Source organism: Gallinula chloropus, assembly GCF_964237585.1.
Source record: "Gallinula chloropus genome assembly, chromosome: Z".
Taxonomy (NCBI): Eukaryota; Metazoa; Chordata; class Aves; order Gruiformes; family Rallidae; genus Gallinula; species Gallinula chloropus.
In genome coordinates this window covers 65904248-66048426 of record NC_140089.1, presented here as the reverse complement: position 1 = coordinate 66048426, position 144179 = coordinate 65904248, and the positions used below count along the sequence as shown (strand labels likewise).

The 144179-nt window shown below is 39.6% G+C and overlaps 1 protein-coding gene across 1 annotated transcript; it reads left to right on the top strand.

Moving 5' to 3' along the window:
- Nucleotides 1-58925: 58925 nt before the first annotated feature.
- Nucleotides 58926-122605, top strand: ERBIN (erbb2 interacting protein). Its single transcript, XM_084278044.1, has 25 exons — nt 58926-59123; nt 63178-63295; nt 77762-77840; nt 79243-79332; nt 85549-85605; nt 91351-91414; nt 92974-93048; nt 94398-94542; nt 94954-95026; nt 96064-96193; nt 96566-96681; nt 97684-97753; nt 98760-98859; nt 100092-100213; nt 100813-100983; nt 101719-101901; nt 104483-104597; nt 106266-106449; nt 107246-108767; nt 114072-114215; nt 115042-115170; nt 116579-116788; nt 117987-118079; nt 118585-118659; nt 122085-122605. Exons 1-25 carry the CDS (start codon nt 58935-58937, stop codon nt 122190-122192), a joined length of 4362 nt encoding a protein of 1453 aa, XP_084134170.1. The 5' UTR covers nt 58926-58934; the 3' UTR covers nt 122193-122605.
- The last annotated feature ends 21574 nt before the right edge of the window (nt 122606-144179 follow it).

The window sequence follows — 144179 nt, the reverse complement described above, 5'->3', positions numbered from 1 at the left end:
GCAGCTGCAGGGGTGCGCCGGCTTCTCCCTCCCTCGGTTACCCTCACACACTCCCCGTCGCGTGTCCCCTCACCGGGGCAATTCCCCTCCCCACAGCTCCGTCGCCTTCTCGGGCTCCCGCTGCCGCTGAGGCGGGGAAGTGGGGCGGGAGGCTGAGGCGGCGGGAGAAGGGGGAAGTGTGCGACAGGAGGCGGGGAGAGAGGGCGGCGGCGGGCGGGCAGGTGAGGCAAGCGGCCATCCCGCTCCCCTCCTGCCCTTGGCGGCAGTGCGGCGGCGGCAGCAGCGGAGGGGTTGCGTGGGGCGGTGGCCGCGCTCGGACAGCGGGGCCCCGGGTGAGGAGCTAGGGGCGGAGCGGCGGCGCCGGGCGAGCGAGGGGCGGCGGCGGCGGGCCGAGCCGAGCCGGGCCGGGCCGCGCTGCCGGGGTCGGCTGGGTGGCGGAGGAGGTGGGGGGGTGGGCTGGGACGGGACGCTGCCGTCTCGCCGCCGGGCGTCGTTTCTGCCGGGCGGTCGCGGCGCCGGGCGGGGCCGGAGTGGGTCGGGGCCGCCCGCGGGGCAGACCCCGGCGTCGCCGCCGGCGGGGCCGGGAGGAGCCGGGCTCCGCTGCCGCCCTCCCCCGTGCACACGCACGTCGCACGCCCCGCTCGGCGAACGCCCCCGTCCTCGTCGAGGGCTGTGGCATTTTTTTTTTTTCCGCCCTCCCTCCTCACTTCTCTCCTCCTTCCCCCTCGACCAGCAGAAAACTCGTTTGGATTTAATGTGTTTCCTTGGTGTCGGAAGAAACTCCTGCGTGCTGGATCTGATTTAGACGTCCGACAGACAAGGTAAGTTAAATGGAGAAGGCTTTGGGGAGCAGCAGCAGCAACAACAACAACAGAAACATCTTTCCTCTGCTGAAGGGGGTGGGGAAAAAGGAAGGAGTTCACGCTTCATTTTGATATCCTGTTTTTGGCCTTTATTTTTCTGTGTTTTCCGCTTTGCATAGTTTAGCTGTCCTTTGTGTTTCTCCCCCTCTCGCCGGAATGCCGTTCTTAGGAACGTAGTTGCTGGTTTCATGGAGGCTGAGGGAAAGAGTCTGGGAGACTGAAAGTTTTTAAGCTCCCCAGACACAGAAGTTTCTTTGTTCGGTCGGAGAAGGTATTGAACTGAAACTGCTCGACTCCGTGACTGCTGCTTCAGCTCCTTTCCTTCCAAAACTATTGCTAATCCTGCGAGTATAATTAACTTCTCGGGAAATAACAAAGTCCTGAAGGAGGTAGTATCTTTTATTTAATTGAAAGAACTCGAGGCTTGGCGCTGCCTGTGTCTGCCGTTTCTCGCTTGTCTTTCACCTTGTTTTCTGGAACATTGGTTAGTCTCTGGCTGATCTTCTTAAAGATAGCTACTAAATTTCTCTTTAAAAACGTGCCCTTGTAGCTCTGTAAATGCTATCGCAGTTTTTCCCCTCGACTGCTGCCACCTCCTCTCCTCCTTTCTGCCCCCCTCTCTGTCTTCAAGATGACGATTTGGGCTGCGGTCGGTATTGCATTTTGAGCCTTGCACAAGTTTACCTTGAGAACCTCCATTAAAAAAGGGGGGAAAAAAAAGGTAGCTAGCGGTAACACTTTCTTAAAAGTGTATGCAGTTAAATTAAATCACCTGGTTAACGTAGCCTTGTTTGGTTTTGGTGACCACTTCTTTATCATTTTTGAAAGTGGTTCTGTTTGAAGTTGTTGGAGGGGCAATCAAATGCGGAGTTTGGGTGTAAGTTTTTGTACTGCTGGTTAGTTCTTTCGTGAAGGCAAGGAATTTTTTTCCTGTGTTATGAGAGTTCAAAATGAGCTAGAAGCTGTAGCTCCTGTGCTAGTTTATGTAGATTTTTATTCCTGTTTGTCAAACTCAAAAGCAGCAGGATGTTTCCTCTTCAGTCTTTCCAGCGTCTGAGATGTGTTGAAGGAATTTCTATGCAAAATTTTTCACGTTCCTACAAATGTAGTTCTTCAACAGCATCAAGTAATGTAGTGTTTGAGGAAAAAGTTACTAATCCAGCTCCATCTGCTCACTATACTATGAGGAAAAATGTTAACATTTGTCTGACCTTAAAGTGGCTTCTGTGGTTGATAGTGGTGAAGTGGCTTCCAATTTATAGACTTACCTTTCCAGGCAGCAGTAAGGGTTATTCTTAGGTGTCAGAAAGGGCTGAATAAAATAAATGGCAGTGAACTTCGATTTCCTTATATGGCTGATGCTTGGCAGAAGAGCAATGAAGTCTAAATAGAGTAATCCTTTCACAAAGAATGATCACTTTCCAAAGCAGTGTTTTAGTCCTAATAATGACTTGAGTTTCTTGGGGGGAGTGGGGAATTGTAGCAATGCATGACAAATTTAGTTGTAAACCACTATGTCGGTAATGGATGCAATTTTGTTTCTTTTCAGACCTTTTGTGTTTCTCATGATGCACTTGATATTTTTCAATGCCATGCAGAAGAATAGATTCTTGTAGTGGAGCCACAACTTTTTACGCTAGTGTTTTGTCACCATGGTAGCTGTGGATAAGGCCCTTTTTAATGATGAAAGTGTAATTCAGTACTGCTTACAGCTAATGGTTATATCATTGAATGCCATTCATGTCATTAACATAGTTTAGGAGTTATGAAGGAGTGTATTCTTTGAGAGATCAACCGTCTCAGCTAAAAAGCATACATTGATATTTGTACTCTGAATAAAATTATTTGAGTATACAAATGGTGGGTAGCTCACATTGCTTGAAACAGATTTCATAGGTATGTGTTGATGGCTTGGGGAAATGTTCTTTTGACCTGTCTGTTCCTTGCTCATTAATTAAATTAAGCTCAAGTAAACATTGGTAATTTTAAGTAAGTATACTTGCAATCAAAGAGGTAGAAGTTACAGCATATGGCATACTATAGAATATTATTATCATATTAGTACAAATACAGATAATTTGTCTTATGAATAAGTTGCCCAGTAGATAATGTTTGGTATAAATGTAGTACTCTGTAGGGTATCCATTTGCATGTGACATTCGTATAGAATTGATGAGGGGGCTCCATGGAGAAACTGTTATTAACTGGAAGTTGCATAGTGATTAGCCTGGTAGTGTAAGAAAACAGTGTTACGATTTGTCCTCAGTGGAATTAGTTCAGGACTTTTAGTCCCAGGCGTAAAGAGCCGTGCTTGGAGCATCAAAGCTAAGGAAAAGCTTGAACAACATATGTAACATACATAATACCTAGCATGTTAGCAGTAGGTTCTAGAAATAGAAGGGGATGGGAGCAAATTCCTCATCTCAGCTTTCCTGTAGGGGTGTAATGAATCACTGGCTGTCCGCTTTGTTTTCTTGTTCTGTTTTTGTTCTTCCTGCTCCCAAGCAAAAAGGAAAATCTTCTAGGGAAAATGTTATGTAAAGACGAAATCATCTCCTCAGCAGATTCTCCCTATGGAATAACCTGATCTGGTAAAGGAGTGTCTGGCATTTACCTCACATACAGGAATTACAAATCTAACCTTTTCCGAATGAGTAAACTGTTGGGTTGATGGAAAAGCTGCTTTTACGGATATGAAAATAGTAGACTGTATTCCTGTGTGAGCATGCAAATGGTGATGGTGACAGTTGATACAGGTAGTTAAATGTGAGTTATTTGTAAAATGAAGGTTTGGAAGCATGGCTGTTTCGCCTTGTCAACTTTTGAGTAGGTAAAACTATGTTGGACGACAGTCTTCACATCAGAATGAAAACATTGAAGGTAACATGTTTATCAGTTTGTGTAGTAAATAGTCTGTAGGTAACTCCCTCCCCACCAGGTTTAGAAAGTGCACTGTTTGTGGTAACCTGTTGAATTGTGAGCTTAGAGTCTTTGGGACATCTGTGAAGTCTGATGCGCACTTGTGAGGTATATATTATATCATAGACAACTTGTAAAAGTCTAACTGATTTGGGGAGTTTTACTTAATGTTTTGAATGCGTAGAGAATATCTTTTTGTTAGTGTTGTAAGTAACTTGGAACAGTTCTATGGCTACTTATATGGCAGACTCTGGCCCTGTTCTGGTCCAGAAGTACTTTTTTTTGGTGTAGTGGGAGCTCGTCAAAACTTCAAACATGGATTTTCCACAGTCTTTATAGTTCTTTTCATCTCTTAGGGAGCAGCTGCAGTGTGCCACTGCTCTTTCTGACTGTGAAGGTGGCATGCAGAGCCCACTATATCAGCACAGCTGGCATGCTGTATCCTGCTGAGCAATTATTGGTAAAAATTAGTGGGCCTAAATAACCCTGCCTAGTGTACTTCAGTAGCAATTCATTGTTAAGCAGTTCTATTGAGTTTAAGATTACACGGGGACAGGTAATGTATAGAGAAACTTCTTCAATAATAAGATGGGTGTGGGGCTTTTTTGAGGATTTTTTGTTGTAAAAAGATAATTGAAATACAGCCTTCATTTGTAATTAAGAATACAGTGTTCGCATATTGTGAATAAAACCTTATAAATGTTAAGGTTTGAAAGATTTGTAAATTTCTGGGTAAGAAAATTGTAATAAGTGGTTATTGGTGTACTGAAATCTTGGGATAATTCTGTTTTTTCTGCTGCTCTCCCTTGTTAGTTATGAGTTCTTTTTAAGATAACTAGTTTCTTTGGTGTTTTAATTTCAGTTTGGCTTAACTGCTCTGTTTAGTGTCACCTGTGCTTCCCCTGAAGGTGATACAGAAGCTTTATGTTTCAACACTAAATTGAACCTTCCACCTTCAAGAATACTTCGTGACTTTGCATAATTGCAAAAACATGCTAAAAAAATCTTCATTTGGTCTAAATGAAACCAAACTGAAGGGTAGTTATGTTGGAGAATATCAGCATTGTGACTAGCTTCCCTAGGTTAGTTTAGTTGAAAAGTAGATTAGTTCTTTGCGTATCTGGAACTGATTTGTAGATACTTGATACTAAGTGATCCCGTAGGAACAAAAAGTGATGTTTAAACAGAGTCTGAGAACAATGTGGATGATCTTGGCTGTAGTGGCTGTTCTGGAAGTTGACATAATGTCACAAGGTAACCAAGCCTTTGGACCTTCTTGCTCAGTCTTGTTGGGTAAAATAATACGTGCTCTCCTCTGTGCTCTGCAGTAGACAATTAATGGCACGGCCATACTCTTCTCTATTACTTTTTTGGCATGACCAGTAAAATGTTAAGTACCAAGTCCTGTGCACAACTTTGAGTAAGGAAGGCGGAGGGATGCTTTATGCCTTTCTAGGAACAAACAGTAAGCAACTGCTTATTTTAGGAGTATTGAGTTTTGTGTTCTCTTGAAATAAAAATTGCACTTCTGAAGTAGACAGTTCAGTTATAGTTGTCTTCCTGTGAGCTCCTAATGCTCCTAATGGCTGCTTCTTGTATCAGTTGTTCAGGGCTAGCTTTAGGAGTAGAAGCAGCTCTGAAGTGGTTTGAAGTGTCAGTAAAAGTTACGGATACTGGAAACGTAACCTTTCAAATTCAACTCTTTGTTTGGAGTGGGTGATATCGCCCTCTGAAGTGGGCAGGGCCGTATTTCCCTTGGTGGGGAAAGCTCCAAGGTTAGTAACAAAATTCAAATGTTTGAAGTTCTGTTAGTATCTTAAAGGTAGCTGCGGAGGGATGGTCTCAATGCCTGAAGAACTGTTCTTAGTTTTTTACTGCATCCTTTAGAGTCTTCTCATCAGTTTTCAACTATAGGTGGCATGAAAAAGTCCTGTAGGAGCTGCGTAGGGGGCTCTGTCTTGCTAGACAGCTCTACGAGAAAAGTCTCATGTTTTCCCTTAGCCCTCTGTCCCATTACGTGTTATTTCTTCAGCCTTCCTCATGCTTGAGTTTTTTCAGTATATGTCTTCTGAAAGTTCTAACCCTTCTAAGGAGGGGAGAGCATAGATGCTTCGAGCTACATCAGTGCATCTGAACAAATGTCTGAAATGCGATGCCAGATGCCTGCAAATGTCAGTCACAGGTTCAGTCATCCAGAAGGGCTATGAATGTCATCTCAAGTGTTTGGATGGTGGAAAGTGTTTCCAGGCTTGTCTGGAAGACTTATGGTAGGTTGCTGAGAAATTTTTTGAGAACTACTGCTTTTTCCCTGGCATGTGACTGTAGTCATCCTGGCATTAATCTCTTTGAAGGGAGAAATGATAGTTTAGATCATCAACCCAATTGTCAGAAATTTGATCAAATTGCTGCATATCTTCTGACTTTACTTAGAGGTAACCCTGAGGATAGGATGGAGGTTTATATTTGAAACTGGGCATCAGACTACTATTAACTAATGATATCAATGTAAATGGTATTTTTTTTCTCTCCATGGAAATGTTATACTTAATAATCTGTACATGTTTATGCATGCTTGTGGTTAAAACAAGCACAGAAGCTTCACTACAGAAGTATTTACACAGTTGAGGCCTGTATTTTCCGTAAAAGCAAAATGAAAGTATGGGAGGGTAGCACTCTAAATCTTTCATGACTTAAATGCTCACTTTCCATCCTCGTGTTGCAGAGTATAAAATGCGGGTGTTGAGTGTACTCTGTTTCCATTTGGTTGTAGGAGATAGGTATGATATACCTGAAGGAGGAGATGAACGCGCAGGCAGCCGTTGGTGTGCACTCACATCCTGCTGTTGGTATGTTTGCCTGCTGTGGCACATTAGTCTGTGGTAATGTGGAATGCCAACTTGGTAGTTAGCTCCTTTTAGAAGAACATAGTCATTTTGGGTTACTTCTGGTCACATAATCATATGTGATGTTAACCCTGGAGCTGCGGGTTATTTAATTTCTGAGGTCCTCTAATTTTTTTTTTTTTGGAGGAGGGTGTGTGTGTTTGGCAGTAAAGCTTATCACTGAGGGACAAATTTCAACAGTTCACGTCTTTCTTATTCATAGCTATCTGTTATACCATTTATTTTGGTTGTGCTTTAGTAAACTTACAGAGGGTGATTCATTCTAAATATTCATGAATTCTGTAGTAGCTTTCCCTCTGGAAAGAATTAGACAGAGGGAATTGAGTGTTGAACGACAGAAAGTAACATTTGCAACAAACATAGGTCACTTTTGTTGGCTGATATATGGGTATTGGAAAATTATAAAAATAAGACAATGAAGTTAAGGATTCAACTCGAAGTAGGAAGAGAAGAAAAAAGATGTTTAAGCTCGTGTGTTTCCATCCTTTCTGGGAATGTAACAGGAAGGGGAAATCAATTGGAACTCTGAATTTGGCAAGCCATCTGCTTCTGAGTCTGATGGATAAGATCAGAAATGTCGATATGTGGGGGGGAGAAAGTGTCAGCATTACTATTTTACTGTAGTATTGTTTAACTGTAGTGCATCTTATTTGTGTCTTTTAGGAGACTCTTTTTTTGAACAGCGTTTTGTGGGGGAAGGAGCTTTGTGTGAATATGAGAAAATCCTGTTCTTCCAGTGCATTATTCTTAATCTAGATGTTAATGGTTTGGGTCCAGTACCAGAGATTTCATCTAAATAAATGAAAATACAAACAATATAAGTACTAGAAAAGCAAGATAAACCTAAAATAGATTTTAATAGACTTAGATGAAAATAATTTACTCTTCTGCTTATATTTATCTGGGCGTGCAACTCTATTTTTAAGGAGCACTTATTTTGTTGTGCTTTACTGAAGCAAAGCAGAAGTGCTGAGGATCATGAGATTCTTATGTGCTTTCTGCAATGCTGCTTTTACTAGAGAAAGACAGTAGAGCAGACAAACAGTTCTGTGGGATTTTCCTGTGGGAAATCTGTGGGATCTGTGGGAGAAGTATTGTCAGAATTTCAAATGTCCTGTAGTCTCTCATGACATTAGTGTTAGTGAATTGGTTTTGCAGTAGCAGCCTGTGACGCCTCAAGGAAAAGTTTATATCCCTGTCAATGGAGCAGGTTAAAATAAACTTACAGGATGGAAGAGAAACGTGTCATTAATCAATACTTTTCTTGTCCTTTTTCTTATGTTTTTCCTCTACATAAAACTGATCAAAAGCCAACAAAATGTTCGTTCAGCTTTTGAAAATAGTGATTACTTTTTCACATTTGTCCCAGATGGAATGACTCCCTGTCCATTTCCACTTAATTCTAATACATATTTGCTCATTTTAGATCCATGGATCATTTAATTTGTGTTAAATCTTGACAAAACTTTAAATTTCATCTTTAAAGTTGAAATCTGCAGGGGAGTAACCTTCACTCAAGATCAGAATGTTACTAATTTTCCCCAAACTTATATTAAATTGTTTTTAATCTTTGAAAAGTCTGAAGGGAAGTACACATGGGACAATTAAAATTGTTTGAAAGAACAGTTGCAGATTTTCATAATTTTCCTACATTGTGCTCTTCGGTTACATTTTCCAATTCAGAGAAAGAGCCTGACATGTTAATGGCAAATCAGTGTGGCACAGCCCCACTTCTTACTTCAGTAGTGTCAAAGTAGTATTGTACCTCATTGGGTTTTTTGGATTTTTTATCTTTCTTTCTCTTGCTAGAAAGCACAGGATGTCAGAAATTAAGTAATGTTTTAGGCTGAGTTTTTAATCGCTATCAAATTCAGTTTCAAGGCTACAATTTGCACTGTGACGGGAAGGACAATTTTTAGTTCTACTTATTCCTCCTGTCAAGTGAAAAACTTTTCAACTTTAGTTACTGAATTATATTATGTTGATAACGGCACTTTAAGAGAAGCTATACTTCAATATGATTGACTAAATTCCAGGTAACTCTTCAACATTTTCATTGTAAGCAGTAAGCTACCACTCATCCCTACCTAAAGAGGCAAAAATGCTTTGGAAACCATTCAAGAATAGCTATCTTTTAGTTTTGGCAGTTGTTCATCTGATCTCCAAAATGCCTCATGTAGTAAAATAAAAATTAACATAACAGTTCCTGGTTTCTTTAATCATTATCTTTTGACGGAGAGGAGCACAACACTTTAGTAAAAAGAAAAACACTTTACTACAAAAGTATTAGTTTAAATGCTTCATTACTGTATTGGGAGCAAAAAGAGACTACAAGGTGGCAAAAATCAAATATACATTGTGGAGACCACAGCTGAGTAAATAGAGGAGAAGAATAATGGTGCTTAGCCACATGAAGATAATGTGAAGAGTGTTGTAGTTAGAAGCACAGTTAATAAAAAGAAGAGTAATTCTTTTGCATCACAATTGTGAGCAACTAATTGGAATGGATCAGAATTTATGTGTCAGTTGTAAAATGAATGTAGAAGAAAACAATAGACAGAGATACAGTTCAGGGATTCGTCTATTTGTCCAGGATGGTAACTCTTAAAACTGCTGAGAATAATGTTGCACTGAAGTGTAACGTAATTGTCATATAAACTAGGGGAGAAGATGCTTAGAACATGGAAAATACTGATTTTTTTTTTTTAAACTTTGGCTCTTTATGGAAGTAGTGGCTACTCATTACAGCAGTGAAGAAAGTGTATTAAAGTATAATTCTTTTTAAAGCTGCTTTGAAAATAAGTGTACTGGTTTTAGTTGCAGTGTGTATTTGTTATTCGTGTGAGATGTGTTATCTGAAAACTAACAGTTCCAAAATGAGGAATGAATACACATATCCACTCCTCTTATTTGAGCTCTGGTCTGTGGATGTGTTTCCACGTGTGTTCCTGTTACTACTGACTGAACTGTGTAACTGATCTAGCTTTGGTACTGCAGCTTTTCTGGGCAGATATTCTGGGAACTTTATTAGCTAGAGGGTTTTGAGTGTGATTCTCCCTCCTTCCATATACCCAGCCTCTGCTTGCTTTGTATTCCCGAGTTTCATATGGGCACGGGCCTGCTTGTGACCTCTGTTTCAGCCGTTCTAGTTTTAGCCAGGAATTCTGGCAGTTACTTTTCTGTGGGAAGCACACGTAAAGCGGCGCGTCTGGCGCTCTTTTGTTTTAATATACGGACTACACGATTTAGAAAGCAAAATAAGTAAGTAAGTAGGAATCTTCTGATTAAAAAAAAAAATATCTCTCCCCTGCTCCCCCTCCTCCCCCCTGCCCCTTTTTAATCTGTGCTGAAGTGTTATGTGTTGTAGATTGCCTGAATTTATCTGCTGGCAATTAGATGGAGAGTCTGGTAAACAGACGAGAACTTTTCCTGTACATTGAAATACTGCCTATTTACAGCAGTGCAGCTTGCTTGTTTAAAAACCTTTGGTATCTGCTGCAGATGGCTGCATAGTCTAAGGAGTGGCTTCCTGGCTGCATTGTACATGATGTGCCAAACACGATGAAAGCAGTTTTGTTCTGGAATGCCAAAATACATTGAATCTATTCAGGAAGCAACATATGTCAAATGAATAAAAATATCACACTCATGCAAAACAGAATGTGGTAGTTATGTTTTTTTATTCTCTCCTGAATTAAGGTGTTAAAAAAGGCTTCTTTAATTGAGGATAATATCAAATACCAATTGCTGACTTATGCTTTCAGCATTTTCACTATTATTTTTTTCCGTTAGTCTATTTTTTCTTACAACATATGCCACAGATGGAAACTGAAACAAGGGAACTATCATTAGGGGTGGTGTGTAGCAAAAGTGAGTATTGTTTTCCTCCTTGGATACGTAGGCCCATACATATCATAGAGTTTTCCTGGGGAAGTTGTTTGGGGTATTTTTTTGTGTGAGGGCTGGGTGTTAAATTTTTCTTTTATTTTTTAAAGCTGGTAGCTTATGTGTTTTTTTTACATCCCTATGAGAGTTGTATGCAATTGCTTGATACTGCATGTAGAAAAACAGGGCTGATAAAACAAAAAATGAGCAGTGGAGGGTGTTACTTTTGCCCCATCTGTAATTCCAGCAGGTTCTTGATACAGGAAGTGGGAATATTAATGGCTAATATTTCAAAATCTTGCCGGATTTTATTATGACAAAGACACAAGCCCAGGGCAGAGTGTGCAAAGATATTAAAAATTGCATTGACAGAAAAATACTTGTCTTTTTAGAAGTTGTAATTCTATATGACTAGTTTCTAACTATTATTTGCATAGATTTTTCTGACCTGAAATACTTTGAAAGCCATGATTGTATAGTTCTCTTAAACCCAGGGGAAGGAAACATGAGTCTTTAAAGTCATTTTGGTTGTCTTTCTGAATGTTGTTTTTCTCATTTGTTGTATTTCTTCCATTACTATGATTAGGCATACAGTTAAAAATTAACTTCAGTGAATTATCTTGTGTAAGGTCCTTGTTGTTGTTCTGTCATATTTAAAAAGTGATAGGTTCCTAAAAGAGGAGGGAAGTGAGGGCAAGTGTTTTCTCCTCGTAGCTCTGGAAGGCATGGATTATTAAAATAAAACTTTTAACAATAAAGTTGCTTCATCTGAAGCCTGGCTGTACTAGAGGCCATAATTACCATCACTTCTGTGCTTTTTTTGGTGATATTAAAAGCTCAGTCATGGAGCAGAGTTGAAAGCTTGATGCATTCTTGTCTCCTTGATTGAGAGAGAAGATGATGGTGTTTCTTTCATTTTTTAAAAAATTCTACCCTTCCTACTCCCTGAAATTTTTAGCTGTCATGAGTTTGCATGGCTAGGTTGTGGTGAGGGTGGGAGGGCTGCAGGGGTGGCTTCTGCAAGAGGCAGCTACAAGCTTCCCTTAGGCCCAACAGAGTAAACACCAGCTGGGTCAAGGCTGGACCCACCACTGACCAAGGCCAAGGCCATCAGTGGCTGTCACAGTGCCTCTGGGATATCGTTAGGGCCAGAGAAGTGAGTGAGAAACTTTGCAGATACAAGGATGAGTGAAGGAGGGGGAGGAGGACTGTCCCATGATAATCATACCAGCAGCTAAGGATGTGCTAATCTGCTGAGAGATGAGGTGAACTGTCCAAAACAACTTAAAGAATTGCTTGTTTGTCTCTAGATCCACAACAGTTGGGTTCTTGTGTGTCTTCATATTTGTTCTGGTAGTCCACTTGCCTTCCCTGACTGTGGTGTTAGTTTGCCTGGTGTCTGCCTTCTTTTGGATAGTTGTTAGAGAATCCATAGAAAATGTGCTCGGGCGTACTAGATTTCTCCTTTCTCAGCCTTTGTTCTTTTGTGAAATATGTTTGTCTTGATTCTAGTCACCAAATTTTGTGTTTCTTGAATGAGTAGTGCTCCTTCTAGGCAAAGGGATGCCTGACGAGCTCAAGCACAATTAATTGCAATGTTTCTGTTTGCCTCCCAGATAGCAGTGGCTACAGCACTGTTCTGCAGCTGTTGAATTGTAGGAAGTACCAGAAATAGTAGCAAAAAGAAATGTTCTATCGGGTCTATTTTCCTTCTGTGTTTTTGTGTTTTAGAATTTTACTTCCAGTACACAATAGCAAGTATCTGTGGGTGTCTCCCTCCTCCCCTTACTGTAGAGGTATCTGCTGTTTCTGTAGAGTCTGGCCTGGCTTGCTGACATTTTCAGTGAGAAATATCAAGTTAAAGACTTACTTACATTTCAGTCCTTGTTATCACTAGTAACAGGAATTAATTTACAAATGAACTTAGAAAATTAGTTTACACATCTGTCTGTGTTGAGGTTGTTTGCTACTCTCACAGTGTTAATACAGTTATACAAAACCCAGTATTAGCACAAGGTTGATTTTTGCTGTTCAGAACATGTAAATGGTGGCAAAGTGTGGTATATTTGCAGGTCGTAATATGTTGTCTTTTCTCACCAACCAACTTAAACTCTCATCAAATCCCTAGCCATTTCTGCTTGTCATAGACAAGTAAGGCTATGCAGCCCACTGATTTTTAATTTTCTTCCCCCCTCTGGTGTGCATTCCAAATTTACTGCTAACATCTTCTAGTGCTGTTGATCTCACTGTAAAACCAAGCTCATAGATTTACACAGTATCTCTTTGCTATTAAGCAGTTGTCTGTCTTTTTTTAAGGTACTTTGCAGTGTAATTCTGCTCTGCGTGATTTAATTAACCATGACATATAATTGATGTGACTCTTAAAAGTATATTGACTGTTACACTTCATTTCATCTTTCTTGTGGTTTCTTCCTGAATGCGCCCATTCTCCTTAGGCTCTTCCAAGAGATGGATAATGTTAACCTGGGAGCAGAACAGAAGACAGCATCAGGGAAGAATATTTTAAGCTTTTTCCATTTCTTCCTGTCAGGATGTATTGTTAAGTGTGGTTTTTTCAGGTGCATGATGTGGGTGGCTTTTAGTTAATTAGTTAGTAGGAGGGGCAGTAAAAGAGGAATTTGGATGAGAAGCTTGTGTGTAGAGAGACAGGTTTCATCTGTGCCAGTGATTAGACTTCCTTAATGTCCAAACACCTAAAGGTTAATAGAAACTGTTTTATTAATGACACAGACTTTTTATATGGAGGGAATGATCTTCCTGTTAAGATTGGAAGTAGGGTGTGTTCTGGTCCAAGTACCACCTGCTATAAAGTGTCACCTTCTGATGCTACGGGGAGCTTGAGGTGCATCTTCAGTAACTTTAAGAGCACTTGGAACAAACGAAAGTTTCATCTAGATCAGTGGCACTGTTGTGTGTTTCACGTGCTGCTTTTTCTTTTTATGAATCCTTTTAGTATTCAGGGTTTGAATTACAGGTTGATATTGATTGAATATTTTTCTACAATTTTTTTTTAACCTTAGAATTAGCCCCAACTGAATAACTGAAACACTTTTATTGTGACCACTTCTTGGCAAGGCACTTTGGCCTTGGTTTACAAGGCATGTGGGTCACTTTTGGAATTTGAGGGGCTTTTGTTTAGTTAAAATAACATAAGTGTAATCGACTTTTTAACCTAGCATGTTGGGGATGGCGGTTCATTTTGCATATCTGTCTCATTTGCTCAAGCCTCTCACAAATGCAAAGCATTGCTTTGTAGGCAAGTAATCACCTTTTTTATTGCAAAAACGTGTATGGCACTTGCTGAACAAGGTTGCCTTACAGTTTAGACCACATCCAATAAATGTTTCTTTTGGTTCTGAACTCAGGAACTGCTGACATAGTTGCTGTCTGGACCATAACTATTTACTGACCTGACTTAGTGTGTTTGATTCTTCTTGGTTCCCTGGAGATATTTGGCATGGTTATTTTTTCTTTTTAAAATTATTTCCCTCTCCCCAAACTGATTCTTTGGGGAGGGGGAAAAAAGCACCAAAAATATTATTCCAGTGCAGACTAAATTATGAACTGTGGCCCATGGTAAATGAATTTTGCTACTGTGGGCATTGAAAGATGCTTACATATGGATTTTATTTTATACATCTTTTTCATACTAAGAGGGAAATACGTGATATTGAAGTATACCACCTTTGCTTTTCACTTTAAAGGAATCTTAATTTAGAAAGCCGGTGTCTGAATTGTGTAGTGATACATCTCCTCTGACAGTTAACAGTGCGCTTCCTATTCCATTCTGTGTGGGTACTTTGCTCCATAGGTGTAGGCATGGTATTGTGAAGGCCAGTGAGTTGATGAGCAAGCTGATCTAATTAGGAAAAAAAAAAGGCCCCAAATATCTAACAGGGTTAGGTTTTTTTGAGTCAGTTAGTGACTGGGCTCAAGGTATATATACACCAATCCTAGATTTAATATAAGGCAGGTGTGAGGGGAAAGCAGAGATTACTCTTTCTTTACCAGTTTGAAGTTTGAATTAAACACAATGGGAATTGACTTGCCTTTTGAGTTGTAGTTACCGGTTTGGAATAGCCCTTCACTTGATCACAGTAAATATAAGTGTTCCTCTTCATCATCACTGATTTGATCTTCAGTAATGCTTCCATAGAACTCAGAAATGCAGTTAAAAATGGATACTTATCAAGTTATATCTCCCTTTGGGCAGATCTAAAGTGTACCAACTTCTGTCTTTTCTGCTTCTTTGCCATATGCAGGTTGGCTTCTTGACTTTGGACTGTAGGCTGGGAATTTCATGCCTCTCTGCAAAATGGTTTGTACTTGCTGCAGGGTTGAGAAATAAATAACAATGCTAAGAACTGAAATTGGAATAGGAGAAGCAGCATTGAAGCCCTTCTCTCCTGTAAGCTACATCGCAGAGAGGTTGCTCTTGAGATTTTTTGTACTTGTTCTCTTCAGTTCCTAGAGATTTCTGGTGGCTTTATATTTTTTGTTGACTAGAGGGATCTTGTGATTGAAGTGTATTGGTCAGCATTTATGAATGTAGGATGCTCTGCTTTCAAATTAGGCCTGACAGGTGACAGGCAGTCAATATAATGAGTAAACCAGTTCATATATTATGTATTATCACTGGTAGGATGCTGGACTTGGAAGTACCTGTCACTGATAGAGCGGGATGGCATTACTTTATTTTACCTTTTTATCTCAAATGGGCAATGTAAACCCACCTTCATTTGTAGAGGGATTAAGAGTGCAACATAATTTAGGTGGCAAGTGATGGAAGAATAGAAGGTATTTGGCTTTGTCATTCTAAATTCTTTTGGGAAATCTGCCTCCTCCCCCCACTTCCCCCAGATGTCATTGTGCTACTTGGCTGTAATGTGTGGATATGCATAGTATTCTCACTTGACTGTCCTGCAGTTGTGAAGTGCAAGTGACAAAGCTGCTGATATTTCTTCCCTTTCCTGGAAGGGACAAACCCATATGGTAGGAAGGAGGTGCTGTTGATGGACAGGAGATAAATAGAAACAGATTTGTCCCGTTTTGGGTACCAGCTAACTAAGATTCTCTGATGTTGTCTGTGCTTAGCTTTGCTTCCCTGAAGAGACTAGAGTGGAGCAGTGTGGAAAAGCACCAGTGAGTTTTCATCCCCTTTCTAACAGAAGGGGGGGAAAGTATCTCAGTTACTAGGTCTCAATGAAATTAGTTTCTTGGTATCTGAATTTAAATTGTTTTTCCCAGGAATGTGCTTTCTAGGCTGGCCCCTTGTGAAAATTAACTCTATCCTAGCCAAAACCAGGACAGATACTAGAGGAGAAACTTTTGCATTTGGACTTCTTCCTCCAGTCATACAAGTGTTAGCAACAATTACTTCTGTAAGAGAGCTTAGCTGGTCATTGACTGTTTGCAGGAATGTTAACCATGTCAGGTGGATAGTTTTGAAAACATCCTTAAGCAGATAATATATTTCTCATGCCTATTTATATGTCCTGCTTATTAATCTGCAGTGTAACTGTATATATTGTAGCTGATTGATAAGTATTTCATGTAGCACATCGGAGGAAATAGTGATTGTTGGAAGATAATTTCTTTTCTTAGGGTGCAAGGATGGAAACAAAGCTCAGCAGAATGTATTAAGTCCCAAATTATTATGAATGTTGTATTTGAAAAAAATGTGTTATTTTTGCTTTCAAATTATGGAGGATTAAGTTATTCAGGATTTTGAGATAGTAAATTCTTTCCTTAAGGTAGTTTTTGGATAGTCATGCTCTGCATACTTGAGAGGAACTCCTGTAATGATATTAAATTCTCTAGGACTCAAATTTTATCTTACGAAACGAAGATTTGGTTTCATAAGATAAAATGTGGTGCAGAGTCTTTTTGTTTTCTTCCTCTTTCCCCCACCCCTAGATTCAAATATTCCAGGATTTCTCTTAAAAAATGCATTCACAGTCTAGTTAGTAATTAAAAAGTGAACTGTCTGTTGACCTGGCAAATGAGCATGAAACAATTGTGTATTTTTCATGTGTTGTCTGTGATTGTGGAGTGTATCTGTAATAAGAATCTGAAGTGTGGTAAATTGGTATCGACTCTAAACCTGAGGGCATGTGTATCTTTTTTTGGCATAACTTCATGCTTGTATTCATCCTTCCCCCTCCAAGTGAGTACGTGATTGAAATATTATGAACTGCATTCACTTTTTCTGTGTTTAAAGTTACTTTTCTTCTGGATTTTTCCAGTTTAAAACATGAAGCAGTTTTGTTGTTGCTGCATCCCGTAGTCTTGTCTCTTTTTGGGGAAGAATCAGAGACATTGGAGGGACTGGAGGTCTGGCATTTAGTTTCAATGAATCTGTCATGTCACACATTGGGACATACATTGTGTGGAGAAGAAGGTCTGTGTAGATATTTTTACATTCCTTTGTGATTAGAATATAAGTTGGATGCTGCTTTTTAGTTATATGTGTATATATTTACACACACACATATATGTATCTATATGTATCTATCTATAAATGAGAGAAAAAATGGGTATTTTAAGATCTCTTAATTCTAAGATCCAAAATAGAAAATATTTTCTGGTATTGGTCCTGATACTTGGATATGAACTGTGAGTCTTGCATATCGAAATTATAGCTAGTAGAGAGCCAAGCCAGACTAATATAAGCTGCTATAGAGTGTTCCCTTCCTCTCATCCCATCACCTCTGCACTCTTTGTCTGAAGAAGAATTTAGGATCCAATGTCAGATGTCCCTGTTTAGGTTGCATAAACAAACGCCAACCAACCAACACTCAATACCCCTCCCCCCCCCACTCTATTCAGTTACTCAAGGATAAGTACTTAAACTCTCAAAGCACCTGAAACTTGATGCCCTCTCCTGTCAGTTACTTAAGTTTTCAGCAATCTGAATGTCTGTATAACCAAATTACCTGTTTACTGTTTGAAGGGTAGTAGTTGAGTACGTTTAAGCATTTCTTACTGATTTTTTTTTAAAGTGGAATAAATGTGTGTTAAAACAGGTTCTTGTAATAAAGGATAACTAATTTGTGTGTGTTATCTGCAATTATAAGCATCCTCTGTCCCACTTAATGGAAAAAATGAGATACACAAAGTATTTAGTTTTCAGAAAGTAATTGTGGAGAACAGTTACTTTGTTTATTCTGTTCATACTCACATTAATGTAGCTGCTAAATTATCAGTTTTATATGTGCACTCCTAGTAACTGTGTGCATGAATTAATAAGTTCATCTTTTTTCCTTTATTTTGGACTATGGATTCAGCTAAACTATGCCCCCCCCCCCCCCCAAAAAAAAAAAAACCCTAAATAGTATTTTTATTTTATCTGAGTAGATGAAGAAAATGGAAAGGCAAGAATTATGTAGTAGTAAATTATTTTTTCCATTTCTTGTGAAAACAAGATGCTAGGTTTTATACTGATAAAGTAGAATTGACTAAAAATATCTCAAATAGTCTTTTTGATCCTATTAAAACTTGATCAATGAAATACTTCTAATGAATTTTGCTGCTTTAATTGATCCTTTCCATTGCTTGCTGCTATGAGGAATTTAATCTATATCGCTAAGATAACGATATGATTATGCTTCTTGGATTTGTGTGGAATGTGTAATGAAATGAGAGTAGTGTCTTACTGTGTTCTATTTAGGATCTTCATCCAGTAAATCTAGTCATGATAGATGGCCTTGGATTATGATGTAATATTACTGGTGATTTAAGCATAGGCTCTAGGACACATTCTTTCAAAGTCTGAAGTGCTTGATAGCAACCCTAACCCCACCTTCTTTTTTGCAATAGCTACACAGAATTTCATACAGCTATGTAGACCTTGATCTTTCTTCTTGTAGAGCTGTTCAAAAGAAAAAAAAAAGAAACAACAGAGTACTAGAAACAGTACAATGAAAAAAAATTGCTGCTTTTTAACTCAGAACTTTTTTTTTTTTTTCCCAAATGCAGCATTATTTTCATAAATGTGGTAGTGGAGTAAAATCCAAGTTGATTGTTCTTGTAATTGTCTTTGCAGCCACAGAAATACTTGTTCTCTGTCACATGTTGTCTGCAAGGGATGATGTTGTGCATTCAACTGTACAAATCTGTTGAGTTCTGAAAAGTCACAGTTGTTCATAATTCTTCTAAAATGAGTTTATAATTCAGATATAATGAGTACTTTTTTATATAGTGACCTGCCCATCAGGGGTTTGAGTTGAAATGGTTTTTTGGTGTTAATTAGACAGCATGTGCTTTAATTAAAAATTAGAAGTAAGTGAAAAAAGAATAGCTAGAAATAGACTATATCTTTAGGTTTGCTTAATTTCTAAATTATCATGTTGTGTGGAAAACTTGCATTAGGGAAGAAGTGCCAGAGCAAAAGACCTTTCTTCCAATGTGCAAAATGCTTATTTTTGGACTCCTTCCTAATCCTTAATTTCTCGGATCTAGTTTAACACTTAGCACTTGTAGGAGGTATGCCTGGGTAAGCAGGTTTTTTATTAAAGATTAAAGAGGAATCTTAATTTTTTTTACTTAGTAACAATAGGGTGGTTAACAGACAGGCAAAATACATTGACCTGGCCAGTGGAGTTAAAATGAGGTTTGTCTCTTGAACTTTAGTAGCAACATCTTACTTGTTAGTTGGGGGAGAGGACAGAGAATGGAGGAGTGTTCATTTTCCAGTCCTTAAATAATGCTTACATAATAATCTTTTATGTGATGATACTGCAATTGTCCATTGTTTTAATAGCCCTACTGTATGCTTTTTCTTGCTACCTGTGTTGGCAAGACAAGGGAGAGTAAAGTTATTCAGTTATTCTTAGTTAATTGCCGAGAGAGAGCGCTATTTCAGTCTTTACATCATAGAGCAGTAGTTCCGAAAAGAGGTGTGTTTGAAGAGAGTGGACATACAATGCACACGTATAAACCGATTTAATACGAGACTTATGGCAATACTTTAGTCATTAAAATTTTTTGGCTGTAGATGGGAAAGCAGTATGAAAAATTCAGAAGGAAGGTTCCAGAGCCATGACTATAAGGGACAGCAACCCTTTTTATTTCTGAGCATGCCAGGAAAGTAGCACTACAGTCATCAACCTGGCATCCTTCAGAATTTCTACCTGTGCTAGCCATGGCAGCACGGGGAGCTGATACTAGCAGTGCTGTAGAAGAAGTAGTTGAAATCTGTTAAACAGTTGTATTAGTATGGAGGTGTTAGAGTTTGTTAAATCTCAGTGTTCTGTAAGTGGCAGAAACAGTCATTTTAATGACTGTTCTGTTGCAGTACCTTACTTTAGAAGCTTCAGGAATCAGGAAACCTAATTTTGCAAATCTGTGTTGAATACTTTTATGATCAGTATCTGATCTCCTGAAGAATGTTTTTCTTTCAAGAAAGGGTCCAGTTATCAATTTAGAAACTCAGATGTATTAAACATGTTGGGGTGTTTTTTTTTTTTTTTTTGTGTGGGATGTACTTGCTGTTTTAAAAGCAGATGGCAAAACCATTCTTTTAATTTATCATCCTCTCCTTCTGTATTTTGGCACCTTAATTGAACTGCTTCCAACAGATGTCATCAAGATGATGCTATGGGTGTGTTCCTTATACATATTTGACTTATTGCATTATTCCAGTCTACTAGCCAGGACCACATAATAAAACTGTATCCTCAACATATAGAGTAGTATATGGCAGTACTCTGCTAAAAGCTCACCAGACAGAGTAAGCTTCTTGGAAATACATCCAACTACTTGTAAGCAACTCTTCACTCTTGCCAATGAGTGAATGCAGACTTTCGATAAAACCTCATGTTAAGCTAAATGAAATGCAGCTGGCAGGTCCAATTAAAATAATTGCAGCTTTTTAAAAGCCTCATCTGTTGCAAGGAGTTGTATTTCCCCATGAGGGCTGTGGGAGTATTTGTGACAGTGTGGGTGGTACAGAGTCTCTTTCAGAGAATGTGCTTGAGACTCACCAGAACAGCAGCACGTAAGAGGAAGTCATTGAGTTGAGGTTCTGCATATAACTTCTTGTTGGTTTTGGTTATATTTTGCTAACCTGATAATTGCATTAAAGCACCATACATGCAAGTAACAGAAAGGGGGCTGTTCCAAACTCAAGCTTGCTAGCAAATGCATGTGTTTTGGTTTTGGCTAGCATAGAAGGAGATGATAATCAGGTCTACCTTTTTTGTGTTTTGGCACACTGCTTGCTTTGTTTGTGTTACTTTGAGATTTGGCAGAGGGCAAAAATGAGTAATTGTAGAATGCTGGTTATGGTGGCAAGTTACATGTTACCACTTCTGCTTTTTCTGTGTTTAATGCTGGTGTAAAGCAAAGTTAATATGCAGATTTGAAGCTGTCTTTGTTTTGTGCAAGGCCCTTTATACTTGTCTTGAAAATACTTATTAATTCTTTTTTCACAGATCCTTGTGGCTGGTTTAAAAAACTCTGTTCTCCTTCCTGGTGAATCTGTGGTCCAAGTTCAGAAACTGATTCAGACTCCCGTGGTGTGAATTGACAGTGGTGGGTGAATCGGGTAGGTGACTGTCTGGATGTGTTGAAGGTGATAAGGGAGCAGAAATGCTGTGGGTAAACTTACTGTTTCACTTTTCAATATACCACTAATATGTTCTCTGACATGTAACAATGACAAACTTTTGTTTTAACTGCTGGATTTGCCTTACAGTAGCTTGCAGGGAGGATGAGTAAGAACTGTGAACTGTGGTTGCTTTCCGACTAGAAGCTTTACAGATGCTCACTACAGTGGCACAGCCTGTCACACCTGGGTCACAGAACGTGGTCTGTGGTCTTAACATACTGATACAGCTCTGTGTGAGCATTTGTGTACTGGCAACCTGGCTTCCATTACTTCTGATAAAATTTTCTGCATTATTTGTTTACTTTGAATGCTACGTACTGTACGCAAGACCGTAATCCATTTTATGGTAATGTATTCGGGTAGCTGTGTGGGTGGGTTTTTTTTTGAAAAAAAGCCATTTCAAACAAATACATCTGCCCTGGATAAGCTAACTTAAATTACCCGATCTAGAGAAAGGTTAATATGATTGGGTTCTTATTTGTTTGGCTGTTGTTGTTGTTTTGTGGGAGGTTTGGCCTTTTTTCAGTTGCAAGCATGTGCTGTTTTGCTTCTGTATGCTTTGTTACATTGTTAGTGGTATGTTTTAGAGGAGCTGGGATTTGAAGCAGTTTTGTTTTGTTTAAACTTAAGCCTGTAGTTCAAGAGCAGATGCATGTAGCTTCTTACGAGAATTACAAGAATTCTGTAGCCATTTTTATTAAGTGTATGCCTAATTGAAGTGGTGCAAAATTCTTTAGTAGATCACATTATGTTTTGATCTTAACGTACTGGAGTAGGGTCTCCAGCAGGATAAATTTGATCTTAATATACTTAGTCCTAATTAGTGCTATTGAGCAAATGTATTTTTCACCTTGCTCTCCCCATGTCTTGCTTTGATTCATGAATGGAGGTAGAATACACTCACAAATATTTGTAACTATCCACAGAAAATGCTTAACTTTTGAGAGGGGATGTATGCAAATATGCTGTTGCAAGTGCTAAAGTATTAGAGAAATGATGTGCTTTCAAATGCCTTAGAAGATTTAAATTAGGAACCATTATGAAAAGATAGCACAAATTTTTTTGAGGGGAAAATCCTAATTATATTTGTTATAAATAGTTGATATTCTGTTTGGGCCTTCAGAATTATTGTTTTTGTAGATCCTTGCTGGCAGAGAATTGGATAAAGTGTGGGGCTTTTTTTTTTTTATTAAACTTCCAAGATTTCTTTCAGTCCTCTGACTAGTGAGTGATACCATGAAGAAATCATCACAGAGAAGTGATTTTATCGTGTGGATAAGCTGAGAGTTTTAATAAGCTATTGCAGACCTACTTAGTGCCAAGCTAACAATAACAAAGCAGGGAGTTCAGGCAACAGTGCACAGCATGGATTTAGAAAGGATTCTTTCCTTTGTTATGCTACTCATATTGTTCAATAACATTCCCTAATATGTATAAGAGAATAGGCTGATACACATGTTAGAATGTTGAGAATAATCTTATATTTAATTAGAATCTTATTATTATAGTACTAGTTTCATTGTGGATCTGCTTGTTTTCACATTGAAATGCTTGTTAACTCATACTAAGATAATTGAAATTGAATGGTTAATACAGAGTTTATTTTTTGTTGCTTTGCAGTAGTATGCTCTTATCTAGTCCCTTTTTCACACCTAACTGTTGGTTTGTCAGCAGAGTTAATTACTGAGCCTTTTATTGGTGGAAAAATTCTACTAGCTGAAAAGGATTGAGAAGCAAATGCTGGCTTTGTGATAGGCTTGTAGCTGCAAGTAGATCTTGGAATAGTTTCATTATGAAGCATGTTATGATGAAGTATTTATTGTATGTATCACAAGAGACCTAGTAAGTGTTTCTGGTGTTATGTAATCCTCTTGGATCAAGGAATCATAAAATCATGGAATGGTTTAGGTTGGAAGAAACCTTAAAGATAGCTAGTTCAAAGTCCCCTGCCATGGGCAGGAACACCCTCCACTAGACCAGGTTGCCCAGAGCACCATCCAACCCAGCCTGCTTTGCAGTATCTCATCCCTTCAGTATTCTTCTGGCTCCTTTATTTCATTAGCTTTTGGACATGTTCCAAGCTGCTTATATAAGCTCTGGTTTGCATATTTACTCTGTGAGCCCTCTTGACTTGCTGATTCATTTATCCTTATAGCAATAAATGCTGGCTCAAATCTCCCCCTTCCTAGTTCTATTGACAAGTTCTGGCTTGAAGTGCCTGCTCAAACGTATCTTAGGTAGTTCAGCTATGAAGGTTAATCCAGCCAGCACATGATGTGTTTTATCTTGGTAGTGCGCTTTGGGAACCCATCGTTCCATCAGCCTGGTGTTCCCTGTTGTGCAGAAGAGGTATGGACAAAGAATCTTGATAAATGAAATGATTTTCAGGCCTGTAGCATTTAACACTGAAGTATTCTAGACTACTTTGCTGAATATTATTCTAGTTTGAGGATTTATGAAGGATAGTAGTTAGTTTGTCACTTAAAATGTGCATACTGCTAATGGAGTCTGGCTACAACAAGATTAGGTTATCAGCGGGTTGGCTTGCGTGATAAGCTTCCTGGTTGTCACATGGCCAGAACTGGATATTCTTAGGAAAACAATGTTCATCCTGACTGCAGCTAGACAAATTTGTTTAATTCTATGCAAAGACCAGGTATTGGGACTCCCTCATGCATTGCGTAAGCAGTTCTTGGATCCTATTTGTCCATTCAGCAGCTAGCAAATAAAACTGTCTTACATGGTGCCATAAACGTGTGTGGTGGTTTCAGAGGGAAAATATGCAAAGAATAATTATTTAAATAGCATAGTGCATTCTGGCTTCCTCTTCCTCTTTCATCTCCTATTCCAGCTACATTGTTCACTGGAGACAGTATTAAGTGCTAATTAATTTATGCATGCAAACTTTGTTTTGCCATTTGTCTTTGAAGGTCTTGGCCAATGCAGTTTTCTGGTTCAGGAATGTTGACCTATTTCAGTCAAGATATGGCTTCTATGCCACTCACAGGCCTCGCTGACTGCTTCCTCCTTTTCTTTGTTTTTCCTCCCTGGATTTTTTCTTAATGATGTAGTTAGAGCTATCGTAACATGAAAGTGTATTTCCCTGCTAATGGGAAGAAAAGATAGTGAAATGTCTAATAATGTCAGTGATGTCATAAGCAATTGTGGCTAGCTGTAACGGATGTGCCACAGATGATTTTTTTCTGCCAAAATAATTTCTTTTATATGAAGTACAAATTGTACAAGTTTACAGATTTAATTGCACAAGTGTATATGAAGTACAGATTTCTTCCAGTACTGCTGTTCTGTCTGGAGAGTCATACAACAGTAGTACGGAGAGCTGCACACACAGATGTGTTACAGGACTTCACATTAGGATGAGAAATACTGGCTGTCACTGAACAGCAGGATGTGCAGCTAGCGAGTTTACAGGTTCAGGCCAAGGCAGCCTTGCACACAAGAAGAATGAGTTGTCTTTGATTATTTGGGAAAGGGTAGTGTGACAAAGGGGTAGTATGACAAGACTGCTGTGTATATAGGAATATCCAGTTACCATCAAGTTGTCATCCTGTAGGTTTCATGTCCTTTAAGATTTTTAGTCATACAGTACAGACAAACTGTCCCGAGGGATTTTATATCAAGACAATTGGAACACAGTTATGTATAAATGGACAAAAGGCAGGTGCACTGTGTTTCCAGAGGTCCAAGGGGTCATCTGACATTTTTTCCACTAGTTAGCCAAAGCTAAGGCAGATGATGATGAAAGTGAGCTAACTGACTTTGTAAGTGGTACAAAAAGGAGTGAGTTTTCTTATTATGAAAGCTGTAGTTTGACTTTAGGGCAAAAAAAGATGACAGATTTTTCTCCAAAGAGAGTAACTTGAAATGAACGTAAGTTACAGAGGAGAGGCAAATAGAATAGTTAATAAAACAAGGCCAGAAAGGAGAAAAAAACCCAAACAAAGCTCACGCCTTTATTTGAATAGAGAACCAAGACACTGGAAATACTGGTCATCAGGGACTGATGAGTAATAAGAAAGAAGTGTTAAGTACTTAGTTTGAGGGGGGAAAAAAGAAGAAAAAGCTTATGATTTGTCTGTTTAATACTACTGGAACTTGGTAGGGTGATGTGTTTGGTGGCTAAAATAGCTGTCTAATTTAGGAAGGTCAAAGTAAGGGAAAAGCGTAGTGCTATTTTGATTACAATAACTTTACCTATTTTGGCTTTTGACAACCAAAGAAAAAAATTAATATTTGTTAATTGGTGTTTTCTCTGATAAGTCACAGCATAAATAGCTTGCTGTGGACCATCAAATTGCAGTCACATACAGGATATGTACTCCATAAGTATAGGAAAAGTAATTTTTATGTGCAGGAGGTCTTACATTGCTGATGCTAAAATGTTCATTTAAAAAGATGATGGATGCAATAGTTGTAGAATTCAGAATCCTTAGAAGGATTTGGAGTACCACATGACATTAAGAAGTGCCAAGTAACCAATTGCACATTTAAAACCTCTTTGTATTTGATCAAGTATAAATGGCTGTGAACTGATTCTGCTTTTACGTAATAAATGCTGCTGATTATACTTTGTATTTAATGTTCCGTTAAAAAAAAGACTAGTTGGAAGCCATACAGCAAAATAATCTGTATAGAAATTCCTTTCTTACTCCAGTTTTAAAGGATAAGAAGCTAAAGGATGTTCTATTAGCTGCTTAGAAAGCAACAAATCTAAAGAAGGGTAATGAATGTGGTAGTGAAAAGTGTCCATCAGTTATTGACACAAAGGGAAAAAAGTTACTGCAGTGATTTATGGGTTAGAAACTGAAGATCGAAGGAAGTCCACCTAAAATATACTGGATGCTAATGTTAGGGCCACTGAGGTGCTTGAGAATGACAGAAAATATACCAATCATTTGATTTTTATATATTTTAATACTTTCAGCTGCTTGGCAAAATGGGAGAGTTTTGTAATTGAGAAATTGTCTATGATTTAGAAGCAGGTGGTGGTGGTAGAGATTAAGTTCTAGTTTCATGTGTGCTGAATTTAAGTAGGTAATCCCCAGAGGTGCTTGTTATCAGGAGCTTTCCTGTGAGGTGGAAAAGTGACGTCGGGGATTCAGTAGTGTTAGAGAAGTGAGGGAAGCAGTTTGGGTTGGAAAAGAGCATACTGAAAAAGAGGACAGCTGCAGAAGAGTGGAGTGAAATGGATTAACCAACAGCACAAGAAATCACAATGGAATGGGTGAGGGTGCCAGAGAGAGAAGTTTCAGGGCTCCCACCTTTATTGTGGACTTTTACCTTGGAAGGATCATCTGTAGAACAGTACTAGGGCTCTAGGAAACCTTGGCCTGATGGGAGACATTAGCAGCTCAACTGTTTTTCTTTTGCCTTTTTTTATATGTCTTGTCTTTTGTTCCCAAACCTCTTCATTCTCAGTCAAAATTTTCTGTCTTAAATACTCCTCTTGTAAATTTCCATTCTTTTGAGGCATGTCAGCTGTAGTTCTCTTTAAATGTACGTTTAAGCAAACTAATAACCCATTGAGTGGCTTTAGAGATGTTTCTGTAGGGAGCGATTACCCAGGCATTTTTACATCTAGCGAGATTTAAGTTTAAGACTCATTAGTCCTAAACTAGTGGGTGTTAGATAAATTGGTTAAGCTCTGTCTCAGTGTTCGCTATTTTTGGTTTAGACACTGGCTTGCCAGATCTAATTGAAGCTGTTGAGAATTCATTTCTTTCCTTTTAACTAGAGTGCTAATCGCACTAGTGCTATCTAACCGTGAGTGCTCATTCTGGTCTCTATTTTTATACATCGCGCTGCTAGCAGTTATTCACAGCCCAGTCTTTCATTGCTGTGAATGCTAGACTTGTTAAATTCAAGTGCATTATTTTCTTTTCTAGATGTGTATAGCTTTATGGGAAAGTTGGGCTTACATGAGTGTAATCACAAGCATTAGTACTCTGTTGAATGATTTTATCCATGACATGATCAGTCTGTCTCAGTTCTGATCCCTTAATGGTATTAAAATGAAAGCTGGTATCTGGAATAGAATTAGTCCATTAATCTCCATACTGATCTCCTAGTACTGAGATTTTTTCCTTACTAGAAAAATTTCAGTGATTTTTCAGCTGTTAATAAAGATGACTGATATGTTAAAATTCAACCTGTTGGAAAAGGTTGGCTTTTTTGATTGCAGTGCATTATTGCTACACAGAATATTGCATTGTTCAGTCTTCTAATGCAGTTTGATAAGCATGAATTTTTTTCTCTATAACAAGCTAGGATTCAGTAATCTGCAAGTAAACAGATTGCTTTATTGCTATTAAAGCTTTAAATACACAGTTAATTTTTTGTCCAGATCGTCTATTGGCCTGTTGAAGAAGGTCTGGAAGATCCAGTGGTATTGATTTGAGATTAGATTAAATAGATGTCATGTTGTTTTTAGAGCTCAAGAGCTCATGTCCTGTTTCCTCTGTCACTCAGGTGTAAGAGCAGAGCTATATCTAAAAGTCAAACACCTGTCCGCCCCCCCCCCCATTCCAATTACCAGTATTTGATTATCAGATCTAAAAATGCATTTCCTGTATTATGGGAAGCTACTGTGAGCTGGAATGAGCAACTGCAGTAAAAAGGATTTTGGAAGGTGCATAAATATTACTGTGAAAATGCATTTCAGGGCATGTGGTTTGGTAGAGTACTTCCATCAGTATGTGAAGGGCATGTTCCTGCAGGCAGTGTATTTCTCTGAGACAGCCCTTCAACGAATGAGAAACTGGGAATGAGGAGTAACCTACTGGTGATTTGCAGTCTATCCACAAGCAGCAATTTCTGCATGTTAGATTTACACTGTTTTACTTGAGATCAAGTTTAATAAAAAGCCGTTAAGAATTGAGGCAAAACAACCCTCACTGTAACCTCATTATCAGAAGGAACACAGCAAGCTCATATCCTGCTCTCTTCCAAATGCTGCCATCTTCTACCCAGGGTTTTAAATAACAATTACGTTCTTGTTTTTCAGGTGCAAAATCTATCTGCATTGGTTACTTCAATCTGCAGAGGTTTTATTTTTTTTAGACAGAAAAAACTAGCACAATTTTCCATTCAGTTGAATTCATTGTATTAATTTACTTAAATTTCCTTGTGAGCTGGGGATTAATTACTTTGCAGGTCCGTGATTTCCAATGATGGAAGTCTTTATTATCTTAATTAACTATTTACCTTTTAGTTCAGGTGGCTTGTGGTCCAGGGTTGTTTGTGTGTTGGAATAGGATTAGCATCCTGTTACATAGTCAAAATCCAAGGTTCCATTCCATTCCTAAAACAGCTTCTAGAACAGTATTTGCAGGATGTAAATTAGCTTCGCAACAGGAGTTTGTGTAGCTTTAAATTATTTGGCAAAAAGGGACAATTTGATCCTTCATCATTGATTCTTGGGCAGGTAGTGAGGAGATCTCACAGCAAACCAAGGCTTAGTGTTTATAAATTGGCTCAAACCATGAGATTGAAGCAGCAGCATTAGTCTTTTCAAGAGTAATGTGATAATGTCATAGAGGAATGGGTCATACCTCAGTGGCAGATGGCACATGCCAATGTGAAGTGTAATAGAGTAAAAATACATTTTGGTTTGACTTTGTATATGGTAAGTCACAATCAGAGGCTTTTCCGGTTAGTTACAGATTTAATATTGGTTCAAACAGGAAACTTAAACTTCCAGTAAGGTGCCTTTACAATTGATCACAGCTTCCTAAAATGTTTTAATACTGGCCTTGTGCATTGGTAGTACATACCTACTGCAAATCAGTGTATCTTGAAAAAATCATCTCTCTGTGGTTCTTCTTTGTTCCTGCTATCTAATTCCTGTTTTGAATATAGAAGTGTATTATTTCTCCTGGTTTCTTCCTTTGTCATTGTTTATAGATAACACTGACATTCAAGAATTGATCTTCATAATGTGCCTGTGGGGTGAGTTAATGATATGCCATTATGACAGCGAATTGATGTGCACAGCAATTGACAGTTGAAACTATAAAAAGTATCTGACAATTCTTTTGTTACTTTAAACCCACCCAAAGGAGTAATAACACCCTAATACTTTTATACAGTTTTGTATGTTATGAGCACAGCTGAGGTTCATTTCCTTTGTAGCTGTGAATATTTAGCGATTTTCCAAGCAAATTCTCAGATTGCTAATCTTACCTGTAATTGAACTGGTCAATAATGTCTCCTAATTCAACTTCATAAAGCAGTGAGGAACAAAATAAATGCAAAAGGAATTAAATGGTTCATAATAGCAATTGTTAACTGTAAAGTTATGCTTATACATGTGTGTTTGGGGAAAGTTACACCTGAAAATAGATTTAAGTGTTGCTCAATGAGCACTGCTGACCTCTGCCCTGGAAGGAAAGGGAACTGAGCAATTTATGTCCTCTTAACAATGACTTGGCTGGAAGGATGATCCCTATAATTAAGTGTACAATTATAGCAACTATTTGCTGTACTTTCTGCCATTTTTAAACAATTTTAATTTGAAATCTCCAATTTACTGTAACATTGTGTTTCTGAAATATGGGAAAGATTACTCAAGGTCTGAAAACCTATTTTCAAATCTGTTTCAGATAATTAGTAGGTCATTATTGGTTCTAACAATGTAGTGTATTCTATGTAACTGGATACCTTAAAATATAAACCATCAGATGGTTAGAAACTCAAACTATGTTGCATAATCTCCTGGGTTAGCCAGTAGTAATAAACCACCCCCTCCAGACACAAGACCAGTTCATGCATTTGGAATGCCACAAGCATTCACAGAATCTATGTAAAATTTACAGTCCACATTCTGTCTATGCCTAGGTGTCTGCTGCAGCATGTATCCACAACCTTCTGTATTTTAACAATCTGAAACACCTCTAGGATCGAATTTTGTACATTAGGTGTGGCATACATGACAAACTGTGTGCCTGGTACAGGAAGTGTATCCAGGGTACATGTAGGTTTTAAATGGATGGAAATACACCACCTTTATATCTCATTAGTGAGATAGAAGCAATAGATTGTTCATTTAGGGTGTTGGAAGCTTACACTTAAATGTTGTCCAGGAGGATCTGAATCAAATCACAGATCGTTTATATTTTAGGACAGGAACACAGACTGTGACAATCTTTGGGCCATTCAGTTGAATGACTCATCCTGGGACACGTCTGATTTTTACAGGCTCCTATTGGAAGATTCAATATACAGTTAAATACTGTGCCCAGAATCTTTGCCAGAAGTTCTGATTTCCTGTGCTTTATCTTTCTCTCGTGCTTGTTCTTCATATTTACTTTGGTGTCTGGATCACTTTCATCTTCCTTGTTCTAAGTAGTTAACAGGTTATCAGTGTTCACGAATCAGCTTAATGCAATAACTTGCCTGTTACCCCTTGCTCAGAATGATGGGTGATACACACGTGCCCATGGTCTCCACAAGACACAGTGGTTCATCTGTTAACTCATTTTATTTGTGTAATACTTATGTCCTTTCCTAAAATATTTCAGTACCAAGGAAGATATGGGTGTGAGGAAGTGGAGGAGGGAAAAGGGTTTGTGTGATGAAAGGCAGCATGGAAAAGGAGACAAGGGTCGTGATAGTTATTTGCCTTTTCATTTAGACTTACGTGGCCTTTCTATAAATGGTGGTATGCATTCTGGGATAGTTTGTATATGACTCGGTTGCACGTTTTTACTTAAAAATTTTGGTATATTCTGTCTGTCAACTGTTCTTACTCTTTGTCATTTGTTTACCACATACTCCATGTTCCTTTTCTTTCCCATCATCTTTTGTGCTGCTGTGAAAGAGCTCTGAGGTCTGAGTGCATTTACTGTGGCTAACAATAACAGCCTGGAAAAGCTCTGACTGTTTGGAGCTGTCACTGTCTAGGATCCATGTGCTGATAGGAAACTTAAAAACAAAGTGGGGAAAATAAGGGTGAAAAGGAAGGGGGAAGGGAGTTGCACAGACACAGAGCAGGAGGGCACCAAATCTGAATAGTTCGCATGGATCTGCAACCCCTCTTGTAATCCCAAATGCTTATGTCACATTGTTTGTGGTACTAATTAACCTAACCCACTGATGTGATGTAGGTATGCCCAGTCCTTTCTCTAAAGTTGTTGTTAATTCGGCAGCACTGGAAATTTTCAAAATGGCTGAAGCTTGTGAGACCTGTAACTTAAAAAAAAAAAATAGGGGTTTTTGCTTTTTCTTTTTAATGCCTAGATTGTTTCAAATTGGATTCTTTGTATTACCACCAACAGCAAAGCTTCCTCAGGCTTAAACTAGACCTTGCTTTATAGCTATGAACAGCTGTTGGCTTTTGGTTGGTGAGTTAGCACAAATGTCACAGAGAGAAAAGTAACTTGGGAAAAAATTGTGACTGTGCATAGGTGCAGAGTGCTGCTGAGACCTGCTGGTTTGGTGATCTCCAAGCATGGTTTGTGAGGTGAGGATAAGTGGTGTCATGGTGTCACTGCAGCTGTCAACTAAGTCCCGCACTGCTGCTTGCTCACTACCCCTTGGTGGGATGGGAGAGAGAATCAGAAGGGTGAAAGTGACAGAACTTTGGGTTGTGATAAAGACAGTATAATGGGTAAAGAAAAGATGTGCATGTGAACAAAGCAAGACAAGGAATTAATTCACCATTTCCCATGGGCAGCCACCTCCAGGAAAGCAGGGCTCTGTTGGTCAGTTGGGGTTGGCTGTCCTGGCTCTGTCCTCTCCCAACTCCCTGTGCATACCCAGCCTCCTCACTGTTAGGGTGAGGAGCAGAAAAGGCCTCAGTTCTGTGTATGCACTGCTCAGCATCCCTCTATTATCAACACTGTTTTCAGCACCAATCCAAATCACAGCACCGTATGAGATGCCATGAAAAACATTAACTCTGTCCCAGACAAAACCAGCACAGTGGTCCAAGAAGCTGGCTCTCCATGATTGAAGACTTTGGGTTGTTTTACATGGCTTATTACTTATTTTGTTCAGATACTACTGTATTGTCTACTACAGAAGAAACAAACCTGTTTATTTTATATATTATTAAAGACTGAATACAGTGTTTAAGGATGTTAGGCAAATTAATATTCCAAATTCATAGTTTTAAAGCCTTCCTAAAGTTCTTTCTATTTTAGCATTAAAATCAGTGTAATGATTTTCTATGTTTTCAATCCTGACTTGATCTCCGATTATTTGAATTAATGGAATGGCATCACAGTAGCAGAGCAAGTAAACATGAATAAAGCAAAATTATCAGTAGCAGGGTATAGTGACAATATCCTCACATTTACTGTTCTGCAAATGAACCTTGGTTTGTAGAAATTAATAATTTGAAAGTCTGTGAACACTGAATATATTTTGAATGTATTTGTAATCTCCTGTAAAGAGTAGTAATACCTGCCAGTTGGTGATTTCTCTTATTTCATTTCTGCTCATTGATACAAGCAATCTTGGTACTATGAAGGGATTTTCCTGGTAGTTATATTTTCATGGTAGGAATGGATACTGGAATTACTGTGAGATGAAGTATTGTGTATCATGAATTCACAAATGATTGAATGAAATTGTGATTATTTGGCTGCTTTAGTAAGACTTGGAAAAAACATAACTCATACAGCAATTACCTTGACTACATAATTTTGCTAGAGCAAAAGCAAGGAAATGCCCTCATGGTTCATGAAAAACACCAAATCTCGACTTTCCCCTAGAAATCTTTACAGCTAGGCCAACTGACCTGCTTCCTTTTGACTTTGTTGGATGTAATAATGAAATTTGCCCTATTGTGGTAGTGTGTGTTTGTTAGTGGGTGTTACAGTTTTGTGAGGCTGTGCTGCTGAGACGGGTCTTTCAAGCAGCAGTTACAGCTTTCTGCCAGCCTAAACTATAAACAACGAGCAATTCAAGGCCAAAGTCATGGCCAAGAGATAGTCACAGCGCCTCTGAGAATCACAATAGGAGAAAACAACCCGGAAGCAGCTGCATTTTGCCACCGGAGAAGGGAGTGAGAAGATGTAACGAGCTGTGCAGACACCAAGGCTGGGAAAGGGCAGGGGAGGAGGTGGCCCAGGTGCCAGAGAGAAAGATGCTCCTGCAGCCCTGGATAAACCCATGGAAAAGGCTGAGACCCCACCTGCAGCCCGTGGAGGGGCTCCACTCTGGATGGAGCAGGTGGAGACATAGAGGAGATGCTGTGACCCTACGTTGGAACAAGCCCCTGCCAGCACTTGCAGCCAATCAGAGACACAGAGATGAGAGAGAGAGATTTGCATGGGAACAGGTTTGCTTGAGGGAGGCTGGTGACCCCACAGAGGACTGGGACTGAGAGACATTGTGATTTCTGACTGCCCACCATAGCAGGGATCCATGCCAGAGCAGCTGGTGAATAGATAAAGCCCTGGGTAAAGGATTCACGTTGGAGAAGTTTGTGGAGGACTGCCTCCTGTGGGTGAGACCCTACAGTGCAGTAGGGGGAGGGTGTGGAATGCATGCCCCCCCTGTACTGCATGCGAGGGGGAAGAAGGGAGCATAATCCTGACTAAAGTCTGCTAAGAAGGGAGTGGTGGGGGGAAAGTGTTTTAAGATCTGGTTGTGTTTGTTTTAAGATCTGGTTGTGCTCTCAACTCTGGTTTCTTCACTGTTCTTTGTAGTTGTTGTGTAGTGTAGTAGTGTATTTTTTCTCCTCTACACTTTGTGTTGAGTCTGTTTTGCCCTTATTTTGACTCCTGAGCCTCTTAATATATAATTTCTGCCCTGTCCAACTAAGAAGGGGAGTAATAGACTGAATTTGGTGGGCGTCTGGCCTCCAGCCAGGGCTAAACCACAACAGTGGGTTGGACCACAGGTCCTGGAGAGGTCCTTTCCAGCCTTCATCATTCTGCAATTCTAATGACTTAGAGGAAACAGTGGAAAATAATGCTGTATCTTACTGCTTTTAGTGGGAATATGTGGTTGTACGGTAATTAAAAGTTAAATATGATTACTTACATGCAAAAGCTAGGTCTTGTGGTGGTGATGTGAATATAATTACTTCTTTACTAAAAACATTCTAGTTTGGGTTTATTGTGGAAGAACTTCTCAGAGCATATGTACTGAGGCTTATGCTTTGAGAAACAAGCATCTTGATTCACAAATGATTCCTTGCAGTCTTGAGAATCTCCTCCCATCTGGTGCATGTGCACTACAGCAGTTTTTCTCAGCCACACTTGTTATTTCAGCACTAACAGCACTACTGTCAAGGGGGGGTTTTGAATCCCAGGCAGTTTTTCTAAATCTAGGTATCTCTACTTTTTGTAAAACCATATTTGTACTCAGAGTGCTTGAACAATGAAAGTTTTTGCAGCTATATCCACACAGGCAAGATAAATAATTTGAAAATAGTTTCTTAATAAATTGAGGTCAAATTTGAAGTTTTCATTTCTGTCTTAGAGAGACTTCTTTGACCAGCTTTGTATAGCAAGATTCAGTAAAACTAACGTATCTTCATCTGCAGGTATGAATGGCTTTGAATGGCTTTCCTTAACCCTTTTGTCCATAAGTGCTATTACAGTGTTGTAAGTGATGAACAAAATATAATTTTGCTAGCCTCTGTGCATGTCATTCATTTTTAAGATAATTAGAAATATCTCTGTTAGAACTGTAGATATTCTAACTTACATTATCCAGTCAGGGACCTTTAAGAGTCCCTTGTCCGTTCCATTTTTGTCAAGCATTCCCATATCCCTTGGCAGAACACTTCTCAACTGCACGTCCCCTGCCATATACCAACAGTGTTGCCAAATACAGGTTATTTTGGGGCATGCTGGAAGCAAATTTGAATCTTTCTGTGCTCACTAAGAATGTGCCATCAGCTGTCTTCTTACAGCATTGAAGGATTCTGGCTGTCAACAACTGCAACAGTGTTGGTGCTAGGAGATAACAAATTTTCAAGTAGGTCAGTCTCATGCCTCTTAAGGTAATGTATCATAATTAACATTATAGATTCCACCACCCAAGACCAGTGGAAACATCCTGAAGGTCCTGAAGCTTGTTTGTTTTTTCACAATGAGACAATCCATGTAGAAGAGTGGTTTCTTTGCCTCACTCTAAATGTCTGGCTTTGTTTCAGACATAGTAAACCTTGTTCACAGCTTCTGCTCCCAGTATAAAACGAGATGCACTCTTTCTTGAGAATGGTCTCTGAACACTTTTGTGTCATTCTGGTTCTCCCCTGTTGTCCCTCCCTGTTCCCCAGTGTGGGAATCCAGGATTAACTAAACTGTTTGTGCTCTACAGGCCTTCCTACTTTACGTGAAATATCTGGGTATTTTCAAAAGGTACACTATCTAGAGTTAAATATTTTGCTAGATATGGTTAATTTTTATTTCCTCAATCAAGACCATATGTTACTCTTTTTTCAAATATGGCTTACTGTTAAGGCACACATTTCTTAGCAGTGAAATTTCTCTCCACCTTCGCATCATCTTCATGGTCCCTGCCTCCTCTGGACTCACTCCAAAAAGCTCCATATCCTCCTTGCATTGTGGACCCTGAGCCGGATGCAGTACTCCAGATGGGTTCTTAGGAGAGCGACTAGAGAGAGACAATCACCTCTCTAAACCTACTGGTCTCATTTCTTTTGATGCAGCCCAGGATGTGGTTGGTTTTCTGGACTGTGAGTGGACTTGCTGTCTAATGTTGAGCTGTTTGCCCACCAACACACCCAAGTCCATCTCAGGGCTGTTCTCAACCCATTCTCCACCCAGCCTGTAGCTGTGCTTGGGATTGCCCTGACCCATGTGCAGAAACTTAGACTTGGCTCTGTTGAACTTAATGTGGTTTGTAAGGGCCCACCTCTCAAATCTGTCAGGGTCCCTCTGGATGTGTCGTGGTTTCACCCCGGCTGAGGGCCAAGATCCACGCAGCTGCCTGCTCCTTAAAGGAAAAGAGCAGGTTAAAGGGAAGGGGGGGGGGAGGGGGCGATGAGAAGTAAGGGAAGGGAAAAGGAAGAGGAAGGGGCAAATAACCCCAAGATCAAGAAATTAAGAGGCCCGTGGGTTGGGATAAGGATAGTTTGCTAAGATAACAGAAAGATACAATGTAACAATACTAACAGGACTTCAAAGCAAAAATATATGAAGCTGTTGATACACAATGCAGTTTCTCACCAAACCACACAACTCAGGCCGTGCCACCCAGAGCCATCCCAGAACCCGACCGTCCCCCAAGAACCGCGCGTCCCGGAGCCGCCCCAGGCCTTCCTCCCGTCAGCCCCCGATATCCTGGGCAGGACGTAACTGGCGTGGAATACTCTCTTTGGTCAGTTGGGTCACCTGTCCTGGCTTTGCCCCTCCTTTCTCATGAAGAGCTGAGAAAGTCCTTGACTGTCTGACAGCAACTAGAAACATCAGGGTGTTATCAGCACTACTCCCATTTTACTCTCAAACACAGCATTCATCTGCCGTTACAAATTAAATTAACTCCATCCTGACCAAAACCAGGATGTGAGGGCGATCTGGCTGCGACATCTGTCACCCCATCGATCGCCAGGGTCGATTCGGCTGATCTGGCTGGCTAGGCGGGTGTCCCCTTCCTCCCTCACGGCTCCTCGTGCGTCCCTCCCGAAGCTGCGCGCTCGGTCGAAGAGGAATCACAGAATCACAGAATCACAGAATCTTAGGGGTTGGAAGGGACCTCAAGAGATCATCGGGTCCAACCCCCCTGCCAAAGCAGGCTCCCTATCTCATATTACACAGATAGGCATCCAGACGAGACTTGAATATCTCCAGAGAAGGAGACTCAACCACCTCCCTGGGCAGCCTATTCCACTGCTCCGTCACCCTCACTGTGAAAAAGTTCTTCCGCATGTTGGTGCGGAACTTCCTATGCTCCAGCTTACAGCCATTGCCCCTAGTCCTGTCCCCACAGACCACTGAAAAGGGGCTGGCCAAATCCCCCTGCGTCCCAAGTCTAAGATATTTATAAACACTAATTAGGTCTCCCCTAAGCCTTCTTTTCTCCAGGCTGAACAGACCCAGCTTACTCAGCCTTTCCTCATATGGGAGATGTTCCAGGCCCTTAATCATCTTCGTGGCCCTTCTCTGGACTCTCTCCAGGAGATCCCTGTCTTTTTTATACCACGGAGCCCAGAACTGGACACAGTACTCCAGGTGGGGCCTGACCAACGCAGAGTAGAGGGGGAGGATCACTTCCTTCGACCTGCTGGACATACTCTTCCTGATGCATCCCAGGACCCCATTGGCTCTCTTCGCCACCAGTGCGCACTGCTGGCTCATAGCCAACCTGTCATCAACAAACGACCAACAGACGACCTTCCCCGATAGACACGAACCGCTCCGCAGTCCGAGGGTATACGGTAGCTGCGCTCCCCTGCTAGAACCTCCAAACAAGCTCAAGGCCCATGTCTAGGAGAACGTAGGGTAGTCAAGCTTCCAAGTTATCCACCCCTTATTCCATACCATTTACGTCATGACCAAATCCAACCATTTCTTTTGGGTACAACCAGTTTCTGGTTTCAGACACACATATATGTGTGCACACATGTATACACATACATGTGCATACAGATATTATTCCCTTAGTCTATGGACCATTCTTCTGAGTTTGTTGTGTGAATGAACATTTAGTCCATGATGATCTTCAGGCTTCATTCGTCGTAACAGTCTCTCATGGTGTCAGTAGGCGCCATTGGACCGTTGCATGCTGCATCTCAGGCTCTCGACCGATACATCTGACATGGTCCATGTTCATAGTCTGTGAATCAAAGACATTCATTTTCAAAGGGAAGGAGGAAAAAGTTCTTGGAACACCAGGTCTTGGTCCCGTCATCGTGGCACTCTTCCTTCATTGACTTGTATGACTCCGGCTGTAACTCCATTGGTACAACATACAACAACATACAGCAATAACAGCAATAATGAATGTACAGAGCAATTATTATAATACAATTTCTACCTTATTAGTTGTATTGGCTATTCTCACCTAAAATCAAATCCCTCTGGGGTACACATCGAAAGTCTCCATTCTTCTGCATTACCCACCAAGTACAACCAGGTCCTTGAGCAAAAGCAATCCCAGACATGGGTTTACCTTTGCCCGAAGCAGGGATGACCCAAACTGTCTTCCCTAATATACTCTTCATATGCACCACTGGGACTCTGTCTCCTTCCACAGTACGTCGAAATTTTGACTGGGCAGGACCAGCTCGATTGGTGGATCCTCTAGAGTTAACTAACCACGTGGCTTTGGCTAAATGTGTATCCCAGTGTTTGAATGTTCCACCATCCATCACTTTCAGGGTGGTCTTTAAGAGTCCATTATATCGTTCAATTTTCCCAGAGGCTGGTGCATGATAAGGAATGTGGTACACCCACTCAATGCCATGCTCCTTGGCCCAGGTGTCTATGAGAGCATTTCGGAAATGAGTCCCGTTGTCTGACTCGATTCTTTCTGGGGTGCCGTGTCGCCATAGGACTTGCCTTTCCAGGCCCAGGATTGTATTCTGGGCAGTGGCATGGGGTACAGGATATGTCTCTAGCCAGCCGGTGGTTGCCTCCACCATCGTAAGCACATAACATTTGCCATGGCGGGTTCGTGGGAGGGTGATGTAGTCAATCTGCCAGGCCTCCCCATATTTATATTTCATCCACCGGCCTCCATACCAAAGAGGCTTCAAGTGCTTAGCTTGTTTGATTGCGGCACACGTCTCACACTCATGGATAACTTGTGCAATAGCATCCATGGTTAAGTCCACCCCTCGATCCTGAGCCCATCTATATGTTGCATCTCTCCTTTGATGACCTGAGGAATCATGAGCCCATCGAGCTAGGAATAATTCACCTTTACGTTGCCAGTCTAGGTCTACCTGAGCCACTTCAATCCTAGCAGCCTTATCTACCTGATGGTTGTTTTGATGTTCCTCCATGGCCCGACTCTTAGGCACATGGGCATCAACATGACGTACCTTTACAACGAGCTTCTCTAACCGGGCAGCAATATCTTGCCATAAGTCAGCAGCCCATATGGGTTTGCCTCTACGCTGCCAGTTGTTCTTTTTCCACTGCTGCAGCCAACCCCACAGGGCATTGGCTACCATCCATGAATCAGTATAAAGGTAGAGCATTGGCCACTTTTCTCTCTCAGCAATGTCCAGGGCTAACTGGATGGCTTTCACCTCAGCGAACTGGCTTGATTCACCTTTTCCTTCAGCGGCTTCTGCTACTCGTCTTGTAGGACTCCATACAGCAGCTTTCCATCTTCGACGCTTTCCCACCAGGCGACAGGAGCCATCAGTGAAAAGGGCATATTGCTTTTCATTCTCTGGCAGTTTGTTGTAAGGTGGGGCTTCTTCAGCCCGTGTCACCTCCTCATCCTCTGGTGGCATCCCAAAATCTTTGCCTTCAGGCCAGTCTGTGATCACTTCCACAATTCCTGGGCGATTAGGGTTTCCTATTCGAGCCCGCTGAGTAATCAGTGCAACCCACTTGCTCCACGTAGCATCAGTGGCATGATGTGTAGAAGGGACCTTCCCTTTGAACATCCAGCCCAGCACCGGCAATCGGAGTGCCAGGAGGAGCTGGGCTTCAGTTCCAATCACTTCTGAAGCGGCTCGAACCCCTTCATAGGCGGCCAGTATTTCCTTTTCTGTTGGAGTATAATTGGCCTCAGATCCTTTGTAGGCCCGACTCCAAAACCCCAGCGGTCGACCTCGAGTCTCCCCTTGTGCTTTCTGCCAGAGACTCCAGGTAGGGCCATTTTCCCCGGCTGCAGTGTAAAGCACATTTTTAACATCTGTCCCTGTCCGGACAGGCCCAAGGGCCACTGCATGGACTATCTCACGTTTGATCTGCTCAAAGGCTTGTTGCTGCTCAGGGCCCCATTGGAAATCATTCTTCTTCCGAGTTACGTGGTAAAGTGGGCTCACAATGAGACTGTAGTTTGGGACATGCATTCGCCAGAAACCTATAACACCCAAGAAAGCTTGTGTTTCCTTTTTGTTGCTTGGTGGAGACATAGCTGCTATTTTATTGACAATGTCCATTGGGATCTGACGACGCCCATCCTGCCATTTTATTCCTAAAAACTGGATTTCTGGGGCTTCACCCTTTTCCAGTATAGTCTGAATTAGTCCATGGCAGATGGTGGGGCTGTGTTTCCACCCCTGGGGCAGACGATTCCACGTGTATTGGATGCCCCTCCAGGTGAAAGCAAACTGTGGCCTGCACTCTGGCGCCAGTGGTATTGAGAAGAAAGCATTTGCAATGTCAATTGTGGCATACCACTTGGCTGCCTTTGATTCCAGTTCATACTGCAGTTCCAGCATGTCTGGTACAATAGCACTCATACCTGGAGTGACTTCATTTAGGCCACGATAATCCACTGTCAGCCTCCACTCTCCATCAGACTTCCGCACTGGCCATATGGGACTGTTAAAGGGTGAGCGAGTTCGGCTGATCACTCCTTGACTCTCCAGTTGACGAATCAGCTTATGGATGGGGATCAGGGAATCCCGGTTAGTACGGTATTGTCTTCTGTGCACTGTCGTTGTAGCAATTGGCACTTGCTGTTCTTCGACCTTCAACAACCCCACAACAGAAGGATCGTCCGAGAGTCCAGGCAACGCACGCAATTGTTCAATTTCTTCTGTCTCCAAAGCAGCTATTCCAAAAGCCCATCGGTATTCTTTTGGGTCTTTAAAATACCCTCTACGGAGATAATCCATACCTAAAATGCACGGAGCTTCTGGGCCAGTCACAATTGAGTGTTTCTCCCAGTCCTTCCCAGTTAAGCTCACTTCAGCCTCTAACACAGTCAATTGTTGGGATCCCCCTGTCACTCCAAAAATGCTGACAGGTTCTGTCCCAACATGATTCGATGGCATTATCGTACACTGGGCACCAGTATCCACCAGAGCCTTGTACTCTTGTGGGTCTGACGTGCCAGGCCATCGGATCCACACAGTCCAATAAACACGGTTATCCCTCTCCTCCACCTGGCTGGAGGCAGGGCACCTCTATTGTTGCTGACTGTGTTGGCTGTTCACTGGTGCAGTGTTCTTCCTGGCAGAACCGCGTTGTGCGATTCTTTTGCCTCGCAGCTCATTTACTCGTGCTTGAAGGGCAGAGGTGGGCTGCATACCCCACTTACTCATGTCCTCACCATGGTCACGCAGGTAAAACCACAGCGTCTCTCGCGGTGTGTACCTACTGTATCCTCCCTTCTGGGATGATGGACGCTTTCTCCCAATAGCTGCAACATGGCTGCATACGGGTTGGGAGATGGACACATTTTCGTCAAGTCGCTTGACCAGTTTCTCTACCGCTGCGATCACAGAGAGGGAAACATTGTCCTGATATCTCCGAAGGTGGCCGGACACCTCAGATACGGTTGGTGGATATGTATCACTCCAGTCCATTGTTGCCAATGAATTGGTGTGCCCTGCTGGTGCACTTCGTACCACCTTACGCCACATAGCTGGAGTGCATAGGACCTCATCAGGATCAGAGGGAAGCTGTGAGTTGTCCAGATCATAATAAATTACCACCTGTACAGCTAATTCTCTCAGGTGCTGGATAACTGCCTCTAGGTTGTTACACTTGGGTGTTTGACATGTGATGTATTCCTTTATGGGATACCTTTCCCTCACACTTGACAGTAGTCGCCTCCAGAGGCTGAGGATTTCAGGCTTTTCCCCAATTGCCTTATCAATGCCTCCTTCTCTAGCTAGGGATGCCAACTGCTTGGCCTCCCTGCCATCTAATTCCAGACTACTGGCTCCGTGATCCCAGCATCGGAGCAACCAAGTGATGATGTGCTCACCTGGGCGGCGGCTGAAATCTTTTCGAATTTCACGCAGCTCACTCAGGGACAGGGATCGTGTGACAACAACCTCATCCTGAGATGGTTGAGATGGAACAACCTTATCCCGGGATGGTTGAGATGGCTTTGCCTTATCCTGAGATGGTTTGGATGGCCCTGCCTTATCTTGAGATTCATCAGATGAGCCCGCTTTATCCTGACCTTCATCAGATGACCCTGCTTTATCCTGACCTTCATCAGGTGGCCCTGATTCCATTTCATCCTCATCCTCATCCTTCACTACAGGAACAACTTTCTTTGTGTATTTCCTCTTTCGTATGGGAGCAACAGACACTGATGTGGGTTGATTTCTTGTTTTACCAGTAGTATCTGCTGTAGGGGCAGCAGTAGCTGCAGTATCAGTTGGGCAGGTTGCAGTAGCCACAGTGCTAGTCACAGAAGTTACAGTGGCCTCAGTGTTAGTCCCAGTGGTTACAGTAGCTGCAGTTTCTGCTGGTCTGTTTTCCTTCCTTTCCCTCTGACAGTGCTGACTGCTATCAAGCAGTGTTTGGTAAATAGTGGCCAGGGCCCAGCACAGTGCAGTAAGCTGTGCATCTCTGGGAAACTTACGGCAATTTCTTTTCAGATATGCAGCCACTTTATCAGGGTCCTGTAACTGTTCGGGGGTGAAACTCCAAAACATCGGACGTGAGAAAGTGCCTAGGTAGTTGCCCATACTCTGCCACGTACCCTGCCACTCGTGATTATCTGGCCTTGCAGAACACTCTTGAGTGGTATTCATAAACCTTTGCTTAATATTGAACAAAAGCAGAACCACATTCACCAAACATAACAACAGCAAAATGCTAGTTTGAATATTCCAGGGATATTGGAAATTTTCAAAAACTGTTACCAGAGCTGTTGTATTTAGCCCAAAGGAAGAGAAAGCAGCATAGATATTTCTTTCTGTACTCCCACCATACCAGCTGCCATTGTTAATCCCTCCCTGTCTAAAGAATGGACAGGGCAGCAAAATCTCATACAGATACCAGAACACGTTCATGATCATCGATATCACTGTATCATAAACTGTTTTCATAAAATACACCACAATGAGGTACGGGAACGAAAACAGGAGCCGCAGCCCCAGGATGTTAAAGGATCCTGCTAGGATTGCATACAACAGACAGTGCTTTTGCTGCCACAGCTGTGAGCACAGCCTTGTAAGTAAATACCAGAGCATCGTGACCAGAGACTGCTTAAATCAAAGTACTTATCACAACTTTGACTTAATTGCAATCGGGTCAGGGTCAGATCTACCGTTATCCCAACCTTTCGGGCCCCACGTTGGGCGCCAAAAGGACTGTCGTGGTTTCACCCCGGCTGAGAGCCAAGATCCACGCAGCTGCCTGCTCCTTAAAGGAAAAGAGCAGGTTAAAGGGAAGAGGAGGGGGGGGGGGGGGGTGTGAGAAATAAGGGAAGGGAAAAGGAAGAGGAAGGGGCAAATAACCCCAAGATCAAGAAATTAAGAGGCCCGTGGGTTGGGATAAGGATAGTTTACTAAGATAACAGAAAGATACAATGTAACAATACTAACAGGACTTCAAAGCAAAAATATATGAAGCTGCTGATACACAATGCAGTTTCTCACCAAACCACACAACTCAGGCCGTGCCACCCAGAGCCGTCCCAGAACCCGACCGTCCCACCAAGAACCGCGCGTCCCGGAGCCGCCCCAGGCCTTCCTCCCGTCAGCCCCTGATATCCTGGGCAGGACGTAACTGGCGTGGAATACTCTCTTTGGTCAGTTGGGTCACCTGTCCTGGCTTTGCCCCTCCTTTCTCATGAAGAGCTGAGAAAGTCCTTGACTGTCTGACAGCAACTAGAAACATCAGGGTGTTATCAGCACTACTCCCATTTTACTCTCAAACACAGCATTCATCCGCTGTTACAAATGAAATTAACTCCATCCTGACCAAAATCAGGACAGGATGACATCCCTCCCCTTCAGCATGTTGACCACACCACTCGGCTTGGTGGTGTCAGCAAACTTGCTGAGGGTGCAGTTGATCCTACTGTCCCTGTTGTCATTAGAGCTGTTAATTTTTGATTGGTCTTGATTTACAGGACAGATTTTATTGCTGCAGTATAGCATCTATTTCTGCTCTGCAATAGATAATCTTGATAATTCTGAAGTCTTTCTAGCTAAACATATATTCTTCTTTAACATAGGTGGATGTGAGGATAAATATTCTGACTTCTACAATGCTCTCCTGGAACTATAATTAACAGTTTTTACTGTTTTAACTATTAAAAATGGAAGATAGTTGTCATTGCCTAAAAGCAGCCTGAAACATCTCTAAAACAAGTGATGTTTAAGATACTTGTTTCCAGCCCTTGCATAGAAGAGTGTAAATTTTGTGACTGATCCTTTTTTCTTAAAAATTGAAGAAAGTATAAACTTTTTAAAAGGGTAGATAATGGCAGAACAAGGGGGAATGGATTAAAGCTAAAGGAGGGAAGGTTTAGATTAGATATTCTGGGGAAGTTCTTTACAGAGAGAGTGATGAGGTGCTGGAAGGGGCTGCCCAGAGAGATGGTGGATGCCCCGTCCCTGGAGGTGTTCAAGACCAGGTTGGATGGGTCCCTGGGCAACCTTGTGTAGATCTAAGCCTGGAGGTTGGTGTCCCTGCCTGTGGCAGGGGGTTTGGAACTCTGTAATCCTTGGGGTTCCTTCCAACCCAGAATTCTATGATTTTGACCTGCAGTCTATCTGTTAAGCATTTTCTAGCAGTGTTTGGATTCTACCTGACGAATAGTAAGAACAAATTAAACACATGTGATAATTTCCCCAAGTGCTCTCACCATATTTTAAGCTGAGTGGTAGAGCTCTTCTGCTATGTGTTTTTGATTGGAAGAACCTAACAGATACTGAGACTTAGTCTGCTGTGATTCATGTCGTGTGGTAGGCTAGTGTTTAAAAAGTTTTCATTAGGTATTTTTACCTTGGAAGTAATTTGTCACTAGTTGTCTAAAGCACCTGTTACCATTTCTGCAAAACAAGCAGAAAAATGGTGATCTGAGCTAGTTGAGGTCCTGGTGAGTGGTTACCTTGGACCTGGTCTGTTTTCCTTTGGGAGCTTGTTAAATTTTCCTGCAAAATGGACCTGGTGATGTGAATGTGCTGGAAACCTGGAGGGTTTGTTCCTTCGCTGCAGTTACAGCACACCCCTAGCTGTTCCTTTCTGGTACAGGCTGAAGGTTATCTGACTCAGCGTCACGGTTTCAACTGACACTAAGGTAACGTAGGTACAGTGAGTTCATTGTTCTTGTCTGGTTCTGTAACTCCCGTCTCTTCTCCGTGTATAGCTGCTTAGTCTCCAGTGCAGAATGACCTGAAATATCCAGGTCATCGTGTCTATCCCACCATCCTGCCAGGCACACACAGACCACTTGCTGTATTGTCAGCTCTGTGTGGTTGGGATCAGATGAGTTCCTTGTGCCTGGTTTGGAAGTCTGCAAACAGTTCATGATTTGGTATTGGCTCTGTAACTCTGGAATCTATTCTTCTGGACATTTCAACAGAGGCAACATAACAGGTGTCAGGAAATGATGCAAGAGTAATCCCTTTTTGTTTATTGTTTTTGTGATGATTATGGTGCTAGCTATTCCTTTGATCGCTTTCCTAGTCTGAACGCTTTGACCATATGCCTCTTTCTTTCCAGAGACACGATCACCTGGCTGTCCCCCTGCACTATCATACTCTCTGGATTAATTCTGCTTATCCTCATGAAACTATTACAAACCTGCATTTCTTGTGTTTGGGTGCTTCTGTATAGTACTTCCGAGCAGCTCTTAGGAAGATTTAAATAGTTTTTCAGTAGGAGCAGTGCTGTGGGAAAAGAAAGCAGCATACAGCCATGGTAGTTTGACAGACTCTCTTCTAAGACCCCAGGTTTCAGAATCTGGGTTGATCCTTGCTGTATTGTTTGATATTTTTAGTTGCCTTCAGTGCTGATGTTCCGTATTTGCGTGGCTGGCTAAACTGGTAGAGGCACTTGTTTTTTTCCTCAGCAGGGCAGTTCAAAGACTTGAGGCTTTAATATCACTTATTTGTGTGTCCTGGTTGTCTTTCTGTGGAGAACAAATGTATAGATTTACACAGTATAGGCCTCTGGAGCCCATTTAGTAGGAATGGCACCAGTAACAGCAGAGAGAGGAACAGAACATGCGAGATGGTGAAAGTTGGTTATAGTCCTGCTGTGGCAGTCCTGGCAGGTTCCTAAAGGATTCATTGTTCTGTGATTGTACTGCTGCTTGCTTCTTACCCCAAAACTTCATTCCTCCTGCAACAATCCTGATTTTAAATATGTTTTAGGATTTTTTGGGGACATATGATGATTTTATGATGGGCTGATTCTGCTTTTGTTTGAAATGAATGAACTATAGTTCCATTTATGGGTAAATCCTTTGAATGAAGCTATTGCCTGTGCTCCCCGCAATTCATTTTTCTGTGATACAAATTTGACAGGTTATGTTCTGCCTGACTCAGCTCCTTAGCTGTTGTACATGACTTCACGCTCAGCTAGATAATCTGTCTGACCGTACTGACATGTAATCACTCTGAAGATATGTTCTTCCTGTACCTTTGTTAGAAGCAAAGTCTATCCTTTCCATTGGTGCAGCCACTAATTTAAAATGTTTTCAGTTGAATGTGCTGAATGTTTTTGTTCATAACTGTTCTACTTCAGTGAAAGTAGCACCAGTGTCAGTGATCTGATGTGTTATTGAATGTGTTGTAACTTTCTAAAATATTCATAAAGTTAAGGATACAGAAGTGTGCTGTTCTCGTGTTTCTGTTAATTTCATATTGTTCTTTCTTTATACACAATTCTAAGAGATGTCTAAGAGACTTAATATATCAACTGTAAGTAGAGTAGAAATGAAACATCTTTTTATACAGAATGCTACAAAATAAAAATTAGATTAAAAGCAATATTTCCTACTATGTTACGCACACTGAAAGATTCACCCCAAAATATATATGAAGTCTTTCACATTCCCATGAATTTTTAAGCTATTATTCACATGCATGTAGAGTTTTTCTTTTTAAAAAACAAAACCGAAAGCAAAATAAATATCCCATACAATAAAATATTGATTTGTTCTTAACTAGAATAGGATTGACTGAAATTTTTGTACCTTTTTCTTAAACAGAATGTTGGCTTTGAAAGCTCAGGGAAGAAGTAGCAGGGAGAAAAAAGTAACACAGAGGTAAGTACATTTTTGTTCTTTCATCCGAACCAACTGCACAATATATTAAAATAGAAGTCCTCTTCTATATTCATGTGTTGTAATAATCACCTCCACAGCACTTGAGTTTGATCTCTTATGTTGTTCTGAAGGCAATTTTTTTTCAGTTTCAAATATCTGTTCATGATCCAAGTGAACGATACGTATTTACATATAACTGTGTGCCTATATAGAGAAGGGAATATATAGGAAATTTAGCTGCAGGAAAATAATTATTTTTAAAAGCTTCATGTCCATTAGTAAATGTTTTGGCTTGTGGACTGTTAACATTTTATACCACTTTATATTTTTCTTGTGATTTCTTATTTTTAGTTCTTAGGAAAGATAAGCATATCTTTTAAAAAAGCTTGGATGAAAGATTGAAAAAAATGCTTTGAATGCTTGTTGGGCCTCTTAGCATCCTTCTTTCTGGTTGGTAACCTAAAGCCTAGGCAGACATTGCATCATGTCATTAGCTAGAGATCATATTTAACACAAGTATAAAGAAGCAAAAAAAAAAGTTCAATTTTGTGTGTGAAGCTCTATGGAAAAGCAACACATGTTCAGAATCAGCTTTTTTCTTTATTAAATTATGCTAGTGCAGATGGCAGTAAGTTGCTTTTGCCTCATATTGTAAGGATTTCTAGAGACAAGTATTTCTCATGAATAAAAAGAATGCCCAATAGAACATTTTGTCTTCAGAACTTCTCTATGAATTACTGTGGAGGAGTTATTGCATACCCCCCTTCAAAAAACACCAAAGCCACCACCAAAAAAACCAACCTAACAAACCCCAACACCATATGACAGCAGCTTCCATCTGCTTTCATTTTATTAATAGAGCTGCTCTAATTGTGAAAAGGCTAATAAATATTGACTCTTCAGTGATTGTAATTTAAAGTCTCACTATAAAATATCAGTTGAAAACACAAAATCTTATGCATATTTTATCTGGCAGTGCTACAAACAACACAAACTTAAGAAGATAGAAGCATGTGCACATGCTTGCGTTTTCAAGCCTTTTGTGTAGCCTGCAAGGCTGTAGGCTTTGTGTGCTTTGGCATTCTTTGCTGAGCTAAGAAACTGCTGTTGCTGCACTGCCCCAGCTGTGCTTACTGCTCCGTGAGGTTTGTGGTTTCCTATGGGCAAATGGCTAGAAGTGACCTTTCCCATTCTCCTTCCGTCTTTTTTTGAGTATGTTGTTATAACTGGAGGAACCAAGGAGGTATCTCTTCCTTTCTGCTTAAAATGATGTTGACGGTATGTGATACACAGTATTTACTCATATAGTAGATACAGACATAATCTCTCAAAGGATTAAAGCCAAAGCATAAGAGGTTTAATATGGTTTTATACTTCTTCCTGAGGCTTACCAGCTCTTAGTCTTGTTGTTCTGTGTATTTAATTTTCATTGTTTTATTTGTATAGGAAGTCAGGAACTTGTCCTGTTTGTTTCCATGGATCTTTTTCACAGCAGCAATGAAAGAAAATTGAGTTATTTGACGTAGAAATTAGTTGATTCTGAAAGCAAAGCAGTTTTGTAAGTGGCTTGGTATGACTTGTACTAAATAGCTGTTATTACTAGCCATACAGTAGATGTAATTATTTCTACTGCCTGTTTTTTAAAAAAATAATGAGATGGCTAGTGGGAGATGGAGTTCACTTCAGCATCCTATTGGAATAAATATTTCAAATTCCCAACTATGTATTAACTCAAAACTGACAAACACAACCCCCTGAACATGTTGGTTCCATAGTGCAAAGACATTTGTAGCCATTTGGAAACATTGGTGTGGAAGTACTAAAATAGCACTGTCATAGCTTTCAAAAAAGCTCTTTTTTTTATATTCAATGAAGATTTCATAGAATCATTTGAGAGGCTCCTACAGTTTCCTTCAACTTCAGTCACAGTAGATATTCTTGAATTTATGTGTTTGGGATGGCTTTTTTTTTTTTTTGGAGAGGAAAATGGTTGTGACTTGAGGATGATGGTTTTAAAAGTCAATGTATTGCTCTTACTGTTTTCTTAGTAACACTACAAATACCCAAAGAATAAGCAATCAAGTCAAACATCAGTAATGAGGCTCAGATCTAATGCTCATCTCAGCAGCATTGTTAATGGTATACAATTAGAGACCATTCTTCAGACAAAATGTTATTGTGGCACTTACTTGGATAGTTTGGCTGTCCAGATGGACGGTTGTTTCTAAGACTGCCATAGAAAAATTTTCTAAGCAAAAAGAAATGTGCAAGAATTAAAACTACTGGGCTGCAATTGTGTGGTAATGGCTGTGTGTGTGTATGTATGGTGTTGTGTAGTTACTACATAGTGTAAATATAAAAAAAAAATCAAGAAAAGAACATTGCAGTTGCTTGGGTGTCTGTACATTTTAAAATTTTTTTTTACTCTTAATAAACTAATCTGTAATTTCTTTTTTTTTCTTTTGAGCTAAGGGTATTTCTGTAATGGACTTTTCCTTGAATTAAAAATCTATACGTTTGCATACTAGTGTCCTACTGATGCCCTGGTGCAGGATTCTAGCAGAGTTACTGAATATTGTTATATTTCAGCTAAAGGCAGTGCTTAGAGTATTTTATTACGTAGGCATTTTCCCAGAGGTTTTTCACTGCTTCTCTTGATTTAAAAATAATACTTTTGTTGCTTTGTTTCCTCAAAGTTAGTCTGGTTTTGCCATTGTTAAGCTTTTGGCATGATAAGGCCAAGTACTGATGGCTTTGTTGTATGGTTGCTGTTTTTCTAGTTACAGAAATGAATAGAAATAAATATTCCAAAGATTTATTTTGATATACTATACAGTGAATTTTATTTGTCATAGTATCTCTGGGTTTTTTTTAGCATAGTCAGTTTAGATAAATTTTTAAACTGAAAAACAATTGTTGCAAAACATACCTGATTAGATGGTCTCTATTTCAGTCAAGCAGGAAAATGCTGTTGAACTAAGGAAACACTATTATAACTAAGTAAAAAGTTTTATAAAATGGTTTGGTCAGGAGTTTCAGCTCTTGAATGTGTAAAGGTTTTCAGAATATTTTAAAACAGGTCAGAAACTTGAAATTGAAACCTGGTTAGAATTTACATCATTGAATACAAGGAACAAATAATTTAAGGAAATATCTACAGAATTCATACCTGGCATTGATCATCTGAGAGTTACATGAAATTATGTTGCTACCCTGGCCCTTGGAGATGGGTGGGTGTTTTTGTTTCTTTGTGGATTACATACATTTAAATACAGATACTGCCATTGAGAGCTTGAAGAGTAATTAACCTCAAGAGAAGCACTGAGTTTTGTTACCAGCTTTTGAGTTTTCTGTTTCAGCAATCTGGAGTACAGTATTGCTGGTTTTGCTTATATGCTAGCAGCTGTTAAATCACTGAAAGCAAAACTAATTTCTTCCTGGTCTGGTCCCTTTGCTTTCTCAAAAAATTGTAGCAAGTGTCCTTCATATTTTTGTATTTTGCAGTTGCTTATTATTATTTACTGCACTTACTAACTCCTCCTCCTGTGTTACCACTTACCATTATAGTTTCTTGATTAATGCCTTTTTATTAATTTTGCACTGAGTACGGTATGTGAGCAAGTACAATGTGGTTTTTTGGTGTTCCCTGCCTGTGTGACCACGTGCAGCCGTGGATGCAGTTGAGCATTGTTTTCATATCAGAAGTGGTGAGGCTTGGACTGGAGCTTCACATTATAATCTTGAAATGGTTTTAAAACCCCTTTTATTTTCTACCTCTTGTTCTTTCCCCAAGAGTGTGTCATTGCAGTTCATTGGTTTACACTGACCTGAGTGTTTCAGTCTTGTTCAGTAAAATTAACTGCACAACCAATCCAGTTTTGCATTTTATATTTTCTTTTTCTAGAAGAGAGAAAGAAATAGCTTGGTTGTGAGAGAAGAACAAGTGAGAACACCTTGATTTGGCATTGTTGCCAAATGAGGCTTTGACACCTCAACTGGACAGTGCAAATTGCCACTTGCAAAGAGGCAGTCTTTTCAGACTACATGCTGTCTTTTCATGTTTCAGCTCCTTGTCAACAGCCATCAGGCTTCAGCCATAGTTTCCTCTTCTAAAGAGAACAAGAAAAAAAGGATTGCAGAGAAACAAACTTCCATGTGAGAGTTTGGAAGGTGCTGGTTGCTGTCTGTTAAATTAAGACCTTGCCATTCCTACCCAAGAGGACTTGGCCTGAACCAACCCTTAGCATCTCCTTCCCCCGTGTCATCTTTCTGATTTGCTGCTAAGCAAAAGGTGCCAAGTAATTTCTGAGGTGAAAAAATTAAGGATAATTGTATTCTTTCCTATTAAGAGCCAAGGGTGCTTTGTGTTCCTTAAAGTACTAAGATGTTTACTGTCTCCCAAGATTCATGAAGACTAGTGCTGTCTTTAGCTGGAAGAGATTGATTTAACTTGTGCTGTGAGTATTCACAAAATAGCCTCTTGCATTAACAAGCCAAGCAGCCTGTGTCTGGGTATCTACTGTGGTGATTGTTGTTTTAGGAAGGGAAAAATCTTTCAGATCTCTAAAGACAGACTGGTTCTTGATTTTATTTCCTGTATAGGAACTTTAGTTTCATACTGATTTTTAAACATAGAAGTAATTTTTTTCATAAATACAGCAGTATTTTTTCCAGTGGATTAAATAAGATTTTTTTTTTTTCTTAATTCAGTGTTTCAATGAGGGTATGTTGGGACCTCTCTCAATTGGCCAAATATTGCTTCTTGTATTTGTGGGGTTCTGTGTTAGGTTACATGCTTTCCAACACATTCCTTCCGCTTCCTGTGTTTATAACATCCTCAGCTCCATAATTCTGAACCTGTTTGTAGATAGTAGAGAGGCCCATAAAGAACCCAAGGAGATATTTTTATGCCTAGTTTTTATGCCTGTTATGGTTTAACCCCAGCTGGCAATGAGGAACCACATAGCCATTCCATAGTGGAACCACAGTTCCACCCTGTCTCCCCAGCAGGATGGGGGGGAAGAGAATTGTAGGGGCAAAAGTGAGAAAACTTGTAGGTTGAGGTAAGAACAGCTTAAGAATTGAAATAAAATAATTATAATAAATTATAATGAAAAGGGAAACAAAAGAGAAATAAACCCCAAGAAAGACAATGATGCAAGTTAAATCACAGAATCACAAGGTTGGAAAAGACCTTTGAAGATCATAAAGTCCAACCATAAAACAATTGCTCATCACCAACCAAGCAATGCCTAACCAGTCCCTGAGCAGCAACCCCTCAGCCGTGTTCTCCCAGCTTCTTATGCTGAACATGACATCATACGGTACAGGATATCCTTTTGGTCAGTTGGCATCAGCTGTCCCGGCTGTGTCCCCTCCCAGCTCCCTGTGCACCCCCAGCCTCCTCACTGGAGGGGCAGGGTGAGAAGCAGAAAGGGCCTCAGCTGTGTGTAAGCACTGCTAAAGAGTAATGAAACATTCATGAATTATCAACACTATTTTCGGCACAAATCCAATCCATAGACTACTGGCTACGGTGAAGGAAATTAACTCTATCCCAGACAAAACCAGCACAGTGCCTTTCTGTATAATATGATAGCTGGTTTGGTTTTCAGCTCTGTTACTGATGTAACTGGTAAACAGCCTTTTGAAAGGCTTGAGGGAGGGGAAAAGTGCTTTCACCAGCTTAGAGCATGAGCAGTCACATCCTATTAACATCAGACAGGAAATTTAAGGGACTAATGGTTCAATGAAGCTATTGCTTTTAGAGTAAATTAACAGACCTTAGGAACAAAATTACTGTGAACTTAGGTTTGCTACAAATAAAACTTAAGAATTTTCAAAGAAATGTAATGCTTAGTGGTCTGTATGTATGGTTTGGTTTTTTTGGGGGTGTGTGGTGGTTTTACTTGGTCGGGTTTTTTAAATGCTCATCAATGTGGTTAAAGAAAAATGTCCCATGGACTGCCGGCAGATCTGCAGGTGCTCTTGAGCTGCCAGGTACTTGGATGATGGAACTGTGCAGGACATCATCAAAGAATTCCAGAAAAGAGTAGTGTTTCACTGGACGATGCTGACTCTTCTGGATTAACATTTAGTGTGTATGCAAGCTGGTTGTCCAACTTTATTTCATTCATTCTTTCAAACCAATGCTATGCTTTTCAGTTTCCAGTGATTTTCATAAAATCATAACATTGTTTAGGTTGATAGCCTTTAAGGTTATCAAGTCTAACTGTTAACCTAAGACTACCAAGTCCAAGCACTAAACCATGTCCTGTAGCATCAGATATACCTGAATAAGATATACCTCTGAATAAGAAAGTGGGCAGGAGGGGCAGGAGACCAGCATGGCTATGCAAGGACCTGCTGGCCAAACTGAGGGAAAAGAAAGGCAAATACAAGCTCTGGAAACAAGGGTGTATTGACTGGAAAGAATACAGGGATGCTGTTCGGATTTGCAGAGACAGGATCAGGAAAGCCAAGGCGCAGATGGAACTGAACTTGGCGAGGGATGTTAAAAACAAGAAGAAGGGATTTTACAGGTACACTGGCCAGAAGAGACAGGCCAAAGAAAGCGTACCCCCTTGGTAAATGAGAAAGGAGAATTGGCTGCAACTGATGTGGAGAAGGCTGAGGTACTGAATGAGTTCTTTGCCTCGGTCTTCTCTGGCAGCCAGGATTCTCATAATTCTCAGGTCCCAGAACCTTGCATCCCTGGACCCCTAGGGAAGTTTTTTACAGAGAGAGTAGTGAGGTGCTGGAACAGGCTGCCTAGAGAGGTGGTGGATGCCCCATCCCTGGAGGTGTTCAAGGCCAGGTTGGATGGGTCCCTGGGCAACCTTGTGTAAATCCAGACTGGAGGTTGGTGTCCCTGCCTGTGGTAGGGGGTTTGGAACTCTGTGATCATTGGGGTCCCTTCCAACCCCATGCCATTCTATGATTCTATGATATACAAGTCTTTTAAATACCTGCAGGGTTGGTACTTGTTCACTTCCCTGGCCAGCTTGTTCTAGGAGGTGTGATAGCTATAGGCACTGGTAGTAGATGCTGTTTGATCAGTTAGAGGGGGGGGGGATGTATCTGGAAGTAGAGAACCCTCAATTTAAAAAATGACAGGTTGATTTTTTGTAATAGTTTTTGTTTATTTTTCTAAAAAATAATATTGAGGCCTTCTTGAACAAGTGCTGTAATACTCCATCAGTTTGGTCTTGCTTATAAAGTCTGAAACTTTAAAGTCATTCATGATCTCAGCCAGGATAGAATATAAATTGATACCTTTCATATATATAGTTACATAGATACAAGGCAGAACAAAATAAGATGAAGCTTTGACTGTACATCATTTATTTAACATAACCGATGTATCACAGCAAAACATCTTCCAGCTGAGAACTCTTACCTCCCTCCCTTTTTGATCATACTGGTTAAGCACTACTGTTATACTGTATGTTCATATTCACTTCCATACTTCTATCAGAAGACACTTAGTTTTTCTCACAAAATTAAGAATTCGCAGAATAATTAGCCTTCACCACCACTGAACCCCTAGAGGAAAACCTGTCTGCATAGTCATTACGAACTCAAGGGTATAGACGGGTCAATAAATAACATTTTCCTTTGTTCTGTTTTGTGTAGTTATTGTGGAATTTGTTTCCTATTACTGTCACAGTTAATGGATATGAATGAGTGAAGACTACTGAAATACGAATATGTGTGTGTAGTTTAAACCACTCATGATTTTGAGTTTATTACAGATAGTGCAGTGTCACTGATCCTTAGATATAATTCCTAAATAAGCTTGGAAGATGAGGTGCGAAAAAATGTTAAAAATTATTCTTGGAGGAAAAAAAAATCAGAAGTCTGTTAGTTTGTAGTTAGCAAACATACAGTTTAAGTATTTTTTTAACACTGAATTCTTGGAGTGATAGATTAAGTCCTCAGAAAGAGAACACAAATAATGATCCCTCATGCCTTCCAACTTTTGAGTGTTTAATGATTACAAAGAAAAGCTTCTGACCGTAGAGTAATATTTTTCCCTTCAAGAAGTAAAAAAACCCAACCCCACCCTTATATGAAGGTTCTATTTTTTCCTCTGTGGCCTGTGTACACTGAACCTGAGGTAAACTTGTGTCCAGGCTTTAATGGTGTTGGGAGCAAGGGGACTTTGTTGTTGTATTTTTCACATCTTTTTTGTGTTCTTTAGTAGATCTGCCTTTTAAAAATTTTGACTTGCTAAGAAAAATAAGCCATCATAGTGTTGTAGATCAGCAAAGCAATTTTGTATTGTTTGACTTGGTGCCTTCAGATGGTCTGATGATATGCTATATTATGAAACTAAGATTTTTCTGCTTGTTAGACTTCCCTGTTTTATGGGAAGGAAGCAGTGCTATACTTCGTGTTCCCTTCTACCTTCTGTGTATTTACCCAGATTGTTCATGGAGAAGTTCTTATTTTGAGCATTGTAAGAAAAGCACATGTACTGTGCTCTATCTTTGGTAGCTACAACAACACGACTCGTCTGTAGTATGTCCTTTCTTTCCTCTATTACAGTTTTCTGCTTGGACAGCTGGCTACAGGATAGGTGTACAGACAGACAGATGGGGTGGGATGTGCTGACTGGACGAGTGTGTGTATATTTACTGCAGAACAGCAGTAGTGTGGAATACTTGCTGAAACTATACAGCTCTTCCCATTTCCTAGTATTGGCAGTGATCTGTGTTGTAGAATACCAGTACCATTGGTATCTGTGTAGAAGTAAAATTTGAACAAATATAATGCAACCTTGAACTAAATCACATGGTGTAATTTCCTACATTTACTTAAATGTAGCTTTCTTGGTTCATTATGTTTATTGAATCATTATAGTTAGATGTGTGCTCAAGTTGGTCACTCAGTGGGTTTGGGGCAGGGTTGTTGATACATATATTTGTTGATACATACATTTGAGTTTGACTTTTTTTGCTTAAGATGTGGGCTGTGATTTTAGGTACTTTAACTGACATGATACCTGACCCAATACTGTGATGTTGTTTGTACAGGCATTTGTTTACTGATCCATGTTTACAGTGCTGTGGATGCATGCGATCTTTTTAAAAAAAACCCAACCTTCCTTCTCATCCCCTGCAAAAGCTCAAGACCTCTCTTACAAACTTAAGGGGTAAGTTAGGAAAACTAGGTATGTGTATTTTGCATAGTTGGGCCTTATGAGTTTTGTCGTGTCAGAAACTTTAGAGACTTGAGCAAGTCAGACATGAAGAAAACAGCCACTGAAAAAGGGGGGGGGGGAGGGGGGGGCAAGCACTGTGACATATGCTCTTGTTCAGAGAATTGAATGAATACTTTGCTGTTTATATGAGCCATCTAGTGAACTTTTTTCATTCTGGAAATCAAAACATAATTCTTAGAAGTTGAAATGACTGGATGAAGTGAAATAATTAATAGCTGTGGTCAGTATGGTAATCCATGTGTCTTCCTCCTGGCCAGATTGCTGGTAATCAACTTGTCAGTTAATTACCTGCCTCCCAGCCCTTGTTTCCAAGGGGTATGCTATTCTGTGTGTATTCCTGTTTAAAAGCACTGTGATTGGTGCTTCTTCCTGACGTGGTATGTTTTTCCGCAGCTCTGCAGGTCTCTGAGATAATAACAAAATGAGACAATATTTCTTTTTGTTAAAGACATTTTTGTTTGTAAATGTTGGCCACGAAATTCTTCGTGTCTCTTCATGCGTGGCCTCTGAGGCTTGGAGAAGATGTGGGTAGCTCTGACCCAGTGAGCATGTCATCTTTGGCATCTGGCTGTGGGTGGCTGGAGGATGTCATGTTGGAGCCTGTTTCTGTGGAAGGTGCAGGAGGTTACACAGTTTCATTTGCTGACTTTCCCATTCTGTGGAAATCCCCAGCATGTAATTTGCAGTCTCTGAACTCTTTGCATTGCAGTACAGTTAAATATTTTTTGTTTGGATCCCATTTAATTAAATATAACATGGCTAGAGTTTTAGGGGAGGTCTTAAGTATTCTGGTAGATGATGAATACTGTAACAAAATCCTAGCAGCATTGTTTAAAAAAATGAACTTCTCACATCCTGCTGTCTGGGAGTTTTTTCCACCTTTTTAATGGATGGATGTAGAATCTGACTGCATCCAGTCTGAGTGGTAAGTTATAATTCTGTTTAGTGAAAACACTGAAGTACAGCAGCCCCTTGCCCTGTTGTCATATAAATTAAACATACTGTGAAGTACTTGGCAAGCTAGCTGCTTGTAGAGGAAAATCCAAGTACATGACTTGTTTTCTTGTCTTAGTAAGAAGAGGGGTCTCACAGCTGTGACTTCATATAGCATGGTGCCATGGTATTTTATCTCAGTATTACCAACATACTTTGAAAGTTAAAGTGCAATCTGCTAAATATGTCTGACTTTTTTGGCGCTTGGGGGAGAAAGTTTCCTGTCATCAATCCAAAAGTTGAAATAGTTTTTACAAATCCGAAAAAAAAAGATTTAAGAAAGCATATTTTAATCTGGAGTGTTGGCAGTTTGATTGAGAAAATAAATGCTCAGTGCTTTTTTGGAAAAGTATGTATTTTTAGACCAATTTCCTGAGGAAATGAAGCTTACATGATCATGGTGTCCGTCTGCACATGCTGGTCCTTCCTGAAAAATTGTTGAGTCTGTCATCTCATTTTAGCCAAACTTGAAACTTGAGGTGACATTTTGAAGATGATTGTTTCTTAAAATTGATTTCTAATTAGAGGAAAGAGACCTAAAGTTGTGCTCTTGTTGAGAAGAAAATAGGCAGAACATGACTGGTGTACACTGTCAGTAATCAGCTAGTTACTTTGCACCATAGGTTTGCCATGTCATGCTGAGTAGGAGTATTGTTGAAACCATGGAGAAGGGGGACTGTTATAGCAATGATTGAGTTTAAAGGAAGAAAGGTACATTTCCATAGCAAGGTGAAGTTTCCAGAGTTGCAGTGTACACAGCAAGTTGTGTTGCATTTTTCTGAAGTGAATGGAGTTGCAAAAGGAAGCTGCTTCTTTATCTATGTACTTGGAAGCCTTTCCTTTTAAACTGTAAATAGAAAAATTGATAGAAACAACACAGGTTCTTTATATTGTATTCTGTCTTTAAATGAGGTATTTGAAATTAACGTGCAGGAATTTAATCTTACTCATCACCGAAAAAAAACCCACCAAAAAACTTTCATCTAGCTATGATTTAATGCTCTGTAGAGTAGATTTTAATATATTGGGCAAAAATGTCCCAATAACCTTTGTAAAGGTAGGGATAAGCAGTGTTGTAAAAGCACAATTGATCAGCACTGCTATTTGAAAGTTCTTTGCAATGTAGAGAACTTCTGTGTTGGCAGGAGACAAGTTGCAGTCTAAATTTTTTCTTGATCTTCTGGGGTCTGTAGGTATGTTAATCACATTTAATGCCACTACAGATCTGTTGTGTTTAAAAGAAAATAAATAAATTCTCAGTCCCCCTTCTCTCTCCCATAGTCAAACACTTATGCAGGTGTGTGTATGCTTCTTTCTGTGTGTTTTGCAGTCAGGAACAGTTTGAGAAGCTGTCCATGTAGGTATTTCTGAAGTTGTCTTGGCTTTTAAATGGACCAATTTCTGTTTTGCAGTGCCTGAAAATGACAACGAAGCGGAATCTGTTCGTGCGGCTGGTGTCGTGCCGCTGTCTGCGTGGAGAGGAGGAAACAGTCACTACGCTTGATTATTCTCACTGCAGCCTGGAACAGGTGCCTAAGGAGATTTTTACTTTTGAAAAGACATTGGAAGAACTCTATTTAGATGCTAATCAGATTGAAGAGCTTCCAAAGGTATGTTGGGTAGTTTTCCTTTTAGTAACGTTTATTAACTCTGTTACTCCATCAGCATTGTAGAATCTGATAGTGTCTAGCTTCCCACTTCCGCTTTTAGGCTGTAGTCTGCCAAATATTTTTAAGTAAATGTTGGTCCCAGAAGAAGCAGCCCTGGTAGAAGGAATGTTTATGCATTCCAGCTTGACTAGTTTGCTGCATGAATTGGGATGAAACTGGTTCAGCTGATCCAGCTCGAGAGAAGTACATAGCAGGAGAGGCAGGCTAATTTATTTCTCTGCCAATGTCTGCTCAAACCGACTAACTTTATTCAACAGATTGTGGCGTTATTTCAAATCTCTGATAACACATGAAGATTAGAAGCAGCAAGATTAATGTTTTATTCAAATCTCTGTGCCCACAAAAGATTGCTACAATCCAAAGTATCTATTCACTTGAAGTCCTGCTTCCTTCTTTGGTACATGACTGAAGAGGCTTTTTGAAGTATCTCAGATTATTTAAGTTTAGAAACTAGACAGCTGTAGTGCTGCTTTGATTTCATCTTCATTGTAGAAATTAATATTTGTTGTTTGTCTGAAGACAAACTGTGTGCTGAATTAACACTGTAATAGTGAGAAAAATGAAAATTAGTGCTAGCCAGACTCCTGAGAAGTAAAAAAAAATCATTGCAATAGACTTGTTTCTGTTAGTAGGTCCTGCCTTGGTGGAAGTTAAAACTTCTGGAATTGTTTTGTCACAGTTTTGTACAAATCTTCACTGTCATGCAAGACAACTGTAGAATGCGTTGTTAGATTTTCAGAAGGTTTGCTATAATCACTTCAGGTTTTGCTTTTTTTTACTGGAAAGATATGTGAAATAAAGCAATAAGGAAATAAAACAATTTCAGGATAGTTAAAACTAGGTATTTTGTCATTCCAGTTCAGTTTAGAACTTCCATTATGTTATTTTTGTCTCTTCTTTACTCTAGACTTAGTCACTTCAGGTTTGAGTAGTTTGCTTGTGAAGATTCTGTATCAGCCTTTGAGGACTTTTTCAGATGATTTCAAAGCTTCATTCCTGACTCTCATTCTTTGTTGGGCAAGAATAAAATTGAGTACTTAAGAAACAGAATAAAATACTTAGCCAAAGAAGATGGAAACTCTTTTTGCATTAATTTCATATTTTCCGGATCATAAGATCTAAGCAAACAGCATCCTCCTGAATTCATAATTCTCTAAAAACTTTCGTTTAGAGATGAAGAATCTTAAATGACGAAGAAAGATTGTACTGTGGTGATCAAATGGATAGCATGTTGGTGGTTTAAACAAGAAGAAGCAGTTAGTCTGCTTTGTCTTAATTTTCTGCCATTTGATTTCATTAGTCAGTTCCTATATGAAATTCAATTTTGACACACAAGTAAACTGAGAAGGGGGCCTTGGTATAGTCTAAGATTAAATTAACTATGTGATCAGAATGTCTGCTTGACTTGTTCTTTTTTGCTTTTCTTTGCTGGACTGCAGGGACCTGTAATAGCTTACACTTGCTTCATGTCAATGTGCTTGTACATTATAATAAGTCATTCTTACAGGCTTATTTTTGAGAAGCTAAGCAGGTTTTTTTTCAGCTTTTAAGTAATTTTGGTCATTATTTTTTGCTACCTTTTCAATTTTCAAAAGAAAGAACCCCCACATATAAATTCTGTAAAGGAAACCAGCTGGGAGATTAAGAAACCATAAAGACCTAGTAAAAGTGTTTTCTTGAGTCATTTGACAGAAATTGTAATCTTAAAACTATCCATAGATGATCCATAAGGCAAGGCCATTAACTTTTGAAATTACCCTAGCCGATTTGGAGCTAGACTTTCAAGCTGTGTATGACTTTTTCCTAACTCGGTCTCTTACTTAGTCTCTTAACTCTGAAAAGGGCTTCTAATTAAGCCATCTCATTTGAAGGGTGCAGTACCTATTAGGCTGTCTCCAGCTTTCTGAAGCCTGGTTAAGGTACTCCCACTCTTCCTTTTTCCTCTTTGCCCCAGTAGTGTGTTCTCTCCTTGTTTTGCAATCTGTGGTCCTCTTTGTGTGTGAAACAACACAACTGGTTTTGGGCTGTCATGTCAACCTGATCACTGGTGGCCTGTCAGTGTGTGTGCCTCTTTTTTTTATTTTTTAAATTGCCTCCAGTCTTTTCAGTACTCCAGCATACTTCCAAAATTCAGTATAGCTCCTTGATTTAGTTGACTTGCTGAGCACACAGCATGAGCAAACTGCAGTGGAGAGAAAGGTGATAGAGAAGGATGTTGCTTTACATGAAGTGATGGTTTGTAGTCTCAGTTTCCAAAGTGATCAGGTAGTTGAAATGATTGTCTTGTGTGCTGAATCACATCTGAAGATGCACCCTGTTTGTCCCAAGTGCCACAATGTGCATTTGAGCTGAAAAGCTCAAACTGTAGTTTTAGTTTTCCCTTTCACCTTGCTCCATGGAAGAAATTGGAATTCTGCAGTAAAATAGCCCTTAATTATGACTTCTACTGTTTACTAGCAGTAATGATAATCTACTTAATCACTGAATATGCAAACAAATCATTAAAAAAGAACAACAACAAAAGGAACAATTGCAAAACCAACACCATACAAAGCTTCTCTGCCCACCTCCACACACACACACACACACACACACACACACCCACCCACCCCCTCCCGACCTCTCTTTTGGGATCTTACAATTTTTTGTGCTGCATTTGCTTTTGCCTGACTAATTGGGGAATTTTCTAGTGATTCTAAGAGTCCAGATGATCGTTTTCAGGGATGAGTTTTAAGTATATATTCTTGCTTGAAGTACTGAAATAAAGGAATGGCTCCAGAACACATGAGATCATCCAAGTCCTCCTTCCAGTACTACATCCTAAGTAATTTGTAGCTCTTGAAAGCCTTAATGGTATCGACTAGTTCTAACTAGGTGCACATTTCTGAGGAACTGGAAACATTAGTAGGCAAGTTAAAGTTCATTGGTAGAACATTCCATTTTGCTAATTTATGTCTGCTTTTGTTCTTCTGGGGTGGTATATGCAAATATCACATGAGTGGGACTTACTGAATCGTCTGTGGTTAAAATAATGGTGTCCAAATTGAGAGACCAAGAAATTTTGGTTGAACTAAGCCCATTGCTGTGATGTTGATTGGGATAGATTTATTCTTTTTTTAGTCATAAAACACTTCCTGGGTTTGTATGATCTTTTCTCAGAATTTTAGAAGAACACTAAGTTCAGGTATTTGAGTCATCTTAGCCAAAATTGTTGGGAGGAGGAATATTCATTATACATTGTTCAGAGGAACCTTTCCAACTACTTTCATACAGACGTTTATTTGGTACTACATGTAAGCTTTGAGTATTTTTCTTTGATTACACTAATATCACATGCCCTCTTTTGTTAATTTGTAAAGTTTTTGGGTAAGAATCTCAAGATATGTCGCATACAGAAAGAGATTTGGCTCTGAGCTAATACTTGATACAAATTACACAGTTTTCTATATCCTTAGATTAAAATTTTGCTAGTCTTCATCATAATTTTGTTGGATTTGTGTATGTGAGCTAGGAAGCCTCAAAGGGGAAAAAAATCTGTAAAATATAATGGAATAAAATTGAAACTTTTAGAGAAGATTGATACCTATCAAAAGTCTGTTCCAGAACCATTTGATTTTTAAAAATGTATGAATGATTTTGTTTATCTTATTGTGAAGAAACTGGGGCATTGTATTGCATGTCTATTATTGAAAATACTTTGCAGTGTTTGTAGGACTGTGTGTGACTGCAGGTCATAATTTCTGAGATACTGGAGGGAATTTGCAGGCGGCGTTAAGCATAGCTTCTGCCTTGAGACTGTATACTTTCCTAAGCATTGTAGAGTTAAGTCAGTTTTTAATAAAACTAGTTAAGTAAAATTTTTGTAGTCAAAGTCTCTAGATCATCTGGCCTTCATGCTGTGAGGTCAGAAGTTTAAAGGGATTAAAAACAAAGGCTATGTAGAGGAAACTAAGAGAACGTTGCATTCACTTTTTTTTTTTTTTTGTTTCAATAGCAACTTTTTAACTGTCAGTCTCTGCACAAGCTGAGTTTGCCAGACAATGATCTAACCACATTGCCAGCATCCATTGCAAATCTCATTAATCTCAGGGAACTGGATGTCAGCAAGAATGGTAAGTCACTTCGCTTATTATTTGGGTAGCTAAAAGGCAAAACACCACTGACTATACAAAGATGCTAGTGAAAATATAATTTCTAGAAGGTATACAGGTAGTAAATTTTAAATTACTGCTCTGAATCTCCGTTTCACATAAAAGATGCTTTTTTATGATCTGGTTCTGATATTTAATTGTATCTCTACAATTGATTGGTTTCTTCGTTGAGATTTAGTACTGAAAACTGATATTGGGAAGTATTCTCTCAAAATGTGTATGCATAAGCCACTTTTAGTGGCTTTTTCATGTTTAGCTATACTGAAGAGAGTTTGGACAAAAATTCTGTAAACTTTTGCTGGATTCTATTGTTCTATTTTGTTTCGTCTGAAAATTTTTATCAATTTATTTTAATGAGCTGTCTGAAAGTTGTAGTAGGGCTTTCTGCCTTGCTGTCTTGCTCTGGGGATGGCAACCTCTGTGTGGAGAAGAGTGACTATGGATAATGAGTGGTTCACTTGTGGAACTTGTTAAAAATCTATCATTCTGTGTGAGTCAGCCTTTTATAAATCATGAAATGTTGTCAGCCAAGTATTGTATACATGGGATTTTATTAATAGTGCTGCTTTGGCAAGCTGGCAGATGTGTGCAACTGTTAGGAAATTGACATAACTTACATTGTCATCAGATTTATTTGAGATAAAAAAAAGTTTAATCATGCTAATTGATGAGGATATAATGTTCTTTATCTTACTAACCCACAACGAAATAAGAGGACATCTCCTTGAAATTGTATTTGAAAAGAAAGATTACATAAATACACCAAAGATTTTATCAAATTAGCTAACTAATCATAACTTCATGAAGTTAAGTTCTGCTTTATTAAGAAAATATTCCAGTTCTTGAGGTGGCATTTTTATTTATTGTCCATTGTAACTGTATCTGTTCTTAAAGTGTTACTTTATTATTTCTGCCTAATGAAAGCAGCATTTAGTGTGATAAATTGACCTGATTGTCACTGCTGTGTTCCTGGTACAAGTGGATTAATAGCCTTTCTTAAAGAACACTGGCCTTAAACTTTCATAGTGATACACAACAGAGAAAGAATCATCTTTTTGTCCTAGACTGAGTTGTTGAAAGGATTAACTGTTTCCAACACAAGTTCTCCATGTGGAAGACTTCGGCAGCAAAAGGGCATTTGCATTCTAGTGATGGCACATTCCGTAGCTTATGTACATATATAGGCATCTGGTTGCTTACCAGCTAGAGACTTACTTGTCTGTCCAAAATGGCATAACCTTTAGCTAAGCCTTCAGAGAGCTGCTGAAAGAGCATTTGTTCCTCTGAGGCATATAAAGAATTTAAGGAGGCAATAGCTGAATGATATGCTATCCCACTAAACTGTGAAGCTCTGTTTTCTAGGCATTGGGTTGTTTTTAACACTTTTGAGACAAAACAACAGGACACAACCTTATATAAGCTATTATTATGTGCCTATTCTCAACCTTATCACAGTTTGGATAGCTTCTCTGCCTAGTGTTGCACATCTAAAATAGTCTTCAGGTCACATGCTTGTTTACTTGGGACATCTTGTGTGCCAGTATTCCTGAAAGCTCTGTAAAACATGAAACAACAGACCAGGGGCCCTGTTCAGTGAGGGTATGGAATAGTGCTGTTTATTCTTTAATAAATTTGGTTATTATTTGAAACTTCAGTCTTAAGTCTTTCCCTTTCTGTTTCCCTATCCATTGTTGCAATCACAGAACACTTTTCTCTTGACAACTGCAAGCCTTTTCTCCTCCTTTGAATCTCCTGTCTCGTGGTTAGAATTTACTGCTCAGTTTCCCATTGTCCATGACTGTTCTGATGTGTGTCTCTAATAGAGCCAAACAGGAGGGGTTTTACTAGTTCTCCAAGACTAGTGAAACCAATCAAAATCTCTGGTTCTTCCTTTGTTAGATGTGGAAAGCGTACAGTGTGTAAGCAGAGAAACTTCATGTGAAGCACAGACATGACTGTCCCGTAGTGTATAAAAAAGAAAAAAAAAATTTGGAGAGTAATTGTCAATGCAGGATGATGAGAGAAGCCAGATTCTGAAATAGTGTGGGGGTTTTTCAGATTCCTGTGGTTGTGGCAAGTGAAGGTGATAGTTTCTCTATTTTTCTTGTAGTATTGATAAACAGTGTTTTCCTCTAAAGGAGGTGGAATGCAGATGCTTTTAAATCACATGTGCACTTAGTTTTCTAGGTTGCATTTTAGGAGGATAGCTAGTTAAGATGTGTTTTCAAATGCCAGCATATATGAAGTATGACAGGATTCTTATGTAAGTTGGTTGAGCTGTTTGTGGCATAGGCATAATCTTGACCAAAGACAAGTATTAATTTTTCTAAAGAGCTGGTATAAAGCTTCAGTTTTAAAATGTTACCTCATAAATTTCAGAGTCTGGCTCACAAAGGGAGACTGGTTGCACAGGAGAACAGTCCGCTTTCCAAGTAGAACTACATGTGTGTGTATATAGAAGTGTGTGCATAATAATTCACATTTAGATGAAAGATGAAAATTGAGGAAATTCTTCAAGGTAGTAGATGTGCTATGTAAAAGGCATTAGACCAAGAAAGCAATCTCTATGATGCTAGCTTATGAAAGGTCTTGCCTCTTTAATTTCAGATTTATTTGTGGCTAATTTCATTCATATATATGTATATATATAAAAAATACATAAAATGGTATAGCAGAGATATGGCAGGTATGTAAATGCAGATGTGTAATAAAATTTAGTAATATTTAATCAGAACAAGGGTTCATCTAGTTAGTCTCTGACAATGATCAAAAGCAGAAGCCTGGAGAAAATTTAGTCAAGTACAGAAAGCCAGGAGACCTGCACCAGTGTCCAGCACCTTCTGTTGCTCGGTCTTCTTGAGCCAGACGGGCATGGGGGTTATTTCATAGTCTTCATTTGACTCCGTTGTTGTCAGTATATCTATTCTCTGTGTGAAGTAATGTATGTTTCAAGGCATGTGCTGAGTTATGGAGTACAGGCCCTTAAGAGTCGTGTTCTGGAGCACACAGAAGTCTTTGCCAAAGTGTTTGGTTTAGCATGTATTACTTAGAGCTGCTGAAGAGGTCATGGCACAAAGGTAGCCTGAAAGGCCAAACTGCTGTTATATATGCAACAAGCATGGAATAGAGTTAAAACTAACTCTACCTTTAGTCTTGACAATAGTGAATAAATTATGTATTTCTTTTTTGGTAGTCAGTACATCAGTTCTCCTTTTATGGCATGTTCTATTTATTAAGCTAAAGGATTTTTTTATTCTCTATGACCAATTTATTTATGTACCAACAGTTGTACAGAAGAAAGAAACAAATCATCCGCACCATCTCTTTTCACCCCTAAATCTTACAGTTTATTAAACTTTAGGGACACTTAAGGACATTTCCTTGTGCCTCTAGGATGCTGTTCTTAACCTGCACACAGGACAATGTGGAAGACTGTCAAGGAAATATTTTTACCCCTTCTTCAAAGAAGGGGTTAAACATTCATGTACTGGGTATGATTGGACAGAAGAGTTAATTTTGCAGGTTACAAGCAATTTGAAGGTCTGAAGCATAGGATGAAGTTACTGCCAGGCAAATCAGACTTTCCTGGAAGCCTGTTGCTTGAAATTGCTTGTTCCTGTTGAATTTGCATAGGAGGAAACAGTGACATGGTCTATTTTTCCCTGCTTGCAGGTGGTGAAATAAAAAGATTGCTGTTTTAAGTTCTATATTATTCACGCCTTTGAAGGATTAACTAGCAAGATTAGAAAATAAATAGCAAGACCAAAGGTAGTGTAGTGTTTTGGAAATGAGGGGATCTTCAGTAGTCCCTTCGATATTAAAGGATGGTTCTCTTTCACTTTTTCCTGTTACAGAAATTTAAATGTGCCAGTTTGTCTGTATTGGAAAAATATACAAACTAAGCCCCAGGAAATATACACACACACACCCCCTGCCTCCAGGCATATCTACCTATAAAATTATTTCAAGTAATTTTTAAGAATCTTGCTAACAGATGCACATTTAGATCAAGTATGTTTTCTTCAGTATTTTAAATCATCTGTTCACTTGGCAAATTAGCTTTTAGTACACTGTGTGCCAGAATTTGGGGCAGTTGTAAAACGAGAATTGAGGAGAGTACTTAATCTTATGTTGACCATCTGGTACATTTAGGAATGTGGTTTTTCAAGGAATTGAGAATTATTCATAACTAATAGGCAGACAGATCCAAGTTTTATTTTCTGCAGGAAGAGGTAAGAGAGTACAAAAATAACTTGCTATAAATTTGCTATTTACTTGTATTGAGGGGGTTGGGGGTAGAGTAAGAGGGCAGGCAGGAGCAGGAATATTATATCATCCATGATAGTGAAATAAGAGATAATTGATCTGCTGACTCCTGAGTCTGTAGCTTTACTGTAATGCATGATCGTAGAGAGGTCATATCATAGGATGTGGCTCTGTGTGTAGAGAGGATGTGAACAGAATAGAACTCTGATGCAGTTAAGGTCTTGAATGTGGAATTTGAGTGTACATATTGGAAGCTCTGAAATAAGTTTAATGCAAGTATTTTTCTGGACTCAAATTTTTGTAACACAGAAAAGGCATTGTGGAAGTAATTATGGGTTTTTTTTAGATGTGCATTTGTAAAGAGATGTGCTTTTCGTGGCAGTTGTGTATCAACCAAAAGTGGCTGGGTAAGCAACACTGAATTTACATCCAGTGGGTAGGGAATGAAGGGAAAAAAGCATGAACAAAGCTGCCTGCAACCTTCCTCATATTCCCTTCCCTCTGTTCCACGTTTTGCAATTTTACCCTGCCCTGGCATGTTTAGATTTATGTAAATTGGTGTCTCAGCTATGTCTTCAAGAAGGAGTGTTATTGGCTACCTTTCCCCCTCCCCCCCCAAAGAAGAGGCATTTTGGAACCTGTCTTGCTACTCACACTCCTCCACCTTTACATTGTATACGGAATGTGGCTGGAGCAGGCCTAGAGGTAACTTAAACTGAAAGTTGAAGTTCTTCCAAATTGTTTGTGGATGAATGCTTGGAACACTCTTCCGGGCTTCCTGAAGCATCCTATCTGTCCTGGTACCTGTGTAGAAAAGGAGTACCAAACCCACAGCCTCCCCCCCCCCCCACTAAACTATTATCTCATCTTGTTTTCTCTGCCTGCATCAGCTCTGATAATTTAGCAGTGCAAGTTGGAGAAACTGATGAGGAGACATTATCCATTTAGAGAGATCGGGAGGGTGATACGCAGTATAAAATAGGATTCATTACTGTCTGAACCACACAGAATTGGCATGAGTTTTTAGCTTTCAGATGAAAAACTTAAAATTTTGAATTTCACAAGTCTCAAAACTTGTTTGCATTTTAATGCTGCTGCCTCTTCTTTTGCTTCTGCAAAAGATGTTTTTGTCTTAATTGTGAATAAATACTGTATTGCTGTATATAGTAAAGTACTAACCTCATTAACAAAATGAGTACCAAATGTATTGCCAATACTGTACAATACAATTGTAGATGTAATTTCATTGCAGTAGTTATCACAACCAGTAAGACTACATTTTTGTTTAAAACTCATTTGAAAAGCTTGAAAATGTCCCCATGGAAGTATTTCCTAGGGTATTTTCTCTTTTTTTAAAATGAAAACAGTTTTACTTGTTTCTGTCAGATTTGTAGCTCAACTTGCATTTTTGCATTAATCATCACATGGACTTGGGCAAATGTAACCTATTTTTCTGTATGAAAAACCTCCAAATAGTCCTCCAAATCAAGATTCAACTTCCATTTTTCATTTTGTAAACTTAAGAAATAAGCCCCAAGTGCAGTCACAGCTTATAACCCTGTAAGTGACCATCATTAAAGGCAGGACAGATGGGAAGGGGAAACTTTAAAACTTACAGTCTGAGGAGAATTAAAGGAGAGGTGAATCTGCTTACTAAGCTATAAGTAGATACTTGTCAAGCAAAGTCACTTTAAAGAAAAATCAGGAAATTCAGTGGAGTTTGGTTTGGTGGGTTGTTTTTTTCAGATCTTTAGATTAGTGATTTCCTTGACAAAAGCAAAGGTTTTTCTAGGAAGGGAATATTCCTGGGTAAACAAAGTGGAGAGAGAATGAAACACTATATAAATGCTTTTAAAAATGTGTTTTATTAAATATGTAACAAGTTTAACTATGATAGGTTTGCTCTATGACAAACTTTTTTTAAAAATTTTATTTCTTGCATAATATAAGGATTTTTCCACAGATCTTCAAGCTTACACATTTTTGTCTTTACAAAGCGACAGACAGAAAGCCACAGCTTCTGTAATCCTCATATGCAAGGAGTGCCAGGTTACAAGGAATTTTTCAATTCTGACACTCTGTGAGAGAAGCAGCCAGTGTAACCTAAAGGAGTTTTTCAGAAGCTTTGGGATATCTGTTTGCAGAACTTGATGAAAGTATAGTTGTAATTTGATTGACTTTATATTTTTAGGATAGGTTTTCACTGAACAAGCCAAAGACTCTTAAGCTGCTTGGCAATGCAAAGTGTACTGAGTACCACCTTGTGCAGAGCTGTGTGAAGGCCATCCTTGCACTGAGCTGCGACTCCAGTGCTGAGCAGAAAAGTATTGGCTGCTGTCCTGCAACCTGGTCTGGCATCTCCTGGCTGACCCAAAAGCAGCTGTGACACGGGATCCTCTTAAGAATTTTGTAATGAGGAATGAGCAGTCAAAAGGAGGAATAGATGAATCAGCATAGTGCGATGAATTGATGGGGCTCTAACACGCTGCCTGCTATGAATAATGAAAAACGCTGCTTTTAATTCAGAAGGTTTGCAGAAATCCCAAATTAAAGCAAATTATATAAATATATAAGAATACAGACCATGGATGATGCTTTATTTTAAGCTTTCAGCTTAAACTGTTAAGTTTTTGCAAACAAATTTTACAAGATCTTTGGGAAAGTTGTGATATGTATTCTTGAACTCTGAAAATATTTTTATTGCCATTTTTGATCCATGTTGTCTGGAAGGACAGTTACAACAGAGGCCCTTGAGTGGAAGAACAAACAAAAGCTGCACTTTTTATGGTAGAGCTCCTTTCAGGCAGGTTGCTTGCTTGCCCAGAAGTTGAGACCAGATTGAATAGATTAGCTGAGCGAATAATGTGTGCAGTTGGGGTTGCTTCCATATTCATGCAAACTGTTCTGTATGTTTGCCTCCCTGCCCTCTGTTCTTGTAAAGGTGAAGAATGGGATGAATTCGCAGCAGGATGTAGTTTAATTTATTTTGCAGCAAGATTTTTTTTTTCTTCCATTCCCCACAAACCAAGAGATCTGGCTGTAAACTCTTTCCTTTGCAGACACTATCCATATGGTTTCCATGGGTCTCGTATTTGTTACTGATTTTCTTTCCCCAGGCATTTTAGGAATTAAATTTTTCTTTTAAGCCTGTTTAAAATATTTCAGTGTGAGAAGAGGTGGAACTTGATTTGGAGGCAGTGATGCTGCTTTAATAGCAATAATGGTTTCAATAGCTGAACTCTGGGTATACTAGTTTTAGCATTGGTTTGTGAAGAAAAATATGTCTACAGAAGTGTATGAACAGCAGAGTAAGCCCCCCATCTGCAGCAGAGCTGAAGCAGTAGTATAGGGGTGTCAGCTCTAGGTTCCACTGCACTAGAGGATACTGCCAGCGGTGGATGTGACGTGCAATTTTCTGTAAATCCAAAACTGACTTATTTCTGAGTGGAAAAAGTCTTATCTGTTGAAGAGAAAAAGTTACCCAGTTTTCTCTCCTGCTCTGCAAATTGTGCTGACCCTGGTGATGGGAAAGGATTATGCTATGTAGGGGAGGAGATGACTTTAACTCCAGATGGTGAGTGGGACCCCAATTATGCATACAATTGCTGAAATCTAGTCTAAGCAAAGGTAGGGTTATTTGTACACATTTGTTCTGATAAGCTGTGCCAAAGCAATCATTGCTCTCTGGGGAGTTAGGCATCAGGCGAAATTCTGTCTGATCCAGAACAGAGGTTGATTACTTTCAGATTTGTGGCCATTGACCAGAAATCCCCATATGACCCTTTTGGTGTGCCCTTTGGGCATATGTTGCAGCTGGTCTGCGATCCTAATTAAATACCACTTTTTAGGTTAGGCTGGATAGCGGGTGAGTTTTTTGCCAAGTAGTTCTGAGTGATGAGTGTTTTCTGCTTTTGGCTTGGTCCAGACAAGAAATTTAAATGCCTCTTCCTTACCTTACTGCCAGATTTTTCCCTAACAGTCTTATAGTTGTTGGTTCCCTGCCCTTGCTTTTGTTTATTTGTGGTGGGTTGAATTTTTTTTATAGTGTTGCTTTTAGTAGAAAGTTTAAAAGCACTTGAAATTTGGGAAAACAGAGAGAAAAGAACGGACAAGTAAATGCTAAAATCTAGTGCATAAATCTCACTTCTGTGCCAAATTAGACTACAAAAAGAACTTTGGTCTCAATTCAGTTTGGTTCTCGTGATCAGAATTAAAGATTACCAGCAAATCACCTCTTCTTCTGTTGTGATCTGCAAATGGTCATAGTCTGCAAGTGTGATGGTTGGGATTTGGTGGGTTGGGGTGTTTTTGTGTGTATGTATGTGTTGGGTTGTTTGAGTTTTTTTTAAAAACAGCAAGCGTGATATTTAAATTGGCTGCATCACTGAATTGGGCGGGAGGGGGAGGGAAGTTTGATGGTTGGTTATATAAAGTAGGAAACAACAGGATGAAGAACTTCTCTGTATGATTCTTTCCAAGGAAAGTGGGATAGACAGTAACAGACTAGATAACCTTCAAATAATCTGTTGCACTGTCTTCCTCATCTGCAATCCTTGAGTATCAATGTACAAAGGAAGCAGTAAAACACCCCACAGAAAAAACAGAAGGGATTTAGAAAGGAATGTGGGTCTCCGTTTTCAATGCTTCCTTGATCAGATGTTCATAGAGGGTGGAGGTGGCTGTCAAATGGATGGATTAGCACAGTTACGAAAGGAGTGTGGAAAGATGGGGCCATGGAGCCCCTTGAGATTGCTGATTTTCCTTAATAGGGAGAAGGTTCAAAACTCCAAGGATACATGAAAAACAGACAAAGAAGGAACAGATCCTTTTATAAAGTTCTCTTTAGAGCCCTTTGTCCTTCTCTTACCTTGTTTTTCCAGTGTCTCTCTGCCTTCTTACCTGCTTTTTGTATTTGCTTTCTTGGTGGGAGAACTGAAAGAATACCAGTCCAACAATAACTCCGTGTACTAGCATGCAAGAGGAATATAGCTGGGGAAGACTGTCTGAATGCTGCTGTTTAGCCAGTTAGTAAAAGCAGCTTCCCATCACATTGTAAGGAGGAGCCTTAGGTGTATTTCATGCTGTGATTCCCGGTTTACTGCTCTCCTGAATAATGGCTGCCATTTATCCATTCTGAACTGCTAAGTTAGTAAAGATTATGTGTACCATAGCAATCCTGTCTCTAAGCAGCAAAATTAAATTTATAGGCTCCTTCATTGTTAGATTTTTTGTATCAGTTTGAATTTATGTTGTCGATTTGTTGTTAAAACCGTTGCTGCCTCTTGCCCAAGGCATAGTCAAACAAGAGACTACTGTAGAGTCTACTGATTATGTACAAAAGCATGCTGATTTAATATGTCTGTATTTGGATAGCTAATATTTTATTTGGCTCTAAGTTTACAGTGACATTCTCCTCTCTAGCAGATGTGCTGTGTTTTGTTTTCTAGGTAGCTATCACAGAGTAAGGTCTTCTGTGCTTCAGTAAATTCTTGATGTAGGCAGTGGAAACCATGAGGTTTAACATTTTGGACCAGAACACTTTTATCCAAGGACCAAGGCAAGGCTGCTGGTGTAACAATAAGCTTAGAGAATCTCTGTGCGATTCAGACACTAAAACTAGTGGCACAGAGTGAGTCTGAAACACAGCTCTGACTCCAAGCAAGAGCTTTACAATGGCTTACTTTGGTTAATGCCAACACTTAATGTTAGGAAGGTAACGTTGTATCATCAGCAATAAAGAGGTCTTGAGGTACATTTTAGACAACAGAAGACTGCTTTGTACAAATCATCCATAGCTTCATCTATAGAGGCCTCTTAGATTTTTGTTCATCTGCCATGGCTTAGGATACTGCAACATGTTAGATGCGTTCCATCTGTATGTTCGGATATTTTTCTTTGGTGAAGGAGCTATTTTTGCAACAGCTGGAATTAAGATCATGTTTATTTAAATTTCTTGTAAATTTGTTTCTCTTAATATGAAGATCATACATCAGCAGTATAGGTAAGGTACCTTTCTAGGCTTTCTGTGCCGTTTTCTAATTTTTCTTTAAAACCTGCCTTTAGACTTTAAAATATCACTATTGCTTTCCAGAAATGCAACTTTGCTACATTCATTACAAGTATTACTTTTTTAGTTTTTATTTTGAACTGTGAGAGTGATAGTGAATTGAATCAGTATCTCCGATCTTTTTTTTTTTTTTTTAGGTTTGACTCCACTCACAGCCCCAGTAAGCTTCATGTGGCTGAAACCATGTATATAAATGGAATAATTTATTTAACCATGTATGCGTATACCTGAACATGCACAGAAGTACCATAAATCTTGGCCTGTATTACAATTGATGCTTCAATTCCTTCTGGTCCCCTCTGCTTCTGTGTATTATTGTTCTTGAGTTCAGCAAGCTATTTCCCAAAAAGATCCATAAATATCTGGTTTAACTGTATGGCTTTTCTTACTTTTCACCTCTCAGTAACATAGTACAGTGTCTGCTATGAGTCAAAAGTAATAGTTTGAACCATTTAGTATCACTAACAGGTTCCTGTTAAGAAAGACCTATAAGTCTACTTTGATATAAATAAGTGTTCCTACTTCAGTTGAATTAATGGAAAAGTCAGCATGGGGACTTTGCCCCTCAACATCATTAACTAACATAAAAGTGTTTTCTGACTGCTTTTCTTGTCAGGTGGTATTGCCATCTCTTAAGTCCTAATATACCAGGTCAGTCATGTTATTGTGTGTCCTGGTTTCAGCTGGAATAGTTAATTTTTCCTAGCATCTGGCATGCTTTGGATTTAGGATGAGGAGAGTAATTGATAACACGTTAATATTTTTAGTTGTTGTCAAAACAGTTAGGGACTTCTCAGGTTCTCTGATTGCTCTACCAACAAGGAGGTAGGGGTACACAGTGAGTTGGGAGAGAACACAACCAGGACAGCTGACGCAAACTGGCCAGAGGGGATATTCCATACTGTTGCAGTTTTGTGAGGCTGTGCTGCTGAGACAGGTCTTTTAAGCAGCAGTTAGAGCTTTCTGCCAGCCTAAACTATAAACAACGAGCAATTCAAGACCAAAGTCATGGCCAAGAGATAGTCACAGCACCTCTGAGAAACACGTGTAGGAGAAAACAACCTGGAAGCAGCTGCATTTTGCCACCAGAGAAGAGAATGAGAAGATGTAATGAGCTGTGCAGACACCAAGGCCAGGAAAGGGTGGGGGAGGAGGCGCCCCAGGTGCCAGAGAGAAAGATGCTCCTGCAGCCCCTGGAGAAACCCATGGAAAAGGCCAAGACCCCACCTGCAGTGCATGGAGGGGCTCCATGCTGGATGGAGCAGGTGGAGACATAGAGAAGATGTGGTGACCCTACGTTGGAACAAGCCACTGCAGCCATGAGGAGAAACAGACATAGAGAAGATGCCGTGACCCTACATTGGAACAAACCCCTGCCAGCACTTGCAGCCATGGAGAGAAACAGAGACACAGAGATGAGAGAGAGAGAGAGAGAGAGATTTGCACGGGAACAGGTTTGCTTGAGGGAGGCTGGTGACCCCACAGAGGACTGGGACTGACAGACATTGTGATATATGACTGCCCGCCATAGCAGTGACCCACGCCAGGGCAGCTTGTGAATAGATAGAGCCCTGGGTAAAGGATTCAAGTTGTAGAAATTTTTGGAGGACTGGTGCAACTGGTGCAGTAGGGGGAGGGTGTGAAATGAATACCACCCCCCCCCCCTCCCACCCTCCTCCGGCCGAGAGGGAAACCGGCTTGCAAGGGACGGACAAAAGCCCCATCTCCCAGTCCCTGCCCCCTGTGCTGCGAGCAAGGGGAAGAAGGGAGTGAAATCATGACTAGAGTGAAGTCTGCTAAGAAGGGAGCAGGGAGGGAGGTTAGAGGTGTCTTAAGATCTGGAAAAGGAAAACAGCTCACGAAGAAGTCACCGAGAACCCCATTTTTTTTCCTAGTCCCTGCCCCCCTGTACTGTGAGCAGGGGGAAGAAGGGAGCAAGATCATGGCTAAAGGGAAGTCTGCTGAAAATGGAGGGGTGGGGGGAAGGTGCTACCGAGAATCCCATCTTGCCCAGTCCCTGCCCCCCCGTACTGCATGTGAGGGGGAAGAAGGGAGCAAAATCCTGACTAAAGTCTGCTAAGAAAGGAGTGGTGGGGGGAAAGTGTTTTAAGATCTGGTTGCGTTTGTTTTAAGATCTGGTTGTGCTCTCAACTCTGGTTTCTTCACTGTTCTTTGTAGTTGTTGTGTAGTGTAATAGAGTAGTTTTTCTCCTCTACACTTTGTGTTGAGTTTGTTTTGCCCACATCGTTGACAGAGTGATCTCTCAGCCTCTTAATATATAAATTTCTCCCCTGTCCAACTAAGAAGGGGAGTAATAGACTGAATTTGGTGGGCATCTGGCCTCCAGCCAGGGCTAAACCATAACACATACCATATGGCATCATGCTTAGCATATAAACTGGGAGAGAGTTGGCTCGGGTGCCCTGCAGTTCTGGAACTAGTGGGGAATCAGTCAGCAGGTGGTCAGAATTGTGCTGTGTCACTTGTTTTGTATATTATTAATATTATTGTTGTTGCTGTTGCTGTTATCATCACTATCACTTTCCCTTTCTGTCCTATTTAAACTATTTTTATCTCAACCATGAGTTTTACCCTTTTTTTTGATTCTCTCCCCATCCTACTGGGGTGGGAAGTGGGTGAATGGCTGTGTGGTTGTTTTAGCTGCCTGCCAGGTTAAACCACAATACTGCACTAACATAGGAAAAAGTGAACTCTACACTAGCATGAGAAATTGTGTAATTTCTTATGTAAGTGAAAGCAATACTTAGTTGTTGATGTTTTTCCACATTTTTTCTGCTTTAGGTTTCTCAGAACAGATAGATGGAATGATATAACTAAGTCCCACCTGCAGATCTGAGTGAGAAGACACATTGCCTTTGTCTCTCTCTTGCAGCTGGACTGTAAAAGAGTTAATGTTGCTTAGAGCAGCATGAAATTTCACACCGACTAGGCTAAAAGAGAACATCCACAGTTCTTTCTCAGTAGTCTTGTTTGCGGGGTTCATGCTGCCCTTTCCACACACCTGATAAAGCATGCCATAAACCGACACAATTCCATGCATTAATTGGAAGACAAAGAGCCAAGATGTGTTATCTGAAAAAAAAAATAGCTGTTTTAAACTAACTTTATTGTAATAGCATATGGATTTTTCTTGAAAAAATACGCTATTCTTAATCCAAGTTTGCAGAACAAATGGTTGTTAGGACAAATTTATTTAAAATAAAAACATTTGTCCTGGGGTTAAAGAACAATTCGGCGATACATTGCAAAAGCAATTATAGTTGTGGTAAGCAAGGTTTTATTTGTTTTTATAGTAAAGATTGAGGTGAAAGTCTTGGCCAGTAGAATGACTCAGTACTGATTTCCTGCTGATGTGGTGGATACCTGTCTTCTGTTTTCAAGGCCTGTTTATCAATTGTTGGCAGATCTAGCAGATATGTGGGTTGTGGGTACACTCTGGTAATTGTGGAGATAACCTTAGAAAAACAGGAGGTTCCTTATTTTTTAAATTTTCATATATCAGTGTTTGCAGTGTTTTTTGTTTTCTCTACTAATAATCAGAAGGTAACTAGAAACATGTCAGATTTTGGAATATTTATTCAGAACCATGAATGCTGTAAACATACTTGAGATTTGAAGCCTTACCATTTCACCTGGATGTCATACAAGCCATGCATTTGACAAACAGATCCTGTTGGAAATTCCTTGTTGGAAATTCATGTGTATGAAGGCATTTTTGAAACAAATAAATTATAATTTGAAGCTGAGGGCCAGATCTTAACTACATTAAAAAGTACAAGTACTTTAATAATTTGGTAATAAGATATGGGAATTGTTACTGAATTATGTCTCTGTCAAGCTGTCTGCTATGCTGCTATATGAAGTGCTTTAGGAACAGAATGCTAAAAGATTGGATTTTGCTTAAGAGTCCTTATTTAATGAAAACTATATCTAACGTGAAATATCAGAGAACCAGTCCACTGCCTGCTTAATGAATTAATTTTTTTATGGCCAGTGGTTTTACATGCATCATTGTCATGCCTGTGATGGAGTCTAATAATCTAACAGTTTCCCTACCTCTCTGTGTTTTGCAGGCATACAGGAGTTTCCAGAAAATATTAAAAATTGTAAATTCCTAACAGTTGTTGAGGCCAGCGTTAATCCAATTTCAAAGTAAGTTTATGTGTTTTTTTGATGTTTTATATTTTGTGAAGACACTGCTGAATCTCAGTTGCCTGAGGCATGCTCCAAGCCTCGGACTCAGGGAGTAGAGCTACCTAAAAAGTATCTTCATCAACCTCATTGTGCTGTAATACAGAATAGTTATGCCATTAAATTATAATATAATATATAACACGCAGGAACACTGCGCTGCCATTCAGCGAGACCTGAACAGGCTGGAGAGCTGGGCAGGGAGAAACCAGATGAGGTTTAGTAAGAGGAAGTGTAGTGTCTTGCACTTGGGAAGGAATGTATCAGTACAGGCTGGGGGATGACCTGTTGGAGAGGAGCTCTGCAGAGAAGGACCTGGTTGATGACAGGTTGGCCATGAGCCAGCGGTGTGCCCTGGTGGCTAAGAGAGGCAATGGGATCCTGGGGTGTATCAGGAGGAGTGTGGCCAGCAGGTCAAAGGAGGTGATCCTCCCCCTCTACTCTGCCCCACCTGGAGTATTGTGTCCAGTTCTGGGCTCCCTGGTATAGAAAAGACAGGGATCTCCTGGAGAGAGTCCAGAGAAGGGCTACAAAGATGATTAAGGGCCTGGAGCATCTCCCCTACAAGGAAAGGCTGAACAAACTGGGGCTGTTCATCCTTGAGAGAAGACCAAGAGGGGATCTTATAAATGTTTATAAATATCTCAAGTGTGTGGAGTCTTTTTCTCTGGATGCCTACCTGTGCGATCTGTCCTAGGAAATCTGCTTTGGCGGGGGGATTGGACCAGATGATCTCTCAAGGTCCCTTCCAACCCCTACAATTCTGTGATTTTGCCCAATAGGCTGTGCGGGCAATCCTGTATTACAGTGTTTCTCTTAGCTTTTTGAAGTCCATCGCTTCTCATAGAAAATTACACAAAGAACTTTCTAATAACAATAATTAATTTTACTCTAAAATGTCTACCACTTTTTCAAACGGTTTGCATTAGTAGATTTCTCTGTCACCTTCTGTAGTGACAAAATTAATTTGGCAGAGGTAGCACTGCCACAGATACAAACTTCGTGCAGTGTAACTGTTGGAAAAAGAGGCATTTATCTTGGTTTTAATTTACCTTATGATTCTAATTTATCTTACAGATCTAATTAATGTCTTCTCCACGTTAGGTGTCAGGAAATCACCAATACATTGCAAGACTATGTTTGTTATTTGTAGTTTTTGTTGCCTGTAGATACTTGAAATACAGAAATTTTTTTTGAAACTAGTCTCACAGAAATTAAGCATCTTCTGCAATTTTGTAGAAATTCTGGTACCACCTTAATGTTATCAATATGTAGGACTCCAATACTACATTGATGTTTAAGAAAATGTAACTTAATGCCCTGAATATTATTGAAACAAAGGCACTACATTATTTCTGTACAGGCTTCCAGATGGATTTTCCCAACTGTTAAACCTAACGCAGCTGTACCTGAATGATGCTTTTCTTGAGTTTTTGCCAGCCAACTTTGGCAGGTAAGTTGAATTTGAAATTTACATTTAGTTTTAAATTTATGCGGAGAAGTTTCTGTTGCTTCTGAAGCAGAGTGGCAAGTGGATGAGGGGGAGAAGTATACATTACTGACCCATTTATGCCACGTATTAGTTGGAAAAAAAATCCTGGATCTTTATCACCATTTTTAATTGGGCTTTTGAATGACAGAATGCTTATAAAGAGACAAGAAATAAAACTCATTTACTTGTGTTACAATAGAGCTCTGGTAGAGTACAGGAGAGTAGTGCTTCTGAAATAGAGGTTGGTTACCGTTTAGTAATTGGAGTGAAGCAAATAATGACATCCGTATTTCCACTTGTCCTCTGGATTCTCAGATTCCTTTATGCACATCTGCAATTCTCAAGTGCCTTCTTTCAAAAAAAATCCTGACAAGACTTTGCATATTTATGGTGTGCTGACCAAGTAGAATTGTTCTAGTATCTAGTTTATATACATGACAAGTACTAAACCCCTACCTTTTTTAAATTAATTAAATCCTAGGGGCAAAAGTGAATGGATAATATTACAAAGAGGAAGACTGCTGGATGATCATAGTTCATCCTGTTCTCCTTATCATGCCGATTTAACCATTTCTCCTTTTTTTCCCATCTTGTTACTCTTCACACTCTCCTTTTCTAGACTGTCACTTTCCTACTCCACAGCTAGCAGACCTCTCCTCCAGGAATTGCGGCTGTTAGTTAACCTGGCATGTTGCTGTGTTGAAAGCGGTTGCGTTAGGGTTATAGTCGTTGGGTCAGCACAGTTTACAAGAGATTAGCAGAGCCCCTGAATAGAGTGCTGCAGAATTACATCGGGTCAGGAGATGTACAGTGAAAGATGAGCACAGGTGCACTCCATGACTGACCATTAATTTATTAGTCATCTGTGATCAGAGTCATTGGCCTATTCTTCTCTGTGCAGTTATTAGTCATTCTCTGATGAATGATTAAAGGCACCAGATACATTACACACTCAGCAAACAAAAAAGCTGCTCATGATGCAGAAGCATCGTTATTGTGTGTCTTTTTCTGGTACACAAAGCTTGTGTTTCAAAAACCTTCATTAAGGAAGAAGAAATATATGGAAGGCACATAATCTTGTTGGGGCATTTTAATGACTGCATATGCATTCTTTGTGTTCTGTTTTTTAATAGTCTGACCAAATGACAGGAATTTCTCTGTAAAAAAACCTCAAACAAACCAAACCAGGTGAAATTGAAGACTTCAGGTTGACATGCTTGGGCTTATGTAATTAATCTTAAACATCCTTTAAAAACACGTCATTTTTTTTTCTGCATCGCTGTCTGCTTCTGTAGTGCTTAATGGTTAGAGAAACAGTGAAGTCATTAATTAATAACAGTTTAAGAATAGTTTAAGCTGTTGTTAAAGGGTTACTTGAAAGCCAGTTCTCCAGTGTAGTGTTTCTTTTAGGAGCTGTGGAGAATTCAGAATTCAACCTTGTTTTTTAAAATATATTGACTTAGCTCATAATCAGGAGAATGAAACCAAAATCAAGATTTTTCTCATTGGTTGTTTTTAAATGAATTGTATTTATGAAAGTTCATGTACTACTGGTATTGCATAGAACAAATGCTGTTCTGTAGTAGGGTAATATTTAGGCCAAGTAAATTAGAAAACAATTAATTGGTAAAAAGTCATTTCAAAGGAAGATTCAGATGACTTTACAATTGAGTACTTTTGTTCTCTAAGTCCCAAGGCTGCTTTGCCACCCCCCAACTTTACTTGTAGGTATAAACTTGCTAATGCAAATGGTCTTTTAACTTGTACTTGATAGTATAGGAATACTTTTTTTAAAAATGAACGAATAAACAAAAAGGCTTTGATATATATTTCTGGCATTCTTAGAACCTTGTTGGTTATTCTTATACAGGACAAGCCTTCAACTTCTACCAGTTAGGTGCATTAATTATTTTGTATATGGCCTTATCACTATTACTTTTAATTACATGAGAACACATGAAGTAACTTTGAGTTCTGTTTCCTGCTCTTACTGGCAACTATAAGCAAGAATTCCTCTTAAAAAGTAAGCCAGTGCCATGTTAAAGCTAGCAGACTTTTTATGTTCTATGTACCTGGACCTCTGTTCCAATAGTTCAGGTTAGAAACCTTATTTCCAACATCAGTTTCTCTCTGTTCATATTTATTTGTTCCACAGTTTAATTGCTGTCATCTCTCATGAGTGTTGTCTCCCATTCTCTCACCTGCTGTTTTTATAGTGTTCTCATATCCCCGTTGCAGTTTGCTAGACTAAATAAAATTCTGTTTCCCTCTGGGATGGCAGGTTTTCCTTTATGCCTGATGATATTAATAGATCTTGGAACGAGTTTCAGTTTGAATTAATCTTCTTCTTTTTGATGGAGGATGATGACATATATAGCTATATTTAGAATTCAAATTCAGTTCTCTTCATGGTTTGTACAATGTCGTGATTATCTTCTTGTTTCACTTGGAAATGTCTGTAGTTACGCTCTAGTGTTCCACTAGCCCTTTTTGCAGCTGCCTGGTGTCATTTACCACATGATCGACTAATGCATTGGACAGCTCAGTTAGAAATGGCTGATGACTCTACAAGGAAATCATAAGTACTTGACTTGATGCTATGGCAGCTTGTCCCTTTTCTATTTTTTTCAGTCTTTGATGTTGCACAGGATTTTTTCCCTACAGCGTCCTTATAGTTCACTGTATTGTCTCTGACTTTTGTGGCATCAGCAAACTTAAACATTTTCCCTATTCTTTAAGATTGCTGTTAAAAACTATGGAACCAGGCAATCCCAAAATCGACTGATACTTAGGAAAGAAATCTTTGTGTAATGCAAGCTACTTTTACTACATCCATACAACATTTTACTGAATTTACCTCCCTGCTTTATTCTCACCTTCAAAATTTGTGCTACAGCTTTGCATTATTGAGGTCAAGATTATCTGATCTTTTTTTTTCCCCATATGAGCAGTACTGTCCTTCAGTGATGTCACACCAGTCCAGTCTGTTAGAAAAAAAAAAAATCACTAGACTTGTGATTAAATGTGGCAGTTCCTTTGGAATTCTGAAGTGATAAAGTGGTGGGTTTTTTCTTCCACTCCCAAATTTTAATTTGAATGCATTAGTATTGGCACAGGTCCCAGAGGTAGCCTTTATGGCAGAGCACAGAAAACTGAGAATTGCTTATGTTTACCTGAGAAAACTGTCATCTGTGATATCTAAATACATAATGTATATTTACATTTAAATACACAAATACCTAAGCAGAGCATTCTAAACTTAAAGCTCAGTGTATGCCAATTTTGACAAAGGGCTTTAAAAGGGAAACATTATTTACTGATCGGTGTTTAAGATAAACCTCTTATCTTCAATGTCATTCTAAAAACGTTGTCTGTAATGAGGTATTGTTTCCAGAGAACTTTTACTGTGATGATGCAATGAATTTACTTTTATTTCTCCTCTCAACAGTTTGCCAATAGTATTTGCAGTAGTAGGTATTTTTAGTAGTCTACTTGGGCATAATTTTTACATAAATGGGTAGTGATAATCAAATCTGGGACTTAATTTAGTTGCTTACATGTGATTTTGCTGAAACTCTTGCAACCTCCTATAGGCTACATCTATTTCAGTCCTCTTGCCTATATTTTTTAGCTACAATTTAAAAACCAAAATTCTTCACTAGCAAGACTGTAAAGGAGGTGAAAAGTAAAGAATGTCTCTCTAGGAAGTATTTTTATTTTCCAAGGAATGACTGCTGTTGAGCAGTGAGTTATTAATTATACTTGCTATATATTATTTTACATTTTATTCAGAATGTATATTTAGATAAATCAGATTTAAGAGGAATATTGATTTTTATCTTGGCAAAGGTGTTAATGTAGTGATTTTACTTTATTTAGAAGTTGAGCTTCATTTTAATAACAGGCTACATTGTTGATACTAGTACACCTGATATATGTAAAGTTGAGTTGAACAATATTCTCTTACAGCTCTGTGTTTAAGTAATGGGTAAATATTTCTGTGGTTATAAGTTTTTACAATTGTGATATGAAATAGGTCTGTGTGAGTATAACAGATCTTTGTGATAGAATGGCAGAGGAAATACATATTCTGCCACTAAGACTCTTTCTCCTTTCTTTTTCTTTGACTAGCACTACATATTCCTATTCCAACCCATTTTTCAGTTCCAGATGCTTAGTATGGGTGTTTACACCAGGAAATTAAAGAGCAGCTAGTCTGAGTGTTTTGATGTGTGTTATTAAACTTGAATTAACCCTTCTGGTCATAATGGAAGTAGTGACAACTGCTTCAATCCAGTATTTCTCAAAAATTACTGTCAGAAAATTAGTTTAGACATAGCCTGTATATCCCAGCCAGTAGAAGTTGAAGATGTTATTCTAGTAGGCTCTGTGTAGCTGTACACCTAAGAAATTCAGTATTTGTATTTCTAGTTTCATAGAGCTAGTTGAAGTAAGAGTGTAGCATGAAACAAGGTCACAAAGCTCTGAAGCTTTGTGTCACCAAGGGCAGTCTTTAAGTTCGCAGAATTGGCTTATTAGAAGTGTTGTACAGTCTGTTCTGGCTAAAGTCAGCGAAGCGTGGGTGTGCATACATATAGTTTAGCATATGAACAGAGGTTTGCTTATGCTGCTTTCAACTGAGAAATGTGACTGCATACACCTGTTGTGTTATGTGCAGTGTACAAAGAAGTACAAAAGGTAGAAACTGTGTAGCTGTTTTCTTTGTCATCAAAGCAAAATACCAACTAGAGCCTAATGCAGCCTGTGGTTGTTCTTGGGCTCAGGAGTCAGAGCCCAAAATGACCATTCAAATCTGAGGGTGCTTAAACAACAAGCTCTGTTTGTTATGGATTAGTGTCTTAGGATGCAGGTAGAGCAAAAAGGCTAGGAAGTCCTTTCCTAGAATGACAGCAGCTATACTACCATGAACTGTCTTTTCAGTGAGGTATTCTTCCAGCAACATAAGTGTGTTGTTTTTCCTTTGAGAAGTTGGGGGGAGGAGGTTCGTTTCCCTCCAGCAGTTGCTACCATATGGTGAGTGCAGCTTGTAGTGCTGGCTGTGCTGACCTCTGCTCTGTGTCAAGGTGACTGTTTTATTCTTAGGTTATTCGTAGGCGTGGCAGATTGCTACTTTCAAATGTATCCAAAAATGAGCGAATGTCTAGAGGAAAAACAAATATTGTTTTCAGCTTTCTATTTTTACTTTAAGTATAGTTCTCACTACTTAATCAGAATTAAGCTTTCTGTCCCTGTGTTTGCAGTGTACTCCGTTGAGCACCTTCAGGAAAAACTGGTCTGTTCACTAAGCTCTTTTTTTGAGTCAGGGAGCTTAATGCTCTATTTTGTGTTTTATGAGGGCTGTTAGTGGGTCACATGTGGAACTCTTGTTTTTACAACCCTGTATGTATTTAAACCAAATTCGGTTTCTGCATTGCCTTTAGCAGAGAGATAGTCTTGTCACTGCTGTCCTAATGCAAAAAAAATTCCACTGGGGATGGTGCACTGTTTGAATGTCAAGACTGCTTTGAACTTACCTTGGCCAAGCAGTTGAGTTTGGGATTTAGAGGTTATTTATTTTTTAACCAAGGATTTACTGAAGGAAAGGTCAAACTGTCTTCTAACAGAAATATCAAAATGGATTAAGAAAGGAATTACTAGAAAGAGAATATGGAAGAAAATCCAAGATGAATTTAAAGGTTGTTTTTAACCATGTGGAAGACCACGGGAGTTTCTCTGATGAGGCTTTTAAGTGAAATGGTTTTGTGCATGGCCAGTATTAGAAATTCAGCATCTTAATTTATGCAGACTGATCCTACCTTTCTTGTATTACTTCCTGTGTACATCTATATATCATGATAACATATAATAATGTGCACATAATGAATCCAGTGGAGTACTGTAAAATCGCTGGGGTGAAGGAAAACAAACGTGTTCAAACAGGTGCAGAAAACCAGGCAAGATCTAGTTTGTTTGCTGCTGTACCATAAACAAACCCCAATGAATAAATGAATGTAAAATAACTTGCAGCTATATGCAGAAAACATATTTGTATTCTTGCAGAAAGAAATCTTTTGAACTTGTAGATTTTTTTAACTAAGCAATATAAATAAGTTCAGAGATTATATTTGTCATAAAATAAAGTATATTCTCATAATTTGTTATGCCTTTCTGTTGCAGATTAACTAAGCTCCAGATTTTGGAACTTAGAGAAAACCAGTTAAAAATATTGCCAAAGTAAGTATAGAGGATGTCTGTTTAAACTTCTTAAGGGGGTGGTTGTGTTTTTTTTCCTGTAGTTCTGTTAGTAATGTAGTGCTTATTGAAAAGTTGATCACAGCTTAAAACGTATGGCTAAGAACTGGACTAAAGTCTCACAAGGAACTTTCCCTTCATACTACTGAAATTAATAATAAATTAATACAGACTGGCTGGTTTACCTAATCAGAGATTGGTTTGGGTTTTTTCCCCCCTCTGTTCCCATCCAAGTCTATGGATTTCTGATATACCTGTTGAGTTTTTAAGTCAGCATGTGGGCATCTCAGGATGGTAATTTTAATAGGTCTGTTGCTACTTGCACACAGTATGGTATTGCTTCCCACGTGCCTGTCTGATGGCTGAGTGTCTGAGACTTAGGCATTAGTAATTAAGATTATGATCTCTAAATCAAACGTTGAGTTTGAGATGCATCCTCAGAATGAGGGAATGCAATTCACATGACTTGAACACAATTTTTTGGGGTGTAATATACTTCAGGGCTGAAAAAAATAACTCGTGTTGTGTTTTCTGTAATAGTAAAATAGTTCTGGATTTTCTTAAAGCATTCGTTTCAACAGTATATACAACTGTACCTCTCCCTTAAAATACTGCACCTTTCATAGTCCTCCCTTCCAGTTCTAATTCATTTCATCAAACAAGGCCAGGCTGATGGTGTTGTAGTTCCTGCAGTTTCTAGGAGCTACAGCAATACTCTGAACTTTTCTGACTTGGATCCTGGACCAAGTTAACCCATCTAAGTGGGTTAACAGAGATACAAGTGTTCAATGAAGAAAGAAACAGAGATCTCAAAGATGGAGTGGGAATTACCAGCTGTAGAGTCCTGGGTATGTTGTCATGTGCTGTAAAAGGGGTCCTTCTCTGGCAACAGAAACAGATCAAGAGAAGTACTAGTTCTGGTGGCTGTTAGGTGTTTGGTGAAGAAGAGTTGCTCATGTTCTACCAGAGACTTGCATGCAGTAGGCTTAAGTATGAACTGTCAGCTCTTCAAGTACAATAGTCTGTCATCTTAGTGACTGCAGCTGTTTATATGCCTAAGACATAACCAAGAGGTAAGTTGCATTGGAATTCCCTTTTTGTGTGTCTAGATGCTGTACTGTGATGTCTTCTGTATAAAGATGCGAAAATTCATATATGGAATTAAATGTATAGCATCAGAAAGCATGAATTTAAACCTTTAAGTGTGAAGCATTCTACTCATTTGTGTAAATACTCTGTGCTCCTTTGCTCTTCATATCACTAATTTACAGTAGGAAAAAATTAGAGGACATGTAATTTGGGATAGTAGCACTGTAAATTAAGTTAGTCACAACTGTGGAACAGTAGCTTTAATTAAAACTTATAGCTAATACAGATTTTGTTTATAGAATTACTCTGACCTTAATTGCCATAATTAACACTAATAGCGTGATTTACACACGATAATTTTAGAAGAGTTTACAGAGGTTTGTTGTAGTGATAAGAGACATTTAAACAAACGTAGTAATGTATTTAAACCAAACACAATTTCTGTTGATGTGGATGGGATTATTTTTTTTTGTTGACTTCAGTGTTTTCAGGGTTTCATCCTTGCTGGAAAACTAAACAGTAGTTGTCATGAGGATGTGCTCTGCAACACCTCCATCATAATCTACAGAACATGCTGTGATGCCACCTTTGTTATTCTTTTCTAATACTCTTGTGGTTCAATTAAGGGAGATTAAAGCTACTGAGAGTAGCCTTTTAACCTTCTCCACCCCCAACCCCTTTTTTTTTTAAACCAAATTAATATCCATTTCTCTACAGTGGTGTAGTGGAAACATTTTTATTTATGTGTTATGTACACTGGGGAGAAAAAAAAAATAATCATGCCTATAGCATGTGTCTGCCTTTCAGGTTAATACAGCTGTGCAGCAGTTGACTTGCCTGACAAAGGCATTCATGGCCTGGATTTAACACTTCTGTCAGAACAGAAGCCAATGTGAAATTCAGGCTTAAATTGTTTTCCCAACTTGAGTGTGTGTTTTAAAAGGAGCATGCTGTGTGGCTTTAAATAGTGCAGGAAATCCAAAGGGTTTCTTTTGAAGGTAGTAAGTTGTAGCAGTACATACTAATATTTTTGCTATGCAATATAACCATCTTTTCCTGTTTCCTTGTCACTCTCACCTTTTTAATAATTTCATACCTACAATGAATTATTTTGTATTTGTAATGAGAAATGTGTTTGGATAAATTTCTACAGAATTAGCTAGCCCTCTTGCTGAATTAAATGTGCACATAATTTTCAACACTAAAGCATAAAGCACTTGAAAGATTGTTAATCAAAATGGGTAATTAATGCCAACATACTAAATCAACCTTGCTTTGTGCCAAATGCATCATTTTGCTTGGAACTTATCCACAGCTAGAGACTGCAAAACTGGCAGTATTATAATGCAAACCATCTCAGTGAAAATATTTCTACTTTAAAGGAAAGCAAAAAACCACACAGAGCTTATTTAGAGGCATTTATCTGATAGGTAGCAAAAGTTGGAGAAATGGACCAGTGGAAATAAAAAAAGTTCGGTTTCGATTTTATTTTGTTAAGCTTCTGTTTGTTGCCTGATTGTCAATAAAAATAGTAACCTTATCAGAAAAAAAAGCTGGTTATGTGAAAACATAATGACAATGATTCAGGGCCCAATCTTGCTATCACGTACATGCCTTGAATTTAGTGCTTCTTGACGTAAACTGTAGTGTTAAGGTTAGTGAAGCTGACTACTTAAAACATCAGAATTAGAGGCATAGTTTAGACTACCTGATCCCTTAGCAGTGGATTAACTGGACAGCAAGTAAAATAATACTAATTATGAAACAGATTTTTCAGTTTACGGAAGGGATTAGATAGCACTGTGGCAAAGCTAGAAATAGGTCTAACTCAGTGATCCAGGAAATCTTTTGGGTTTGGTCCTGTATTCCTCTTCCTTTAGCACTGAATTTTCCGTATACTTTAACATTATTGGAAGCTTGTCTGAAGGTGTAGTTGTTCTGTAAACAATACAGAAAAGCAAAAAGGTATTAGTCATAGAATAGCTGAAAGTGATATAGACTAAGCAGGCAGTGGGGTAGAGGAGGAAAATAACTGAGGCCCTGGTTTTGCAAACACAGAGATTAAAGACATTTTGGCAAGGAAAAAAAATTGTCCAAAACCAGTGAAGCTGTACTTTGTTACAGTCTGTGTTATATAATGGTAATTTTTGCAGATGCTTTAGGAGAGATTTGCAGATATTTGCTCAGATTCTGAATGGTAATACAGGTACCCTTGATGAAAAACTCTAATAGTTTTTTGTTTTGTTTTGTTTTGTTTTTTTCTTCACAAAACCTTGAAGATTAAGGCAAGAATGGCAACTTCGTGTTGCCTTAGAGTCATTCAGGATGTAGCACTAACAAGATGGGAAGGGAGTAACTTGATCTAGGTTAGACTGGAATGCAATTTGTGTAGCTAGTGCAACTTGGCAGTGTGGAGGAGAGGAGCTTGATGGCTTAGGTTCTGTGGCTGGTGTTAGCTATATAAACAGCTTGGCCTCTATACTTAAATAGTTTACAAAAAAATCACTGAGACATTGGAGTGTGTTCTGGAAGATACTTTTGTTGTGTGTATTTTGATGAAATCATTAAAATAAAAAGAGTTCATATTGAACTGAAAAAAAATTCCAGTCATCTCAAGTTACAGTAAAAACTCTGTCCGATTTTGTTGCAATTCAGCCTTGTCAAAATTCACTTAATCACATTGAACATTTTAATTTTGTTGGTCTTGCTGTTTTTTTCCTTCACTTTTAAAGTTTGTATGTGTTTATAAGCTGAAAATTCAGTTAAAATAAAAATCAAGACATTGTCTTAGCTGTTGAAATGAAAGAACTATATAATGGCAAAATAAACCTTTTAAAAAAAATAATTTACTGAAACTAATGTATCAAATTCAATCCTGCATAGTTGTGATCTCCCTTAATCTATTTTTTGAGGCTGATCATCAGTGGGGTTTTGGACTGCTCTCTCTTGTAGCCCACAGTCTGCTTAACATATCTTGAAAACTGTAAAAATCTGAAACATTTTTAAATGGAAGTCACCAGTAGAAGTACAGTATGGTGTTTTAAACATGAAATTTTAAAAGGTGCAGAATGATATGCTTATGACCTGTTAAGTGAGTCTTCACCTGCGCTACTGGAAGATTCATTGGGGTAAATTCAATAGCAGCGTGTGGAACTAAGATTGGTATTGGCATGGACTCATAAAGCTTTGAGAAATTCTGCTTATGCAGAGAGACCTAGATAATTCACGTTAGAATTGGAAAATTAATTTTAGTAGTTGGCTTACTGATAATCGTCCTGTTCATGAGCTTTGAGAAATGAGGGAGAATGTTTCTCTGATTCTTCTGGAAACAGCCTTGTCATGTATTTTTTCTTTTCCTTTGTTGAGACAGTGCAAATGTGAGTTACAGTCTTTCTGCTAAAGTCTGTGAATACTATGGTACAGTGCAAAAAAAAAAAGGATACTGCTTTTGCTTTGATTATTTTTAGACTAAATTCCAAGTTTGTCCCCAGCATAGTTGCTATAACATAATGAGAATTAAATCTCTAGATGAATACTGAGTGCAATCCTTTTGAGAAATTATTTCATTCAAAATAATAATAATCACATTAACTTTCAGTAAATAAGTCTTTTTTCAATAAAATGTCATTTTTGAACTGTGCGTTCAAAACGTGCAATAAGAAACTTTGAGTATCTGCATATAGCATCTTGTGCTCTTTCAGATTTTTTTTTAAAGATACTAGGGTTCATGCATATATTCTGATAACATAAAAGACTCTAGCATTTAGAAACTCTTCCATTTAGTTTTTCTAGATTTCTATAGCATGTACACGTGGCTTATGTTTGAAAGCTTAAGATACAGTCATATGGAAAGCTACTGTTAAAAGAATACGGAACATAATGCCAGGTGAGGGATTTGCATCCCCTTTGAAAATATTTTAAGATGGTGCTGCTGTCAACTGGAGTACCAGTCATGTAGACCACCATGTGCAGTGGTACATAGTCTCTCTGGGCTCTCCAAAGTAAATCTAAATGTAGGGGAGTTTTTGTCAAAACACAGCTTGAAGGAATGGATTTTACTTTATTTCGGTCATTGATCGAATCTTTGCCATGATTTGGCTTAAAGAGTATTGATGTGTCACAAAATCCAATTTAGTTATCCGATCCGTTGTAGGACTAGAGAAATAATTAGGATTCCAGACCATATTGTGTGGAAGCAATTTTTTCAGCAGCTTGGAGAGGGAGGGAGATTTCGTTAGTTACTGTGCTTCAACAGTGGTCTTTTCTGTTTTAGCTAATCATTATGCATTTGCCTTTCTTTGGGAGGACAACTTGTAGTTACCTAGCCTTTGACTGCTGAGAAGGCTTATTGTGACTGAAGCACTCAAAAGAAGAGTAACTTCACTGAGTACTCTTTATCACAAAGATAACCCTAACAGACTTCAGGTTGTAGACTAATCTGTAGATGAGCTGCTGTCTGATCATTAATGTGTGCCTGGTTGAACAGTGTGTGAAAATTTGACATTATTGAGATACCAGTTACAGAACAGCATCACTGCTTAATACCTATTTAAGCAATATATTTGTACAAACACAGGAAGTTTGGATCTAACTGCTATTTTCTTAAATCTAATTCCTTATTATTCCCTTCCTGTGCAGAACCATGTCCAGACTGACTCAGCTGGAGAGACTAGACTTAGGAAGTAATGAATTCACAGAAGTGGTGAGTTTTACCTTAGTAACTAAGCTTTGTATCTTTTAAAACTCTCTTTATCCCTTAATCTATTTTTAATCAATGTGAAAAATTGGAGGTCCCTTCTAACCACTATGAATCTGCGATTCTGTGAAATTAAGCATCACCGTAAGAGCTCTGCTACTGAACAAATATAATGTAAACCTCGTCATAGTTTATGGAGCCTGTTAGGGAAATTACACGCTTATTCTGATGCATATGTTTTTCCTCAATTTGAAAATAACACTCCTGTGGTATGGTGTGGTTACTGTACTGGTAAAAAAATAATGGTAATACGTGCTTGAATTACAATTGTTTGGATTACAATTGACTCTAAAAACTGGTTATATTTAAATTCTCAGATTTTTCCTTCAGCAGTGAATGACTTGTTTCCTGTTCATGATCTCACAGACACATATATCTTACATTTACGGTTACTTAACATCATCTGCATCTGCTTCTATAAATACTGGAAAAAGGAATTGAGATAGAAGTATGGTGGAAGATGCTGACCTATCATATAATAAAGTCAAGGGCTTGTGTGCCCCCAGTAGCTCATACAGAGCTAAACGCATTTCCTGTTGGATGGTTTGGCAGATAGGGAAGCATAGTTCAATGATTTGTTCGTTAGTAGTCTTCTAACCTTTACTGTTATTACAAGGTAGATACTCGTGTGGCAGCCTTAAACTAATGTGCCCAGGCTCATGTTAAGCCATAACAGCTAGGAATTGAACATAGGCCACAAAATTACCTGTTCAGGTATATGTTTGGCTGATTGTTCCTACTCCATCTATCCCAGCCTTTTAGCTACACAACTACTGGTAACTTACTTTATTAAGATCTTTTGCTAAATGCACAAAAAGGTTTGAAATCACATTTTTAGATAAAGGTCTGTTTGAAAGGCAGTCTTCAGTTAGGATTTTCCTTTTAAAAATTAATTATTGGGCGTCATGACTGCAGCTGCAGTAGCACCTGTTTTGTAATACTTTCTGCGGAGGGATGTGTAGATAGAAAAGCATATGCAAGCAGGGGTATTTACTGAGAGGTGGTCATTTCCTGATATGTAAGATAACAATAAATTGTAATGGAAGCAAAATCTTGCACTTCACTTTTTGGATGGAGCATTTTGCTGCTAGAAAATTTAAATCTTTGTGGTTTTTGAAAAACAGGTTTTCTGAATTCATAGAGTTTAGGGATTTTTATACTTCCTCTATGACAGAGGAAATTATACACATAACATTTATTGTGTACTTCAGTTGAAAAAGAACACTTTCTTAAAAAAAAAAACAAACCAAAAAAACCCCTCATGAAACACTTTCTGTAAGAATTGTGTAGTGCTATGATCAAGTTTTTAAAGATTTTTCTGTATCTGATACATATTTACATTTCAAAAAGTGAATTGCCTAGCTTTTCTTTGACCTAGTGGAACAAGTGCATGTAACAGCTATAATAAGACAGTACTTAAAGCTGCAATAGATGAGTCACTGAAATGGTTCCTGCTTTTCACTATTTCCTTTATGAAGTTTTTAAAAAACCACTTCCCTTTACAGCCTGAAGTACTTGAACAACTGAGCGGGTTAAAGGAATTTTGGATGGATGGTAATAGACTAACACTTATTCCAGGGGTAAGTCCTTTTACTGTGCTAAAACACTTAGTATTTGAGTTCACAGTGTTATTTGCTTTGTTAACTATCACATATGCCAAAGTTGTTATGTAATTTTAACGTTACTTGAAGTCAAAAGGCTAAATGCCATTTGAATGCTTTCCTAGTCTACTTAGACATTGTCACTGACTGTAATGATCTGGGTGTACAGCTTTTCTTTCACTGCAAGTTATTACCCCTTAGCTAAAACATATGTTTCAATTTGGAAAGGATCAAATCTTGGGTCAAATGGGTTTGACCGGTCCTTCTAAATGGGGATGTGGGTGTTTTTTTGGTTTGGGTTGGGGTTTTTTGTTTGTTTGTGTATGGGTTGTTGTTTTGGCGGGGTGGGCGGGGGGGGGTGGGGGGTGGGGGGAGGGTGTTGATTTTTTGTGTGTGGTTGTTTTAGCAGGAATTTACAGGATGAATATGTTGTATGAATTTTTACTGGTCACAGCAGTAAAGCATGCAGGGACCACTGGTGCCATGTATACAGGGCGCTTAGCCAGTTCTTCAGAAAATGTTTGTTGCCTTCATCTGGGTTCCTGACATATCTTAGAACCACATGGGATACAGGCTTATCTGTTGCTGCAGAACTTGTGGCCCTGTGCTTATGCTGAAGTATTTGAAATTTGGCAAGCAGGTGGTCTGTTTTCACATTTTATATCACTACCAGTCTTCTGATGTGATGCTTTCTTGCTTGATCAGTAGTCCTGTCTGCTGTATTCTTTCACGTAAACCAATTCTTCCTTAAAGAGTTTAATGGATGTATTAACGTATTAAGTATTACTGCTTCACAGTAAAAATAAAATTGCATTTATGAAAGTGGCTGTAAAGATTTTAGTAGCATGCCAAAATCTTCAGTCTTATCTTTGGTTCACATGGAAAGGTATTATAAGCTTATGTTTTGGCTTGTTTCTTCAGTTTAGTACAATTAGGGATTCATTGTCATTGTTTTTGAGGTTAAGTAGGATGCAGTTTTACTCCAAAGTCAAAAATAATCACTGCAAGACTTTACCCCAGAGCACAGCAATATCCTTACATTATCTATTTCAGAAGTCTGTTCTAAAGCTTCAATTACTTGATTCGCAGTAACAGATCAGACTGTTCCATTTGCAGCAGACTGACTTCAGAGACCTGCAGAATTACAGGGATGTGTCTGTGTGTGTGTGTAAAAATATAAACTGTGTGTATCTACACAGAATGTTTCATTATAAAGGTTAGATGCTTTGCATAAAATTGTATTTCAGCACAGTTTGTTGTCAAATCTGCTGGATTTTTTCTTTGGAATTTAGACTTTCTAGAATGCATTGTCTTTTCTTGCTTTTTAGTTCATAGGCACTTTGAAACAACTGACCTACTTGGATGTTTCTAAAAACAACATTGAAGTAGTTGAAGAAGGTATTTCAGGTTGTGAAAGCCTGCAAGACCTGTTGTTATCCAATAATTCCCTTCAGCAACTGCCAGAGACTATTGGTTTGTATTTTCAGTTAATTCATGTTCTTAAAAGCTTATAGTTTAGATGCAGAACACGTGAAAATAGACAAATGTCCATTTAGATCCACATTTCAATTGATTTAAAATGCTGGTTTTGGATAAAGCTGTAGTGCGTAGCTGAGTAATAAATTTTTTATTTGTTTTAGAGCATTACTGAATTTATAAAGTAGTCTGTAAATGGCAGAAAAAAAATCTACTCTCTCTACTCGTCTGGCACGTGGTAAACAGGCAAACAATTCTGTAAGCTCATCTGTTCATTTACTTAGGTATATAGGACTATAGGCATAACTGGATGCCAGAAAATGTGGTTGCTTGCCCATAGCTTATTCAAAAACTAAGCCTAATGAACTCAAATGTGCTTTTCTGATTTATTTGTTCATTTTATTACAGGTTCCTTGAAGAAGGTAACAACACTTAAAATTGATGAAAACCAGTTAATTTATTTGCCAGACTCCATAGGAGGGTAGGTATTTAATCTGAATAAAAGGTTGATTTGCTTTCCTGCTCACTTTACTGTAACAGTGTCTCCTCTTTAGAATGGTGTTAAAACTACTTGATTTAGTTTATTCTGCATACTAATATCTTAATAGGCTTGAAAACAGGTGCTTTCATATCTTACTTTTAGTTTGTAGCATATGTGTTCTTTATGTTTTATTTAATATTGAAAGACCTTCTTTTGTAGATCAGTGGTTACATTAATATGTGAGGAATATAGAAATTAATGTGAAAGAAAACAAGATGTTTATAAAGGCAGTCAGCTGCCAGGAAGGTTTTTGTTAGTTCATGGCTGTGGTAGATACTGGAAATGATTGAACTTTTATAAAAAAGCTTGTAGAAAGTGAATCTGAACACACGTGTGCACACACATGCACAGCACACACTTTCTTATGTATTAAAAGGAGAATTTTTGACTGATCATTAGGCATATTTAATGTGTAATTTGCTGTTCAGGAATTTAATTTAAAAGTCGCAAGAATAATTTGTTGAGAATTAAGTGCTATACAAATTAAGGTTTTTTGCTCCGATTCCTTTTCTTCTGTTACAGTTAATATGGTTATTTTTTGTTGTGAGAATTTACAAAATGCCTCTCCACCGCCAGATTCTTAGGTTCACTGTCTCTAACTCCTGCAGTTACTTTCTTGTTCAGAAACTGCACTTCTGTTGGGCTGTGATCTATCCCATTCTGAAAGCTTTTGCTACCATGCAAGTTTTCATTTAGTACATGAACATTTGATTTTGCTGACCCCCCTATTTTTACTGAGTGTTCTCTTATAGGGATAGTGTAAAGGAGATTTAAGAAAACCAACAAAAAGCCCTACACCATTAACCAACAACCAAAAAAATGAAAAAGCTCCCAGACACCTTTTAGGCTCTTATGAAAGTATTTATTTTTCTTGAATTTGAATTCCCTTGGGCTTCAGTTTTGTTTTGAATTACATTTGAGATTTGTAAATAATAGTGGTAATAACTTAAAGTTTGGTTTGTTTTTTTTTTTTTCAGGTTAGTGTCAGTAGAAGAACTGGACTGTAGTTTCAATGAGATTGAAACATTGCCTTCATCTGTTGGGCAGCTCTTTAATATAAGGACATTTGCTGCAGACCATAACTTTCTAACACAGCTGCCATCAGAGGTATGTATTTAATTACAAAACTGTAAAATTGATTTTTTTAATGTATTTTAAACTATATGGTCTGTAGAACTTTTAAATAAAAAGTTAATAATTCTTGAGTAGATTTTCTTCATGTATGTTTTTAAAGGAGGACGTATACAAAATGGCAGGCTTTAAAATCATGAAATTAATATTTTTTTTAAGCAAGAAGTAGAAATGTCCTCATGTATTGAAACTAAAAGAAGGTTTAATATGTAAGAATAAATCTAATGCTTTATGGGCAAAAATAGCTATACTACTAATTGTTTTAAAACAGTAAACATTTGCATTTTTAGAGTTGTAAATATGAATTAATTCTTCTTTTGTTGCTTTGCTTGTTTGGTTTTTTTCCAGATTGGAAACTGGAAGCATGTAACAGTCTTGTTTCTGCATTCTAATAAGCTTGAATTCCTCCCTGAAGAAATGGGTGATATGCAGAAATTAAAAGTCATCAATCTGAGTGACAATAGGTTTGTGAATGCATTAATTCAAGTAGAAGTTATATAAAATGCAGTAACAATATAGAGGTATTATTATGAATGTATTACCCTGTTTTTTTCTTATCTCATGCACAGCTTAGAAGCTGACTGAAATGCATGTATTTAATGTGTTATTGTATTGTGGATCTTGCAGTTCTGTTTTTAATGACTTGGCACATGGCACATGCATTGAAGTACAGCTTTAATACATTTGTGATTGTTAGCATGTATTTTCCTGGGGAATTAGTTTGTTTATTTACATAAACCTTTTTATTCTTACCTAAAAGTTAATATCATCCTGTGTTGTATATGGGGGACACAAAACAGTATCAGAGTACGGCATAAAGCACTTCAGTGTGCTGGGGAAGGGACAAAAGAGAGTTGCACTTTTTTTAGAGCTATACTATAAAAACTGACAAAATCATTCTCTTTTGGGAATTGCCAGTTTGTAGACTTGGAATATATTGGGACAGATAAGTCTAATGGAGCTCTCCCTCCTATTATGCCAGTGCAGCTTCTCTGTACTCCATCTGTAGCTTGCTGTATCCATTAATGCCAGAGCTTCCATTACCCAAGACAGCCCCCTTTCCAACACATGTATCTTGCAGAAAAAAATTCCCAACGATTTTCAGGTGTAAGCACTTTTTTCTTAATTGGTGTGCATGCATATTGAAAGAGAGAATGCGAAGGACTCGTATTCATTAATTCAGGTTAATTATCTTCAAAATTGCATTACTGAGTTAAATTCAAGCTACATTGTCATGTGTTTTAAGCTGCTTGCTGAACTGGGCAGAAACATGTTGGTTTTTTGTTTGTGTTTGGTATAGCTTTAAATCTAAATAGATGCCATTGCCTTTCAGCGATGAATAGGTATTCATTTAACTGTATCTGTAAATGTCCTGTTTCAACATCTTACAACCTAGTGCAGGATCATTTCTTAACTGTCAACAGCATTGATAAGTCTACTTACATAAATTCTTGTTGTAATTACAGACTGAAGAATTTGCCGTTTACCTTTACAAAACTGCAACAGCTCACTGCTATGTGGCTATCAGACAATCAGGTGAACTTTTTTGAAAATTAAAACCAGATTATGTTCATGTTTATTCCTAATGGAAGCTGTTAAATAATGAGACATGATGCTGTGTATATACATCAGTGCTTCCTTGACATTACTTTGTCAGTTCGCTTGAAGTAAAGATCGCTGAGCCTGCCTGTCTTTGGAGACTTTCATACTTTCATGCAGTTCTGTGCTGTTAGGAAGTGCCATTTAACAGGTGTTTGGGTTGTTTGTTTTGTTGTTCTTAATTGCGGCTTGTTTAAACAGGAGACAGTGCAGGAGAGGTTACTACTTGAATGTGTAACATGCTGCTTGTTCCACAGCTATACCACTGGGGAGACTTTAGCCTGCTTTTTTTGAGCTAGGTATCTTGCTACACCTTTGAACTTTGTCACTGTCCAAATTCCAAGCTATAAAGTGGTAACTGATGTGCTTATTGCTTGTATTTTTGCTGTGCATTGAATTCTTCTGTACTGTGCTGATTTCCTGAAGAGAAGTGAGGTGTACAAGAAATCCACTGGCCTCAGATGCGTTATAATGAAAGCACATTTCACTTTTACAGTAACTTAAAGAATCCACTGTGTTGTCCCTTCCTTCTTTGTTTTTGGTGAGAGTTGGAGGATATTCAGTCGGGTGTCAATATGAAAATCTGAATACAAAATTTTTCTTTTTATAGGATTGTCTGCAGCTGGGCAAATATATTTGTGTGTTGCAGATCTGCTTTGGGGTTGTAATAAATTCTAGCAAGAAACTGGGCTATTTTTTGACTATCCAGTGTTTGCTTTTCTCATAAAGCTGTTACTGAGTTTCAGCTCTCAAAGTCAATTGTCAATCAAAGACAGACATGTTAATAAATTCATTTTGTGAAAATTATTCAGGGGAGAAATGGTTTAATACAAAGTAGAGTAGTCTTCAAAGTAATGAGACAGACCTGCTCTGTGATAGGTAGACCTTACTTATTTTTATATATATATTCTCATGATGTATCCTTCTTTCATTTGCTTTCTAGTCTAAACCACTTATCCCTCTTCAAAAAGAAGTTGACCCTGACACACAGAGAACAGTGCTCACTAATTACATGTTCCCCCAGCAACCAAGGACTGAGGATGGTAAGAATTTCTGAAATAACCTCTCAGAATGCTCACTTTTGAAAATAACAATGGGAACACTGTCCGGCTAAAACCAATTTCACTAGAAAATATTCAAATGCAAGTTTGAATTAAACTTGTAAGTGATCAAGAATTACATCTGAAGAATGGCAAGAGTAACTTAATGTGATCTTCATGTTGGTAAATTTAGGTGAAACTGTTTCATTGAGTGAGGGGAGAAGTGGAATAGTGGGGATTGTGTTCTGGGGTGGTCGCCACTTCAGGTGACACCCTGTTCCATTCTGGCAGAGCTCAATGGTTTGGAGTGAAATTCTCCTTACCAGGTGTCTGCTTCAGACTGATTGTTTTAACAGAAAGTTAGACAAAATGTTTTCTTCATTACTGAGTACATATTTTACCTTATATTTTTAGATGCTTTAGGTTTTTTTCAGAGTTCGTAATACAGGTTTTTGTCATTTAGTCATTCTTCATTTTAAAGTTTTCATTAAATGAAATACAATGAATGTCCTTAAACATGAGAGCACCTCACTGAAGTTAGGCTATAGAAATCTGTGACATGATTTACATTTTTATATATACAGAAATGATTATTTTCATATTTATACTTACATATAAATAAAAATACTTCGCAGCAGAGAGTTCTGCTGAAAATGTCAAGTGTGACTGTCATGACCAGTTCACCCACCGAGGCCACTCTATCGCGCCCCTCCTCAGCTGGAGAGAGGAGAAAATATGCATTGAGAAGTTTAGGGGAGTCAAGGTCAGGACAGGGAGAGATCATTCCGCAGTTAATGTCAGGCAACACAGATTCAACATGGAATAAAATGCATCTAATTTATTACCCACTGAAACCAGAGTAGATAATGAGAAATAAAACCAAATCTTAACTCATGTCCTTCCCACCCCTCCCTTCTTCCCCAGCTCAACTTTATTCAGGATTTATCTCCCTCCTCACTCCCCACCCCCCAGCCCCGTGCTATGCAAAGCCAAAACCCTAGTGTACAGCTGGATGTGTGAAGTTTTTAACTTCACAGATAGGGATTTCACTATTACAAAACCAGTCAAAATCATAAAGCAGTGTTCTAATTAATGGTGCTGCTAGTCTCTTTATCTTTTAACAGTGCATACAAAAGCACACCAATCCCATCCAACAGACAGTAAAGAAGATTTTTATTTTGCTTACTACATCCTATTCTTATGAGGGGTTGGGGTTTTTTGTTTGTGTTTTTTAGTTATGTTCATATCCGATAATGAAAGTTTCAATCCATCTCTGTGGGAGGAACAGCGTAAACAGCGTGCTCAGGTGGCATTTGAGTGTGATGAAGATAAAGATGAGAGAGAAGCTCCGCCCCGGGTTAGTATTAGATTTATTTTTGAATACTTGGTGCTTCCCGTCCTCTTATCCCCACCCATGTATCCCATTGTTTTCCTTAGTCTGGCTGCAGATTTTACTTTGCTGAAGTAATTGAGTCTTCCATCATCAGTTTCCAGTATCTAACAGGATGAAACATTTTGGGGGGAGCAGGTGGTGTGGGTTCTTGGTTTGTTTGGTTTTGTTGTTTTGGGGGTTGTCTACCCAGATACTTAAAGTAAAGCACAACAGAAAAACTCAGGTGATAGAAGGCAGTGTTGGGTGTAACTAGGAGACTGGTGGTCCTGTGGGGAAGGATACTGGGGGAACAATTCTTACTCCTGAGTTTGCTTCAAGTAAATTAAAGTTGTCATAATTCTTCCTGCCTGCAACCAATGGGCACTTTTTGGGGGGAAGGGAGAAGTCAATGATAATCTTGCTTTCTTTTACAAACTTAAGTCTGTATTGATCCAGGTAGCCTTGAAAACCAAAGTGGAGACTGGAGATTAGTCAGTGCTCTGTCCTAATTGTCTTTTTTAAAGGTGATGTTTTAATTATGGCATTTCATTAAAAGTAGGATGTTACTGCTTTTTGACATACAGGAAGGAAATCTGAAGAGATATCCAACTCCATATCCTGATGAACTGAAGAATATGGTCAAAACAGTTCAGACAATTGTACACAGGCTAAAGGATGAAGAATCTTCTGAAGATATTCCCAAGGAGTCAAAACGAGAGAGCCAGGCACTTTCTGTAAAAGATGTGGGGGTAAAGGTTAGAGATAAGATTCTCTTCCAAAGATCTAGAGTGTCGTGGATTCCTTTTCATTTTCTTCTCCCATCACACTAATACTTTAGAAAGGAAAACGGTCATATTAAAGAACAGATCTAAAAAAGTCTGTCATAAATGTCTAGTTTTCAGTAGCAAGTTTCCTGGCACTGAGAACAAGGAAAGTAACTTGATTCTCAGGAATATTCAAAGTATTGATGTGTTAAGAAGCTGGGTGCTTTGGTTTATGGAGGATAGATAGCATCTGTGTCATCTTCTGATCCTCTTTTATCTTCCAGACTTCACAGTGAAATTTAGGATAATCTCACCGATGCCTTTGTGACTGGAGGTTTTACGTGATAAATTTGGAAGGCAATAGTAGCAAGTTGGCACAAGAGTCAGGAGCGTCTGACAGGCTGATGTAATGGAACTACTGATTGGTGCTGAAATGCCTCATTGTAGATATTCTCAGCCCTTTTTTGTTTGTTTAACTGGACATCTAATGGTATAATTTTACCCCAACAGCAAAGAGAGTCAAACTGACAAAGGGTAGGGACTCTACCTCAGTGATCTGCCCAGATTTCTCCTCATTTTACACCTAGTTCATTCTGTGCTTTACAGTTTCAAAGCTTAGATTTTTCCATTCCATAGGTTCCCAAAAGATAGAACGTTAACCCTGAATATCGTATCTACCCAGAACCTTTCAGGATGTTTTTTGTGCTAATGTTCTTAATCCTGTAGACTTCAGAAATCGCTTCAGTAAAGAATAAAGCAGATGAGAGAAAGCAGTATTCAGCAGGAAGCTCTGTGCAGAAGCCTACTGAACCAGAAGCAGAGCACAGCACCACAAATTCACAGATGACTGCACTTGTTCAGACCTTGCAGAACACGAAAACAATTGTCAACCATGAAGACACGCTCGAGGTATGGCATTGCAATGAGCATCATACCAGTCAGAGAATTGTGTTGGTGGCATATTTGAATTTTTTACTCTGGCAGATGAAAATTTATGTTGACGACAGCAGAAAATTCCCATCTCTACATGCTATAAATACAGATGGTTTGCAATGCAGTATTTTTCTCACTTTGCATTATACTAAGCAAAAGTTGAAAACAGCTAATGAAATGTTCAAAATGAAGGATACATGCATTTAAAGAAAAATAAAACAAACTTGATTAAAAGTTGACCTAAGTATCAAACTGTGAAAAGACTCAGAATTTTCCAGGTTTTGCTTGATTGTCATCTCTTCATTAAATAATCAATTTTAATTGTCACTGAAATGACAGAATGTCTAACAAGTGAGAGTAATCAAAAACTTGAGTATCCAAGTGACTACACACATTCATTTGTTATGAAAATTTGGTTTAAAAATATGAATTCTTCTGTGATTATTAGCAAGCTGTCATGAATACAGCTTGGATTGTATTTACCTCTTACAAAGAGTCAGATATTTTAAACTTTTAAACTCTTTGTACATCTCTCTGGCAAACATAATCTGTTTATTTAGAATGTTTCAGACTTACAGCAAACTTCAGAAATTGTCCCTTTAATCAGTTGCCAGTCACAAGCTGTACAGTGCTATTTTCATAGTTTCACAAGCAGATTATTTTTCTCTGTGTTGTGTAAGCAGTGGAACATGCATGTATTACACTTGTGCTGGCGAGAATCCGTGACAAGCAATTGTGGCTGTTTCTGGCTGTTTTCCCACTAATGTGTTCCTGCTTCTACATATGTTCTGAAAATGTTGGTTTTGACATTTTTCCTTAGTTTAAAAGTGTAATTTCAGAAAACCGTATTGGTTGTGTAACAATAATGATGGAAATTCTTTTTATCCGGCTGTATGCCAGTAAGAAAATGAGGCAGCAGTGTGCAGTCTTATCAGGGATAGTGAATTCCTTACCTCCATGTAATAATCTCCTGGTAACTGTTGCAGTTGAATCCACCTATCCAGACTTCGTGTGTGTAAGTTTTTCATTTCAACATTGATTACACCTCTATGTCATATCCAAGAGGAAAGGCAGTGTGGTGGAGGCAATGAAGAGATTTTCAATTGCTGAAAATTTTATTTTTATTTTAAAGGAATATTGACATAGATTGTTTGCTACATTTCAGTCATTTTTATCCTCCCTGCAGTCTAGAGATCTAGGTAGGTAGTTAGTATCAGGGGAAAGGTGAGTCTCCTGCAGATTTCACACAGTAAATCTTCTGAAACCTGTAAGAAAAGGTGAACTATTTTTGCAATCTACTACACGGATTTTGTAACGTTTGTAATAGGAAGCATGCTTACTAAAAAGAGATTGCACTTTAGGGAAGGAAGGGTGTTTCTTTCCTCAAAATATTACTGAAAACGTATTTTCATTGAAAAAGAATAGTTTGGATTGGAAGGGATCCCAAAGCCCATCTAGTTTCAACCCCCTGCCATGGGCAGGGACACCCTCCACTAGACCAGGTTGCCCAGAGCCCTATCCAACCTGGTCTTGAACCCTGTCAGGGAGGAGACAGCCACAGTTTCTCTGGGCAGCCTGTGCCAGGCTCTCACCACCTTCGCAGGGAAGATTTATTTTTTCCCTAGATGTACCCTCTCTTAGTTTAAACCCATTACCCTTTGGCCCATTGCTTCATGTCCTTGTAAACAGTCCCTCTCCAGCTTTCCTGTAGGCCTCTTTAGGTACTGGCAGGCTGCTGCTATCAGGTCTCCCCACAGCCTTTTCTAGGCTGAACAAGCCCAACTCTTTGAGCCTGTGAGGTGCACCAACCCTATCATCTTCATGGCTTTCCTGGACTCACTCCAATTCTTGAAGGTAATAGGAATATTGAGCTGTCAGTAGGACACTGAATCAGTCACATGGCTGCTCTTTCAGCAATATTGTCAGCTCATCTCTTTCAGAAGTGCATTGAGCTCCATCTTATGGTTAGGAGCTAGTGATTTCTACCTTAAATGTACATAGCATCACTTTATCCTCTGCCAATGTGCTTGAAGCTAAATAACTTCTCTCTTGGGATTTGTGCCCAGTGTGAATTTAAAGATAGAAACTCAAGCTGCACTTCCTTCTCCATTCCCCAGATTGTCTTGGTCATGCTACTCTATAGCTCTTTCAGTTTGAGTTCTATTCTGAAAGACTAATATCCAGCCAGTTAGCTTGGGATGTTTGCTGGTTCAGTGATAACTTTCTGACCTCAGATGGAGGTGATGGAGCAGAGGCTGAATCTGTTTATTCCAAGTAGGTTTTTACAGCTGAAGTTACCATCTTGACTGTCGTTCCCATAAAGTTTGTCAGTGACAATGCAAGCATGCATGTGCTACTTATTAAAGATAGTTTAGTGACAAATATTACTAAATCCAGTTCACTTGCACTACAAATGCACTTCACTGTTGTTATGCCTGTATTGCATTGCTTAGTTTGTCCCCTTTATTGTTCAGTGGGTGTTGTTTCAGATAGCATTTCCTTAACCTTTTAGCAGTTCTTTTAAATGCACTGCATAAAACTGTTTTTCCATTAACAGGAGTCAGAAGAACTCTCCTCTGATGAAGAAATGAAAATGGCAGAAATGCGACCACCTCTGATAGAAACTTCCATAAACCAACCGAAAGTGGTAGCTCTTAGCAATAACAAAAAAGGTTAGATGCCATGAAAAGCAGTCGGCATGTTGTGTGGTTCTGATAATTTCTCAAATCAAAGTGGCTAGTTTTTCCAATTAAAAGATGTAAAAATAGATTTGTCTGTTTTAAAAGAAAGATGATAAATTCTCTAGTTAAGCAATGAAAGCAGGAAAAAAAAAATCCCTCATATCTTATACATGAGTGTGTGGTAGAGAGATGTGTTGGCATCCTAACTCTCTTGATTCTTGTCATCAGTTTAAAAGCAGAGGGGGGAAAGGAGATGTATGTGTTTTACAGGACTGTTAGCTTGAACACACTCTAGATACCACTTTTTTTTTAAGCGTATTTACCTTAGAAGTATTCCATATTTCTCCCCTCCCCAAGATTTTGTGTTTTATTGCAGCTGTAGGTAGCAACATCACTTGTTTAAATTCCTCAGAGAAGCTGTCCTCGCTGCTTAGGGTTTAAGAGTATCTTCTCTTGTGATAACTCTTCTCCAGAGTCACTTTACTCTTTAATTTTTCTTCTTTCCTCCTACAGGACACTTCAGAACATTGTTCTCGTTACCTAAGTTTCATATTGCCTGAAAGCTTATTTTACTGTGGTAAAACATTTTCTTAATAGTAAGGAATAACCTAGGAGTCAGAGAAAATTTGGAGAGCAAATTTTATTTTACTTTCTAAGATACCCTAATCCAGTACTTTCCAGGGCAAAAATCTTTTCTGGCCATTAGATGTAAAAGGGTGAGATTTAGTGGGGATGAAGGAAAACCACATGGAGATAGCAGGAAGAGTCTGATAGGATCACATGTAGGTGAAAATATTGATGTTTATCAATGCTGTCTTTGGGTTTTTATGCCTAAAGTACCAAGTAAAAAGTTTTTTCTTGTCTCTGGAGGCAGACATTAGTTTCACAAAAATAACACTTTTGGCATGTGTAACTGTGCCTTGAAGCAGAAAAATTAAATGTATTTGTACATTTGCATCAAAATCATTGCTCTCTTGAAGTCCCACAGAGATTATTTTTGTATGGATGTAGTACGTAAGTATGCATATGTTATGCAAGAATCAATGTGCACAGGTGTAAATTACACAGAAAATGTTGTCCTATGTGATGTGCAAAGCATTTCAATTCATTGGATTCCAACTCTGCAGAACATTCTTCTCTGTTTTTTTTTTTCATTTATAAAACTATGTAGAGATTAACCCGTGATTTAGGTCTTTCCAGAGTGCTTGGTCTAATAAACAGCTGTTTAACAATGATGTAATGTTCACAGTCAGGAACTGTGTAGTTTCAAAATCCTTCATTTTCATAGGGACTAATAGATGCTTGTAATACAAGACTTTGAAATCATTGCAAAAGCAGAAATAGGATTTGATATTTTGAGGAAATACTACATAACATAGCACTAGCTTATGCCAGGGGAACTTTGAATATAGCAAGTTAAACTTTATGAACAGGTAGGGCTGTTTACATTGAGCTAAATGTTTTAAAAATAGGAGCTATTGCAAACAACCTTTTGCATCAAGTTTAAATAAAATTTGCAAGGGTGTTAGCTTACATTTATTTTCCAGTAGTAAGAATTTCTGAAGAGCAAGAGACAATTTCTAACATAAACATAACATATGCACATTAAATGGCTGTTACAGATGTGTCTGTGACTAAACTGTCAAATTTTTATTTCAGATGATTCAAAAGATGCTGATTCCTTATCAGATGAAGCTACCCACAATAGCAATCAGAATAACAGCAACTGTTCCTCTCCTTCTCGAATGTCAGATTCTGTTTCCTTAAATACTGATAGTAGCCAAGATGTTTCTCTCTGTTCTCCAGACAAAGAAACACATGCTGCTGTTTTATCCAAGCTAAGGTTTGTAAGATGCTGCGTGTCACTGAGTAAATATAATGGTATAGTGTTGCTTAATCTTTTATATTATATGTCCATTCCTTTAAGTCATTGATTTATCATTCATGAAATAATTTTAAAGTAATTTTAATAAATAGAATGGTTCTCATTAAAAAAAAAAAGGAAAATACCATTCAGTCTAATTTCAGTGTACAAGACATGGCTTCCATCTGTTTTAATAATATGATATAATAATGTCATCCTTATAATTTATGTCTGCAAAATAGTTCAGTATATCACTTAAAAAAACCATGGTTTTATTTGCATAATTTTGAAGATCGATTTCATTACTAGGATAACTATAAAAGGTTTTTAGAAACTTACAAAGAATGGACTTAAATGTTGCTACGCTTCCTGAGGTTTTAGTCAGGAAGTACCATTTTTAAGAAAAAACCTGCCATTAGAAACAAGCCAGATCTCCAAAACTGTCATGGAATGTGCAAACAGAGTAAAAGGATTGAGCTATTGTCACTTTGTACTCTTTTGACACTTTAAAATTGTCTTTAAAAGTTACTGTTGAAATTAAACAATCTTACAAAATCAAATAACATAAACATTACCAAAGTCAGCCCTCTATATAATGTGGTTTTGTAGTGGTAAAATAGGAAGTCATAAATCTGGTTGTATGTTGGTCTTTGTCCTGGGTTTTTTGTGCACAGCATGGCTGTATTGCATGTTAATGATTATTCTTTTTAAAACGGTTATTAAGAATATGTTGGTTCCTTTTGGAGTATCTTTTAAAAGCCATCTTTTTTTCTAGGCGAGAAGATGAAAATTTGAATAATCTTTTGCAAAACGGAGGTGAATTGAGCATTACAGTAGAAGAAAAACTAAATGTGCAAGACAAGGTTACAAAATTGTCTGAGTATGAATTAAGCATTGAAGAAAGATTAGGCCTGATAGGAAAAGGTGTTGATCGAAGCACTCCTATGGAGGAGTCTCACAAATTAGACCAAATAAACATGAATATCAATAAACTGGTTAGTGGAGAGGCAGTGCCACTTCCCATAGAAAAGTTACAGACACAGGAAATAGTTTCAGTAAAGGGCTTTTTGAATAACAACATGAAAGAAGAAAATGAGCACTTGGAGAATGGAAATAAGTATCCTATAAATAAAAGAAATGGACATCCTGAGGAAGCAGTACAATCTCCCAGTAAAGATGAACTAACAAGAAGCACTACAGCTGATAGCGATTCTGCTGAGCTATCTGTTTCGAAGAGCACTGAAGATTTGTCCCCACAGAGAAGTGGTCCTGTGGTGAAATCTCACAGCATCACTAGTATGGACACAGGTGGTCTGAAAATCTATGACATTGCCAATGAGAATGGATCTCAACAGGCAAACTCAGTAGTAAAATCAGCATGTGATAGTGCAGATGGAAAAAACATAGTCCGAAGTAAATCAGCTACTCTTCTGTATGATCAGCCTTTGCAGGTTTTTCCTGGGTCATCATCATCATCTGACTTAGTATCTTCTACAAAAACTGTGTTCAAGTATGACTCAAATCACAATCCAGAAGGTGCTAATGTAGTGAGGGGATCAGCGACAAGTGGTGCACAGATGTTCTGTGCCCCCCAATATAATATTCAGTACAGCAGCAGTGCAGCAGCAAAAGATGCCTTGTGGTCCCAAAAACAAAACACCCAAGTAGAACAAGGCAGCTTACCTCCTTCACGTCTGCTTAGGTCTGACAGTGCAGAAGCCCACAGCTATGTGAAGCACTCTGCCAATATGAATTTCTCCAATCATAACAATGTCCGAGCCAGTGCTGTGTATAACACACATCAACGCATGGCAGGGAGACATATAGATATGTGGGCTATTCCACCAAATGATAGACTGCTCCCAGGAGCAACCAGACACACTCTTCAGAGGCAGAGCAGTGTCTCTTCTACAGCTTCTGTAAATGTTGGGGATATTGGACCTTCAAGGCGGACACAGGTTTCTGAAGGGGACTACCTAACATACAGAGATTTGCATTCAATGGGAAGAGCTCCACCAGTAATGTCTGGGCAACAGAGGCCACTTTCTGCCAGGACATACAGCATTGATGGCCCAAATGTACCCCGACCACAGAGCGCTCGGCCATCGGTGAATGAAATACCAGAAAGAACTATGTCAGTTAGTGACTTCAATTACTCACGGACTAGCCCTTCAAAGAGGTCAAACCCCAGGGTTAATTCTGAGCAGTCTTTGTCAGACCCTCCAGGAAAGAGTAAAGTCCCTCATGACTGGAGGGAACAGGTGCTGCGACATATTGAGGCTAAAAAGCTAGAAAAGGTAAAAATTATTTTAAAACTTTTCTACCTCTATGTTACCTGATATGGAATAAGTTGAATACTCTTTTTTGAACTGCTTTTAGTTGCCAGTGAAAATGTACTTTTGATACTGCCTTTTAAAGGATAAAAATGTTTGTGATGAGTATCTGAGAAACAGTCAAATGGTAAGACTGTAAATTAACCTTTTCCCCCAACAGAAAAAAAGAAAAAAATAGCCCCGGTTTTCACATCATACTTGCCAGCTTAGTCCAATTACTTTAGAAAACATTAATGTCACAGTGACCTGCTGGACTACATGGCCAGCTGTTTCAGAGCAGATAATATTTATTGTAGCCTTGTATTTGTATTACACTAAAATGTTCCCTTACGCTTCTTGAACTTTGTGTTCTGCTTTTTTCCATTTATTTCATCTCTTCAAGAACAAGAAAAAAAATCAGTAAAATCTATTTGAAAGTACAGGTCTACAGCTTCGGTTGCTTAGGAATTCAAAACACATAATTAACATCTATTTGCTTCCAAGTCTTTTGAAGCTAGATATCTAACAGATTGTTGAATGAATATTTATTGCTGTGCGATGAGAACACTTAAAAATCTTGTTCATTTGAGGAAATCACAGGAGGTTTTGATATAACTACAGGTGAAGAACAGGATTCTTTATGTACCATAAATGCTATCATGAATTTGAGCTGATATGTAGAGTTGAACAATTATGTATCTTCAAGGAATTTGAGTAGAGGCTGGAAGAGTGTTATCTATGCTGTCCAGCTAAACCAGTTAAAAATATAATCACAAAGTAATGGATAGAATGTCATTAGCCTGATTCTGTTTCCTTCGAGGGGAAGTGAGTATAGCAGACAAAATACATTTTAATTATGGTAGGTAGATAGATTTTCTGGTTTAGTTTCTTTTTAAAGAACAGAGTTTGGTTTGTGATTATTTTGCTACATACTTCAGTATCCATAATGGCTAACGAAATTTAATTGGAGATGGTAGTATTTTTCTTTGGAAATCTTATGTATTTGGAGGGGTGGTTTTGCTTTTGATTGTTTGAAGTTTATCACATCTGGTGGTAGAAAGGGATGAGTTTTGTTTATTTTTTAAAGAAGCTTGCACAACAGCTGCATCTGTTCTTCTGTTGCAGCTTGAGTCATATACAACATAAAATATTTTAAGGCTTTCACAGTACTGTGCTGTAGTGTGAGAACCCATTGTCCTGTAAGGGGGTCACAAATCTCACCATGTTCCAACCCTAGTGAAAGGGGCATTTTCCTCTCTTCCATTTCTTTATCTTAGATTCCCTTGGATGCATGTATCAAATTTTACATGAAACAAACAAAGCAAAAATCCCAGGAATCCCTGAATTTGGAGGGAAACGAACTCCAGTGCACTTCTAATGCAACTTGATTAGAGATCACTTATGTATCATCTACCACATTAGGAACAACCTTTAATACACTAGAGAGATCTGTTCAGTTACTAGCAGTATAGTCACCTTTACTGAAATGAAATTGATTGCCTCACTTGATTCCTTTTATATCCATCCATACTTTCTGTCATACTTTATAAGTAAATGTTAAATTTTGTTTTCTATTAGAGTTAATAGCTGCTGCAATTGAGATCTTAGCTGTGCATCCAATTTAACTGATCTCAGAAGTCGTTTTTTTATGTGTGTGTTTCTTTTGTTCTGGCATTGAAGCATTTTAAAGTAGCTTTTACTTTGCAATCTGAGACTTATTTATGGCTTTAAAAGTGAATGCATTTATAATTGTCTATTCTATATTCTCTGACTTGAAAAGAAAGATCCGAACTGTGAAAAATGTAGATATGATCCTATACAGCAGCTGGCAAATATGATAATGTGAAAATTCTAGGAATTTACTGGATATATCTGTGTTCTTTTAAAATAATAGTTTCAGTATTTCTGTTTGTAATTAAAAATTAGCAGGGGGGCAGGAGGGGCTTAATCTAGAAACCAGACTTCTAAAATGTTTTGAAGTCTAAAAAAAAGTCAGTAATTACAGAACTCATTTAAAGAACAAGCAGTTAAGGAACAAGTTCAATTACAGAGCTCATTTAAGGAACATTTATTGGAAATTGCTTTGACAAAGTTTTCATGGATTTCAAATGGTGTTTCTTTTTTTAAAGCCTGAGACACAACACTGACAAACACAGGTATACCAAACAAAGCCTTATGATGAACACTTAATTAATATTTTCTTGTCCACAACAGTACGGGTTAACAGTATTACCTTTGCTGTGACTCTTCTGGGTCTGTTGTTGAATTTAATAATTTTTATTATTTCTATCCTGTGTTTATTATGAAGGAGGGTGTAGTGAGGTTTTGGGGCTTGGTTTTGTTGTGGGTTTGGGTTTTTTTAATCGTTTTTCTAAGCTCCTGAAGTATTTATTTAGCTTTTATAAAATCTGGAGGGAGAGAGAAGGGGATCAGCCCACTTAAATAAACATCGTCTGCTTGTTGGACAGATTGGAGAAGCTAGTTCATGTTTATTTATTAGCCATTTTTACATGGCTTAAGTAAGAAGAAAAAAGATTTCAGGAGTTTAATTTGCATGAGGAGAGATACAGGATAGTCTTAGGTCCAGGAAAAATTAACAGTGGATTTCAACCAGTCAACCAGTATTTGTAATTGCTTTGACAGGCTGTAAGGGGACATACACAAATCAACTAAAATTATCTCTATTATAAGACAGAGGAAAGAGTTTATTTAAATGCCAAGCTGCTCTCTAGTGGTTATATATGTGAGCTGTTGAGGGCGTGCAGTCGATACTGGCCCTCCCCAGACCTCATAGATGTAGTGCACGTGTCAGTTTTTTAGAACAGTAGTAGTATTTTTCAGCATATTTTCCTTTTTGAGTTTGACTTCCCAGTTTTACTCTCTGGTATGTCACAGTGGTCTTCTGGAGTAACCCTGTTCAAAATGGTCATTTAGGAATTTTAACTAAAATGCTGCCTGTGTAAAAAGACTAGTCACACACATTTTACTGTGTGGTAGAGGAATTTCTCTTCTGTAAATCACAATTAAAACTATTTTCAGTTATCTGCAAAGATCTATTACATTTCTATGTGCTCAGTAGGCAGAAACAGTTTCTGGGCCTGACTGTGTCCTTTCCTTACATATGTATATTTTCTTTTTTTGTTGTGGATCTCTTGGGAGTTCATCAGGTGCGTGTTTGCTTTCAATTCTAATTTCATTGGAATTAAGTCCTCTGTTTTTTATCTGCTTTATCTATTGTTTATAAAATGGCAGTGCTTCAGAGAAGAGGTCATAAAATTTGATTCCAACTTCTCAATTCAGAGGTCAGCATAGGTGGGTTTATTCTCAAAGTTGTCAGTGTGCAGTGCCTTACTAGAAGAAAAACATCCAAGTGTTTCAGTATTGATGCAAAATTGCAGTTTTAATCAAAGTTTGAAAAAGACTTCACCAAAAAAAGAGATTTTATAAGCCCTTGAATAAATCTACTCTCAGCCTGCATAATCATATTGAAGGTTACTAGAGTTAACTGAAATCTTAATTCCTGGTGGACAAGTTCACGCCCCTCCAAATTCTCCCTCTTATTGCAGATCTGTCTTAGATTGTAAATATAACTCACTATTTAGACTGTCACTATTGACCATCTGTTTGGGTCTTTCTAAGAGAAGAGTGGATCTAGTGAATTTGGGATTTTTCTCATAAGAGCTGGTCTACTAGAGACACTTTCAGAAGATAGTTTTCTAGTCTCACCGTGCATTCCTTCTATTTTTATCTGTCTTTTTGCTGCTTACAGAAGATGCAGAGAGATAGGAGTCTCTGAGAGGAGCTTCCTGCAAGCAGATTTCAGGGAGTTTACTGTACAAGGCCGCTTTGCTAATCATACAGACTATGTTGAGAAGAGTTGTAAGAAGATGGTTTGAGGCACTAAGGAGCTAAGGAAAACTGGTGTTTGACCTGAAACTTAAGATGAGCAGTAAGCTCAGGTTGAATGTTTAGTAAAGCAATGACTGAGTGCCAAGTACAGTCTTCCTCTCCAAAGAGTGGGAAGGCCTCTGGAGACTTGTCTGGAAGCTTGAAAAGCCTTGCCCAATAAAAGCCAACTATTGTTGGTAAATACTGTTTCCCAAGGGAGTTTCCAGTGAATGTTCTAGCAGAGCATTTGGTGAATATGAATATACAGAGGCAGGTGACTTTGATAAGGAAGCTAGTTTTATTTTCACAACATAAAGCTAGTATGGCAGAGTGAACATCTGCCAGAGGACTAGTGGGTGTTTTCAAAATCAGATCAGTATATGCAGATTTGTGTAAGAGTTGCTGCAGTATATTAGCCACTTAAATGTGTTTTCAACTTTTAAAAAGTTTTTAACTGAGAAAAATTAAGAAAATTTATAAAAACAAAAAAACCTTAGCATTTGCTGGTTTTTGATGCTTTGTGGTTTGTCTTTTGCTATGATCATATTATTTCATGGGTCTCTTTTTCAGTAAATTTTATTTCATTTGTCAAGTGGCACATGGAGGATTTTCCTTTTTTATTTTTTATTTTGTGCAGTTATGGGTTTTTTTGCTTTGTCCTTAAGACTGTGAAAGTCCAGGGTAGTAAGACAGTAATGTCTACTGCTTTCTTTCTGTTACCCTTGCCAATACTGCAGAGGTCAGGTCTACCAGTCAGTGAAGCTCAAAACCAAACCACTATCACTTCTGTCCTGGAGCTCATGTTACCTGCTTGATTGCCTACAGTGGCACAGGGGTGGACACCAAAGTGTCTTTGAAACATCTTTTCCTTTACATGAGGCTCGTTCACGTTCCTGAATGGTCACTGGAACCCATTGCGGATGCTGAGAGCATCGTAATAGCAAGAAAGCTCAGTCAAACAGCCAAATCTGTCTCTAAATTTTTATTTGTACTGTGCAAGTATAGACAATTTAGTAGCTGGTAACTAGATGGTTTTCAACAGGTATTTATCTTAACTGCTAGCTTTTCTTCTTACAACATACTTGATATGTTGCAAATCTAATGAGAACATAGAAATTTTGACAAGTTGTGTACCTTTGTTCTTCCAACACATGAACATTTGAATGAATTTATTTACATGTAATTTGGCATGTTATCTGCTGATTGCATGCCAATTTACAGTAAATAAAGGTAAATAAGGGTCACTGAGTCATGTTTTATACATCACAGTGGTACTATTCTTGCATGGTTTTTATCTTGCATGACAATGGAATATGTTTGTATTAGTCTATGTATAACATGTCTTGTGGTTTATGCATGCTGCACTAATCTCTGTGTTAAATCTGTCCCCTCTTTATTCAGAGCATGCTGTCTAGGTCCTTTAATTCCAATTATGCTGCAGTTAGCAGCTTTCACTATGGCAGCTCTAGGGATCTGCATGGCAGCCAGGGTAGTGTTGCCTTGAGTGTTGCAGACGGAAGAGGTTCTGGTGTGCACATTGTTCGAGTGAGTACCTACAGGAGACTATTGCAATGTATAGAGGGGGAAAGAACAAACTGTGAGAGGTGTCCGTAAAACAGAGTTACCTTTTTTTATATGAACAATGCTTTCCATAAAAAGAATATAATTTATGTGCTGGAATTTTTCTAAAAGCATTAAATTAAATACTTCTTATGCCTTAAACTTATTGCAAGGCTTTTCAATTTAATGTCATGAAGTTGAGTTTTTTAATTGGCTTTTATAGGTGGTTGAATATGTGTAAATCTGTCTGGTTTCATTGTACATATGTGAGCAAGAGATTGCCATACTGAATGTAACCTAGGGTGATAAAGGTTTGAAAAAATGTTATTACGCCTTTTGCCCACCTCCCTCCCCAATTCTGGTTATGTAAACTGTACTGTAAGATACTTGAAACATTCAAGAAAATGAATGTTTTACTTTGCAAGGAAACGTGAGGAAATTATTACTCAATTTAAAGCATCCTGAGCCATGTGGTGGTACCCATAATGAGCAGGATAAAGTCAACAGAAGACTTCTTTTACCCATATGAATCCTTGAATAGGCAGTCATTAGCATTTGTTGACTCTTCTTTACAGCCTATTGGTGATCAAAGACACCTCTGCAGGTGCTAGTTGTTGCAAGTATCCATCAATATTTTATGGGTGTGGTATCTTGACTAGTAAGATTTTCTACATAAACAATGTAGTAGTCAATCAAAGAAGATAAAGAAAACTAAAGCCCATAAAATGTTTTATTCTGGGCTTCGTGTGATATTTTTTTAGTTTGAATTATATGAAGACAGTCATCTTTTACTGCTTGTTTCTGTTTAAAGCATCCCCAGGCTTCTTCAGGAGACCAATGCCAGGATGAAGTTTTCATTTCAGGACAGCAGAATTACTCATCTGCTACACTTAGCCTCAAAGATGTTCCTCCGGACAGCATGAAGAAAATACCTGTGCAGGTAACTATCTTCATAACACCATGGGTAAGGTGCAATTTTTATTGTAAGGATTTTTTTTAAATTAGAAATAAATGGTAGGATAGCAGTTGGAACTGGCACTTCTTTAAAATATAGTACTCAGGTGGAGTATATAAAATAGCATTCTCTTTTTGGAAGACAAAATAGTTAGCTATATGAAGAGGCATGGTTCTTGTTTCTCATCAGCAGGAACTTTGAAAGAAGAAATTTACAGAAAAAGATGTAATTCCAAGTAGAGATTGGAATACAGCAGTATTCCAATCAGGAAAGCAATCTGAACCTTTTAAAGAACAAACTTGAAACATATAGTTATGAAATTGTGATCATAAGCTAGAATTTGCAGGAGACATTCTGTATTCATTTCTAAGGACCATCTCTACAGGCAGATCTTACTACAATGAAAATGAATGCTTGTGTGTTATTACAATGCACCAACTGAACTTCCATAATTTCAGCTGCATTTCTGCAGACACTGGGTACTGGGAATTTGCATAGCTCTCAATACACGTTGGCCCATGTAAACTCTTAACTCTGGCAGTGGAACAAGAAGTATTTTTCCTAACGTTTTTGGAATGTGGGAATTAGATACCTAGCCTGAGTAGTCACTTGTGTCTAGGCATAGTGCAAGGCGTATGTGTGAGGAGGTAAAAGGCTGCCTGTGTCAACACAGAGCTGCAGAGCTCCACAGTAACTCTGAGGCTTGTTAAGAAACTTTATCACATCCAGCTTTGTCATAATTCCTTGTGAAATTATTTGAATTCACTGTATGTCTTTACAGTTGTGTACCTCACTGCTGTTTGTCACCATCTTACAAATCAGTGACAGATGTGTTAACAAAAGAATAACAAAAACATTTGATGGAAATAGCGTTGCAGTTTTGATGTTAAAGTCTTGAGCTTGTATCAGAAGGTTTTCTGGTACAGTGGTCACCAAAAGATGTTCAGAGAGCATATAATTTCTGTCTGATAGCTGTGTGGGATTTTTATTTTGTGTGTGATCTATTGGGAATTGTTATATGATCTCTGAATTTTATGCAGTAAAAAGTACAAACTGTAATAATATCAACCAAGTGTCAATGCTGTCTGTCACACCACTACAAAATAATGGTTGGGATAACTAGTGAAAAAATTGCTAAAAGCAAAGACTGTTTAGTCTGTTCTAGTGGATTAGCAGTCCAAGTAAGTTTTGCTTTTCAGATTTGTTTTCAGGAGGTCAGAGCTGATGACTGTAAAGAAAATTGAGTGTAACTGTATGTGATCCAGAAGAGTAGTTTCAGTAATGTTCCTAAAATTAAAAGCAGTCAAGTATGTGAAATATTGAAATAATAAAGGAGGAATTGAGGACTGCTGCTTATAAATTGTACGACATAAAGTATTCATGTTTTATTCAGATACCTTTGACAAATGGACAAATGTGCCAGCCTCAAAGACCTCAGGCAAACTACAGCCAAATGCATCATCTCCCTCCTCAATCATCAGTAGCAAGGCATCCATCTAGAGAGCAATTAATTGATTATCTGATGCTGAAGGTTGCCCACCAACCTCCCTACAGCCAGTCCCAGTGTTCTCCCAGACAAAGCCATGAACTGGCAAAGCAGGAGGTAAGAATAAAATTTTCTGTGACAATATGGCATCTGTCTGTCAGTGGCAGTGTGTTCTTGGATTGCTTTTCTTTATTACTGTTTCTCTGTAGATAGTGACAGAAATCATACAGCAATTAATCACCAGCAAAGACAGTGTTATCTCAGTACAATTCTGCTACTGAAATCACATGTTCCTTCTAGTTTTGAACTCTATTTATTATGTGAACATTTTGAGAGAAATATGGTAGACTTTTAACAGAATGTACCAGAAACTTAAATTTATATCTTTTTTCCCTGAGCTAGAAATTTATCACAGCTACAGGTTTTGATCCCCAACTCATTTGTCTAGCAACTGAAAAAATACAAATTAGCAGTACAATTTAGAGTACTTTGCATCTATTTGTTGCTGTCCAGAATGGTTCAAAAACCTGCAAATGTAGAAATGTGCATCCATTAAAAAAAAAAAAAAATGAAAAAAGTGTGAGCATCTTATGGAGGCCTGACAGCCATCAGCCCTATTTCTGATAGACAGATGTGGGTAAGAAATATTGATACAATTTAGTGGCACTCTCATTGTGGCAAGATTCTTTCTGCTCTTGGACACAAGATGTTTCCTTTGTATTGTTTTTGCTTTTTGAGTAAATACTGAGAACTGTTGTTTTCATTCTGTGCTAGAATAAGAGTGTCACCTTCCTAAGTTTTCTAATCAGCTGTTTTGGCAAGAGAAAGGGAGGACAGTGTTGGCTGTGTAGAACTTAGAAGTGAAAGTGGGAACAAAGTTTAATTTTAAAATTCAGCTAGCAGCAGCAAAGAAATAGGAAGAATATGTTCTTTCCTAGGAACGTGTTTTTGCTGGGGGCATTAAATTAATTTACATAATAGCTAAATATATCTAACAATATATATGTATAACAATATATATAATATATTAAAATTAAAGCCTGCATGAGCTATGATTTTAATAATAATATATACCAGCTACTCCAGTGATACTGGAGTGAAACACGTACAGCGATACATGATGCTGTGGTATGGAAATCTTGTTCTGATGTAATGTTCTGAGATACAATACTTTCTCAAGCTGTGAAAAATGTTTGATTTTTTTTTTTCCTTTTATAGGTTTTGTTCACCTAAACTCTGTAGTAATAATTTCTTTACAGTAGCTTTGAATGCAGATTTTCAACCAGTCTGTCTAACTTTGTTTGTACCTACTTAGATTCGAGTGAGAATTGACAAGGATCCAGAACTTGGGTTTAGTATATCAGGAGGAGTTGGTGGTAGAGGGAATCCATTCAGACCAGAAGATGATGTGAGTATTTGATATTAATGCATCTTAAAATCATTCTGATTAATAATGTTTCTATCATTTAGTAAAGGAGGTGGGGAAGTATGTATACTCCCCAAACCACTGAACTCCAGGACTGGAGGGCAGAAACTGGGAACAAGGTGGTAGGTGACCACGGTGGTCACAGAGGATTATTCCTGTTCTTGTGCTGTTACAAATACATCAGTCAACAGATTTGAGATACAGGATTATGGAGTTTACAGTTAGGAAGCCTCTTGAAAAAGAACAGGATTTAGCCTACAGCCTTATTTCTGGTGGCTGATTCATCTTGACATACACATCTGCCAAATTAAACAAAGGCAGATCAGAATTTGCCCTTCAGTACTCCTTTAAAGGCAGTTCTCCTGGATTTATTGTATTCCGTTCTACCTAGGATAGAAAAATACTGTTTTGAATTAAATCTATTTCATGATACCCTACTATTCATGCAAGAAGTTGTCTAAAATGCTTTCCACCTCTGTTTTTCAAGGGTATATTTGTAACCAGAGTGCAACCAGACGGACCAGCATCTAAGTTGTTGCAGCCCGGGGATAAAATAATTCAGGTACTGTGGTCATCCAGTTAGCTAACTTGTGCAATACATCGGTTCATTTTTACTGTGCAGCTTTTATAAGAGCAGAATCTTGAGTTTTCACATAGATTATCAATGTCTTTTCCAGAAGCATTCTTACATTCTGGGTTAATGCTTTTAATTTTCTTCCATCCAACAAAAGGATAGGTGGTACAGCCTAAACTATTAATCACTCAGATGACTTTTTGAGACGCTGAATACTTTTCACACCTTTAAAGACAGAAAAACTGTTATTCAAGATGGAATATGAGCATTTAACCAGGCTTTACTATCATTCAGTTACTTAAGTTGCAGTCATTCACAGGCAGTTTTCTGAAAAACGTGTTGTCTGAACACTGGCAGTCGCACCTCACAATCCTCCTCCCCGCCACACCTTGCTGTCACAACCCCTCCATCCTGCAGTTCCTGCCAGTCTTTGCTGCCTTCCCCCTGGCTGACAGCCTGGACATGCGGAAGGGCTGGCAGAAATTGCTCCTGGCTGTCTGATACCTGCCTGGTCACAGCATGTACCTCCTGGCTGTCCCATCTGCTGCAGGAGAGCCAAGTAGGTTACTTCAGGAGCCCATGGCTTCTGGGAGGCAGCCATGCAGTTCCTTTTCTGTAGAAGGTCAGTACCTTTCAGGCCTCTTCTCTATCAGATTTGTTTGAACTTGTTTAATGAGCTCATAAACTGTCTGTGGAGGGGTCAAAGAAATGTACAAGGTAGTGTTTAACATCTCTATTAGTGATACGGACAGTGGGATCAAGCGCACCCTCAGCAGGTTTGCCAGTGAGACCAAGATGTGGGGTGCAGTTGACAGGCTGGAGGGAAGGGATGCCATCCAAAGTCCTTGACTGGCTTGAAAGGTGGCCCATTGGAACCACGTAAAGTTCAGCAAGGCCAAGGGCAAGGTCCTGCACATGGATCAGCACAACTACAGGCTAGGCAGAGGATGGACTGAGAGGAGCCCTAAGGAGAAGTCCTTGGAGGCACTGGTGGGCAAGAAGCTCAACATGAGCCAGCAATGTGCACTTGCAGCCCGGAAAGCCAACTGTAGCCTGGGCTGCATCAAAAGCAGTGTGGCCAGCAGATCAAGGGAGGTGGTTCTGCCCCTCTGCTCTGCTCTTGTGAGGCCCCACCTGGAGTGCAGTGTCCCATCCAGCTCTCGGATCCCCAGTAAGACATGAAGCTGTAGGAGCAAGTCCAGAGTTGGGCCATGAAGATGATGAGAGGGCTGGAGCACCTCTCCTTTGAAGACAGGCTGAGAGAATTGGGCTTTTTCAGCATGGAAAAGGCTCTGGGGAAACCTGATAGCAGCCTGCTAGTATCTAAAGAGGCTTACAGGAAAGCTGGAGAGGGACTGTTTACAAGGGAGTGACAGGACAAGGGGTAATGGCCATGAGCTGAAGGAAGGTAGATTTTTATATGAGATAGGAGGAGGACATTCTTCCTGCTGATGGTGGTGGAGCACTGAAAGATGTTTTACAGAGCAGCTATGGCTGCCCCCTCCCTGGCAGTGTTCAAGGCCAGGTTGGATGAGGGTTTGGGCAACCTGATCTAGTGGAGGAGGGTGTCCACCCCCATGGCAGGGGCATTGGAGCTAGGTGATCTTTGAGGTTCCTTCTGACCCAAACTGTTTGATGATACATTCTGATTTGTATAAGCTTTACTTCCTTAAAGAAACTCTTAACAGGACCAATTGAAAAGTTTTGTAGTCATCCTTGAAGTTGTGGATCTTGTTAAAAATTATTAATTATTCACCTTATTACTTGTTTGAGCACGTTGGTAGAGTTGACTGCTGCATTTTGGGTTTCTGAAAACAAAAGCAAAAAATTCAGCAGTACCTCAGTTAAGCTGCAACATCCTGTGAACAGTCTTAAGACAAAGCCAAACTGATGACATGGCCTAATCCTTCAAATGAAAGATAAAGGCAAAAAGCACACAAGAAAACTAAACTGAGATTAAATTGTTCCAACTTAAAATGGCTTGGTTTTGAGCACAGTAAATAATTCTGCACTTGTTTAGGTCTTCCTCACAGGGACAAGAAAGGGCCTAGTTCTACTGATGTACATGACTTTCAGGGGTGGGGGTAATCCTCCAAGACACCATACATGGTGTCTTTAACAAAAGGCATGATGAAGTTTTGAAAACACTGGCAGTGTATTTGTTACTTAGGGGGTGGAACAGGTGTGAAACGTGCCTGTTCTTTGGATGGCTTATTCCTGTCTTTATGGGATTCTGTTTGTGTGACATCTATAATGAAGTTTTCTTCTTTGGGTTTTTCTTTCTGTTTATCAGGGAATTAGTAATTTGAAATAGGAGAAGTTCCATTTGCATGCTTAGTGAATTACAGGCTGTTTTATTTCTCCTAACTAAGAGAGTTTTTTGTGTGTGTAACAGCATGTTCTGTGTACCTGTGACTATCACAGTGATGATGTAATGACAGTCCCGCTCTGTCCTGTTGCTGCTTAGACAACTTCTGCAGCTCTTGACTGAACACTGTCTCAAAATTCCTTTCCTGTGCTCAATTTTGCAACCTTCTCTGTAAAGCCCTCAGTGACTGTACATGTTCTATCACCTGTCTGATACACATATCTAATGAAATACTCCACAGGACCAGTGGCTAGGTAATTGCATGTAAGTCTGATTCGGTCAGAGTTGGTACATTCTGTATAGGTGACAATTTGGAAGGGTTATTGCTGCTTTTGCTGTCTGAACAGACTATAGGTAAATCTTTCTCTGCAATCCTAAGCAGAGTTAGAAACCACTGCCTTTCCAACAGAGGATTCAGCTGGTAACAGCAGCAACCATTGCAGATAAGGAACTGCAACTCCAGTGTGGCACAGCTAAGGCACAGAGTGCATGACCAGTTCTCTCTGCTGCCACATAAAGGGGAGTAGCTCAGGGAGAAAGGTGGGACACACAGCTGGAAGCAGTAATGGTTCAAGCTGGATCAATCTGTCATTCTGCAAGATTTTATCTCCCAGACTGGACATGAATTTGCAGCTGTACTCCCCAAGACGCTGAACTATAGGCATGTTTTCCTTGTCTTGTGCAGGTCACTCAGGCCTGCTTGCATTTGCCAAGTCAAACCTGTCCAAAGAATGAGAAAATTGTTTAAAGTCATAGGAAAATTCAAGCTGGGGGTGGCCTCAGGAGGTGTTGCACCCAAAAATGGGTCCCAGTGCCCTTAATGCTTTCCGTCTTCAGTAGCTTTAATTTATCACAAACCAAGATGTATTGTTTGTACTGCATTTGGGTTTTATGGCATGGCTGCAGGGCTTTATTTTCTGCCTTTATATGGAATTCAGTTATTTTAGACCTTAAAGCTTAAATAAACTAACATAAAATGAGAGACGTGTTTCACGAACTTGGCATATGAGACTCATAATTTTCAATTTTATATATTTCTTTTCAGGCTAATGGATACAGTTTCATCAATATCGATCATGGACAAGCAGTATCGTTGCTAAAGACTTTTCAGAATGCAGTGGAACTCATCATTGTGCGAGAAGTTTCTTCATAAATACTGTGGATTGGGGGGAAAAAGCCAGCAGGTTCTATTGAAGGACTTATGGGAAACTGAATATTTTGCCTATTTTTATACAAGAAAGGAACTTGAAAAGAATTATGATCAAAATTTGTACAGGAAATACTGGACTTGTGGTTAAATGGGGAAAAACCACTGTACAGAACATACAGGAAATCATTTCAGAAATGCATATGGTGAATAAACTTGTTTTTAAGCATTACAGCAACTTAAGGATCACTCCTCCGAGAACAGACCTGTGTTGTTTCTTTTGTACAGATGGTAGGTTTATTTTTGGATAATTCATACACATTACTAAACTTAGTGCAAGGCTTTGCAAAGCCTCAGTTGTAGCCAATGGACAGATGGCAGGGCTGTCTGTCCTGTAGCTGTTTATTGCCTTTATTTTTATTCACCAGATATTAATGTGTTATGCTGAAACCACTTCCGTAGGTATGAAAAGGGGATATAAAATGTTGGCTTTGCTTATGTGCACATTGTATAGATGAATGGGTAGATGGAAGGCGGTGCTGGTTGGGCAGGAGGAAGTTCAGGCAAAACAACTATCTGCTATCCAAGTCGGGAATCGGGAAGACGAAAAAGTGTTTAGTTTTGGACTGTACGTCTACCAATAGCAAACGCAATAAAAGCTTAATTGTGTTTTTTAGGAAGGCTGTAACTACAAAATTGTGATACTCTACAGGATTTGTTCTTAATGTAGTCATTGAATACTCACTTGCCACATGTGACTCATGTTTAGTTCGGTTGTCTCGCATACATGATTTTTTCAACCGTGCTGTAGAAATGTGCCCAGAGGTTTTTCTCTGCCGTGGAAATCCCCAATTTTGTGCAAATGGTAATACTTGTGTCTTTATAAACTCCGTTTTACCTTAACAGCTTTTCAAAATGAAACTGAAATGGCCAGTTTTTACGGTTGTTGCCTGTAATGAATATTTAAACACACGCAGAGTAAATCATGCGGGGAAGGCTAGGAAGGCATCTTGATTCCATTCGGCCTTTGCATTGCCTCGTTAATCAAAAAGGAAACCATACGCATGGAGCTAGGTAACCAAAGCAAGTTTGTGAAACTTTGAACAGTGATGGAGAGCTGCCGTGGTGAGATGCAGAGCAAAGGGAGGGCATACGTACAACCCACCAGTTCGTAACGATGTTTATTAAAGGGCTGTTCCTACAGGTAACATTAAATGTGAACTAGACACTTCAGAGTCATTAAAGGGTTTCTAACTATATTAATGTAATAGTGATTTACCACAGGCTGCCTTTGTTCCTTATTACTGTATAAAATATTCAATTATGCTTCTATTAATTTTGTTTACCAGAAACATTAACTTCATTTCTCTCTTTCTCCTTTGTAATTGAATATAGACTGCATAATCTGCAGTGATAATTAATACACGGTTGTTATGGACCAGGGAAAAGTGCCATAGAAGACCAATAACTGTTGTTAATCAGGGCTAATGATGAGCCTGTCATTGGAGCAATATTCAGTTATTGCAGTTGATTTCTAATCACATGTAAGTTGGTAGCTGGAGACAGGTATGAGTTGCTTTTTTTCAACCCATGTGTACAAAAGTAAATGCTTTTATTAAAGCTAGCAAAAAAACACACCAGCTTCCTATAGTCTTGGGACAATGAGCTGGAAGAAAGGGGGATTATACATAGCTAGCGTTAATACACAGGCAGTACTTTAAAATAAGTGAACTCCAATATTATTGCACTTCTTTCAAAGATGTTAACTATTGCTTATTGTACTGTGTATAGTTCTAATATTATAATTGAAACCCTTTAACAACTCTTTGTATATTTCAACTCTTTTTAGTTGGTTTTCAGTAATATTTACATAGAAAATGATTTTTTTGATATATTAGCAGAAATGTGCTGTATTTTGATAAAATTCACTTATTTTCTGTGTGCTGTTAATCTTCAGAGAAAAGAATGAGAAACATGGCTATATAATGGCAGGCTTCAGTGTTCCCCTTCTAAGATGTCTTTTGTTGTCACTTAGTTTCTATTTTTTCTATCAAAAGTGCAAAATGTTCGCATGTTCATTACTTTAAATCATGTTATTTGTATCACATACTGCCTTTTAAAGGGAACGCATAGAGACAAGTCCTAAATTACCTTGGTCTTCTACATAACCTGTACCTTTGGGAAGGGAAGAGTCCAAAACCCAGAACTGATTCTTTACTGATCTTGGACTGACTTTGTATACATTTTGCAGTACATTTAAATATATCACTGAGGAGTTATACTGTATTGTGTTTTGCTTTAATGGTAACAGAAGTTTTAAATGTTGTTGTGTCACTTAATTTTCAGATCTATGTATCGCAGGAAAATTCTACCAAAAACTGTTTGGCTATGGTAGAACTTTAGAAGTAGAGATTTATAGGAAGAAGTTTAGTACTTCTTGTGGGGATACTTTGCCAAAGCTTGTCTTCAATAAATTAGCAAATTAATAATCTAATAAAACATGGTTTATGATGATTTTAACTCAGCAAATGTCAGAGTTTTCAGTGGATTGGAATGTGCTTGTTCCTTCGGTGTCTGTGTGTAAAGGTAAACACGTGTCAAACTAGATGATTTCGCAGAGCATGGGAGAGGTGTCTCCTGAACTAGTCCAGCCAGGAGAGACAATATCAGCTCTTTTCATTTTGAATGCATCTTAAACCACATTTCGAATAGAATAGAATAAAATCCATCAGCAGCCTAAGTTGTTTAGCATGACAGTGAGTTGATGCAAACTTTTAATTCTTTCTATTCTTAATAGTTCATTAAAGAATCAGTTCAACTGACATAATGAAAAGATGAAGTCTCCCACATATTTATTATGTAAATAAATTTTAGTTCCACTTTTGGACTGGAGTTACAAAGTGTATATACTTGAAAGCATTCTATGAACACAAGCATAGCAATAAACAACACACAGAAATCAAACCTTTTTAATTATTTTGGATTTGTTAGAAACACTCCCTTGTCATAGCTGCAAAACATTTCTATTGATCAGCATTTACTCAACATTCCAAATTTTTGTATATAATTAGATTGTTTTGAGGTAAGACATGGAGAATAGGTAATAAACTAATGCTCTTTAAAGATGTGTGTAATTGACTCATTTAAGTTATAGGAAATTCTCCATAACACCATTTTTTTCATCAATAGTTTCTGCAGACCTTAGTAAGCCATCAGTAGGCACTAGTAAAGTCGTAGTTGTGTTTCTGGCCCAGTCCACCTCAGTGCCCTGGAGCCAGCTTTAGGTGATTTCATTGCAAGGCTGGGTTCCTCACAGTAAGGAAGTACTTTTGTGAGTAACCCTGTCGTGCAATGAAATCAGCTCTGGCAGCCCATGGCTTCTCCCTTTAGGAGAGATGAGTGGTCTTCATCTGATTCAAACTGAGCCGTTTCAGTAGCAGAGAGGAGTGATCAGTCAAGGAGAGTGTCTCGGGAAGGCTCCACAGAGATGTACCGGGCAAAGAAAAGGAAGAGCTAGGCATGGAATGTCACCAGACAGGTAAATGCTGGTTTACATCCAGTTTCCTGGAAACCACCTGATAATGCAGTGACAAAAACTGGTTGTATTTCCTTGTATATGTGGGTCTGGCAGAACTTAGTACTTGAGTTCCTGCTTCGGTGACACACAAGAGTGATTCTCAGGGTAACAGTTTACAGCCCTGATAGCCCTGGAGCACTGGTCCCTCCTTATTTAAGTTTTTCCGTTATCTGCTCCGTACTTGGGCTTTGGAATTTTTCCCCCTTTCACTATTTTCCCTCATGAGCTCTCTTTTTTGAGACCTTTTTGTTGTCTTTTCTGCCTTTTTTGTTTCAGACTTCGAGCCACTTCTTTCCAAGTTCACCGGTACCACTTGTTAGGTCTGCCTCATTCCTGTGCTGCTGAGCCTTTGGGCTCCTTCATAACTCAGTGATTTACTTTCTCATCAGGCACCTGAGAATGCCGAGGCCACCTTGTGCTCCCCTGACTGGACAAGCTTTTTCAGAGAGAAGCTATTTCTGTTGTGTTGTTTCTGCTGCCTTGGATTAAATTCAATTTTGGAATGTGTCCAGAAGATTCTGTTGCAGCATCAATGAGACTACCTTGACACTGAGGTTCCACTACACCAAATGCTGCAGCAGCACTGTAAAATTGCCCCTCTCTAAAAAAGTTGTTGTTATATGGAAAACCCAAGTAGCCAAAGTAAGAGAAGTGAAAATTCCCATTTAAGATCGTACACAGGTCAACTGAAGTCAGCAGGAAACAAAAATCCCCTCATACCTGATGGCTGTCGTTCAGGGCCTTGCTATGGCAATGGTCTGACTATGGTCCTGCCCCATTGAGGAATTCTTGGCTGAAGTGTATAAAATGTGGCTAGAAATTATTTGTTGCAGTGTCCCAATCCATCCTGGCCAGTTCCATGTCATGCTGTGATTTCCAACACTCTGTAACTGGAGCCATACTTAGTTACAGACAGGGATGCTGCTTCAGCAAATTTCCCCCATGGCAGATATTAGGAAACAACAAACACAAAGATCTAACAAGAAGAAACATTGTTCCTAAAATCTTCCTGTATCCAGTTTTTGTTACCTGGCTGGATATAGCTGTTCTTAGGAAATACCTTTTTTCAAGTTGCAGTATCAAATCAATCCTGCTTTTCTGTCACCAGGCATTACCGTTCACAGACGCCCACCTGAATAAGTAAAATTTAAGAGTTTCTGAGCGCCTCAGAGTAGATGACTTGTTCTGAATGGCTTTACATAGAAAATTAAGCAGTGCTAGAGCATTCCATATAGGTTTCTTTTAAAAAAATAAATCTGTATCTGTCCTCCAGAAACAGATGTTGAACCATCTGTTACACCAGAACAAGTACACTTCTTGGAATAAACTGCTCCTCTTACTACGAAAACTGCAAGTGTTTCAGAAGATTAGGGTGGTCTTTTGGTGTCAGAGGCTTCTTCATTAGCAGCTGATGCTGTACATAAAAAGCCCATCGTTAGTTACAGACTTTGGTTCTTTCAAAAACACTTGAGTCGAAGACTCTGTCCTGCCAGTTGAAAAAACAAAGACAAGTCATGACTGCAGTAACTGATCTAATTTAAACACCTTGATGTGGGTTACTTGCAGCTTTTTTTCCTTTCTTGGTCTCTAAGTTTGCACAGAGAGTTTCATTGTTCCCTGAATACTTCTCCTGCAAGAATTGCTCTACCTGTGACAGGACTGTATCAAATAATGCTGGCCCAAAATGTCTCTCTGCCATGGGGGAATTTTAGGTCACACAAGTTTCTCTATTTCTGGGTGTTTTCAGGGGCTTCTTGGTGGGTTTTGTCACTGTTTCCAAGAGGATAGACATGCAAGCTTCTGAACACGTAAGTTCCTAAACTGCCTCAACATGAGAGAGGACCAACTCTTCCTTTAAACAATTAGCCAACGCCAAATGAAGGTTAAGTTGTGCCTTACAACTCAGATTTAAAGTAAACATCCAGAAAGAAAACCTTACCTTATGCTACAGCAGGTGATTTTAGAACAACATAAAAGATCATGCGTACTAAAGAAAACTACTGATGACTGTTGGCAGGGAGAGGAAGCTTTTGTAATGGTTAGCCTAAGACAAAAAGCCACTAGAAGCTGTTAAAAATTCCTTTCTCTCACATTTCTCATTATATTGCCGTCATTGTGGCTTATTTCTAAGAGATAAACCTTTCTGCAGCTACTCGTGCCATCCGTGCAGTAGTCAGGGCTTTAAGGTTACACAGGGGAGGTGCACACACAGTGTCTGTACAAATGTATGTTACAATACTGAAGATACTTTTCATTTCTAGACCTATTTTTGAAAGCGACATCTAGACTTGACGTGATTACCTCACTGCCTGAGTCCTGAGCTACTGCATCACCATCACCACTTAGTGAAGTGGATCCCATCTTTCCCAGCAGACACTCATCCTCAAAGAGGTTTCTGGTGCCAGAAACCAAAACTGCATCACTGACCCCAGCTCTGAACCCAGCTGTTGGTGCTCAGTACCAGTCCTCTCCTCCTCATGCCCTCTTCCCCCTGAGAGCTGCACTGGGAAGAAGGGCACCAGGTATCCCACATCCCTGAGTATTTCCTGGGGGCAATGGATGGATCCTCTCCTGGCTGCCCTGGTGGTCTCACTGGTGCCCATGTGGGAGAATGCACAGGGTCATAGTCAGAGGGTTGGATGAACTTTGGCAGTCTCTCCACAGCATCCTGGTTCTGGGTCACAAGCGAGCCCCAAACTGCTGTAGCCAGCAGGTCAGCTCAGCAGGTCGGTGCCTCTGCCCCTGTACTGGTTTCAGCTGGGACAGAGTTAATTTCCACAAGGAGCCAGCACAAGTGAACTGAGCCGGCCAAGAGGTATTCCATACCATGAGACACCACGCTCCCCATGGGAACATGGCTGAGCATCCAGGCAGTCCTCAGGTGGGTAAATAGCCTTGGGTTATCACCGCTGTGTATATTCTAAGTCCTGTTACTTCCCTTGCCCTGTGCTGTCCCAGTGAACTGCCCTTATCCCAGCTCACTCAGTCTGCCTTTGTCTCCCCATTCTCCTCCCCATCCCACCATGGGGGGTGAGCAGTCAGGTGGTGCTCAGCTGCTGGCTAGGGCTAAACCACCGCAGTCCCACTGTGAGGAGCCGGGTACCACATCACCCACTGCTTCCTCCGGGTGGTCTGGCATGGCTGAGGGTCAGCCTGTCCAGATGCTCTGCTTGAAAGCACCCTCAGCTCCTCCTGAGCTTTGAGGGCAGTGAACCACAGGTGCAGCAGAATCCCTACACATGGTGCCAGGAGACACCAGCTTCCAGCCAATACCTTCCACTGATTTTCCATTTGTGGTTTTGCTAGCAACAGACGCTGCTCAGGGCTGTGCTGTGGAGGGGGCCCAAGGCTCTTGAAGCTGTAGTGTCTGTGAGGAGATCCCATCTCTCTGTGATGTTGTGCAGCTTGCCATCTTCCATAACCCCCTTGCTTAGCAGCACAGCTCCTGCAGGAAAGGTGCAGGAGAGGCCCCAGGCACTATCTCTGACCCACCAAACTCTCACACAGGCCCCCTTCTAGCTCCAGCTGAGAGAGGGAGCATCATCCTTATGATGCAGGGGCAGCCACAACGAAGGCTTCAGGCACCCTGCATCATGGGCTGCTGACTGTGATGGCCAGAAGCTGCTTTGGCTTCCTTTGCTGTGTTCCTGGCAGCAGACAGTACCTTCACGTTTCTCAGAGGGTTGCCCAGAGTCTCTCTCCTTCCACTGCTTCCTGAGAGCCTCTTTTCAAGGACAGCATAGCCCCTCCCTGCAGTACAGCCCCTATTCTCAGTTTCATTCCTTGATTTCCAGTTCTGTGCCTTTTTGTGTTTGCTTTTCCTGATGCTGTCTGCAAGAACATGCCTTGTATTTCCATACTGCAATCTGAACTGTTACTTTGTGTTAAGGATAAGAATTAAGTATAGGAAAAGAAGCAGCTGCTTGGCCTAAAGGAAAACATGAAATAAGCATTACAACCTGCATGTTCCTCTTGTACATCAGAAACACCCTGCACGGGATTTTGGGCGTTTTGAAAGTAGGCTGCAATTACCCCACTTAAGGAAAAATTCTATTGAGTAGCTATGGATAAACATTGCTGAGCTGTGAAAGATGCAGTTAACATAGAGCATGTCAGAGCGATGAAACCTTACGCCAGTCACATTTATATGGTGTGCTGTTTTCACCTGGGTTGGAGGCCAGACACCCACCAAAGCCTCTATCACTCCCCTTTTCAGCTGGACAGGGGAGAAAATACATGCTGAGAGGCTTAGGAGTCGAGATAAGGACAGAGAGAGATCATTCCACAATCAGCTTCACGGGCAGAACAGATTCAACAGGGAATAAAGGAAAGAATCTCTCTAATTTATGACACTGCACGGCACACCCAGTGACATCAGAGTGGGGTAATGAGAAGTGTGACCAAATCTTAAAGCACCTCCCCCCACCCCTCCCTCCTTAGCAGGCTTCACTTTAGTCATGATTTCTCCCTTCTTCCCCCTCCTCATTGTGGCATGGGGAGAGGCAGGGAATGGGAGGAATGGTGTTTCAGTCAGTTCCTCACAAGTAGTTTTCCTTCTTGGCTGGGGGTGAGGTGGAGGGGGGAAACACACATTCCTCACAACCTTCTCCTGTTCCAGCATGGGGTCCCACCCATGGGAGACAGTCCTCCACGAAATTCTCCACTGTGAGTCCTTTCCCACAGGGCTTCAGCTCTTCACCAGCTGCCCCAGCATGGGTCACTGCTGTGGGGCACAGTCATAAATCATAGAATGTCTCTCAGGCCCAGAATGCTCCAGCCTGGTCCCCCACAGTCACAAGTATCCCCAGCAAACTTCCTCTAGCGTGGGTCTCTCTCATGTCTGTCTCTCTCCATGGGCTGCAGATCTGCTGCCAGGGACTTGCTCCAACACGAGTCACAGCATCTTCTGTACATCTCCCCCTGCTCCAGCGTGGAGCCTCTACATGGGCTGCGGGTGGGGTCTGCTCTGCATCATCTTCCATGGGCTGTGGGGGGACACCCGCTCCACCACGGGTTTTTCCACAGGCTGCAGGGGAATCTCTCCTCCAGCATTTGGAGCACCTCATCCTCCCCTTCACTGGCCTTGGTGTCTGCACAGTTTCTTACATCTTCTCACTCGGTTCTCTGGTGGCAAAAAGCAGCTGCTTTCAGGTTTTTTTCTCCTAAATGTGATGTGATTCCCAGAGGCGCTGTGAGTGTTGCTGATGGGCTTGGCCTTGGTCAGCAGTGACTCTGGCCTTGCGCTGGCTGGTGTTTGCTCTGTGGGGCCTGCAGAGAGATTTTGGCTGCTTCTTCTAGAAGCCACCCCTGCAGCCCCCTCCTTCAGCAGAACCCAGACACATAAAACTACAACATATGGATACCCTTTATACTAAAGTTTTAGTGACCCAATAAGAAGATGCAGGAGGACACGTATCATGAGCCTGGGCTGGCAGGTTCCAGAAGGCTGGGAACAGCTCCCCATCACAAGTCACACTGCCAAAGTGACATCACTTTTCTCCCCAAACTTTGGAGCACCGGGAACTACATGTCTGGTTACAGTAGTCTGCAACATCTAACTTTGCATCTATGTAAGAGAAAGGGTAATGTGGCTCCACACCATAGACATTTCATGAGGCGTGGCCGGATGCTGCAAACCACCAAACGGCTTTGCTGTTCCTCCAAGGAGTTGTTTGCCAGACATGTGAAAATACCCATTTGGACAAACTTCTCAAGGACTGTCTCTTAATCAAGAAATTGGTATCAGAGGAACCAGCTGCTCTGCACAGAAATTCTCATTCAGTTGCTAATGTTGATGATTTGTGACAGAAACTTTGGAGGGGAAAAGAACCCAACAAACCAACAAAATGGGGGAGAAGCTTTCTACTGGGTTGAAGCATGCACTGGCACAACACATGATTTGAAAGTATTGTGCAAAGCTCCTAAAATCATAACATTTTAGCATATTTGATTGATTTTTGTCTGCAACAACTTTCACTCACAATAGAATAATCAACAACTGGTTTTGAATATGGAGAAGGTACTTTTGCTGAGAATGTTTCTGCCAGAAGTACTTCAGTTGAAAGCCATGGTTCCTCTACAGAGAAAGTGAGGTTTACTAATAAATATTGAAATAGGTATTAACAGCTGGTTGGCTGACACAATACTAAGTCCTGGGGAAAATGAAATAATCATGTAATATTGTCTCATTTGCGAACTGTAATGAGAAATGACTGATGAGGTTGGAGTTGATGCATGCAAGTGTTTGAAACCGTGCTGAAAAGCCTCCAAACAGATAAAACCTCCAGTGTTGGTTTTTCCCCCCGCTGGATTTTAATAACATTTTCATTAAAAAGCTATGAAAATACACTTGATGACTTGAATAATGGAACAAACTCTGCAGTAAGTGGCATGTGTGTTTTTAATTGTAGACCTTAATTATTCTATGTTAACATTAATCATGATGTGCTTATATTTTAAGACATCTGAAGATACTGGAACATGTTAAGATACCAGAAAGAATTATCAGCATTAGAACTTACTGAACCTGATTTGTTTTGCAAAAATGCCTGGTTTATACCACTTCCAAATAGAAGTTGTACATAAAATGTTACAGTTTATTGGCACAGTATGTTTTCAAACTTCACAATTATAAAGTTTCTAATCCTTTTATGGTCAGTGGAAGCCTATATTCTGAGGGCACAGAGAAGACTGGGAACCAGAACTACTGGCAAAGATTTGTACCCAGACCTCCTCAACTTGTCACGCAGCAGGACACACATGATTCGATTTTTAAGTATGCAAGTTACCTTGCCTGGTTTTTTTCCGTGCCTCAGATAAGAAGGATTTGCTTGACTGATGTGAGAAAAAGTGGTATTATTTTCCAATTTAAGGCAAAAGAAGAATTCTTTGAAATTCAGCACGTGAGAGCAAATGAAAGCTACCACTTTAGCTGCAACAACAGCTGGATGGGTGTCTTTCAAAACGGCATCTCCAAAACAAAAACTAATGGCTGTAGTTATGTTTTCAGTTCCAGGTGATACTATCCAGCTGAAGACAGCACTCTGTGAACTGCAGTTTATCAAACTGATACATATGATGTCAGTAATTCAACTATTGCACCAAAAAAGGGAAAACTTAATATCTAATGGGTAGACTGGAACTGTGTCTGCACCCCAGGCTCAGGCACTAAAACAGAAAGGTCTGTTGCTGCAGATTCTCCAGTATATGTGAAATTATTTGGCTTTGGAGGAATGCAACTGTGATGTCCTAAATGTGTTTAAACTTCTTGCTTTTCTCCTATGAATCTGACTGTAAGGCAGAGGAAGCTCTTTCCAGGGAATTCCAGAATTTTCTATCCAACACCTTTGCACTGTCTCAGATAGGTACTCTGGAGATTCAAAAACCTCTTCCCTTTATGCAGAGGTACATGCTGTGACTCACAGCAGGATTAACTTCACAGCAAGGGAAAAAGAGGCGTTTTTCCTCCAGAAATAGCAGGGACCTACCCAAACCGTTTCAATAGCTTGCCCTGTCAGAAAAGTAGCAAGTAGCTTCTGATAAAAAACCCTGAATGTCAACGTTTTTGTTTCCCTCTCCTACATGTACATGTTCACACATACTGGTTTTAAAAGTGTATCATAAAACCTTTAGTTTGACATAAATTTACAAAATTGCTATGTATAACTTTATCCAGCTTAAAAGAGGGTCCCCTAAAAACCCCTTTTGAAGGAGAGATGATGCTTCTGTAACCCAAGTGGCCGTGTCCGGAAAACAGATACTAGATTCCGTAAGTGACTCAGGAAACACTGCCCCAGCGCAGTAATTGGATGCAGAATCTCTTCTCAGATCTCTCTCTTACCTACATTTTCCCAATCTGTAAATGGTGGTGACAATCCTCCTTTGTTAGTATGTGCTTGGAGATTCAGAGACAAAGACACTATCCAGATACTACTGGTTGTCAGCCAAGTCCCTCATCTTATCTTGGAGTAAGCTTAGAAAGAACTGAAAGCTCAGAAAAGCTACTCCATCTCTGATTTGAACATTTTTGTGGAGAGAAGGGGAACTTCATGGAGCTTCAATATAAAGCACACTCATATAGCTGCTAATACAACTCTTATAACCCATACTGTTATGCTAAATGCAGCAATCCTAACTTTTGTCACGTGTTTGCCATAAAACAGATGAGGAGCAGATGCAGAAATCTCGCAGCTGCTTCAGTTTAGAAATGCCAGTTTGCATAGATGACTGCCACCCAGATGCGGGCACTCGGGAAGGGTTTCAGCTGCTTTCACTGACTACACAGAGTACATCTGTTAATTTCAGTGTAGGTAGGACTTTAAGATTTCTAGATCAAATTTCATCTGGGAAAAACAACTACTGCTAGAGAAATTTTATGCTGGATTTTTTTTTTTTTGTTTGGTGATTTTTCTGGGCTGGGATATAACATTGATCTCGTACTTTGTGAAAAACGGGTTTTGTTAAATGCATTTTATGTTATTTTTGAGACTACTGATGTTTTGAATTAGGGATTACTTCACAGAATTAAAGAGTTTGCTGTAAGATGTTTTCCTCTAATACATACCAGCCTTCTAAAAAACCCAAACCAACAAACCAGCAAGAGATTATCCTAAGGTATATACAGTAAAGAGAGCAGCTACCCGATGCACCTGAATGGGGTAATGACAGAAAGGGCCTGAAATAAATTTCTAGCATTTGGGAAGAACTGTCAATTCTCCGGGGTTTAGCATGAAGTCTGCTGTCTGTACAACGCTACAGAATTACCCTTTTCCCAGTTGTCTGCATCTGAAAGTTAGTTCAAGTTAAGCCGAGGCGCGGATCTGAATTGCATTAGAGATTTCAATACCCTACTTACACACGCGGATTTATTCCAAAACAACATGTGCTGAAATAGCTGTAGGTGTAGGCAAAACATCTACTGCAGTTTTCAGATTTCATGTTAGGTGCCTACTTCAATGGGAAAACAGCTCACACTATCAGATCTGAGGTTTTGGCTGTGCACAGCACTCGGCAAGCATCTCTGCGTGAATTCATACATTGAAGCAATATTCCTGACTATGTGAGGCAGAAAAATGTCCCAACCTGGAGCGTGCATCTGGGCAAAACCTGAGAAATTAAGAGCATTATCAGCAATGAATCTGAACAGGCAGCCTGCTGTGAGTAGTAGTAGGGGACTGGCATTGGAAGATTATGCCTCTTCATTAACTCTCAAGGGAAGGAACATTTCTGTTGCAAGAGCCACATTTGCTTCCCATGTTCGGCATCGCCCATCTATGCAGAACATTTTTTGGCTGCAGAGTAAGGCAAAAGGTGTGAAATTAGTGTGCATGGAAACAAACATACATAGCAAAAGCTATACAAATACACCAGGGTTTAGTGGCATTCTATTTCTGCTTGTGAAAGGACATTCAGAAGAAAAACACCTTGTTTTTATTTAGATCTAAAATAGACCTGTCTATTTTAATCACTCTTCTATAGCTGAAAGATAAGCTAAACTTAGAAATTCATCACCTTAAATAAATAAGAAGTAGCATACTGAACACGAGTTGAGGCTTCAATGAAACCAAAGGGTGGTGGCTATGGTTAAATGTACCATTCACTTTTTAAAGTTTCTGAAGTGTCAAGAAGATGTCAGAAGTTTCCTAAATCCAAACTGTATTATATGATGATTCGTTTAATGCTTAGGCTTGGTTTTACCCTACAGACAAGTTTTTTTAGTTCAGTGCATAATTGCAGAATTATGAAAACCTGACTAAAAAAACCCCACTCATGGAGTGTGTTCTTTAGCATCCTGCAAATGTATTAATACGAGTTGATATGTAAATACCCTACACTGAAACATCAGCTCATTTGACAACCACACTCCCCTGAGCAACGCCCACTGAAAGGAGTATCAGTCATGCAGCTGTACTACCACCACGTGTGCTCCTTCACCAAACAATGTACCCATCAGTCTTTTTTTGTTTAACAGAGGGTTAAGTCAGGTGAGTAACAGGTTCTACACCACCACACAGAGAGTAATTGGTGATCGAGAAAAATATTGTGACAACTGCGAAAAGCAGTCTGACAGACAGGCAAATGCTGACAGATACAAACCTTTTTGCAAGCTATCTTACAGTTGTACTTAAGTTGTTGATGGTGTTTGATATTTGATGTCCCTGCTTGGCCAATACAGAGTATAAAGGGGATCTTGTTAATGTTTTTAAATATCTCAAGTGTGGGACAGAGGGGGAAATGACCAGCCCCTTTTCAGTGGTCTGTGGAGACAGGACAAGGGGCAATGGCTGCAAGTTGGAGCACAGAAAGTTCAACACCAATATACAGAATTTTTACACAGTGAGGGTGACAGAGCCCTGGGACAGGCTGCCCAGGGGGTTGTGGAGTCTCCTCTGGAGATATTCAAGACCTGTCTGGACATCTATCTATCCGATCTGTCCTAGGTAACCTGATTTGGCAGGGGGGTTGGACCCGATGTCTCTCAAGGTCCCTACCAACCCCTACAATTCTGTGATCTACTGAGCCATTCCATTGTGATCGCAAGTGGCCTTCCTCTGGGCTCAGTTCAAGCTCTTCAATATCTTTATCAAAGATCTGGATGAGGACACTGAGTGCACATTCAGTATGTTTGCAGATGACAGCATATTGGCCAGGAGTGTTGATGTGCTGGAGGGCAGGAAGGCTCTGCAGAGGGATCTGGACAGGCTGGATAGATGGCCTGAGGCCAATTGTGTGAGGTTCAACAAGGCTCAGTGCCAGGTCCTGCACTTGGGTCACACAGCCCCATGCAACGCAGGAGGCTTGGGGAAGAGTGACTGGAAAGCTGCCTGTCAGATAAGGCCCTGGGGGTGTTGGCTAACAGGCAGCTGAACATGAGCCAACAGTGTGTTCAGGTAGCCAAGGCGGCCAAGAGCATCCTGGCTTGCATCAGAAATGGTGTGGCCCTCAGGATCCTCCCCTTTTGCTTGGTACTAGTGAGGCTGCAGCACGGGTACTGGGTTCAGTTTTGGGCTCCCAGCTACAAGAAAGGCATTGAGGTGCTGGAGCATGTCCCACTAACAGCAGCAAGTCTGGTGCAGGGTCTAGAGCACAGGTATGATGAGGAGCAGCTCAGGGGAGCAGCTACCTGACAGGTTGTAGCCAGGTGGGTATTGGACACTTCTCCCATGTGACAAGTGATACGAAGATAAGAAACAGCCTCAAGCTGCACCAGGGACGTTTAGATTGTATGTTGGGAAAAGTTTCTTCACCAATAGTGTGATTAAGCACTGGAACAGGCTGCCCAGGGAACTGGTGGCGTCACCATCCCTGGAGGTATTTAAAAGAAATGTAGATGTGGTGCTTGGAGATATGGTGTAGTGGTTCAGGTCCTTTCCAACCTGAACAATTCTATGCTTCTATGATTGTTTGCTACCACATTAACTGGGAAACTGTCTGCTAGGATTTCCTTACAGAAATACGATTTGTTCTTGGTTTAAGTCAAGCATTGTTCCATCCTGTGACAGGAGAAGAGAAAAACAAATTCTTCACACTTGTTCTCCTATTTGGGTTAGTAACATTAGCCTCACATTCTATCAAACCCTGTTCAATGTATTTGTAATGGAGCAAAGCAATGCCAGCTCTTTCTAACCAACAGTTTTAGCAATCACAGTAAGAACTAAAATCTGTTAGATTCTCTCTGCTTTAAGAAGATACATGATTATGGAAAACATCAGTGAAGTAGTTTAAAAATCTTGTAAAAAAATAATGAAATAACGAACCATTCTGATAACTGTAGACCTGACTACAGACATTCTGACCAAAGTAGCAGTAGCGTAACACTTTCAGTGGATATTCAAAGACCTCCTGAGATTAACAAATAACATCTCCATTATTGTAGAACGTTAACAAAAAGCATTATTCCAGCTCAGTTGTGGGTGGTTGAATAACTGAAGTCAGTCTAGGAAAACACCTTTAAATCTCACAGAATCCGAGAGTTTCTGAGGCTGGAAGGACCCTCTGGAGATCATCCAGTCTAACACCACCCTGTCCAAAACAAGGCCAACTAAAGCAGGTTATTCAGGCCAGGTTTTGAGTACCCCCAAGAACAGAGACACCACAACTCAGGGCAACCAGTTTCAGCAATCACCTCCACAGTAAAGCAAAGGGTTTTTTCTTATGATTAAATCGGATTTCCTGTGCTCTAGTTTGTGCCCACTGCCTCTTGTCCTGCCACTGGACACCACTGAGAAGAGTTGGGCTGATGGCCTTCTTTGCCACATGGGTGCACTGCTTGCTCATGTTAACTTGTTAAACAGGATTCACAGATCCTGCCTTTCCAGCCAGTTGGCCTCCAGCATGTACTGGTGCATGGGGTTACTCCTGCCCAGGTGCAGGACTTTGCATTTCCCTTTTCTCAAGAACATGAGATGCCTCTCATCCCATTTCTCCACTTTTGAGGTCCCTCTGAATGGCAACGTGTTCACTCCAAGGTATCAGACACTCAGCTGAACTCTGTCATTTACAAATCTTCTAAGATTGCACTATGTCCCACTGTCCAGGTCACCAATGAAGGCATGACAGTATAACAATATTGGACCTAATACTGACCCTGGGATACATCATTATTAACCCATTGCAATCTGGATTTCATATCACTGATTCTGACCCTTTGAGCTGGGCAGCTGAGCCACCTTTCAATGCACCTGACTGCTCTCTTGTCTAATCTCTATGTGATCATTTTGTCCATGAAGATGTCATAGGACACAGTCACAAAAGCCTTGCTGAAGTCAAGACAAACACCATTAGCTGCTCTCCCCTTGTTCATGGAGCTGATCATGTCATTGCAGGCAGCTATCAAGTGGTTAGGCGTCATTTTCTCTTCATAAATCTATGCTCACAGCTCCAAATCACCTCCTTGTCCTTAACATGATTGGAAAAAGCTTCCAGGAATTGCTCTGTCACTTTCCCAGGGAACAACATAAGGCTGACAGGCCTGTAGTTTTCCAGATGCTCCTTCTCACCCATCTGGAATCTGGGGTTGAGATCCACCTCCCCCAAACACTACAACATTTCAAATATAATTAATGGCAATGTCACAGTGACATTGGCTAAATTCCTCAGCAGTCATCGGAACATCACATCTGGTCCCATGGATTTGTGTGTATACAGTTTGTTGAATTCTATTATCCTCTGCCAAGGTTATGTCTTCCTTGTTCCAGACTTTTCCACTGGACTCAGGGGCTCCTGAAAAGCTCCTACATGGAGTAATCTACTCAGACCACGGCTGAGGTCTTTCCTTGGCCTACAGCAACCCGTACGATGTTAATGCAGGTCTGTTAACTTGATTAGAGAGACGATGTTAGGGCACTGCTTGTACATCAATACCCCTTCTGCAAGTCTACCCATTTTATTTTCTTTCCTTAATAGCCCTTTTTGTAATAGGGGGGTTCTTAAATACTTTGAAATTTTGAACAATTTGGTTAGAATAAGTTATTGTTTGCCTTTAGCATTTTAATGGCAGCCTGTGTGAACCAAAGGGTTTACAGTTTGTCTAGGGGTTTGGTTTTTTTTGCTATTATTCTGAAATCAAAATTAATTTATTTGTATTATTTTTCAAGCTAATTTTGTCCCACGATATTTTGTACCAACAAGTACAAAATTTAAACAGTGTTTTGCTTCTCTTTTGTTTTTGGTAAGCAGACTGGTGGATCAGAATTCCGTATGTACCACAAAAGGAGAACAAAAGGATGGAGGGTATTCCAGGCAGTCCTGACTCACAGAACTTTTCTATGTGCAAATTTTAGAGCTTGTTTTTCTGGTACACTCTGCTGAGAGATACAAGGAGAAAGGACAAGAATGTTCTAAGCAGTGATAGTTTCTGTACCGCTGTTAAGCGTCTTTGGGTGATATGTACTAGTCAAAACATGTCCTTCTCTCTAAGTTGGAGAGATATGGATTTGCTGGGTGGACTGTTCAGTGGATAAGGAATCGGCTGGATGGTCGCATCCAGAGGGTGATGGTCAGTGGCTCCAAGTCTAGATAGAAGACAGTGACAAGTGGACTTCCTCAAGGGTCTACGTGGGGACTGGTGGTGTGTTTATTAATGACATTGACAGTGGGATTGAGTGCGTCCTCAGCAAGTTTGCTGATGACACAAGGCTGGGTGGTGCAGTTAATGTGCCAGAAAGATGGGATGCCATCCAGAGGGACCTGGACAGGATGGAGAAGTGGGCCCAGGTGAAGCTCATGAGGTTCAACAAAGCCAAGTGTAGGGTACTGCACCTGGGTCAGGACAACCCCCATCATCCATACAGGTGAGAAGATGATGTGCTGGAAAGCAGCCCTGTGGAAAAGGACTTGTAGATGAGAAGCTGGACATGAGCCACCAATGTGCATCTGCAGCCCAGAATGCCAACCACATCCTGGGCTGCACCAAAAGAAGTGTGGCCAGCAGGTTGAGAGGTGTGACTCTGCCCCTCTACTCTGCTCTGGTGACACCTCACCTGGAATACTGTGTCCAGCTTTGGAGCCCTCAGCACAAGAAGGACATGGACCTGTTGGAGCGTGTCCAGAGGAGGGCCACAAAAATCATCAAAGGGCTGGAGCACCTCTCCTACGAAGCCAGGCTTAGAGAGTTGGGCTTGTTCAGCTTGGAGAAGACAAGGCTGTGGGCTTGGAGAAGAGAAGGACCTTATAGTGGCCTTCCAATACCTGAAAGGCGGGAAAAAACCTGTTCATGAGGGCATGTGCAATAGGATGAGAGATAATGGTTTTAAACTTGAAAAGGGGAGATTTAGGTTGGGTATTAGGAAAAAGTTCATCAGTATGAAGATAGTAGATCACTGGAACAGGTTCTACAGAGATGGCCCCCATCCCTGGAGATATTTAATGTCAGGCTTGATGGGGCTCTGCGAACCTAATCTAGTGAAGATGTCCCTGCTTAGTGCAGGGGGGTTGGACTACATGACCTCTAAAGGTCACTTCCAACCTTACACATTGATTCTATGAAACCTTCATGCAATGTTCCTATAGATAATTATACCAGAGTTTAATTTTGCACAGTATGTAACAGAAGTTCTTGAATCATCCAGTTGCAATTCTCTAAACTTAGGCTATTTAAAAAAGCTACCAGGATGGCTGAAAGGATTTAGCTTTGAGCTTACATACTTTTGGAGCATGGCTTCCATTTAGAATGAAAACAAGTGCACTGATCATCATTTTGAAGTAAGTACTACCTGAAATTGACGCTTAGGCATTTTAAAACAAAATAAATCCCTGATAATTGCTCGGAGTTACTTAGAAGTCTGTAACATATTAAACATCGATGAAGGAAGCACTACCCAGTACAGAGACTCTGTAACAACTGGCCTACTTGTTCAGTGAAGTATCACAAATTTGCAAGCGTTTTTCAGCCCAGATAGCTTCAAATAATACTCCAGTCCCTTTTAGGTTCAGGTTTAGGGTATGGAAAATCTTAAAAACTAAACTATTGATGTCTGAAACCTTCAGTCTTTCTGTGCCAGGGCTCAGAGTTCTTTAGCACCTAAGGAGGACTGCAGCAGGACACTTAACAGTGATCACCCACACGCACAGCACTCAGTCTCATTTCTCTAATTTGTTTTCTTAAAGGGAGCTTGCACTGTAACTCCAGGTAAAATCAATTTAATTGGGATAGTTTCCCAGTCAAGCTATGACAAAGCCATTAAAAAAAACACTCTGTTACAACCTCTCCCTGTTTTAATGTATTCAGGGTGTTTCCAAGGCTTTACTCCCCAGGGAGATGAGGTTGCCTCTTACTGAACTTGGCTACCAAAGGGCATTTAAATGAGGAATCTATTTTTTCCTTTCATCTCTAGTGGGCACGTTTCGGGCTGCGGGCGGAGCACTCGGTGGAGGTCCCGCCAGGTCACTTAACGGGACCCAAGCGTGACCTGCCACGGGCGGGGCGCTGCATCTGTCACAAACCCTGTCACAAACCGGGGGCCCTTCGCCCTGCCCAAGGGACAGGGTCCCAGCTGGCGGGGTGCGCGGACATCAGCCGCGCCGCCACACCGAGCCGCTACCCCCCCCCCCTCCCTCAGGTGCCGTTAACGGCCAGGCCGCGCGCGCAGCCCCGCGCCCCTTTCTGGGCGGGGCCGACGCCCCGCGCTGGTCCCGCCCTGACAACGGCGGCCCTTAAAAAAAGCGAGGACGTGCCTTAGCGGCCTGGCTGGGAGCGCGGGTAGCGGGTGCCAGTGTGCGCTGGGGCGGCTCGGTCCCCAAGGAGCCCCAGGCGGCAGCGGACGAACAGCCGGTCCGCCCGCCCCAGTAATTCCTCCACGGAGCAGTAGAGTCCGGCGCTAGAGCGCCCGTGCGTAAGGACGCTCTGGCAGGCGCCGCGCGCACCTCTCTGTCGTTAGACCCGCCCCCTCGGCTGTGCGTGACGCCGCCGCGAGCGGAGCGGTTCTGCAGCCTCAGCCATGATGAACAGCGGTGGTATCGGGGTGCCTTTGGGCTTCCCCTTGGGCCCCACGTCTGTCATCCAGGTCACGAACCTCTCCTCGGCAGTGACCAGTGAGCAGATGCGGACCCTCTTCGGCTTCCTGGGAGATATCGAGGAGCTGCGCCTTTATCCCCCGGAGTAAGTGAGACCTGGGCCGGCCTCCGGAGCGATAGAGACTTGGGAGGAGGAAGAGGTCTAGAGGGGCCGGGAGACGGGAGGGAAGAGGCAGGAGGCCCTATGTGCCATGTTGAGTGTGGGCAGCAGGGCCTGCCGCGCGGGGAGGGGGTCACGTGGTCCCACCGCTTTGTATGTTAGGCGCGGTGCGGGAATGGAGTTTCGCCCGAACTTAAGATGGCGGCCCCGGCCCAGGGAAGGAGACCAGCCGCGGTAGCTCCGGAGCGGAGGGTTTTGTGTTCTGCAGCGGCCAGGGCTGCGGCCTCCTGCAGGCAGTGTCGGCACGGAGCCACGGCCGAAGGCCTGGGGGCAACCGCGCCCCCAGATTGACAGGGAGCACTTCCCCGGCGCAGGTCTTCCCCCCGCACCCCTCCCCCACACCCCCCGAGACCCCCCTCGCACCCCCCCTTTCTGGGGCCCACCTTTCTCCTGGGTTGGGCAGAGCGGCTGGGGGAGTCAGGCGAGAGACCCCCAGGCCCGACCCCGCCCGTCTGGCCTCCGGGCCGCGCTGCCCGGGAGCTGCGGGCCGCCGGGAGGGGCCTGCTGGGTTTTATTTATTTCATTTCCCCCCCTTTTTTCTTTTTTTTTTTTTCCCTCTTTTTGTTTTGTTCTGTTCGAAGGGCCTTGTTCTCCGAGAAAGGGCCTCTCGAACAAAAGCAAAATAACCGCTCACATGTTCGCAGAGGGCTGGGAGCTGCCCTGCCTTGTGCTCAGAAGTGCCCATGGTAGGACGTGTGCAGTAAATGGAAGTTAATAAGGGACATTACAGGTTTCTCGAAAGTGGAGCTGTTCTTATTATGTCACCTGCGTGCGAGGGATGCCCTCAGATGGGAGATGCTGAGGTTCGCAAAGCACCAATATTGTTTCTCCCAAGGTCGTGATGATGAAAAGAACAGGGGAAGAAAAGATGTATTTATTTTCTTCATGCATCTATTGTGCTAGGAAGTGAATGACAAGCGTGACCTTTCAAATCACTTTTATTTTTTTCTTAAGAAAATTAAATAGGAGCAGCAGAAACAGGAGGGACTAATTTGCATCCAGATTTTAATTTTAATACAAAGAAAACATTTGGACAAATTAAATTTTGATTTTTAAAACTAAATAGCAAAAAAAAAAAGGGCATCTGCTTATTTTTATGATAGTACATTACATCTGAGTGGGTTTCAATAAGGACCATTCAAAATATAATGTGTATAAAGTGTATATATATATAAAGTATATAGGCATCCGTTCATGTAAAGATAGGCTTAAAGGAGCTGTACTGAATTTTTAAACTCTTTAGTAAACTTATGGTGATTTTTATACAGTTTTCTAGGGTTTTACTTTGCACTTCTTTCACACTTGCTTCTTAATGCTCCCGAGTTTTCTGCTGACTGAATATGTTTTTCTTATAGCTGTTGCTCGTATTTTTGATTGAGTGATAAAACAGACATTAAGGCAAATAGAAACTTTCCTGACATAACATATGTAGATAATGTTTGTGCCAATGTATAAAATTTTGCCAATGAGTATATACATATAAAATAATAAAATCCAATACTATAGGGTTTGACTTGTAAGCATCTGGTTTATAATCCTGTAAACATCAGGTATAAATTATTAAGTTAGTTTTCAGAGATAGGATGCTGGATTGTGATCACACATTTACTCTTTGCTTTATTTACAGCATTTATGTATAGCATTTAGAAATAAGGGTTTCTTTACTAATAGACATTTGACCCAACTTTCAAGTTATTATTATTTTAAAATTATTATGTATTACAAAAAATATGTTTCTACTGTA

Excerpts from the sequence above, each read along its gene's own strand:
- ERBIN (XM_084278044.1), top strand. The coding sequence starts at position 58,935 with ATGACAACGAAGCGGAATCTGTTCGTGCGGCTGGTGTCGTGCCGCTGT. Across the intron at positions 101,902-104,482 it reads ACCATGAAGACACGCTCGAG|GAGTCAGAAGAACTCTCCTC; the intron begins GTATGGCATTGC and ends TTCCATTAACAG. Across the intron at positions 108,768-114,071 it reads AGGCTAAAAAGCTAGAAAAG|AGCATGCTGTCTAGGTCCTT; the intron begins GTAAAAATTATT and ends CTCTTTATTCAG.